The following is a 112793-nucleotide window of genomic DNA, read 5'->3' as shown; positions in this document are numbered from 1 at the left end:
CCTATAATCCTCCATAGATTTATACTTCTGCGTCTCCGTTAACGGACAGACGCACGGACGGAGTCGGACGGATTGGTTGAATTTATACTACTCCGAAGGCTCTGAGTGCTGAAAGCAATTCACCGCCAGAACAGTAGATGGCTCTGCACTGCGATGCTAGCTAGGTTATCGAAAAGTCGGAGCAAATTTACAAATGAACCGTTTCATCAATAAAATAAGCAAATTTTCAGCAACTACACTGCCCATTTCTCGTTACATTTTAATTCAGATACTGATTTACATGTACTGTTTAGCTGAAATATGAATTGTAAAAACTTACAACAATGGCGGTCAAAGGATTCTATTCTCTTGTTGGTCATGGCAACCCCGCCCCCACTCCTGACGCAAGCGGTTCTTAATACGGACCAATCACAGCCAAGGGGTATCCGTAAAATAACGGATGGACAGACAGTCAGGAAAATCAGGAGGTGCACGCAGAGCTCTGCGAGGGGCTCGGAGAGGACACGCAGAGGGCGTTTCTTGACGGAGAGGGCGTTCCCCGTGTGCGTGTGCGTAAAAACGCAGAACTATAAATCGGCCTTTACAGTAAGTACAGGGACATTCTCCCCGAGGCAAGTAGGGTGAAATGCCTTGCCCAAGGACACAATGTAATTTTGCACGGCCGGGAATTGAACCAACAACCTTCTGATTAACAGCACGACTCCCGAACCACTCAACCATCTGACCTGGCTGTTGTGTTTCACTGTTCCAGCATTGTAGCTTGTGTGTGGGTGTCTGTGCATGTTTACCGCTAGAGGATCTAGCTGTGGAAAGCTTGTTTGGAACATAAAGGTGATAATTCACATACCCCGAGGGAGGAGTGGCTGGATGTAAATGTCTCAAGTCACTGCACATGAAAAGCTCCCCAATGAGAAGGAGAGGCGGAGATGGAGGGAGAGAGAGTCAACTAATCAATTAGTTCCACCCGAGAGACAACTAGTCACCTTCCTTTTAGACAATAGGAATGACACCCCACCCCCTTTCTCCCACATTACCTCTAAACAAATACAGTGAACAGCTTACTAGATCATTTTAAACTGCCATTGTTTACAGAAACAGGGCCGGGGGGTAGGGCAGGATGCAGTTTTTCTGTCTCCCTTCCTCCCTTCTCTGTCTTCTATCCAAAACTACCCCTCAGCCATCTCCTCCATTGTTTCATTGTGTTGCGTCTTGTATTGTCTCAAGGAGACTGTCTCAGTGTATATTCATGCAGACTGACTGAAATATGTTGGCTCAGCGGACAAGCTATTCTCTGACACTCCTAGTTGTTCACGCTCTCCAAGAACGTGAACAGCCTTCTCCTCTGATTTGCTCTGAGAAAGAGGGAATGTGGGTGTGGGATCTAGGAAATACTTGAAACACAGATTCTACCATCAGTGACAGAAACGTTTTGAACCCATTTGAAGTTAAGTTGTTATTATTATTATACACTATACTGAATTAGTCTAGAAGAGAATTATAGAGAAGAAGAGATTATCTTTTGAGTGAGGTTTAAGATGGAGTGCCTCCTAGTGTAGCTAGTATGATTTGGCACAAGTCACAATTAGTTTTTTTACACACAAAAATAGAGAGCCCAACAGGTTGAAGTACAGTTTTAGTTTATTCAACTGTATACTTGGCAGTAGTTTGAGGTCACTGGTTGTTGTTAATGTGGAGTTGTAATGGGAGTATCTAGATCTTCTTACTGGTTCTCTTCAGAGTCACAGAGCCAGCAGTGGAGGTCTGGGACAGGACAACACACAATAAATATACATATACAACGAAATAACTATATATTCATAAGATAATGTCTGCAACATACGAGTAATGTGATAGTTGTTTATAATTTGACTCTGATATTAGAAGGTATAAGTAGGAACATAGAATATTCTTGTATTTTCCAACACCTGAGGCAGATTGATGATGTCATTTCCTGCTTTGCCTGCCTATTCCCAGTATATGTGTTTACCCAAGACAACACTAACTCCGACACTAATTTCATCACTAAACCCCAACCTCAACGCTGACACAGTTAGATTAGCCAGTTATGGAGGTACGTAAATGGTGGGCACCATGGACGATAGCCTGCCCTGCTGCCCAGCCCTGAGAGCAGGCGCTGCTCACCTCCACCAGCTTTCCTCCGCTGATCTCAGACATGTGGTGGTAGTTGGGGAACTGGACACACAGCTTGGCTCCTTCCATTGTGACCGTGGCCTGGAAAGGAGGAAAGGACCTTTACTTTAAACTGTACACATTGTAAACTGTACACTGAACGTTTCAATCTTTTTTATGTTTATATCTATGCTGCATATACTGCATCACATCTGGGATTTCTCCAAGGAAGGAAGTTGAGGAGTACATGTGGTAGGGAAGAAGAAAGGAAGATAGGAAGTTTGGGAGTACAGGTAGTATGGAGGAAAGAGGGAAGGAATGAAGTTAGGAAGTACAGGCCGTAGGGAAGAAGGAAGGAAATATTTTGGAATACACAACCCACCTTGAACTTCTTCCCTCCTATGGTCTCCATGTCGCATTCTTGGCCGATGGTAAACTTGTTGCAGACCTTGGCGTTGGTAGGGTACACCTGCGTCCAGGAGAAGTCATTGCCACTCTGTGTCACCTCCGTGACCAGCTTGTAATCACGCCCCTTCTCAATGATGTCATCAGGGATGCCTGCAGACCGCAAGAAAATGGACAGAGACAGTCAAGCAGGCAGACAAACAGCAAGCAAACAGGTGAATTCGCATTCTGTCTAGAATTCCAACATGAATAAATGTGCAGACCAGTATCGCAGCCTACTGTGGGATGTCATTGCTTTACAAAACGTAGTATTTTTCATTACTTTTGACAAATCATATTGAAAGAGATGTTATGACTGAGTGGTCAGAATAGAGTAATAGAATGTAAGTTCCAGAATGTGAGTTTTCAGAATAGAGTTCTGGAATGAGAGTTCCAAAATGTGAGTACGAAGGCTGGTCTCACCAAGCAGCTTGCAGAACTCGTCGTATCCCACCTGGGATTCAGTTTCCCATTTCCCTGCGAAGGCCATGATGCTGAGAAGTCTGATAGATGGAGGAGAGGAACAGAGATTCAGAGAGCTTCCTGGGCAAGCAGGGAAAAGTAAGGTATGGATGGATGTACCTGTGGGTACTTATATACACACATTGGCCCTGTGTACCCTCCCATCCTCACACTCCCCCACCCCTCCCCCTCCCCTTCCTGCTGTGCACAGCAGCATCTAACTGGCTGTAAACCTTTACGAGGACACCACCAGTGGCTGTTGTGTCATCTTAGTGTGCGTGTGTGACCATGAGGTTGTTCACCTCTCTTTCTTTATAGTTCAGTCTGGCAAATTCCTACCAGAGATCTATCCAGAGGATTAGATCACTTTCACTGACGGTCAAACTGACAATCACAATTTGAGTTTGGAAGTCTCTGGTCCAGTGGCTGGCTGGCTGGACAGACTGAAGGGACTGTGTACTGAGACTGTTTTGAGGTTTAATCAGAGGTAGTGTAGAGGCTGCAGTGTTACAGGGCAAGAGAGAGAGGCTGGTAGGTTGTGTGGGATTGTAGTTCCTGGAATAGATATTCTGAGAATCAGTTCTACCTCTAAATAAAAAATATCTTGTATTACTCCTTTATCTGGGCCGTGGTCCCTTCAAAACAGACATAGGATCAGACCTGGAAACACACACACACACAAAGACACACATGCCTGTTTCCAAGACATACTTTCCATGAAACACTTACGTACACCTAATGCAGCATCCCACAAGTCCTATATTTAGATTATCCTCACAATAAGTACCCTCTCTGACACACTCACATAAACACACCAAAGTTTTAACAAGATCAGCCTGTTGCTTTGCATGGAAGTGTGAATGAGGATATGACACGTTGACAGTACATTACACCCTAAACTGCACACACTCACACACAACACACAAACCCCCACCCATGTCAGTTTAACACCATATTGAGCTAGTTTTCCCAGCACAGCTGTCAATATGAATCAAGATCCAGTCAAAAACACTGCTACTAGAAATCTCTCACATGCACACCTAGCTGATGCTTAAGGCACATGATACTGTATGTTACTGTAATAGTGTTCCAGCAGGTCTTGGCCATTTGAAGACTATCTGTCCGTTTACATTTACAGTTATATCAAAATGATTGTAACACACTGCATTTTCGTTTTAAAGTAGTGAATTCAACATGTTGATCCAGAACAGGGAGTCAGATTGCTGAGCGGTAGGGAATCGGGCTAGTAATCTGAAGGTTGCCAGTTCGATTCCCGGCTGAGCCAAATGACGTTGTGTCCTTGGGCAAGGCACTTCACCCTACTTGCCTCGGGGGAAGTCCCTGTACTTACTGTAAGTTGCTCTGGATACGAGCGTCTGCTAATTGACTCTATTTCATTTTAAATTTTAACTAGTAGTCTCATTGAAGAACCCTGCAAATCAATCTTCTGGACTCAAGAGTACATCAATGGATGAAGTAATTTCTGGGTTTAATCATTTACTCATCAAGCCAAAATGCTGTTAATTGTCATTGTCACACCACCAGAACAAACGAACATTGTGGTGTCATGACTGCTAGTGTCCTTCAGGTCACAGCTAAATCATTTTATTTCCCTCTCAAGGTTAAATCAATCTGCAGAACGTAAAACAGAGTAAAACATCAACTTTTACAGTTATACCCTCATAGTCACCCTCCACTGGACTGGGGACATATGCACTGCTCGACCTCAGACAGAGATAAAGGTTGGTGAGGTATTGGCCAGGGACAGGTGAGGCCTAACTCTAACCAGAGGAACACACCTGTTTCGCTGAGGTGCTTGCCGACTGGAAACTTTCCGTTTTAGAAGTCAGGTCACATTTGACTTACAACAAATAAAACACTTTATTTCTAGGTGACCGTGGTTTGAACAGTATGCTGTGTTGACATCAGGGTATTGGTGTTGGGCAACCTGCCAACACAGAGTAACACATGTCATGGTGCTGGTGATGAAGGTGACCACAGGGCCCTTAGAACAAGCTCTATTGACTTTACCCTCTGGCAGCTTATTATATTATATTTGCCCAGGCTCCACCTTTGCCCGCTACAGCTCATGTTTTATAGAGAGTTCTTTAAAGAGAATGAGTAGCTATCAGTTACTGTTTCATGTCAAGTAGTAAGAATATGTGTTGAGTGTATGTATGACATAACATATTAAGTACATGTGTTTTTACTATGTAAAAGATTTGGGAAAACAGATAACCATGTACTTTCCCCACATAGTGAAAAGTAGAACAATACATAGGCTAATGATGCTCTCATGGCTGTGATGTGGGCTTCAACGCCAACTAGCACTCAAATATACTCTTTCCCTCAATATCAATGATCGTAAAAATAATTATGAATTAATTTGATTCAAATTGACCAACAGGGGAGGACTTTGCACTTGGGCAAGCAAGGCAAGTTCATTTGCATAGCACATTTCAGACACACTGTGTTTTACACAGGCACATAAAAACAATTTCAAATAAATAAAAACAAAACTTTTTTATAAAAAGAAATAGATAAATGAACAAAAAAGATTAAACAAGGGTGAAAGTGCATTGCAATGATTTACAAGACCAAGGCACAGGAGAACGGGTAGGTTTTCATTCAGACATGATTAATAGAGAAGCGTCTGGGAGCTAGTTCCAGCAGTGGGTGGCAAAGTAGCTAAAAGCTGCCTCAACCATGCGAAGGCCTAGTAAGCGTCACTACTAAATGAGCCAAATGATGATCTAAGTGGTTTTTACATTCTAGAAGCATGTGAAATTATATTAGTCCTGAGTCCTGGAGTGATTTGTATAGAATAAAGAATACTTCAAACACAAATCTGTAGCAAATTGGAAGCCAGTGTAGGTCTCTAAGAGATGTGTGGTCAGTTTTCTTGGTTTTGGTACAAATTCTAGCTGCTGCATTCAGGATGAGCTGCAACTGCCTAGTAGTCTTTCTGGAAAGGCCAGTCATGAGGCTATTGCAATAATCTATAATCTAAACCTGCTCTTGGAAGAGTTTCTCTAAATCTTCTTCGAAAAGGAGCCCCCTTACTCTTACTATGTTTCTATAACGGTAATATGATGATTTGGCTACTGCTTTGATATACATTACATTACATTTACATTACATTTAGTCATTTAGCAGACGCTCTTATCCAGAGCGACTTACAGTAAGTACAGGGACATTCCCCCGAGGCAAGTAGGGTGAAGTGCCTTGCCCAAGGACACAACGTAATTTGGCACGGCGGGGAATCGATCCGGTAACCTTCTGATTACTAGCCCGACTCCCTCACCGCTCAGCCATCTGACTCCCATCTGATATAGCAATTGAGGGAGAGAACTGAGTCCAAGACAACACCAACGTTTGGGACTTGACATTTAGTCTTTATACTTTTGGAGTTAAGATACGCATAACCTCTTTCTAGACAAAAAGAATGACCTTGACAAAGGGAGAAAGATGTGGATTTCCTGTATGCACTGGTACGGTGAGTCTATGGCGCTGTAGTTGTTTGGCAAGAGTGCTATCTGGGTGTCATCTGCCTAGCTGTGATAAGCAATGCTGTTGTTTTGTAGGATTTGGCCCACTGGGAGCATGTAGAGATTCCAGAGAAGTGAGATCTGAGCCCTGAGGGAGCCCAGAGGTCATAGCTGTCCCCTCACATTCATGGTTGCCAGTGCCAACAAAGTAGCCTCTGCCTTTTAAGTAAGATCTGAACCAACAGAGGTCTGTCCCTCATAGTCCTCCCCATGTTTCTAATCTTGCAAAGAGGATTTTTATGGACCACAGTGTCCGAAGCAGCACTAATGTCAAGCAATAGGCTACTAGGACTGATATTTTTTGTTAAATGAACCTTTCTCAGTGTTCAAGCGCATGCCATTTAGAACCTTTCTAAGGGCAGTTTCAGTGCTGTGATGTGGACAGAAACCTGATTGAAATGTCTCCAGCAAACAAAAGAATTAGGAAGCTTCTCAGTTGGCTAGACAATTTCCCCCAAAATCTTGCCTAGAAGGTTTTGATAACAGAAGATGCTTAAATTATTAACTATTGAGGCATCCACATTGTTTAAAAGTGGCTTAACAAACAGACTTTCTAAAACGTGCTGGTGGCTGGGTAAGAGGTCCAGACAGCATGTAGTTAGTTTAAATTGCTGAAGGGGTTTCCTTCAGAGTTTTGTAGTCAATGGGATTAAAATATGACAAGAGTGCTGTGTTGCGAACAGTTAATCTTATTGATGAATTAAGTGATTGAAGACATGAAGTGTGAATGTACCATCTGAATTTATTATAATAGTTAAAAAAAACATGTATTCTATATTATGATTTAGACGTGGTGTAACTCGTAACACTGGGTCGCTCAGTAACATTTTATTGATTGGTCTTAGTTCAATTTTACCGTGCAGTTACGTTCCGAAAATGAACCAGACCAGATTAGAATAGAACATTGTCCATCCCTCATACAGATCTAGAGCCGTGCAGCAGCACCTTGGGTCGTGTAGTATTTACGTACTCCCGTTCAAGACTCAACCTCCTCATCTCATTATGGCACAATCATTACCATGAGTATGAGCTCTAAGACCTCTCTGATGTCTTAACAATGAAGGTTGGGAGACAATACAATGTCGCCCCTTGCGGTAAAGGGTCACAAAGGCAGACAAAAGGAGCCAATTACAATGGTGTTTCCAGGGGTTTCTCTTGAATGGCGTTAATATCGACGGCACAACTACAACTCTGTACTTAACCGGCCTATCCCAAGTCTTCTTGGCTCTGGGTGGGCGGGCCTTTGCGCTATCGCAGGGAGAAGAGGACTTGGCTACAGAAGTAAAGCGGAAAGAAAATGGCGGCCGTGGCTGCGGAGCCAGGAGCTGCTGCTGCAGCAACAACAACCGCAGGGGACGTGGGAGATCTTGACCCGGTGCCACCCGTGCCGGGGACAGACATCGTATCAGACGAAACGCAGGAGTATGTGCCAGTCTTGGACCTAGTTCACCAACTCAAGGATGGAGATGCAGTTCAGGAATGCGGCCAGGTCCAAATGGAGCTAGTGAGCAGGCCAGACCGAGAAGCAGCGGGAAAAGCGCTTGCAGCTCATGCTGAGGATGAACACATCGAGGCAGGATGTCTCCGGGTTGGCGGGGAAAAGACTACCGAACACGACGCACTCAAGGTCTACGAGACGGGGTACACATTAGCCATAGGTGAACGTTTAATAGACCGATATTCGCCCGTCGTTGAAGCCCCAAACGAGGTCAGTAACAAGCACGAGCCCTACGCCTGCCACCAGACTAACGTTGGCCCCATCTCAGACTCGCAACCTTCCGTTGTCTTTTTGCATTTGTTCCCTGCGCATCCTCTCGCGACGGAGGTTGGGCTCTCCCTTGCAGAACAGGCAAAACCCACAGAACCCACAATCGATTACTACCAGAATCCAGAACTAGCCCAACACGATTTGGAGTGTGACTATAGAGCTTTAATAAAGCCGACTCTGGACAGGGAGAAGGAGCCCGAGTCCGGTGATGACGTTCATCTCGGTTCCGAATACAAGGATGCGCCCTCTGAGGATGCTCTGCTTGAGCGCCCTCTGCCAATGAACGACGCTCTAGAACCGGAACCGGTTTCGGAGAGCGAGGCGTCTCTCGGAACATCCATGGAAACGAATTACATGTGTGACTTTTCAAGCGTTGAGCCGCAGAACTCCGGCGTGCCGGCCGAGCCAACGAACTTCCTGCAGGAAAGACCGGCTGAGTCAAAACCAACCGTGCCGTGTCATGTCGAGACCGCGGATATTCCGCCCGGGTCGGTGGACCAGCTCACACCAGGATCTGAGGTTCGAGTCTGTCTGGACCACATCATCGATGACGCGTTAGTGGTGTCCTTCCGTTTGGGGGAGAAGATATTCTCGGGGGTGCTGATGGACCTGTCAAAAAGGTAAACAAATATGTTTAGGACTCATGATATTAATCCATACTGTAATTTGTTTATTTAACTATGTGGGGCATACTATCATCACTGTGTAACACACCCCTGGCTGGTATAACACTTCACACAGCTCCAGACAGTGTTGTAGTCCAGTTCTGCTACAGTGTTTAGCTGCTAGCTTTCCTGTGCATTAGTCCTCTTCTCTGGGACTGAGGTTGGATGCACATTAGTGCAACACACTCTCACATCTGATGTAGCTTGGCCAGCTATAGTATGAACACGCATTCTCATACCAATACTACCTAGGCTGGTACCTAGGGAGCCCACAACATCAGCACAAGCTATGGAGTCTATGAAGGGGAGTGGAGGAGGGGACACTACGGGTAGTAGGTAGCTTCCTGTTTTAGTGAGACAGGATGGTCACATGACCTGTCTGTTAGGCCAAACATGGCAGAGAGCATAGGATTATGGGTAAGACAACCTGGAGCAATTTTTTGCTGTGCTGCTCTGTCAACAATCCCTCCCTTCCTCCTTTCTAATTTCTTTACTTTGACTTTCTCTTCTCTTGGTGTTTCTCTCTCCTGTTTGTTCTCTCTCTGTCAGTATCTCTCCCTCCCTCCCTGTTTCTTTGACAGATATAGACAGAACGACTCTGAACGACTATAGACTCTGTCTCTCTCTCTCTCTCTCTCTCTCTCTCTCTCTCTCTTTCTCTCTGTCTCTCTTATATATTTATATATATATATATATATATACATATATAAATATATATATCAGGACAGTGTTTCCCACAGATTAGAAAGCTATATGTGGCGGGGGGGGGGGGGGAGGGGGTTGTTTCATGTCAGACCGGAGGGGGGGGGTCGAAATAATTCACAAAATCAACAACAACAAACAAATAATTTCTGCGTATGCAGGTAGCGACGCTGCATACAGGGTGCTAAATAACTATTTAACTGGTTGGCTCCATGACGCCGGGTAAGTAGCTAGCTCTTGAAACTTCTCACCAAAAGAACGAAGGGGAACCTTCGATTAAGACATGTCCGTCGGTACCTAGCGAAAAGTAGCCTCAACTTTCCTAGACCTTTAGCTACGGCACTAATGCTGAAGGCTCGCTGATGTAGCTGTCGGTCTCACTAGAACGGCGTATGCATCGTTGCTAACGTGTGCTGACGTAGTGACTGTGTGTGTATGTGAGAAAGACGCGTGCGTGAAAGAGACGGAGGGAGAGCAGGGAAAGGAAATGCAGCTGAACGAATATGCTGCGTGTTTTTACCTAAATGGTGTTAAAACATTTTTTTTTACAAAACGCAATATGTGGCGGCCGGTGTTGATTCTGTGGCGCACCGCCACAAATTAGTCTATGTGTGGGAAACACTGCAGGAAATTAGAGAAAAAATGTTGATGAGTGTGAAAGATATGTCTTTCACACTCATCAACACATTTTCTCTAATTTCTTGGTCCTCCATCTTCTCCAGCTGCTAGTGCAGTCTAGTAGTCTATATTTGGGATCCCAAGTCCACCCATAAACAACCCACAACCTAAACAGAGGCCTGTTCAAACCAGACTTGAATTAATTTAATTAGTCAAGCGGGGCTAAAGCGGTTCCATAAAGTCCAATTTCAGCTCACACAATCCTACTAATTCAAGTCAGATTTAAGTAGTCACGCTAATTGCACGTGCACCCTATTCTTATTAAGCAGCCCGAAAGGTAAAACATGGATCATACAATCCACCACGGCAAAAGCAACGCACACAGCCACGTGACTTCTTCCAGAAATAACGTTCTCTTTAAGCCGTGTACTATGACAGCTCCCTCATCCACCGCTTCATCAAACTAAAATGACACGCCATGATTGACATGGACGATGGGCTACGTAGGTCAAGGTCCTTTTTTAGACCTTTACTTCGTTGATTAAAAAACAGACACCCTCTAAACACATCTAAATTGACTTTTTTGACATTGTTTTCAATAAATAGCCTACGATTAATCAATACATTACCCAGCAGCCTAACTTTTTAACACGGTTATTGTGTCGGGAAAATGGGATTTAGGTTCGTTTTGCAATTGTAGACTACTGTTAACAATTTTATCACTATGATAATTATACTGGGATAATTTAAATTGAGATAGGCCTATGCCTGTATGTATGTATCAAATCATTGTTCATCATTGTTTAATGCATAATTAAGGCTAAATGTTGTTGCCTATGTAGGCTATTTAAGTTGATTTTCTATAAATGTAGCCTACATATTGAACTGATGAGAGTAAGAAAATTAGAATGTCTGTGGTAAATCATCGTTTTCCCGTTGGGTCAGTGTTACAGGGACATCTGGTTAAGCAACAACACGGTCTAAGCCTGACAATTAGCCTGACCCAGACCAGGTTACTTTGAATCATAAGTTCCCATAGTAACTGAGTTCTTGAGCTAGCTTTATGGGACCGAATGAACTAGAAATTAGTCTGACTAACTGACATTAGGACTGGGCGATAAATCAATACAAATAATTATCGAAGTAATGTCTCCCCTCAATAAAGATATCGTAACATTAATTCATTTTCAATAATATCGATAATGTCGATAGACAATAATTCGCTCACTAAAGGTTTTAAAAAGCTTAAGTTACTTGCCGACTTTATGCCGAGTGTAGGGAAAAAGTTGAGGAAGAGACTTATTTTGCTACTACTACAGATTTGTGGTCTATAGTCTTAATTATCGTTAACGAATGTAAATAGAAATATCTGTATTATCGATAATTTTGTACATATCGCCCAGCCCTAACTGACATAAGTCTGGCTTATTCGGTAAACTCGCTTTATGGAACAGGCCTCAGGTGTCAGACAGGCCCAATCCCAATGTCCCCCCTTAACCCAAAGCCTTGAACCCGCAGAATTGCTTGACGTCACCTAGTAAGTGATTGTGCGCAAGAGGCTGCAAGGGCTCAAAATGCTATAAATTGGAATGGTACTTGCTTTTATTTATTTTTATTTATGTTCACGTCAGGGTTGGTTGCTCCTTGCATGCTTGTTTGTTTACTGTTCTTCTTTCTTGTTTTATGAGGCGGGTTTGCCAGGATTTTTATCTCGCTTCCAGGCTTCCTCTGGTAACCCTCGTTTTTCACATTACAACGCTGTGAATTCAAAAATGCAGACTTACAAAAAGGGTGCATTAAGGGCTAAAAATGTCTGCGAAAGAGCCCTTGCGTACTTGACAATTTGACTGTGGGAAAGCCCTAAGCCCTCACAGACTTAGCGAGAACGCGCATCAGTCTGTGAGTCGGTGAGAGTGGACATTGGGATTGGGCCTCAGTCCTCCTTGACTAGGATGATAAACAGGAAATGGGACACCTTTGGGTTTCCTGTTTAAGATGGCTGTAAAGTGTGTTTTGTTGTTGCACTATTGTCGTGCTGTTGTGCCCTGCTAGATATAATGTCTGTTGCTGTGGTCAACTTTCAGCAGTTTACGTTGGCAGGGCTCCAGACTAACTTTTTCCCTTGGTTGCAGTGGTGTGCCTAACTTTTTTATTTAGGTGCACCAGCACAAAATGTAGGTGCACCCACATTTTTCCTTGCGCTGCCACAATTTCAAGGTCACCTTTTTATCACGCTCCATATACATTCATATACATTATGTAAATGATCTTAAACAAGAATAAGGTGTAGGTAAATATTGGTTTTATTTGAAGCACAATTAAACTGTATATAAAAATAACAATCTTTTAAGTTCTTCACTGAGCTGCCAAACTAAAGCATTGCAAGCAGAATAAAACAAAAATAGAAATAGAAAGTACTACTGACCTAACATTTCATGGCTCAGTCTTATAGCGGGGTCCCCCCTTGCTGTACCATGCCCCTTCAGATGGCCAACACCTGTAATTTGGCTTTCTTGCCCTTTGGCCTTGGCTAAACCAGCTTGCCACACTCTCCCTAGCATCAAAATCCTAGCTCCATGGGTTAGCTCTATGGCCCAGCTCCGTAACTCAGGGGTGGACAATTAATTTTGACAAGGTGCCACATGAGAAACTTGAAATGTGTTGGAGGGCTGCATCAACAATAACTTGAACTTAATTCTGCTCATTATTCATTTTCCCCCATTGTAAAAAGTGTATATTTTGATTAGCTGCTACTGGTTATCAGAAGAATAAAGATATTCTGTAAATATTTATATAAATATGTTACATGTTGGTCAACTAGAAAAAGACTATCGAAGTAACAGTAAAAACTAAAATAATCATTACATCAGTATTTCATTTTATTTGTAACAAGTTAATCTTCACAAACACTGAAAAGTTGTTTTGCAGTATTTACATTTACATTTATGCATTTAGCAGACGCTTTTAGCCAAAATGACTTCCAAGAGAGAGCTTTACAAAAGAGCATAGGTCACTGATCATAACAACGAGGTAGTCCCAAACATTGCAAGCAGCCAAAACATGAAGCATACATTGTGAAAAAACTAAACAAGTGTCAAAGGGAAGACCCATAAGAGCATGCAGTTATACAAGTTACAAATTAAAACAACATGAACCACAAAAAGTGCAGGACTGTACCTGTGGAAGAACAATCAACAGTAACAACAACAGTAATTTCACAGCGAGTACAAGACTTAACTTCGTTATAACTAACCTACAAGAGCAGCAAGTCACTCAATAAGAGTCATTGTGATCCTGGAGGAAACTAACATCAGGTCCAGCCTAGCATGCCTAAGTACCGTTGTACAAGTGTGTCTTGAGCCTTTTCGTGAAGGTGGGGAGACAGTCAGTGTCCCTGATGAAGGTGGGGAGCTGGTTCCACCATTGGGGGGGCCAGGCAGGAGAAGAGCTTGTGTTGGGACCGGGCGGTCTTGAGCGGTGGGACCACCAGGCGGTTGTCTGAAGAAGACCGTAGGTGACGGGTGGGGGTGTAAAGTTGCAGGAGAGACTTGATGTAGTCGGGTGCAGTCCCCTTCACTGCTCGGAAGGTCAGAACCAGGGTCTTGAATCTGATACGGGCGTTGGTGGGTTGATGGGATCCAGTGGAGAGAGATGAGGAGCCGGGTAACATGGGAGCGTATAGGTAGCAGTGTTTCCCACAGATTAGAAATCTAATTGTGGCGGGGAGGGGTGGGGGTTGTCAGACCGGGGGGGGGGGGGGGGGGGGGGGGGGGGGGGGGGGGGTCGTGTCGTAATAATTCCTTCGTTAATAATTCGTTACACAGTTAATTTGTTAATAATTTGTTACATTAAATATTAATCCAAAATGATTCACACCTTCACAAATTAACAACAACTAACATCATTTCTGCATTATGCATGTAGCAACGCTAGTGGTAAACAACTATTTAACTGGTTGGCTCCATGACGCCGAGTAAGTAGCTAGCTCTTGAGACTTCTCACCAAAAGAACGAAGGGGAAACTTCGAGTACTGTAAGTCGCTCTGGATAAGAGCGTCTGCTAAATGACTAAATGTAAATGTGAGTAAGGTACTTAGCGAAAAGTAGCCTCAACTTTCCTCGACTTTTAGCTACGGCACTAATGCTGAAGGCTCGCTGATATCTGTCGGTCTTACTAGAACGGCATGTGTATGCATTGTTGCTAACGTGTGCTGACGTAGTGACTGTGTGCATATGTGGGAAAGACGCATGAGTGACAGAGAGACGGAGGGAGAGCAGGGGAAAGGAAATGCAGCTGAACGAATACGCTGCGTGTTTGAACCTAAATAGCGATTAAAAAAAAATGTTTTACGAAACGCAATGTGTGGCGGCCGGTGTTGATTCTGTGGCGCACCGCCACAAATTAGTCTGTGTGTGGGAAACACTGGGTAGATTGTAGACCAAGCGGGCTGCTGCGTTCTGAATCCTCTGAAGAGGGCGGGTTGCACATGCTGGGAGACCAGTGAGCAGTGAGTTGCAGTAGTCCAACTTGGAGAGGACCAGTGCTTGGACTAGCAGCTGGGTGGAGTGCTCAGACAGGTATCTCCTGATCTTCCGGATGTTGTAGAGGGTGAATCTACAAGACCGGGAGACTGCAGCAATGTGGGCCGTGAGGGAGAGCTCGTCATCCATGGTAACCCCAAGGTTCCTGGCAAAGGATGAAGGGATTGCAGATCCCAGGGTGATTGACAGATCGTGGGGGGTTTAGCCGGGATGATGAGAAGTTCTGTTTTGGCGAGGTTCAGCTCGAGGTGGTGCTTGGTCATCCAGGTGGAGATGTCTGTGAGGCAGGCCTCAATCTTTAACAGTATGTTAAAGAAATGCAATTGCTGACAGCTGACAGGTGATGATCCGGGTCTGCAATTTAACTAGCATACCATCAGCCCGCGCCCACTGAATCAGTCATGTTCTTATTATGTCCGCGTTAGTTTTTTTCTTTAGTCCCTTAGTGCAGATTCAAATTGTAATCCTTCAACACAGCGACCTGTTCTCCAAAACTAAGAACATAGCTTTGACCTTGACCTCAGTAAACAGACACTTGTAATTTTTTATTTGCCTCACGCAGGCCGGATTGGGACAGCCTGTGGGCCGGTTGTGGCCCGCGGGCCGTACAATGCCCAGGTCTGCCATAACTGATTCTCTGGTGCTCAGGTCGTAATTTCAATCACACAGCACGGAGCAGTGTAGGCCTATAGGAATATCTGGACCACAGCCAATCAGAGGCAAAGAACCGACCCATCTGTCTCTGATTGGTTTAGACCATGATGTGATCCAACCATGAGTGTGAGTTCCATCAAAGAAGAAACAAACGCTTCGTTCCTGGAGAGGCAGCAGATGCGAGGAGGTTTGGTGCACCGATGCGACCTAGCAAAGATTTTAGTCGCACCCGTAAAAATGTTGGTCACATACTGTAGAGCCCTGGTTGGTGTTGTACGAGTGGGGGGAGGGGGTTGGCTACAGGATGAGGGAGAGGATGGTGGAGGGGGAATGCTACATGGTAAGGGATAGAAAGAGAGAGAGGATGGGGGAGGGGGGTTACAGGGTGAGGAAGAAGGAAGGAGGGGCTACAGTGTGAGGGGGAATAAGGAGAGGATGGGGGTAACAGGCTGAAGTAGGGCTGGGCGGTACGACGGTATATACCGTGCGACGGTACAAATGTGTCTACCGGCAGAGATTTGGCTGTACCGTTTCAACTGCGGTATACTTTTCAGTGTTTCCCACACATAGACTTATTCGTGGCGGTGCGCCACAGAATCAACACCGGCCGCCACAGATTCCGTTTTGTAAAAAAACACTATTTAGGTTAAAACACGCAGCAAATTATTTCAGCTGCATTTCCTTTCCCTGCTCTCCCTCCGTCTCTCTGTCACTTACGCGTCTTTCTCACATACATATAGTCACAACGTCAGCACACGTTAGCAACAATGCGTACATACGCCGTTCTAGTAAGACAGACAGCTATATCAGCGAGTCTTCAGCATTAGTGCTGTAGCTAAAGATCTAGGAAAGTTCAGGGTGAAGGAGAGGATGGGGGGGGTACAGGGTGAAGGAGAGGATGGGGGGGGTACAGGGTGAGGGAGAGAAGGGGGGTACAGGGTAGGGCTGCAACGATTAGTCAACATTATCGACAATGGCAACATAAAAAAAAATTGTCAACCAATATCTTTTAGTTGTCGACAAATCGTTTGATCTCATAGGACTTATTTTAACGTGATTTGACTAGTGCAGCGCTGTAGCGCTAGACTAATACAGCCTTCCTGTATGCTATCCAATAGAAGAAAACAGCGCTACAATGTCAACGTGCAAACGGAGCAGAACAAGTCGCGTCACAAAAAATACTGTCATCTGTAGGGCTGTCACAATAAGTACTTTTTCTTGTGCGATATATTGCACCAAAATTAATTGCGATAAACGATATTATTGCACACACTTCAATTGTCAGTAAATTTTATGCCACTGATTACATAGAGACCTCCCCCCCCCCACCCCCAGAGGCGATTTTTAACAGTTGTTCGCTTCACTTAATCATCGCTTCTTGTTTACAACGTTAACAGGGCTACTTGGTTGGCGTTGCCTTTTCAGCTTGAGATATACAAGGTGTGGCGTGAGAGCGTGTGAAATGGTTGAAATGCGTGTATCTCACGGCCAATGCGTGAGAGTTGGCAGCCTTGTGTTTGTCAAAAGTTTGCTGCATATTTGTAAATGATGGTTTTTCGACCGTCTTTGATGGCTGCATCTCTTTGGCTACATAGCGAGTTACGCTATCCGTGAGTGTGCACCATTTCGCGCTGTCACGTTTATATTTGGACTGTCGGGAAAAGGCATCTGTAACAGAACTGTATGGAAGACTCCTTTCCAGCTGCAGTTGTTGTACACAGGTTGAAAAACTGGGTGGGATAGTTGTATATTGCTAGGTGAGATGTTAGGTTAGTTGCTTATTTTCGTTTCCACTGTTTTTAAACAAAGTCGACATACCGACTCGTTCATGTTAATTGGCTCTCATCTCATTCGGCTTAAAGTCTAAATGTTCCCACACCGGAGCTGAAGATTGCGGCTTTGAAACCGAGTCAATTTTTAATTGTTCTTCCTTACTAGCTGTAGATGTCACGAAACAGAACACCTTATAACACAGTGAGTTCAGGCCTTCTCTTCACCTGTCAATGTCTGCTCTGTGTGTGTGGAGACGCTAGTCCCGCCTACGCTTTCGACACAGAAAGCAGACAAGATGACTGAGGCAGCGGGATCGACTAAAATGTTGGTGACATTCGTTCTTTTGTAAAAATGTATATAATCATAATTTTTTTAAATAAAAATGATCAGTTGCAATATATCGCAGCACCAAAAATTATTGCGCTCATTTCCATAAACCGTGCGATAAGTCAATATATTGACTATCGCGACAGGCCTAGTCATCTGTAATGCGTGCAAGGTGGAACTTGCTTTCCATGGGAGCACAACGTGCATGCTGGAACATTTAAAAAGGAAACATCCCGACACGAGAGGAGATGGAAACGGTGAGGAGTGTTCTCCAGCTGGAACTAAGCAAGATGATCAGTTAACGACACCAGTTGATAAAAATGCATGACGCAGTTTTTTACGCATACGAACACCGTAGCAACATGTCCACAGACAGCAGTTAGACATGCATTACAGACATAAAGCTAGGAATGAGCTTCATTTGTATGACAATAGGCTTATGTTCAATGAAAAACTGAGTAATTGGAAAAAAAGAGATTGGCCTGTTCAGGTGGCTCAAAGTGCAATAAAAGTATTTTTTTCAAAAGCCGAAGTGATTTCCTGGTTTTATTTTTTAGTTAAAAGAAGTATAACTCAATGTTTTAACAAATTGCAAAAGCTGAATAATCATTCAAAGCCTACTGATTAATCAGTGAAAAAATAGATGATCAGTCGATTAATCGTTCTAATCATCGTTAGATTAGTCGATTATCGAAATAATCGTTGGTTGCAGCCGTAGTACAGGGTGAGGGAGAGAAGGGGGGAGAGGGGGGTACAGGGTGAGTAAGAGAAGGAGAGGATGGGGGGTACAGCAACCCTCTACGGACACAATGAAGCTTGAGTCGCCATTGGGTTGTACATTTTTTATTTTACTCACCAATACTTTTTACATGAAATGCATGATTATAAAAGAACTGCACTGAAAAAAAACTACATTCTGTCTGAATTATTCTTTATGTTGCATATGAATTTAAGCTAAGATGTTTTATTTTTTTTTGCAAATGGCTTTCTCTTGCCACTTGACTTCAGCCACCTCTCCAGCTGATGATGGATCATACTGCTGAAGGTCTGGGCCTTCTGTTTAAATGAAGATCAGGTCTGAAAGGCGTGTGAGACTGCTGCGGACATCTGATTTTATTCTCTTTTGGGCACTGAAGGCTCTTTTGCTGTTGGCAGAGCTGATAATCAGAGCAAGAAAAATCTTAACAAGGAACAGGAATCTTAAATTGTCTTGATAGCAAACAAAAACAAACGTTTTCTGCTCAGACTGGAATTGTAGCTTTCTTGCATCCATCTCTTTGTACGTGACGAGTGCCGTAAAAGCAAGTCAATCTTTTTGTGAGAGAAAGCGAAAAGGGCAGTATAGCTTTTTACCTTCCCTAGCAACAAAAAATCTTATCTAGCGACAGGTGACAAATGTAGTGACTTTCCGTTACTTTGGCAATCTCCGTTTTCGTTGTTGAGCAGCAGCAAAATAACTAACTTTACGTCTGTTGTCATAGCAGCCAATCATGTTAACTCAGTCAAGCAACGGTGCGTCATTGAAATCTGCGCTAAACTTCTGATTTGCCCCTAACTCAGTCAGAAGCAAGTGAAATCGAACAATTTACTATCCATTGGCCAATTAGCCAATTAAAGATAATCTGTAGTCGCCTAGCGTGAAATTTGCTTGCATATGCGAGAGATAGGCCGAAAATGAGCTTCCCCTCTTTGAAAGACCAGCAGCTGCCACTGGGGGGGTACGGGGGGGGGGGGGGGGGGGGGGGGGTTGGTTGGTTTATGTCAGATGGGGGTGGAGGGTTCAAAATATTCCTTCGTTAATAATTAGAACTTGATTACAGTAAATATTAATCCAAAATTATTCACACCTTCACAAAATCAACAACAAACTAATAATTTCTGCATATTCAGGAATGCTCACAAAAATACACAAAAATGCATGCTTACAAAAATAACAAAGGGGAACCTTCGATTAAGATATGTTTGTAGGTACCTAGCGAAAAGTAGCCTCAACTTTCCTAGATCACTAATGCTGAAGGCTCGCTGATATAGCTGTCTGTCTTACTAGAACGGCGTATGTATGCATCGTTGCTAACATGTGCAGACGTTGTGACTGTATGTACGTGAGAAAGACGTAAGTGACAGAGACGGAGGGAGAGCAGAGAAAGGAAATGCAGCTGAACGAATACGCTGTGTGTTTTAACCTAAATAGGGCTCAGATTTTTTATTTTTTTTACAAAACTGAATATGTGGCGGCCGGTGTTGATTCCGTGGCGCACCGCCACGAATTAGTCTGTGTGGGAAACACTGGAGAAGATAAGAGGATGAGGGAGGCCCGAAGATGAGGGAGGGAGGGGAGAAGATAAGAGGATGAGGCTGGGAGGGAAGAGAGAAGATGAGAAGATGAGGGAGGAGAGAATATGAGAGGAAGAGCGGAAAGTCTAGCCCAGGCATGGGCAAACTACGGCCCGCGGGCCACTTCCGGCCCGTTAGGCATTTTAATCCGGCCCGCCGAACTTCCCATTAATCCAGATTTTTCCCTGCAATGCCTGCGTTTCCCCAATAGATGGCGCATTCCAGACACAGTGACCCTTGTGTGAGTGGTGTAGGCCTACTATACTCTCTACGTCACGTTTTCCCTTTGACGTTGAAATTCTTCTGTAAAAATGAGCAAAGAAAGGAAAAGTGGACCGTGAGTGCCGAGTGTTTAATAAAGAATGGACAACAAAATATTATTTTACTGAAGTCCGATCAACGGCTGTATGTGTAATATGCCAAGAAACTGTTGCAGCTTTTAAAGAATATAATATCAGCTGTCACTTTTCCACAAAACATGCTAACTACGCTAGCAAGCAGACAACGCATGAACGGGCGGCTACTGCTCAGAGGTTGTTGGCTAATTTACAGATTCAGTAAAATCTTTTTCACCGAAAAACTGCTATTCAAGAATCAATTACCAAGGAAGGTTTTTTGCTAGCACGCAAATTGGCAAAGGTTAGCAAGCCGTTCTCTGAAGGCGAGTTTTTGAAAGAATGCATGGTAGACACAGCCGGTGTCTTGTGTCCGGAGAGCAAATGCAAGTTTGAAAAAGTCAGTTTATCATGCAGGACAATGACTCGCCGTGTGGAAATGATTGACGAAGATATAGCCAGCAATTTAAACAAAACAAAAAGTCCTTTAAGTTACATTCACTAGCATTGGATGAAAGTGCCAACGTAAAAGACACTGCTCAGCTTTTAATTTTTATTTGAGGGATTTACGACAGTTTTGAGATAACGGAGGAGTTTTTGACCATGGAGTCCTTGAAAGGGTGAATGCGAGCAGAGGACTTATATGACCAGGTGTCTGCTGTCATCGAGAGAATTAAGCTACCTTGGAGTAAACTTGCCTATGTCACCACGGATGGATTGCCAAAGTTAACTGTAAAAAAACGTTGGGCTGCTGAAAAGAATCCAGGATCAAGTGAAAAAGGAAAACCCTGGCCAGGATGTTATTTTCCTTCACTGCATCATTCATCAGGAATCTCTGTGTAAGTCTGTATTGCAGCTTAATCATGTCGTGAATCCAGTCGTAAAACTTGTTAACTTTATACGAGCAAGGGGACTTCAGCATTGTCAGTTTATTACGTTCCTGCAAGAAACCCATGCGGATCATCAGGACTTACTTTACCACTCTTGTGTCTGCTGGTTAAATTTGGGAAACGTGTTTCAGCGAGTGTCGGAGCTCTTAGCTCATTTTTGGAGCTAATGGGAAAATCCAACGAATTTCCTGAGCTGAGCGACACAAACTGGCTTTGTGACTTTGCATTTGCTGTGGACATATTTTCACACATGAATGAGCTGAGATGAAGCTGCAGGGGAAAGATCAGTTTGTGCACGACATGTACACAAATGTGAGAGCCTTCAAATCCAAGCTGACCCTATTCTCCAGACAAATTTCAAACAAATCTTTCGCTCATTTCCCCCACTCTAGCTACGCAGAAAGAGGCCACCCGAAACGTGAAGAAATACAGTAAATCACTGGACGACCTGCACGGAGAATTCTGCCGTCGGTTCTCTGATTTTGAAAAACTCGACAAGTCACTTCAGCTGGTGTCCTGTCCCCTGTCACAAGACCCTGAAACAGCACCGCAGGAGCTGCAATTGGAACTGATCGATATTCAGTCTGACTCCGTCTTAAAGGATAAGTTAAACTCTCTCAAACTGAATTACTTTTATGCTTCACTTGACGAAGCCACGTTTCCAAACCTCCGGAGGAAGGCACAAAAGATGCTGGCGTTGTTTGGCTCGACCTATGTGTGTGAGCAGACGTTCAGCGTCATGAACATCAACAAAGCCCGTCACAGATCCAAGTTAACTGACCAACACCCTCAGATCTATCCTGAGAATATCCACTACAAAACTAACTCCAGACTGATGCACTGGCAAAAAAGGGAGACCATCAACACTGTTCCCATTAAAAATTTAAGTGAGTTTCTCAATACTATTATAAAAAAAATGCATTTGGAACAAAACCTTGCATATTTATGCTTTGCTACCTGTTAAATGGCAAAACCTTTTATGTCATGGGTTTTACATTTATATTAGTTCACACAAAACACGCCATCGATCTGCTCCTGGCCCGGTCCCTCTGTCAAATTTTTTAACCAATTGTGGCCCGCAAGTCAAAAGGTTTGCCCACCCCTGGTCTAGCCTCTGACAGCCAGCCAGGCTTGTGTTTTTCGATACAATAATTACATTTTGAGTAGGAATGGGTTAGAGAAACGATATGTAATACAAATGATTAAATTGGCCTACAATAGAGATGTTAATTCTATTGCACGATCGCGATAATGCATGTTGAGGACGCAATCTATCCGCAAAATTTAGAGCCATGAGCTGCCACCCGCTGCAACGCATCATTGTATTCGTCCTCTTGAGTAGCCATGGCTGAAAGCGAAACGGAGGAGCTGGTGAAAAAGACCGGTGCAACATCCATTATTTGGACTTGATTCGGATTTAAGCCGTCCGACAAGCAGCATCACTACATACGTTTCTTTCTTTCTTACATTACATTTAGTCATTTATCCAGAGCGACTGACACTAAGTACAGGGACATTCTCCCCGAGGTAAGTAGGGTGAAGTGCCTTGCCCAAGGACACAACGTAATGTTGGCACGGCCAGGAATCGAACCAACAACCTTCTGATTAGTAGCCTAACTCCCTAACCACTCAGCCACCTGACCCCCAACCCCCCACCCACTCTTTCTTAAAAATAAATAAATACAGTTTGGCTTTCCTTAGGGTCAATGTCAGCGATTCCCAACCTTTTTTGAGCCACGGCACATTTTTACATTGGAAACATTTTGTGGCACACCACCGACCAAAAATGTCACAAAATGACTCTGTAGCCTAATACAGTATATAATTGGGTGTGCTCAAGGCTTCGGCGAGTACAACCAATGTTCTCTCGCATATATATTTATCATTATTTATTTTCCCACAGAAACTCGGTCCCGATTGAGTTGCTTGTATTTGCGCGAATGTCAATTCGCAGCAATATCAGCGAGGAAAGTTGAGGCTACTTGGTTCCACTTCGATCTTTTGATGAGCAGTCACGCGAGCTCTACTCATTTGGATTCTTTCTTTTTTTAAACTTCTCCATCACCACAACCTGTTGCATGCATCACAAATGTTCTTGTCTCTAAGAAGGAACGAGGCATTAGCTACCTGCTGCCACCCGGACAAATATTACATTACTCTGCCAGTCACTTTATTACAGACACTCGACAATGGAATATTATTTGCAGATAATAATTAATAAATGATAGGGCTGCGACTTATTATTATTTTAATAATTGATTAATCTGTCTATTCTTTTTTCGATTAAATGATTAATCGGATTAAAAATACAAAAAAGCATGAATTTCCAACCCTTTATTCAAAAGCAGAACTAACAGTGAATTCACAAATTCACAGTACAAAAACCTTCAGAATATGCACAAACAGGCACACAATTTTGAAAAAGTTATTAACATTAGCATGGATTTAATGCTATTTTCAGAGAGGAGCAATTAATTTGAGTTTTGTTTAAAACTTTATTGAAAATTTAAAGGTTGTGGCTTTGTGGCTGTTTATCAATCCACGTTTTTTCTCCGTTCTTGTGTTCTTGCAAACACGTTTGACGTCATCTTTTATTGCCCAAGTGCGGTTCCAATCCAAAGAACACAAGTCACCAAGAACGCCAAAAATACCCGGAAATGTTCTTGATCCGCCCCTCTTTTCGAGGATGCATCGGATGGTGAGGCGGACAAACTTCATAACTTTAAGGTTTTACTATCCATATTTCAGCATCTGAATTAAAATGTGACGAAAAATGGGCAGTGTAGTCGCTGAAAATGTGTTTATTTTATTGATGAAACGGCTACTTTGTAAATTTGCTCTGACTTTTCGATAACCTAGCTAGGGTCCAGGGTATTTGCGCAATAGCCAAGAAAACCCGCATCTCAATTCATTCTGCGTCCTTGCGGTCTTGCAAGACCATTCTTGCAAGGACACTTGCAAGAACGTTCTTCAAAAGATTGTACCCGTGTTCTTCGGATTGATAAACGGCCAAAGAGAGGAAGACAGAGAGGAAGAGCGACAGAGAGGAAGAGCGACAGAGAGGAAGGGCGACAGAGAGGAAGAGCGACAGAGAGGAAGAGCGACAGAGAGGAAGAGCGACAGAGAGGAAGAGTGACAGAGAGACAGAGTGACAGAGAGACAGAGAGGAAGAGAGACAGAGAGGAAGAGAGACAGAGAGGAAGAGAGACAGAGAGGAAGAGAGACAGAGAGGAAGAGAGACAGAGAGGAAGAGAGACAGAGACTAACTCAGAGAGAGGGAGAGAAAGAGATGTGCATAACTGATAGACTGACAGTGACTGGGTGTGAAATCAGTCAGTCTGGAAGTGGAGAGGAATCATAAGCTGTCGTTGGAGCTTCTCTCTTGTGCCAATGAGACAGACAGAGAAACGGGGTTGTTTGGGCTGGGCTAAAACATACTCTGGATTGAGGCTTTTTGTCAAAATAATGCCTGGAACATGATGGACTTGCTTATGTAAGGACTCAAGAAGCTATTCATTTCAACATGCCCCCCCCCCCTTCTGCCCCTCCTTCCTTCTTGTGGAGACGAAGGTTGTGTCTAAGTGCTGGTGTAATGGTGTTGTCCTCCCTGTACAGCAGAAGCCTCAGATATGCTGCCAGCCCTATTGTCCAGTAGTGTATTTATAACTGAGTAGCACAGATCTCAACACTGTCTATCCATGCAGGCTTGGAGCAGGCTTAGCCAAACTCACGGTGGAAGTATTTCCACGTGTCCCTCTCTCTGTCTTTCTGTGTCTCGCTCTGTCTTTCTCTTGTCTTGTCTCTCTCTTTCTTGCTATTTCCCCTTCTCTCCTTTTGACTTTCTCTCTCTATCTGTGTGACAGGCAGGATATTTTAGGAGAGTGATACTAATACTGTCGTGAAAAAACATGATCCTGCAGGTCAGACAGACAAATCTGCGACCCCCAGCACAGCAGATAGACCTGCACTGAAAGTGTGTGTGTATGCGTTGATATGACACCATAGCACAGCAACTGTTTTGCAACATCCCCCTATATTGATTTCACATTTGTACTTTCAAATACCTTATACCATTTATTGGACTTTTGTCGGGCTCTGTCTTCTGTGTATGTATGTGTACCCTGCCATCTCTGATCTGACCTGTGTATGTGTACCCTGCCATCTCTGATCTGACCTGTGTGTGTCCCCAGGTTTGGACCCTATGGAATCCCCATCACTGTGTTCCCCAAGAGGGAGTACAAGGACAAGCCAGAATCTATGCAGATCATGACAGAACCTCCAGCAGAACCGACCCAGCTGGAGAAGGATATCCCCCAGAGCCAGGACGATAGCCCCCCCTCCCAGGCCGAGCCTGCCCTCCCTTCTAAGCCGGCAGTGGCCACTCCTCACCCCTCCCCCCACGTCGCCCATCCCCCAGCCCTGCCTCACCCCTGGACCTCCCGCCCCCCCCCTCTGTTCCAGGAGGGGGCCCCCTATCCCCCTCCTCTCTTCATCAGGGACACATACAACCAGTCCCTACCTCAGCCCCCCCCTCGCAAGATCAGGCGGCCCAAAAGGCGCCTGTACCGCGAGGAGCCCACCTCTATCATGAACGCCATCAAGCTCCGCCCCCGCCAGGTGCTGTGCGATAAGTGTAAAGGTGTGGTGGGCGGGGACAAGCGGGAGACGGCGCCGAGGAGGGCGCCTGTGTCCGACTCCCGGGGGGACGATGCCAAACGGAGACGCAGCGACAGCGTGGCGACGCCGGTTAGCAAACGCCCCCGGAACGACCCCCGTGAGGAGAAAGGTCGCGGGGCAGAAACAAAACGGCATGGGGCGGCGTCTTCGAATGTACGAACGTCCAACTCTGCTTCCTCCTCTTCCTCTCTGGCACACAGCCGGGGAGGAGCCTCTGGGAACCGTGCCCTGAGGGGCGTGTCATCCACACCATCGTCGTCCACGCTGCCCAATAGTGGCAGCTCGCGGGCGCAGCTGAACGCCAAGAAGGTTCTGCAGGGTAAGAGTGCCATTGTGGACCACACCAAGGCCCGGGAGGTTCTGAAAATGGCCCGGGTACAGAGGAGGCAGAGGGAAACCGCCGCCGCCCCCACCCCCCTGGCCAGCACCGTCTCCACCAATGCCCACCCCAAGACCATGACACGCTCCGCGGCTCTCCAGGAGGCCCACCAGAACCAGAAGGTCCACTTCACCCGCCGGCTCCAGCAGATCAGTGGAATGGGACCGGTCAGCGCTGCCCCCCTCCCCCCCCGGATGCGGATCAAGCCTCAAAGGTACCGTAACGAGGAGAACCAGGCCTCGTCCCCTCCTAAGGTGCCCGGCCCAGAGAAGGGTCCGGCAGGCCAGGCAGGCAGCCGCCTAAGCCCCCCTAAGCCTGCCTCCGGCCAGGCTAAAGCTGCCACCCTAGGCCCAGGCCTCGCCTCGGCCGTAGCCCCAGGTACAGGCCTGGCTTCAGCTCCAGTCCCAACCATAGACCCTGCTTCTGCACCTCTGCCAGACCCTTTGCTAGCCTTAGACCCAACCCCAGGCTTCAGTTCAGCCCTAGCCCCTTCCCCAGCTCCTACCCCTGCTCCCTCCCATGTCCTGGCCACAGATGTGGCCCGCTGCTCCACTACTAGCTTCCTTTGCTTATCCAGCTGCACTGCTGAAGCCTCTGTTTCTCAGCCCCAGAGCCCCCCTGGTGAGCCTGAGCCCCAGGTTGAGCTCCTCCCACAGGCCTCTCCTGAGGTTGGCGTCCCTGGGGTGGGGGGCGAGGACCAAGGAGGGCCAGAGGAAAGGCAGGGGGCGCGCGGGAGCAAAGTGTCGACGTCCGGCAACCTGGTCGTCCTCATGACCCTCGACTCCCGGCCCCCGCTCCCCCTGCCGGACTCGTCCTCCTCCACTTCCAGGTGCAGCGTGGACAGCGCGGACGAGCTCAAGTCCTCCCGCTCCTCCGAGTGTAGTTCCACGGAGACCTTCGAGTTCCCTCCCCCTGGGGACAACTCCCCCACCCCACCTCCTCCTCCCGCTCCGGGCCCTTCCTCCTCCTCCGGGCCCGGAGAGGATGCTGACACCCCCCCTCCTCCCGACCCGCCTCCCGCCTCCCCTCCAAAAGATGGAGACGCCAAAAAGAGGCGCAAGTCGTCTAAAGCAGGCGTATTCTCCAAGAGCGTCTCCAAGTGTGTCTCGGTGGAGGGGCGTACCACCTGCGTGGGCGACATTGTGTGGGCCAAGATATATGGCTTCCCCTGGTGGCCGGCCCGCGTGGTGGGCATCAGCATCAGCCGCAGGGACACAGGGCTCCTGGTCCGCCAGGAGGCGCGCGTCTCCTGGTTCGGCTCTCCCACCACCTCCTTCCTCCCCCTTACCCAGCTGGCTCCCTTCCTGGAGAGCTTCCAGTCGCGCTTCGACAAGAAGAGGAAGGGCCTGTACCGCAAAGCCATCACCGAGGCGGCCCGCGCCGCCAAGCAACTCACCCCGGAGGTCCGCGCCTTGCTTACGCAGTTCGAGACGTGAGCAGGCAATCCTTTTAGAGGGTTTGTGTGTGTGTGTGTGTGCGCGTGCGCTTTGGCTGAGGAAGTTAGGGAAAAATCACAAACGAAATGCTTCGCCCTCTCTAGCTTCCTGCCCCCTGCTGTTGCCCTTCCCGCCGCCAACCCCGCATTCAACCCCTCATCCACAGTACCCCCCTCCATTGCAACGCTGTTAACCCCCTGTCCTGCTTGTTCCCCCTGCCACTCTCCTCTGAGGGGGAGATAGGCTGAGTGGGTGAGGGGAGCATCTAGGACTGGGGGGGGGGGGGGGGGGGGGAAGAGAACAGACTCAGACACAGGGGGCATCCTTTATACAGTAGAAAAGCAGTGTCTTTATCCGCCCCTTATGTTTTACCTTACCTAAAATATCCTTCCAAGCGGTGGATATTTTTATAGTTTTTTCTTTTACCTGACTGCATTTGTGATTTTAAAATATCTGAATATTTGTACAATGTTGTCCATATTTCTTGAATTTGAGGCCTTTTGGGAGTGCTTTGAACTCTTTATTTAGGGAAGGAGTTCCTCTCTTCACATCCAGGGTTCATTCGTATTATTGAGTTCTCTAGTTCCCCAGGCAACTGTCATCACCATTTAAAAAAAGAAGAAATGTTCTTCAGTCTCTATGCAACCAGCAGTTCTGAGAAAGAACACCTTCACTCTGGTCAGCCTACCTGGCAGGGAGTTAGAGCAAGCCTGCTAGCTTTTGGAACAGGAGAGTTCAGAGCTTGGAAACTAGCCAGCTAGCATTCAGGACAGGAGAGTTCAAAGCTAGCCTGCTAGCCTTCAGGTCAGTAAAGTTCAGAGCTAGCCTGCAAGCCTTCAGGACAGTAGAGTCCAGAGCTAGCCAGCAAGCTAGCCTGCTAGTGTACAAGCCTTCTAGGTCAGTCAAGTTAAGTGCTGCCGCCTAACCTTTTAGCCTTTGTGTTAGTCACAGCAGTAATCTATTAGAGCAGTCTGGTGACCCCAGGTCACCTCCAGGGCTCAGTGAGATCCTTGGGGGTAGAGAAACGTCCCTTAGCCCCCTCAGCACAGTGAGGATAGACCCATTCCTGTCAGAGGGAACTAGTGGAGTGTCTACTATCCTCGTGCTCCTCTTAAACCTCCCAAGTCCTGACTGAGCTATTTTAGTACTCACAGGAGAGACTAGACACCCTACCCTACCTCGCTCTGTCTCCACACCCTTCTCTCTCTCTCTTTTGCTCTCTCTCTTGAGCTGTCTCTCTCGATGCCTCTCTTCGTAAGACTGTTCTAAGACTATTCCTACAGTAGTTTAGAGACCCACCAGTACAGTAGGCCTGTTAAAAAACGATGGGTCAGCCGGTCAAATGCTTTTTTGAATCTCTATATTGTCTGTACAAAGACATCGTTTTTTTCACTTTTTAGGAATGTTTTGTTGACGTTAGCAGTCTTTCTTTGGCAGTCCATACACTGAGTAGACGGTGCTGTGTTTTATTTCCTGTTAAAGCCCAATCTTTGACCCCTGGTTTGGTCATGCTGTACCTGTTCGGACTTCCTGAGTCTCTGGGTCTTCAATGTTCTGCTGTCTCTGTGACATATCTGAGAAGTGTGTGTGTCTGGCTTATTGACTGACTGACTGAAAGTATATCCTGTTTCTAGAACTTCACTACCAGGCTGTTCCCTCAGACTGTGAACTTTGGTCACAACCCTGCTCCGTCTGTTTCTACTGCCTTGTTTCACACACAACTCGTTTTGATTGACAGCTGAAAAATGGACAAGGACGTTTTTTTTCTTCGTTTTTTTGATTGGGGAGATTGGTGGTACCTTACCTTTACTGTACAGTGATGACAGTTCTTGAATACAGATTATACCAATCAGCATTTCTTTTTACAATGTTGCTGTTCTTTTAAAAGCCCCCCCCTCTCTCTCCTACCCACCCACCCAGAGTACAGGGTGAGCGTCCATGCTTGTCTGGAGGCCTTGGGACAGGGAGAAAGTGTATTATCCTGATTTATTATTATGATGATGATGATTCTCTTGATGGCGGTTGGCTCTTTGTTTCCTCTGCCTTTTGTTGGTGGAACTTCCTGTCTGTTTGCAGATCAGAAAATGCTGTACTATAGGGGATGACAAATAAACCGCTGCCAATAAAAAAAGGAAGAAAAAAAAAGAATTTACAAAAAAAAACACCCGAAACAGTTGAAGAAATACTTGTGTAAATGTTTTCTGATGTTTTAAGAAGTATTTAAATAAAACTGTCAACTTCAAGGAAATCCGTACCAAGTCCTCATCATTTTAGTGGTCATGTCTCCTCGAACACTCTCAGTGCCAGACCAGTGACGGCCTCAGTCTTGACCAATCACAGGAGGTTTAGGAATCCATGGGCAGTTGGAGGTTGGGCGTACGCTCATTTTATTATCTAAATCGTCTTTTAGTCAGTTGAACTCTTAAGTTGACAACAAACCTGTCTTCTTAAAAGGGGCATGGTTTGACCATGTTATGTTTACAATATTGAAGGGGAAAAGGGGGTGCTTTTTGAAGTTTCTCTGCTATAGGTTTTATCAGCAATTGGCTACTAATGTTCCATTGCTATTGATTAGCCATAGATATTAACACAAAAAGACAAAGATGGAGATTATTCATCCTTCTATTGGACAGATTTTCTCACCTGCAAACAGATACAATTTCCCTGTTTGAATACTCTCAACTTGCTTCCTTCCTTCCTCCCTCGCTTCCTCTGATCGAGCGTGAGTGGACTGGTGAAAGCGGATGCTTCCCTGAACAACTGCTGCCAGTGGAGCCTTGTCTCATCAGTTATACTTTACATAGGAAGGTAGGAAGAAAGGAAGCCACAGTATTGGAACAGGTCAAAAGGCCCACAGGTTTACATAGGCTGGATGACAAAACTGGAACTCTGAATACCAACCTCCGATCTTGTTTCCTCACCTGTGATGAATAGATCACTGAGGCAACACAGGCACCTCAAGACAAATTTGACCTCCGCTGACAAAGGTTACCTTCCTTCCAGGAGGAACATACACAGATCTGATATGAATGATCCCGAAAGCTTTTTAGCTACATGAATGTCAGTAGCTGAAAAAGCACCCTTAAGTTTTCCATGGAGGCTCACGTTCAGATATTACGAGGAAGAAAGGTTATGTTTCTAAGCCTAGTCTGCAGGGTCACCTTCAACACAGCACTGACCCCCTTAACCCTAGAACCATAGAATCATTCTCCGTTAATGTCCACTCATCAAGGGCGTTTGGCTAATCTGTAATTATGGCAACACACCTCCAGGGGGACCCATACTAGAATGGAAGTCTGGCTGCTGTTTCTATGGTCACTATGACTGTTATCATGTTATTTTGTGGTGGATGCATCCTATGGGACAAGATGAAACCTGCTCTCTATTTTAGATGAATCCTAATCTGTTTCTATTTTCTTTCCCTCTCTCAAAATCTCTCCCTCCTTCTGTCCATCACCCCCTCTCTCTCTCTCCCCAGTGCTGCAACGTTGAAAGGCTGTTGATGGTGGGCGGGCCCTGTGTTTCACACACTGGCACTGGTGGAGAGACATGCGTGCAACATGACTGACAGGACGTCTTTGGCCACCATGGAGAAGGGGGGGGGGGGGGGGGGTCATGTAATGGACATAATTAGTCTTATTTAAGGAACAGAAGAATGAAGAGTTCTATATTTATAAGGTAATGCAGAATGCCTAGAGGCCTCCTGCCACATCTGGTTCAAATATCATTGACACATATTGTCAGACAGTCAGGCTGAGTTCCATATGGTTTTCTGGACACACTGAAACCAATAGGAACAGTGTATTCATTGGTGGAACTAGGTTGTAACTAAAGTCAATCAAATGCGCCTCAGGTACCTGAGTGTCTGAGTTGGAAATGGGGTCTGCTAACTGTCCATCATGCTGAATAGCACAGTGTGATAGGTCTGGTTTTGTGTTGTGATGGGTAGCACATCCCAGAAGTAACCGCTGATCTTTCTTCTTTCACTTGTCCAACACCCCACACACACACACATACACCCTCCTCCATGGACCTCAGACCAGACAAGGGGTGTAACAACAGGTCATGCCTTCTCATACCTAGGGTACCTGTCTCCACTCACCGTCCTAGGAGGCTGGATCTGATCTGGAGTAGGCTCTCCAGAGAGGTGGTGTAGGGGTGTGTGAGGAGATATAATTCAGTCATCCTAATGGTATCTGCCACATCTCAATGCGCTCACATACAAACACACACAAAGGATGTAGGACCCAGCAGGGTATGTTGATCTATGACCTTAAATAAATTAAAAACATATATATATTCATGTACAAAAAACAATAATAAATGCAATAAAGATTGCATGTGCTATGCTGTAGCAGTGGTCAAGGAATGGGCTTCATTGTATTCAAGCTGTTTTCAAAGCCCCCCCCCCCCCCCACCTCCCCTTGGATTTCCCTTCCTGTCAGTGGTTCACCTAACGAAGCAGACGAAAGTATGCATTGCACATTACATTCTCACTTTCTGTCTCTCACACTGGCCCCCAACTTATGTGACTGGCCCCCCAACTCATGTACATATGTGCGTTTCGGAACAATCAATGAATCTCCTCGCCATGCAGACTGAGGTGGCACAGTTTGGTTATAGACTATCTGTTCTGTATATCTCTTCCAATCAGTAAATCTGCTTTTTGCCTTTGTACTTGTGTGTTTCTTTAACAGTGTATATGACACTGCCTTTTGAAGGAGTGGACACACATTTACAGGTCTTAAATTCCAAGATTCAAACAGACCACACGGGGAGCTACAGGGAAGTCAGGAAAGCTTTAATGGCTCAACATTCAGGGAACACAAGGAGGCAAGGATCACATGTAGTCTGAGAGAACATTCTAGACGGCCCACATGCCTGTGTACACCACCACCAGCACACACACACACATCATGCTCATGTACACACACACCGCTCTCTGATCATAAAAGGCTGTGGAGTGTGGGATATCAGAGTAGGTGGGTGATGTTACCAGGTCAGACCAGATGACAGAAGAGAAGCAGGAGATGAGAAGTAGGAGAGGATGAGACAGAGGAGAGGGAGAAAAGGAGCGGGAGAAGAGGGGTAGGAGGTCAGTCTTGTAGTTGTTCGTGGTCATGTTGTTAGTGGTGAAGCTGTGGTTTGGGTATCCATGGTTAAGTTCATGGAATATGTTGGTCCTGTTCGCTGTTATCTGTTGTTGCTGTTGGGGCCCTGGACAAAGTTAACAGAGTAGGAGCCTGTGCTCTCATCCTGGTTGACCTGGAAGTTGGAGGTCGACAGACCGAACGGCCTTAGGAACATGTTCCCCAAATCCTTCAGTTTACCTACACACACACACACACACACGGTTAGAACTGTTCCCGCCTAGAACAGCAGAGTGGAGGCTGCAGTTTCAGGCTGTGCTGCAGTCTAGTCGATAAGGAGAGGTTCAATACAACAGCAGCCTACAGACATCTCTCTCTCACCAGAGTACACAGTAAAGAACATACTCATCATCTCCTCCTTTAGCTTCTCGTTCCTCTCATGGATCTGCTGAGGTAACCGCTGGAAGCGAGAGAAAGAGAGAGACAGAGAGGAGATCTAGTCAGGAAGTGAGTGAGAACCAACTGGGTTTTTAAATGAACTGTTCAAATAAAAAGCTAATGTTTAAACAAAGTTTCAGGCGCCACCGTGCCGCCAGGGTGTGTGGGTGCTGAAGGGGGGTCCTCACCATACAGGCGTCCCTGGCTGTGGCCTGGCTAGGCTCCAGCTGCAGGGCAGCCCTGTAGTCCTCCAGAGCCTCATCCAGCTTGTCCGTCTTCTCATGAAGCTCGGCCCGGCGCACCAACGCCCGCACGTAGTCCGGCTTCAGCTCAATGGCTGGCGCACGCACGCGCATACACACAGACATACACATACACAGACATATACACACGAATACACACACCATATGTTTCAGTGTGAATGTCTTCTTGCTAGAGGGAGGTTGATGTTCAGAGTGTGTGGAGTTCCAACCCCAACCAGGACAAACAGGTGGAGCAGGACAGCAGGAAAGTAGGGCAGTGTGTACCAGCATCTCCCACACACACGTAAGCTCCCTCTCTCTTACACACACTCACAAACTCTCCCTCTCTCTTACACACACCCTAATCATCTATGCGCACACACACACACACACAAGCTCTTTCCCACACAATCGCACAGGGGTGACTCACCTTTGGTACAGTCAGCGATGGCTTTGTCATTCTTCTCCTGTTGAGAGGACAGAAGGTTAACCAACACAAACAGAACAACAACAAGCACTTCCTGCTGGGGTCAGAAGTCACATGAGCCTTCAGAACCCTGGCAATTTACAGTGAGACATTAAATCTCCTGTAGTTATGGTTACAAAATGTAGAATATCACCAGGTATAGTCATGGTTAATGTGCGTAGTGCATTACCAGGCATAGTCATGGTTACGGTGCGTATAGTAGCGCATTAGCAGGTGTAGTCATGGTTATGGTGTGTAGGGCATTACCAGGTGTAGTCATGGTTACGGTGCGTCGTGCATTACCAGGTGTAGTCCTGGTTACGGTGTGTCGTGCATTACCAGGCATAGTCATGGTTACTGTGCGTAGTGTATTATCAGGTATAGTCATGGTTACGGTGCGTAGTGCATTACCAGGTGTAGTCTGGCGGCAGCACGGTTGGAGAACAGGACCGCCCTCTCCTTGCTGTAACACACAGGACACCCCCCCAATGCTGACGTATACCACTCCTCAGCCTCAGCATGCTCTGAGAGGACCACACACACACACATACAGCAGAAACATACACATACAGCACAGATAGACAGACATGAACACACTTGTTAAATACAATGAAAACAACATGTGTTGGTTTGCAGGGCCAGCAGGGAACAGTTGACATGAATGCAGGCCTTCTAACCTCCATTCTTAAAGTGACTGTTGCCCTTCTCCTTCAGTGTGATACTCTCTTCTCTACGCTTCTGAAAGACACAAACACACAACAGCCAAGGTTAGAACTGACAAAACCAGACTACAGAAAAGACTGTTTACTCCAGACAGGTACCCCTCTTACCAAGGCTAAAACATGAAAGACTGTATCTGACATTGTTTCACAGTCTGTGGGTATGACATTTCTATAGCAATGTAGTGGTTTTCATGTGCAAAACACATCCAATAATAAAATACTGTCTACAAGAGTGACTGAGGCTAAGGATGATGTACCTCCCTCTCCTCCTCGGTCAGGTCTTTCTCCACCTCTCTCAAGTGTTCTTCATCAAACTCTGCAGCTGTGATTTCCTCTTTCAACTCTGAGTCTGAATCTCTCCCACCGTCCGGCATCTTGTGTCCTTCTTCACCTCCACACTCATCCCATCTTTCCTTCTCTTCCTCCTCCTCTTGGTCAAACTCTTCTACTTCCAGCCCAGTTCCTCCGTCCCACAGGGGGCCCACTCCTGTCCCTGGGTCCTGTGTGCCAGTCTGTCCGTCTGTCTCTGTGACCTGGCTGACTCCTCCAGCTTCAGCACTCCTACAAGGGTCCTGTGGACTGCCTGGCCTGGCTTCTGAATCTACCGACCCCAGTGCTGACTCCAGGCTCTCCTCACAGTCGTAGAAGCAGTCCTCCTCCTGGTCTGGGGCCCTGGGTAGTCCTGTTCCTCCTCCCACCGCTCCTCTTTGACCCTCTGAGATTTTCAAGGAGCTCCTCACTCTGTCCTGGAGGACATCAGTTTCAGCTGAGGAGTCCATTGGAAACGGCACTAATTGCTTACCAATGGAGGTAAAGAGACCACATGTGAGACACATTCAATTTAAGCGTCATCACAATGCAATTCTTGACCAATCAAGTAAAGTTAGCTTGCTATCTAAAATGATCTGACATGGAAACAAACATGCCATGGTGGAATAATTACAATGATGAGGGTAGCCTACGTTAGAAAAAGGCTAACTCGGTACGCAAACCTTGGCTAGCAAGCCAGACCCATTTTCAGAATATGTCGTTGTTTGCTAAATACTGTCTACAAGTTAAAAGTCAACTTCAACCTCGTCTGACTCAGACAGTGTATGGATTTCTTACGAATTTTGACTGGTGCGTAATGCTATCTAACTAGCCAAAGATACATCCCTGGCAAGTAGCGCAACCTTTGTAGCCAAGCTTTTTGCCAGACGAAGATAGTAACTAGCGTAATAGTTATTTCAACAGCAGTTATTACGGTACATTAGTTAATGTTGTTGTTCACTTCAGACAGTGACGAGCTTGCTGACACTAGTGTTACTACTACCATGCTAGCACTGCCACCTATCTAAACACAGAAACTATTGAAAATAACCTATAAGAAGGAACAGTGCTCTCAACTTCAGATCATTATCACCAGAATATCAGGTTTATAATTCACGCAAGGTTCTTTATTTACGTACCAAAAAATGTTTTTAGCTGAGAAATTCCTACCTGCTAGCAGGATTTTCACAGTCGACTTCTTCCGCCTCTATTTCCAATCAGAAAACAGCACTCTGTTCAGGGTTTCTGGGTAATGAAGTCATTAGGTGCGTTTGACTTCATGCAACGCCGGCTGCGCTGACAGTCGCCTGCAGCACAGTCGCCTGCATTTGGTGAGAACAAGCTCAACCCTTTTTTGATATTACTGATTATTTCATAGGAATTACCCTGATTAAAATAAAGAGTAGGCTAGTGTAATGACTCTGAATTGTCAACATTAATGTTTCCTCTTTCCTTCCAATCAAAACGATTAATTTCATGACAATGACAGAGTTACGTGGACTAGTTGTTTGGCTATCGATGTTTACGTTTAACACTGCAATTTATGCTTTTGCATACGTAGCCTACTATACATTCTTCGATAGCCAAACAAATGTTCTGGTGCACTTAACTCTGCCAGGCTTTTGCATTTTGTACTTCTGTCGATCAATTTCTTATTTCTTGTTAGTTAGCCTACTGCATCCAATCAGCGCTAAAGTGTAGTACTCTTTCCGTTCAGAGTTAATGTAATGTGTTTTTGAGTTAATGTAATGTCGTTTTCCATTTGGGGGAGCGCGTTTTTGTATTGGGGGGAGGTGAACAAGTCATCCGATTTGGGGGGAGTTGACTCGTATTGGGGGGGGGGAGCGCGTTTTTGTATTGGGGGGAGGTGAACAAGTCATCCTATTTGGGGGGAGTTGACTCGTATTGGGGGGGGGGGGCGCGTTTTTGTATTGGGGGGAGGTGAACAAGTCATCCGATTTGGGGGGAGTTGACTCGTATTGGGGGGGAGTATTTTCATTTGGGGGATGTACTCATATTAGAGGGTGTGGTTTGCACTTCAGGGCCACCGTAAGGGACAGATAGCCAGTTTGACTTCGTGAACCAGCCCAAACTCTGTTGCGGATAGGGAAACGTAGACAACCCCAGAGCTCTGTAATTGTTGATCGTCTGCAGCCGCCTGCAGCCCGGCTGACTTGAAGCTGTCAGCCGGGCTGCAGGCGGCTGCAGACGACACCAGCGCTGCATGAAGTCGAACGCACCTATAGACAAGTTTATGCGCCAAAACTAGGGGGCCGCCAGAACTTTACAAATATGCAATTCATTTCCGCCGGAAGTGGTTTGCACAGCATCTGCCGGTGTAAACACAGCGATTTGTCTATGCTAGCTTGGGATCACGGTTCTACTACTTTGACATACTTGTCGTTTGACATTTACTACTGGATAAGTTGCCAACGTTGTGGCATGTACTTGTGGATAACGTCGTCGCCATTAAAGAATTTAAAATACATACAGTACAATCATTAGCTGTATCACGGGCATGGCACTATCTATAATTCCAGTTATTAATATTTGTGGCAACTTAATCACCAAATGCATCACGGGCACTGTGCACTATATAGCAACGGGAACAATGCTCGTAAGACTTTATACAGGATGCATGTATTAAAGTTATGTTTTGTGCTTATTAAATGTATATCTTATGAACTTAGAAGTGTGCTCAGGCTTAAAACATTGTGTCTCACACAGGGTGTGGGAAACAGGCTGTATTTTGTGTTGTTATCTCTCCATTTCAGAAGCAACCTTGAATCCAGGCTGAGACAGCACCCGAGCAGAAGGGATGCGTAGGGAAGAACAAACTCCTTGATACACGAGAGAACAAGCTCAACCCTTTTTTGATATTTCTGTTTCAATTGCACTGTATAATATATGCTGGGGCAGGGACAGATAGCCAGTTGGACTTTGTGAACCAGCCCAAACTCTGTTGCGGATAGGGAAACGTAGACAACCCCAGAGCTCTGTAATTGTTGATTTCCAACTTCTGCATTAAAGCTGATATTATCGGACCTCTGCGACTCCAGATCACTCTTTCTAGAACACAGATTTGTGTCATTGGATATCATCATTACATATTGGATTAGACACAAAGATTTTCAATCCTTCACCATACTTTTAAGTACATTTAGAGTAGATTTATAGTTATAACTAAAGCTTTTGGCTGCAGGCGGCTGCAAGCGGCTGACTTGAAACAATGAATTCTGGTTAGACCATAAACTATTAATAGACACAGCTAATGTAGCCTAATAAATAAATGCTTGAGAACTGTGTTTAAAATATACTTTATTGAAGAGTTGCCTTTGAAAGGGGCATATTAACAAAACTGTACAGGATACAAGACGTTTACATCAGATATAAGTGGGGGTGAAACATATAGTCACTGAGGACCTTCATTGTCCCACAAAGCAGTCTGGCTTGATGACACGATCAAAAAATGAATACTGGGGGTGTTTAACAAAAGCTTCTGAAGGCAAGACTAATATTGTTTAAATGTATATCATTTCCTATTGTGGTAAACAGTTAAAGTATTATTCTTCGTCTTTGCTTCAGATAGACATGTCAACAATCTATGCTCACACTTAACATAATATATTTGCCATCACGTCAACAATCTAATCTGTTTTAAATAACGGGAATAAACTATATTAACAACATTTCATGTATGTGTGATAACCATTTGCTAAACTTGCTACAACAGGGCAGGCAATGTGTCTCATTCAGTATGGCTATGGCTCATTGAGCTCAATGTTAATCGGCTATCGGCCAATGTGAACTTTTGTGCTTGTGCCCTGTTAGTATACGCGAGGACATTTGCAGGCAACTTTTATTGACGTAGAAAATAAATGGGGTGCTAGTTTACCCATTTCGGATTGGTTTCAAACTGGTAGTCTTAAAGTGTGACGTGTACAGCTAGTTGCAAGCGTGCACGAGATCTCGGAGCGAGGGAAAAAAAGAGCCACTAGTAGTACCCCCTTTCCACCTGATACCCCTTTTCCACCAACGCATTTTGGGTGCCGGTTCGGAGCCGGTGCCTAATCGCGAACCAGTTCTTCCTCTCGAAGGAACGCTTCGCTGCGCGTCGGGCCTAACAACACCCTTGAACACGTACTTTATTGGCGTTAAAGTACTGCCTCGAGTACCTTATTGCTTTTATAATACGGTTGCCAGCGAAATTATAAATAGTAAATAAATAATAAGCTGCCTTTCATCACAAAATAGTTATAGACAACAAACATTGTGTATCCATTTTCAGTAGCCGAGAGAAAATAGTCCCTGTAAACAGTGGCTGTTGCTATGCAACGGACAAACAGCATTGTGAACTGCACGTTTGTTAGCCTAGCTAGATCTCGCACCATCTCATTCATTCAATGCTCATTTTATAAAAGCTGCCTTTAAAATAACAATGACAATGGGACACTTTCAATAAAATAATATTTAATTTAAACAGTAGGCCTAAACATTCTAAATCAATCATTAATGTTTCGTAGGCACTGGGTATATGGTAGCTAGCTAGCCTACATATGCTGTAAACAAGTTACGAGTGACTCGGGACTCGATAGACGAACATTAGGCTGTTGTTAAGGTTAGCTTATGTTGATTTGGATATCTGGAAAACGTTGTTTAAGAAGCCAAGACCAGGTCATGTAATTGCGTGGCTACGAAGCTCAAATTAAAAGTGGATGTCTGTAGTTAGCAACTAATGGCTAGACCTGAGCTTCCGTCCAACGTTTCAGTAGTTAGACCAGCTAGTTAGCACTGATAGCACGGGACAGTGCAATATTATTGCTCAAAAATTAACCGAATGTTGCTAGTCTAGCTTGCTAACCAATAAATTGCTGCACACCAGTACTTGTAGACAGTCTTTTTCTTCGGCAACATTTTAGTTATTTTGATTGCGCACTAATATGGAACGCTCCCGTTTTAAGGTAAATGTAATAAGGCAGCGTACAGTACTTTATGCTCAATAAAGCACACCCCGTGACTCACTCTCAACCAATCAGAATGCTTGATAGCGTATAGACCAATTATCACCCTACGTCACACAACTGTCAAGCAGGCTCAACTGCGCATGTGGGTTGCAAAAGATGAACTTCTCCCTGTTCTATTACTCTTGGAGTGTCGTTCAGGTCATCATATATCTCTGGCCACTGGATTGCAGGGCTTGATATTAACTTTTTGAGGCTCTTGGCCTTTGGACAAATACATTTACGTTCACTTGTCTATGCACAAAAGTCACTTGACCCCGATACCCTTAAATAAATAGCCTTTCCAAGTGATCGGGCAAAACTAGCCTGGCTAACGGAGGTCGCTTTCTCAGGCAAATGACGAATGAAACAGACAGGTTAAAGAAATCCGAGATTCTGGCTATCTTCACCAGACTCGTAGCTACATTAGGCAGTCCTCCCTGACGTTTCTGGTGTAGAATGGAGTGAAATACAACATTGTGCACACTACCAGTGAGCGAGTCTGACTGAGGCTAACGTCAAAACAGTGTAACTGGGATGTAGTCTCACTCAGATTGCCAGTTTAAACAAATCAGAAAAATAATCGGACCAGCTGACTAAAAGCAGAATTCCCATATCTATTGAAAGCTGCCCTGCTCGACTTTTTAAATGTAGAATTGACTGTTAAAGTGTAAAATTATGAACTTTGTGACATGACGTGAAGACATGGTTGCCGCTCGACTATGCAGTGTGTACCGGGCGACATTCTCACTCAAATTTCAAGACTTTCGTGACCCAAATCAAAATTCTGATGCAACAGATCATTGGGTAATCGCTTTCTCTCCTATAGGCATGTCCTCCTCGACGCTTTTGGTCTTTTTAAATCTAACTATTTGTATTATCCGTGTGAAGATCGCATTGATATCATATTAATATTTTAATAGCCATAAACTCATTCGGAATATGGTTTTATTATACCTGTGAAAACACGGAGACACACAAGAATTATTATCTTACTCAGACCCACGCCAGTTTAATACTGCGTAGCAGGCTCGGAGGAAGCTATGGTCTCCCGTGATTCACCGGAGCGCTTCAGCGCGATCTAACGACTGGGCGTGTACAAACACGCTATCATGGAAAATTAAAATAGTTTTATGAATAAGAAAAATAGAAGGGGGTGTATGTTTATTGTAAACTAAATCTTAACCCATTACATAAGCAAACAGCGCGGCCATGACTGACTTCAACGCAGCAAACCACGAAAACATTTTTAAATTTTTAGTCATTAAGCAGACGCTCTTATCCAGAGCGACTTACACTAAGTAGGCTACAGGGACATTCCCCCCGAGGCAAGTAGGGTGAAGTGCTTTGCCTAAGGGCACAACGTACGGTGGGGAATCGATCCGGCAACCTTCTGATTACTAGCCCGACTCCCTCACCGCTCAGCTATCTGACACACGAAGCTGGTAGCTGTAAACTGGAATCTCAGACTTCACAGAGCTGTTTTCAACTCCTCCCAAGCGCAAGCGGCTACTCTCGCCGGTCGTTTCATGCAGCCGCAGACATGTCTAACACACCTAATTACTGTAAAAAGTGAAGCCAAAACATCTCGATCGCTCCATGGTGGCTGGCTGCAGTATAAGTCAAATAATAATCCATGTTAGCGGATGGGACAAAAGCCTAACTAAAAAGTCCAAGTGCACGTCTAATGATGTATTTTTGATTATTATTATCACGCTGATGTCTGTTAAAATGCTAATTTTATGATCAGTTAATTTTAATGAGATCTTTGATGATAGAAAAAGGGGAGTCTGTGCTTGTGATCGGGTCGGCCGAGAGTCGATCAGGACCTCGATATCGCGGCTCCACCAACCGATCACTATACTATGGAGTTAGATTAGTTTCATAATTCAAACAAACAAACGCAACACGATTCAAACAAACTTAACACGATCCAAACAAACGTAACACGATTCATACAAACATAACACGATTCAAACAAACAAACGTAACACGATTCAAACAAACGTAACACGATTCACAAATGTATTTCGTGATTCACAAATGTAACGCGATTCACAATTAAATGACCCTATTACATTCGTTTGCAACTTGACAAACACAAGTTACAAATCCCTGCATTCGTTGGTGTGAATCCCTGCATTCGTTCGTGTGGATTTTTGGAACTTTCCTGACGCGCTTTGATCCACAAATGCATTTTTTCTAAAAGATATCCTCTGCAGCCTATCAGATCGTCTCTTCCAATTTTAGCCAATCACATTAACGTGTCTATGTGGACTTCAACAACCTGCCATAATGACGGACATCGTCTCCTTCAAATCACGAGCAATGTCGTCTGGTAGCATGTAGGTGAAATATTGCTTGTTAATCTTATTAAACCGATGATCATACCTGATTAAATATTGTTGAGAATGGCAGGATTCATGTTTAGTCATTTTCCGTGTTTCATAGGCTAACGCAGAGCCCGTCTGCCCATATTAGACATTCTCCGGTGATTGGCTAAAATTGGAGACATCTGATAGGCTGCAGAGGATATCTTTTAGAAAAAATGCATTTATGGATCAAAGCGCGTCAGGAAAGTTCCAAAAATCCACATGAACGAATGCAGGGATTCACACCAACGAATGCAGGGATTTGTAACTTGTGTTTGTCAGGTTGCAAACGAATGTAATAGGTCATTTATTTGTGAATCGCGTTACATATGTGAATCACGAAATACATTTGTGAATCGTGTTACGTTTGTTTGAATCGTGTTACGTTTGTTTGTTTGAATCGTGTTATGTTTGTATGAATCGTGTTACGTTTGTTTGGATCGTGTTAAGTTTGTTTGAATCGTGTTGCGTTTGTTTGTTTGAATTATGAAACTAATCTAACTCCATACTATACTGCGGAGACTCTGGCTCCAAATGACATCACCAGCGCAGGATGGCAGCACCCATATCCAGGATATTTTGGCTTCATTTTTGTACAGTGGGAGGAAGCGGGGATGTTGCCCCGTGGTCTCCAGCCTTCCCCACAGGGAGTCAAACACTGTGTTTTCGTTCTGTACATTCTGCATTCAGGTGGGGGTTTTCAGCTAGAAACCCTGGAATGGGACTCCCTGACTCCATCTGGTTCTGAGGACCGGGTGTGTAGAATATGGATTGATTGATATACCTGACATGGAGAAATGTAGGGATGGAACAGAGCATTCATAACAACTTAGTTTTTAGTGCCATACACGCAGTAAAAAGGTCAGTGTTATTTCAACTCCCATAGTGTTAAATTTAACACTTTCCCTGAGTTTATATAATCCTCACCAGTTCAGAGTTGAATTAACAATTTAAAATTAACACTCAGACTATTGTTTCTTAACACATGTAAGAGTAGTTTTTACACTAAACTCGTGTTAATTCCTAACATTCAGTGTTATTTTATGACACTTTAAATAGTATTTTTAACTCTTAATCGTGTTACTCCCTTACTCTGAACGTGTTAATTTAAATCATTCAGTGTTATTTTATGACACTTTAAATAGTATTTTTAACTCTTAATCGTGTTACTCCCTTACTCTTAAAGTGTTAATTTAATTCATTCAGTGTTATTTTACAACACTAAGTGTATTTTTAACTCTAAATCGTGTTATTACTTTATTCTGACAGTGTTAATTTAAATCATTCAGTGTTATTGTAACACTTTAAAGTGTTTTCATGACAGTTGTGTTACATTCAATGTTCTGAAAATGCTTTTTCACAACAGGAAAAAATAAACATACAACGAATTCATCAATTTTAATGAAGAGAACAATATCCAAGCACCATACAATTTAAGTCTATGCACATTTACAGAGAAAATAATGGTACAATATAAAGGCTTCCATCACCACCATAAGCACTTTATAAGTCAAAAGGCTTATACATTTGAATACAGTCTGCTTTCATCACATCTTTTTCATCACTTTCAAACACGTTGTAGGCATGAAAGTGCTCGCTGAAATGGTCAATCATAAGCTTGTTCACTATGAAGTAGATCACACTGTTGACTAAAAGTATTTTTTTTAATTCTGCAAAACTAGTAAAAAGTATTTCCTGTTCTGTGCCACTGCAAATGACTGTACTGGACCCCACTGATCCTTACCCAGTTAGTAGAGAAGATGTATTTTGCTACAGCGGGCAGGGCTTGGGTGAACATTTCACCATTTTCCTCAATGTCCACATTAAATGTTTTCAAAGGTCCGTACTCAAAATGGTTCAATGGAGATGTTTGCCAATTGGATGCTATGGACATTTGATGTTTTTTGGCAAGTGATACTGTGATGTTCTTGAAGTGTGCTTTTGAAAATCCTGTGTTTTGCCTCGAATCTCATACTCCACATATGTATTAACGTTCCAATTTTTCAAATACAAGAAAGGTAATGTAACATAAAATGACGTTTAGGTATCAGGTTTCTACCTGGATACAAGTGTTTGAACAAGTCATGATGTTCCATTATTAAATGCTTCAAATGCACAGTCATGCCTAGTGTAACAGATGGAGAGACGATAATGTGAATTATCTGCAGTAAGAGCAACAGCAAAGTCCAGTTCTGGTTTCCTTCTGGCACAATGTTACCAAAAATCAAAAGAATGTTTCACCAGACAAAGAGTCTGAATAGAGTTGAGTCCTATATTATTGCCTATACTGTCCAAGTTGACCCTTGTCGGACGATTTTTGCGCTCCAAGTAGCCATAGTCAAAGGCATAGTGTGCTCGCTAACCAGATATTGTGCGTGGAGCATGAAAATCCGGATTCCTTGGTTATTGTGCTAGGCGACTTTAACAAAGGCAATCTCACTCAAGAACTCCCCAAATACAGACAACTCATCAAATGCCCTACCAGAGAATGCCCTAGCTAAACTCAGAAGGCTGAGGCTGGACAAAGAGGCCGCGTTTAGGAGTGGGGACAGGGACAGTTTCAAGGAGTGGAAGAACAGGTTTAGCAAGGCGGTGAGAGAGGCTAAACGACTGTACTCAGAGAGGCTGAAGCGCCAGTTCTCTGCTAACGACTCTGCTTCTGTCTGGAGTGGGCTCAGGCAGATCACCAACCTCAAGCCCAGAGCCCCCCACTCCACTAACGACTCTCGTCTGGCCAACGACCTGAACGAGTTCTACTGTCGTTTTGAAAGACAATTGGACAGTCCTGTACAACTCCTTTCCACCCGTGAGGCCTCCCCCCTCCCCCCCTCTACAGTGACGACCCTCTCCATTCAGGAGAGAGAAGTGAACAAACTGTTCAAGAGACAGAACCCCCGCAAAGCAGCTGGGCCGGACTCTGTCTCTCCAGCCACCCTCAAGAACTGCGCTGACCAGCTGTCTCCGGTGTTTACCTACATCTTCAACACCTCCCTGGAGACATGCCATGTGCCAGCCTGTCTCAAGTCCTCCACCATCATCCCTGTGCCCAAAAAGCCCAGGCCAACTGGACATAATGACTGCAGACTCGTCGCCCTGACCTCTGTGGTAATGAAGTCTTTTGAGCGCCTGGTGCTGGCACACCTTAAATCCATCACTGACCCTCTACTGGACCCCCTGCAGTTTGCCTACAGAGCCAACAGGTCTGTGGACGATGCAGTTAATATGGCCCTCCACTTCACCCTACAGCACCTGGACTCCCCAGCATCCTACGCCAGGATCCTGTTTGTGGACTTCAGCTCTGCCTTTAATACCATCATCCCCGCTCTGCTTCAGGACAAGCTCTCCCAGCTGAACGTGCCTGATTCCACCTGCAGGTGGATCACAGACTTCCTGTCTGACAGGAAGCAGTGCGTTAAGCTGGGAACACAAGTCTCTGATTCCCGGTCCATCAGCACTGGATCTCCCCAGGGCTGTGTCCTTTCTCCTCTGCTCTTCTCCCTGTACACCAACAGCTGCACCTCCAGTCATCCGTCCGTGAAACTCCTGAAATTTGCAGACGACACCACCCTCATTGGGCTCATCTCGGGTGGAGACGAGTCTGATTATAGGTGGGAAGCAGACAACCTGGTGACCTGGTGCAGCCAGAACAACCTAGAGCTCAATGCTCTCAAGACAGTGGAGATGGTTGTGGACTTCAGGAAGAACACAGCCCCACTCACCCCCATCACCCTGTGTGACTCCCCAGTCAACACTGTGGAGTCCTTCCGCTTCCTGGGCACTATCCTCTCCCAGGACCTCAAGTGGGAACTGAACATTAGCTCCCTCAGCAAGAAAGCACAACAGAGGATGTACTTCCTGCGGCAACTGAAGAAATTCAACCTGCCAAAGACAATGATGGTGCACTTCTACACAGCCATCATTGAGTCCATCCTCACCTCCTCCATCACCACCTGGTACGCTGCTGCCACTGCCAAGGACAAGAGCAGGCTGCAGCGTATCATCCGCACTGCAGAGAAGGTGATTGGCTGCAATCTGCCTTCCCTCGAGGACCTGCACACCTCGAGGACCCTGAGACGGGCGAAGAAGATTGTGGCTGACTCCTCCCACCCTGGACATTCCCTGTTTCAGTCACTCCCCTCTGGCAGAAGGCTGCGGTCCATCAGGACCAAAACCTCACGCCATACAAACAGTTTCTTCCCTTCCGCTGTTGGCCTCCTCAACAAGGCCAAAGCTCACACTGACTGAATGTCTTTAAAACCTATTTACATTTTGCACTACACTCAATTCCTGTAATATTTGTATTTTATATTGTATTTTATATTGTAAATTGGCAACTTATATTTTACTTGTTGTGTATTTTATTATAAACTAGCAAGTATTGCTAGTTTATGTATCCTTAGTATAGTTAGACCACATATTTACATTTAAGATTCCTATATGTTTACTGTATGCACCTTCCTGCCAAAGCAAATTCCTTGTCTGTGCAAACTTTCATGGCAAATAAATCCCATTCTGATTCTGATTCATAGATTTGTGACAAAAGACTAGGTTTTGACAAAACATTTTCCGAGAGATATTCAAACAGTAACTATCTCATACAGAGCCACCCCTTCAAGTATGTCATGCATTATGTCCAAAGAAAAGTTGTTGCAAACGTGAAAGTACTGTAGGCTGTTTAGAGTTGAATTTTTCTTGAGACCAAACGCACACAGCTTTTATCTGATTGTATTGTTTGCATCAACCAGAGAATTGCCGGACAATATTCTTTGCGATCTCTGGACTTTTTTATGCTCACTGTTCCAAATGCCAGAACGGAAATGGGAAAAAGGGCTTTTGGGTACTCTGCCCCCTCATCATGGAATATGTTGCAGGATGTTTTAAAGCTCAGGTAACTAATATCACTGACTACTTTTAAATCTCCAATGAAAGAAATAGAGGCAGGTTCCCAAAAATGTAAATGTGTTGTTCTGTGTTGTTCTGTGTTTTCTGTCTGCAACTCTGTGTTTTTTATGCTGCTACCTGTCTTGACCAGGTCTCCCTCGAAAAATAGATTTTTAATCTCAATGGGACTTCCTGGTTAAATAAAGGTTAAATAAAATAAAATAATTGCAACTCACTGCAGTGCATTTCAAAATGCTCTTTTCCACGCAAGACTAACTTTGGGTAACATTCTGAGCATCAACTTTTTCAATCAAACACAAACGACAGAAATTATGTCCACTGAAAGACTCAACAAACCCCATTATTCCATGCATCCCCAAGTTGTCCCCAGTTATCTGACATATAGTGCCATAGATCTTTTCAGATGAGAAAAGCAAATCAATGCCATGACTCTCCAATATTTTGATAGCATCAATCAGAGGCTGTAAAATAAGATCAAAGCCATATTTTGTCTCATTTCCAGTGTGAAACAATGCAACCAAACGGATGTTCATCCATACAGAGTTTAACTGTGGAGGCAGATTTCAGAGGACAAAATAAAGAGCACCAAATTTGTGAACACCAAGTTTTGAACCAAGTGGGTTAGCAGTCTCAAAGTCATTATAGTAAAGCTGAATTTGTAAAGAAGTCTGTGTTTTTGAGAACAATGGATGTGACTTAAAATAACTTCCATCACAAAAGTCTTCATATCTGTCTTTTGATGGTTTTGCAAGTACTGCATAAATATAAGAATTGCTACAGATGAATGTAATAGTTTCCAAAATTGGAATGTAAACAAACTGGGACCTGATCATAAGTACCTGTATTTTTTTTCCGCCTTGTATCAAATCAAATTCCAAAATATTTTTCCACTGGCTCCACAATCCCCCATTTCTTGTTGAAATACTTCACTCTTTTAGGCCCCGTTTACACGGGAGAAAAACGCATATATTTTCATGCAGTTTTGCCTTTCATTTACACGAAAACTGAGGTTTTGTCACGGAAAACAATAATTTCTAAAAACTCTGGCCAAAGTGGAAATTTCTGAAAACTCAGTTTTTGTGTTTGAGTGTGCACTAGGTTAAACGTCACAGTATGGGACAAAAAATGCATCACGTCATGTGAGCGTCCTGTTTATAGTAATAGGTGCGTTCGACTTCATGCAGCGCCTGCGTCGCCTGCAGCCGCCTGCTGCCCGGCTGACTTGAAGGAGCCAATGGCTTTCTCAGCTTCAACGCAGCCGGCTGTCGGCACCGCCGGTGCTGCATGAAGTCGAACACAACCAGTGTAATGGGGTCATTTATTTGTGAATTGCGTTACATTTGTTAAATTCCGAAATATATTTGTGCATCGCATTTGTGAATCATTCAAACCTCGCTCGGGGGCGTGTATGCGGGTTCATGTAAACAGAAACATTTTTGAAAACGTACTTGTGTGTACAACGTTATTTTTGAAAACGGAGGGGCAGAAATATTAGTTTCTGTAAATACCCGGCTATGTGTCAACGTGGCCTTAGTCTCAGTATTAAAACTTACAAATAGGTTTTCAAAATTCTCAAGACCCTTTTCCAATGTAGATTTTACAGAGTTATCTTTTGGCACAGCAGACAGTATTTCATGCTTAACTTAGGAGTGCAGTCTGTATTGTTACGTGCATTAAGTTAACTGGATTACCCAGAACGCAGTAGGCATACTTAGAGGGTGTAGGCCGATATATATGGAGGATTATAGGGGCCAAAACTAAATAAATAAAAACTTGGATAAATAAATAATTATATAACACAAAGCTTAAATAAATGACACAAAATATATAAATGTTACATGTATTTGTGTGTATATATATATATATGTTTACGTTTTCATGTGTTTACATTTATTTATTTATACTTACATTTATTTATTTACACTTACATTTATTTATTTATACTTACATTTATCCACGGTGAAACTTATAAATCTGTCGTCCCCCCGTCACCAAGTCAGGGGGCGGGTTAAAGCCTCTGATTGGTGGTTCAACTTGAATCGACTGCTTTTGACTATTCCAAGGTGGCAGCACCTTGTGCGGATTCAATGAATGAAATATTAAATGCTACAGTGGTCCAAGTTCACTTTTTTTTTACATCATATTGAGAGCTTCGCTGAAATTATAGGAATGATATTGGCCCTAACTGACACAGACATCAATGAAAATGTGTTCACGATCCTCAGCAAGATGATACAGCATAGGGGTGGGCATATCGATCTTAAGACCGACAGTGGCCGGGTTGGGAAACCTGGCAACTATCGATACCAACGTTGGTATCAATAGCTTGATTGAAAGCGTGATAAGATCGATACTTAAGTTTCATTCCACACTGAGTACACAACTCCCTTTACATCATAGTGGTTGTGCAAACACCGTCTAACTTCGCTCAAACTCACTTTGCCCCTCCACTGCTTTTCTAAGCCCAAAGTATCGGTATTGGCAATACTGGCCCTGTATTTACTCCTTGGTATCGGATCTATACCACATCGTGCAGTGTCCACAGTGTCGCACACCCCTAGCAGCTGTAGAGTGAGGCGATAGAGGATCCCTCTAGATTGAAGAGAGCTTGATCGACTGGTTGAGCCTGCCTGGTGTGTAATACTGTTCATTCACCGATCAGAGGCTTTGACCCGCTCCCTGACTTGGTGACGGGGGGACGACAGATTTATTTTGCTGCAGCAAGTTTCACCGTGGATAAATGTAAGTATAAATAAATAAATGTAAGTATAAATAAATAAATGTAAGTATAAATAAATAAATGTAAACACATGAAAACGTAAACATATATATATATACACACAAATACATGTTACATTTATATATTTTGTGTCATTTATTTAAGCTTTGTGTTATGTAATTATTTATTTATCCAAGTATTTATTTATTTAGTTTTGGGCCCTATAATCCTCCATAGATATATGCTTCTGCGTTTTTCGAAAAACGGACACATGGGAACGCCCTCGTCTCCGTGGAACGCCCTCTACAACCTCTCCGTCAGCCCTCGTAGAGCCTTGGACAGCTTGACGTGCACCTCCTTAATTTTGTAACTCTCCGTCGTAGCTACGGAGAGCTACGAAGAGCTACGGAGACCCCCTTGGCTGTGATTGGTCAGTATTAAGTACCGCTTGCGTCAGGGGTAGGGGCGGGGTTGCCGTGATAGCAGGACGAACAGAATCCTTTGACGTAAACGCAGTCTATCCGTCCGTATCCGTGCGTATCCATGCGCCCGCCCGTCCGTAAATGGAGACGCAGAAGCAAATTTCGGCCTTGAGACATGGGCTGTTTATCAATCCAAAGAACGCTGAGAACGCAAGTACATTCTTTTGTAGAACGTTCTGGCAAGCCTCCTTGCGAGAATGGTCTTGCAAAGACGCAAGGACGGAGAATGAATTGAGATGGTTAGGGTTTTCCTGGACTCGCAGCATTATGATTACACTGACTAACTACAAAAACTAGATAACAAAGTTAAAAAATGGCCCGTCCACCTGTAATTTTACGTTTTCTGTAGCCCTTGCTAACTTAAAGTACCTGTTAACTAGTGTCTGCACTGCACTGAGATGCTACTAGCTGGGTTATCGAAAAGTCGGAGCAAATGTACAAATTAGCCGTTTCATCAATAAAATAAGAACATTTTCAGAACATTTATGTGAAGCGACGGAGAGAACGGTGCTCTGACGAAAGCTTTGAGCAAGTTGGAGCTGTACAGAGAGTAGGATACCAGATGGCTAGTCAACGTCCATGCTAGCGCAGAAACTTAGCAGCGAGAGCGAGGGAGAAGAACATAACGAGAACGAGAGTAATGTGGCAGAGGCACAGTCGGTAGAGCCCCCAATGTCGTCAACTTCGCAAGTAACGTCCTCAACTTCCCAAGAAACGTCCAGAGAAAGGATTCCACAACGAAATACAATCATGGATAAGCTAAGTCCACCCACACCCATGCAGTTTACTGGCAATCTTGCTGATAATGGGAAACGTTTCAAACAAATATTTGAAATATATCTATCTGCAAGTGGAATAGGGCCAAATCCCAATACTCCCCCTTACCCCTCCCCCTTACCCCTACCCCTTCCCCTTAGTTTTGCGCGTTCCCGTGAGAGCTAGTGGTGTTCCAATTCTCTTTTTGAGCTAGGGGTAGGGCTAAGGCCGAATCCCAATACTCCCCCTTACCCCTTCCCCTTAACTTACCCCTTCCCCTTGGCCCTCGAAAGTAAGGGGTAAGGGCTACATAGTCCTAGGAAATGGGACGCCACTTGGTTACAGGTACGTCATCTAGCACGTATCGATATCTCCAAAGCAAGTAGCGTTATGCACTGATATCAAACGAAATTCGCTGCTAATGGAGTTTACTTAGAACTGTAGACATGCTAGTCAAAGAAATGCGGGACTGTTGTGCAATTCAGAACTTTAACGTTAACGTACCAAACTAGCGATTTTTAGAAACGTTTCAATTAGGTAAATGGTTGCAAATATATATGTTCATGACTATATATAACACAAAACAAGACTGTCATAATTTTTTTATCAATTAATTAAGCCAATAATATAACATTTATCGGACTCTCTGGATGATTTGGTCGCCATTGTTGCCAGTCGCGCAGTTTTCACATAGCCCTAGGTTTCAAGTAAGCTCCCGATCTTACTTGGTTTTAAGGGGTGTATACCCCTTAGTCTTAGCCCTTCCCCTAGCTCCAAAAGAGTATTGGGACACCACTAGCTCTCACGGGAACGCGCAAAACTAAGGGGAAGGGGTAAGGGGGAGTATTGGGATTCGACCTAAGACTAAGGGGTATACCAGTGTTGCCAGGTCTGCGGTTTTCCCGCGGAATTGGGCTACTTTTGAAGTGCTGCCGCGGGTAGATTTTTTTGTCCGCTGGTTCGGCTAGACCTATTTTGCATTCAAATTGCAATAATATCTTTAAATGCAAATGTATATTTCAAATGAAATAATTTATTTATGCCCAAATCCTACCAAACTGACTCCAGATCAGCACATACACACATGGACATGGGGCACACACACATGCACACACACACTGGGCGTGTGCACACGTGCCTAATGCTATCATTCTCCTGAGAAAATCTCCTGAAAACTGGTTTTAATGCTGGCATACTAAACATTCGGTGTTACTTTGTAGATATTACAATATATTTGGCAATGAAAGCAATCCTGTTGGACTTTAAAAGCAGTGTATATGGTTTGACAGGGGCATATTTTGAGTTCTGATATTGGGCTGGTTTTTGGGCTGGTTTTATTGGCCGTTGGGCTGGTTTTGGGCTGGTTTTGATTGGCCATTGGGCTGGTTTTGTCACACAGACCTGGCAACCCTGGGGTATACACTCCTTAAAACCAAGTAAGATCGGGAGCTTACTTGAAACCTAGGGCTATGTGAAAACGCTAATGTTACAGTGCTGAATTGCACAACAGTCCCGCATTTCTTTGACTAGCATGTCTACAGTTTTAAGTCAACTCCATTAGCAGCAAATTTCGTTTAATATCAGTGCATAACACTACTTGCTTTGGAGATATCGATACGTGCTAGATGACGTACCTGTAACCAAGTGGCGTCCCATTTCTTAAGGATATGTAGCCCTTACCCCTCAATTTCGAGGGCCAAGGGCTAGGGGTAAATTAAGGGCTAGGGGTAAGGGGGAGTATTGGGATTCAGCCTAGGAGGGAGAGATGAGAAAGTGCAAGCACAAATCCTTTTGCATGTAATTGGGAAAGATGCTCTGGACATATTCAATAGCTTTCAAATTGAAGATGAAAATCTCAAATTGTCAACGATGGTGGCTAAATTTGAAGCATACTTTATACCCACTAACAACATCACGTATAAAAGATACAAGTTATTTTCCTGCGACCAAAAGTCCGGCATCAGTTTCGATCAGTACTTAGCTGAACTGTATGTCTTGTGCAAGTCATGTGAATTCCAAGATCTTAGAGATTCACTAATAAGAGACCACATAGTTTGTGGAATTGCAGACAATGGATTAAGAGAGAGATTGTTGCGTGAGAAAAATTTGACTTTGGACAGGACCATTGATTTGTGCAGAGCTGCGCAGAGCTCATGTGTGCAAGTTAAAGAACTGAGTAAATCAGAAATTGCTGTGCATGCAGTAAAAACAAATGAACACTACAAGAACCGTCAGGCTAGAAAAAAGACTGAAAAAGGGACTGAAATTAAATGCAACAAATGTGGAGGCAGTCATGCTCCTCAATCGTGTCCTGCCTATGGAAAGACCTGTAATAATTGTAACAAAATGAATCACTATGCGAAATGCTGCATGGCTGGTGACACAAAGAGAAATGTGCACACAGTGGATGAGGGACCAGAGGAACTTTTTGTTGATGTAGTAAAGGCATCTCGTGAAAAACAAGAATGGATCTTACCAGTGACTGTAAATGAAACAATAATTCCTTTCAAATTGGATACTGGAGCTCAAGTTAACCTGCTGTCAGCAGCTGACTACAGTACACTCAAAGTGAAAAGCAAGATTCATTCTGTGAATGTTAGAGTGACAGGCTATACAGGAGAAAGTGAGCCCGTTAAATAGAGTTGTTTAGCAACTTTTCAACACAAGGGCCAGAGCCTAAAGGCACAGCTACTGATAGTTGACAAGAATGTGCAGCCAATATTGGGCCTATCTGCCTGTAAAAAGCTCTATCTTGTCAAAAGAGTGTTCATAGTTGCCTCAGAGCCCAACAATGATCAAGATGCACTCATGACTGAGTACAAGCTATTTTTGAGGGACTAGGCTGTTACCTGGTGAACACAAAATACATATTGATGAGACTTGCACCAGTAGTTCACGCATGCAGGAAAGTTCCATTTGCACTAAGAGGGAGACTGGCAGAGGAATTAGCATGCATGGAAAAGCTTAACGTCATAAAGAAAATGTATGAACCGACAGATTGGGTGAGCTCACTAGTGATAGTGCAAAAGACAAATGGTGCATTGAGGATATGTCTGGATCCCAGAGATCTGAACAAAGCTGTGAAAAGAGAACACTTCAAGTTGCCAACACGCAAAGAGATAATGTCCCAGTTTGCTGATGCCAAATGGTTCAGTAAACTTGATGCATCCTCAGGTTTTTGGCAAATGAAGCTTGATGAGGCTAGTTCAAGACTCTGCACCTTTATTACACCGGAAGGGCGCTACCGCTTCCTTCGCCTGCCGATACTGTCAGCTCCGGAAGTCTACCACAAGACGATCCACACAATATTTGAGAACATCCCTGGAGTCACGACCATGATGGATGACGTCATTGTCTGGGGGTCAACAAAGATGGAACACGACACACGGCTGAGGCAAGTACTGGACCGGACACGAACCTTGAACCTGAAACTCAACAAGGACAAATGTGAGTTTGCAGTCAAGTCACTTACTTTTATTGGAGATGTCGTATCCAAGGAGGGGGTGAGTCCTGACCCGAGGAAGACGTCAGCCATTGCAAACATGGAGAAACCCCAAAACAAGGAAGAGTTGGAGCGTTTCCTTGGGATGGTGACCTACCTTGCGAAATTCATCCCCAGGCTGTCCACTGTTTCAGCACCACTAAGAATGCTGTTAGAGCAGAATAATGAGTGGATGTGGCAACATGAGCAAGAAAGGTGCTTCCAGACACTGAAAAACATATTGACCTCAGAGCCTGTGCTCAAGTTCTACGACCCTAAGAAGAACACAAGAATATCAGCGGATGCATCACAGCATGGCCTAGGAGCTGTCCTTCTACAGCTGCATGAGGAGACCTGGCAACCAGTGGCCTACGCATCTAGGGCCCCGACGAGTGCAGAAGTCAACTATGCACAAATTGAGAAGGAGTTGCTGGCCTCAACGTATGCATGTGAACGCTTCCATCAGTACATCTACGGACAAGCCGTTGAAGTTGAAACAGATCATAAACCATTGGTCGCCATAATGTCCAAGCCATTGACTGACTGTCCAATGAGAATACAGCGCATGTTGATTAGGCTGCAGAAATATGATGTGAAGATGATGTACACACCTGGAAAATACATGTATAAGGCTGATGCGCTCTCTAGAGCTGTGGACAAACATGAAAGACAGGACAGTGAGAAATGCGCTGACATACAAGCGTATGTTGATATGATAATGACGTCACTTCCTGTGTCAAGCGAAAAAACAGAACGGATCAGAATAGAAACTGCATAGGACGAGACGATGAAAGAGTTCAAGAAGATGATCTCAAGAGGATGGCCTGAACACAAAAGTGTCTGTCCACTACAAGTTCAAGACTACTGGACATACAGAACTGAGTTGTCAGTCGTTGATGATATAGTGTTCAAGGGTAATACATTTGTAATTCCATCTTCCATGCGCAAAGACATGCTAACAAAGATACATGAAGGGCACTTGGGGGAAGAGAAGTGTAAACGCAGAGCACGTGAGGTCATGTATTGGCCAAGAATGAACCAAGACATTGGCCACACTACGGCCTCGTGCGAAATATGCTTGACCTATAGACCTAAGCAGCAAGCAGAAGCAGAAGTGCACCATTGCAGGATGGTCTATCACCAGCTCAGCCCTTACGGAAGGAAAATATATTGCAGTATATTGGAAAATATCATGTGATATATTAGGCAACATATGTCCATATATGGGATGTCATATTTATATTGTACGGAAATACATGGGCTAATATATTGATGATAAATATATTACTAATATATTATAAACTATAATATATATTCATGTAATATATTGCAATATATTGCAGAATACAGCAATGATTGCCGTTTTCCATATATTGCAACATATTCAACATGAATATATAATATGTGTTTATATATACCAAAATATATCCCAGGCCAAGCAGAACGCGGCTTTGGCGGTCGCGGAGGCAAAAACCCGGGCATGGGAGGAGTTCGGCAAGGCCATGGAGAATGACTTCCGAACGGCTTCAAAAAGGTTCTGGACCACCATCCGGCGGCTCAGGAGGGGGAAGCAGTGCTCTGTCAACACTGTATACGGTGGGGATGGTGCGCTGCTGACCTCGACGGGGGACGTCCTGGATCGGAGAAAGGAATACTTCGAAGACCTCCTTAACTCCACCAACACGCTTTCCGACGTGGAGGCAGAGTCTGGGGACATCGGGGGGGGCCCTTCTATCTCTGGGGCTGAGGTCGCCGAGGTGGTTGAAAAGCTCCGCGGTGGCAGGGCCCCTGGGGTGGATGAGGTCCGCCCGGAGTTCCTTAAGGCTCTGGATGTTGTAGGGCTGTCTTGGTTGACATGACTCTGCAACATTGCGTGGACATCGGGGACAGTGCCTCTGGACTGGCAGACCGGGGTGGTGGTTGCCCTCTTTAAAAAGGGGGACCGGAGGGTGTGCTCCAACTTTAGGGGGATCACACTCCTCAGCCTCCCTGGGAAAGTCTATTCAGGGGTCCTGGAGAGGAGGGTCCGTCGGATTGTCGAACCTCGGATTCAGGAGGAGCAATGTGGTTTTCGTCCTGGCCGTGGAACAGTGGACCAGCTTTATACCCTCCGCGGAGTCCTGGAGGGGTACATGGGAGTTCGCCCAACCAGTCTACACATGTTTTGTGGATTTGGAAAAGGCGTTCGACCGTGTCCCTCGGGGGCTCATGTGGGGGGTGCTCCGAGAGTACCGGGTACCGGATTCCCTGATCGGGGCTGTCCGGTCCCTGTACGACCGGCGCCAGAGTTTGGTCCGCATTAGCGGTAGTAAGTCAAACTTGTTTCCGGTGAGGGTTGGACTCCGCCAGGGCTGCCCTATGTCACCGATTCTGTTCATTACCTATATGGACAGAATTTCTAGGCGCAGCCAGGGTGTTGAGGGGGTCCGGTTTGGTGACCTCAGGATCGGGTCGCTGCTTTTTGCGGATGGTGTGGTCCTGTTGGCTTCATCGGGCCGTGACCTTCAGCTCTCACTGGAGCGGTTCACAACCGAATGTGAAGCGGCTGGGATGCGAATCACCACCTCCAAATCTGAGGCCATGGTAATCGACCGGAAAAGGGTGGATCGCCATCTCCGGGTCGGGGAGGAGATCCTGAACCAAGCGGAGGAGTTCAAGTATCTCGGGGTCTTGTTCACGAGTGAGGGAAGAATGGAGCGCGAGGTCGACAGGCGGATCGGTGCGGCGTCCGCAGTGATGCGGGCTCTGCATCGGTCCGTCGTGGTGAAGAAGGAGCTGAGTTGAAAGGCGGAAGCTCTCTATTTACCAGTCGATCTACGTTCCTACCCTCACCTATGGTCACAAACTATGGGTAGCGACCGAAAGAACGAGATCGCGAATACAAGTGGACGAAATGAGCTTTCTCCGCAGGGTGTCCGGGCTCTCCCTTAGAGATAGGGTGAGAAGCTCGGTCATCCGGGAGGGGCTCAGAGTAGAACCGCTGCTCCTCCGCGTCGAGAGGAGCCAGCTGAGCTGGCTCGGGCATCTGATTAGGATGCCTCCTGGACGCCTCCCTGGTGAGGGAGGCCCGATCCCCGGACAAGCGGCAGATGACGGACGGAATGTAAATCTACAATTCACGATGCATGTTTGTCCAGATCTTTGTCATGTTATTTTTCAGCAAGATATCTAGAGCTAGCTAGCTAACTGAAGCCGAGTAGAATCCCGATATGTTTTGGTTGATAAGCTGTCGCCTAACGTTCTACCCACCTAAGTCAATCCAGTTTGCTTCAACAACAGAAGTGGAAACAAGTAATGTTATCATTTCAAATGAAATGTAGTCAATCTGTTGAAAACAGTGTTGTGTAGACACAATAGATTTATTTGCGCTAATTTTATTTCAAGTCTCCAACTTCGGTGTTTCAGTGAGTGCTGCTGTTGGCCGTGTTGCGTTTTTGCTCCCCAGCTTCAGTCGTTGAAAATCAACCAATCAGCGCGCAGCTTATCTAAATCTTAATGAGTATACCATAAAAGGAGAACCCGGGAACATTTCAGAGGATCAATCAGGGGGCATAGAACAGCACCCGGGCCATTTTCAACCCAACCAATGTTACATACCCTATTCGGAGACCTTAAGGAACAGTGTGAAATACCCCAAAAACCCAGTCAATCGCCCCTTTAATGTCTTTGTACAAATACAGGGATGTATCGTACAGGACTGGATATGCAGCCATACAGGCGATGAGCTTCTCCTCCATCTTAAAAACTGAAAGCTACAATGTTTACCATGGTTGCTACATTACGAGAAACAAGAAAACACTGTGATTGGCCATCGCTAGCGAAAATCGCTCCTCATTTGCATTAAGTTGAGAAAATCTCAACTCGATCGCGTCGCTACCCAAAATGCACCACACAAGGAATTCGTCTGTCTCCATAGAACATTTATGGAAAACGTTGCTCGCATCGCGTCGCTGCAGTGTGCACACAACGCTACGGTGCGTGTCCACTACAGCGGAGCGCCGCAGAGCGTCTGGTTCCAATTCATTTTCAATGAAACCGGGTGTTGACGCTCGTGTAGGGCATTGTGGGATCGTACGCGAGCGTCAACGCCCGGTTTAATTGAAAATGGATTGGAAGCCGACGCGCCGCTCCGTGACGCGATTGAGTTGAGATTTTCTCAACTTAATGCAAATGAGGAGCGATTTTCGCTAGCGATTTTCACCGCTCCGCTGTAGTGGACACGCGGAGCGGGCGGCACGGGGCGTCGGCTTTCAATTCATTGTCGATGAAACCGGGCGTTGACGGTTGTCAATGCTTGCGTAGGGCATTGTGGGAAGGCGAGCGGAGCGTTGCAAGTTGGATTTTCTCAACTTTACATAAATGAGGAGCGTTAAATGCTGGCGTTGGCCAATCGGATTGGTTTCTTGTTTTTTGTAACGTAGCAACCGTTGGTCATGGTAAAACATTTCTAAGTTTCAAGATGGAGGAGAAACCTATCGTATATGTGTCTACATACCCAGTCTTGTTTTATATGTCTCTGTATGATTAAAGAGACTTTAATTTAAAAAGAAATACCTGGCGCAGGGTTGCCAAGGATGTCGTTGTCCCTGGTGTTTTTTGTACTTTTAAATTCAGTCTCGTCACATTAGGTAGCTACGTAGCTCTAACTTTCTTCTGTGCAAGCTGCATACTACAGTAGTCTAGCTAGTCTAGCTATTCTATTTCACCCGGCACACGATTGACATTCATCGTTGAAATGCTGGTTGGCAGTCACTCGCTAGCCATACAGTAAATGTGTAGTAATAATCTAGCGAATGTTACTGGAAAATGTATGAAGTGCTGTATAGATTAGTTGACAAGATCATGCTGCATGTAGTCAGCGTATCTGATTCCTTACATCATGCCGTGTAAAAGCTGTATTGTTGTCGGCCGCCCGCCGACAACCCACGGAACGAGCACCGCTACCACCTGGTGGCGGCAAACGAAGGAAAATGCACTGTCTCAGCAAGCAGAGGTGCCTGCAGCAGCCTGAAGGGGGCACCAATATGCCAATTCCCCACAAACTGAAATTATAAATAAGAGAAAACCGCGCATACATTTCTTTTTTTAAATGCTCGTGCGCCCCCCACATGACATGAAAAAATGCTGCCCCGGGCGGCTGCGCGGTCTGCCCGTGCCTAAAACTGAGTCTACAGTAAATCCCAGAATGAGACAGAAGGGTTGTCTGCTTTGGTGGTGCTTGATGAAGCTCTTAAACCAGGTTAATCAGGTTGTTGATTATTCTTTGAAGACTTCACTTCAACCCCTGGAGCAGATCATCTTAGAAGGGTTAAAGGTTACTATCTTTAACAAAGGAACTAGAAATAACAAGGCACATTGAACGTTGACAAATAAAGTTTATTGGACTGCACTCAAAACATCAAAAGAACATAACTTAGAAAACAATCCTGTTGCATTTCATACAAATCATCACAACGTGTATGAAATTCTAGACATGCACTACGTGAGACTAAATTATATATTTCAGGTATTAATTACTCATAACTTGCTGGGTTTCAGGTCTGATCTGTATGGACTGGAGAGTCAGCTGCCATTCCCTATAAACCGATGACGGATACCAACATTGTCCTGTTCAGATAAATATTCTAACTAACCTTAAATAACTTTGCAATGGACACAATCCCTTTGTGGCCCAATCCATAGATATTTACTGGTTTGACTCTAAAAGACGAACAGGTCCTTAGTGTGGTGTGACGGCATGTTGGAGAGGGAAGGAACATAAATTACAGTCAGACATTTTCTCAGATTTAAGCAAATGGTGTCTACAATTACCGAGAGGTTTATTTAACAAACTCTGCTAACAGAAGTTCCTCATGGATTTTCTTTTACAATTACAACTGACTAAACTGACACATATCATGAAGGTTATTGCGTAACTACATTAAACAATGATAGTAAATATACATTGTGAAAATAATATTCTATATAGCGTAATTTTTAAGTAAATCCATCAGAGCATCAAAGCCATGTTTGTAGAACAATTGTGTGGTATAAATGCTGCACTAAAATATCTCAGGCTCTCATGCCAGCCAGACATAGACAGCCAATCAAATACATTATAATAATAATGTTACACAGTTGTTAAGGACACAGACATCTTAATGTAACTAACTATTCCAGCCAGCTCACAGCCAGCGGCAGCCAGCTAACATCCCAAAATGTTTACAAAACATCTTACGTAACATCTTACCCCCCAACACCTCTGCTACACACTATCACCCAGTCATTCAGTTATTCAATCACTCAGACATCCATTTACCCAGTCACTGAGTCACCCATTTACTCAGTCGCTCATTCACACAGTCACACATCTACCAAGTCACCCAGTCACTCATTCACACAGTCACACATCTACCCAGTCACTCAGTCAGCCAGAAACCAAGGCAAAATGTCTTGTAAGTAGATTGAAATCTCCCCACCCCCCATTCTGCTGTGATCCAGGGCAGGTCCTTGTGAGCTAATGCATCAGCAAGGTTGTGACCCTTATGATGCAGAGAATGAAGTCACCCTGAGTAGATGTCATAAGCAGGTGGAGGGCATCAGACAGGAGACAGAAATCCAGCTCAGCCCTGAACAAACAAGGAAGATTCCCCACGGATACACCCTCTTCAGACTACATTAACAATTTGCCAAGGGGATTGACTGCAAATAAACACAAGAATTAACAAAAACTCTTCAGTATGATGCAGGGCCTCTACAGTCGTGGTCATACGTTTTGGTAATGACAAAATGTTGTGTTTGCTGGTTCAGTATATTTGAGGAAAATGTTTTCACATGTTTCTATAGAATCCAGGAATCACAATAAGGCACATTTCGTATTTCTCAAAGCTTTTTGGGGGTGAGCATTTTCAAAATATATGCATATAATAGTCCCCTCTTTTACAGCAGTCAATCTGCTCTTAAAATCCAATCAGAATGATAGAGTGATTTCACCTGGCTAGAACTAGTTCACACATTCCCCTGTGCTGATGATATGATTTACTGAAATTATGTTTGCAGTCATTTTAGGCCAAGGCCCAGCAAGCTTTGCAAACACAAAATGTATGTCGCTTCCAATACTTTTGGCCACGGCTGTATACTCTGTCTTGGAAAAAAGCAGCTGTAGTCCAACCAGCATCCAGCCATGAAGCAGAACCGCATGTGCATCAGGATGCTGTAAGAAACGTATCACACCTACACCATCAATAGACACACATTGATGTCAATGACACGTCTTTTAGTGAGAGACTGAGGTGGTTGATATCACCATGGACTGCTACAGCATGGCAATGCCAATGTCCTCACCATGTCCAACCAATGTTCAGGCAACCCCAATGAGCATTCGTTAACAATCCATGTTTCTCATGGTCCTTACTGTGAAAACCACGTTTCTGCACTTCTCTTTAGAGAGCCCTTGTTCAGTACCACCACAGACCACCACAGCTTGGTCATCAGGAAACGTTCTAGAAAGGGCACTGTTTGATCAATAGAATACCCCCCATACATCCCAGCAATCTCTCTCCCTCCATACATCCCAGCACCCCCCACCACACACACACACACACACACACACACACCACTTCCTCATCCCTGACGGGACAGGAATTTTAGTCTCAGTGCTTAGAGAGACCATTACTAGTGGTCAACATCAGTGATGGTCACTGAGGAACCAAACTGCATATCTTTCTCTTAAAGAATGTGATAATAAATAAAGTATTTATTTCAACCTTTTGATTTGCAGTCAATCAATCAATGATTTTGTCGTGTCCCAGAAATGTTGCATTGATGTCCCGCCAGTGTGAGAAGGAGTTCTCATGTGTGTCTGTGTCACGGTTTCAGTGGCATCCTCCATGATTACATCAGGCTCTCGGGTGTGGCTCTACCATCTTCTCCGTGCTGCTCCACATCTCCATTCCCGCTCTGCCCATTAACGTGGACTGACACCAGCTCCCGGGGCAGTGGTATCACCGGGTTTACCCTACCAAGTCCGAGCCCCCCCCGGCTCCCGGACCCTGGCAGCGCCAGCATCTGCCCAGAGAAGGGTCTCCCGGGCTGGGAGAGGGCTGACAGCATGGACCCGCTGCCCCAGCCAGGCTCCAGGTTCGTACCCCCTCCGGTGCCTCCTCCGGCCCCCCCACCAGCCCGGCTGACACAGCGGGGGGAGGGGGTGATGGAGGACAGGGTTTGCAGGCTGCCGTTCAGGTACGCTTGGTTGGAGGCGGAGCCTAGGTGGGGCCGGTAGTTGTAATAGGCTCGCCAGCCCTGCTTCCTCTTATGGTGACACTGGCAGCGCAGGATGCGGATGAACGCCAGCTTGAACTCACGGCTGTAGCAGGGGTAGATGATGGGGTTCAGACAGCTGTTGAAGTAGCCCAGCCAGAAGATCACCTTAAAGAAGGTTTTGGGGGGCCTCAGGTTTGCATTGAAAGAACCTGAGGACGATACAGGACCATCAGAAAACAACAGGCCAGAACACTATCCATTTCTAGTTATCTTACCATATTTCTATGCATTGAGACAAATGTTGTTTTCTACCTTTTGCAGTGGTAAATATGACTCTGTCAATCCGTCCCTCAAGCTTTGTGTTATAACAAAAACAATCTCCCTCAACATGTCGTGGTTTGATTAAGAAACAAAGAGGAAGCCAGTACGACCTACAAGCAATACCAGGCTGCAGTACCAGACAGCACGATTGTCCGGAGTGTTTGTCACTGCAGAGTGTAGTTTTTTAAACACCACTAGGTGGCAGACTGAAGCTTGCTGATCAGAGGCCATACACTGCTGAGAGACTGGCAGTGTATGGCCAGCATTATTAGCATTATTACTAGCATTATTCTGATGTCAAATAAAGCGGAAGAGGGCGCTATGTGCCATCTGTCAGTTCTCACATACTCGGCCTCAGAGATTAGAGGAATGTTTGTGTGTGAGTTTGTGTGTAGGGGGGGTATAGAAAAGGTGACAGTGGTTCCCCGGTGTCATCTAGTTCTGACTTGATTATACCGGCTTGACTCAGAGAGCCTCTCTCCCCGCCCCCCCCAACCACACATCTACATGCACTACTACACTCAGAGTAACAATCTCTCTACTATCCCTGACACACTAACGTGAATAGCTATTAATCAGTCTATTCAATATTTGAATGGTCATACACTCTTTAGTGGTATGCAAAACCTGTTAGTCAATGGTTAGACACGACAGTTGTTTTTCTAATTCACATTGTGTATTTGACCTCCATCAATAAAAGCCCAAAGTAGTGAGGTACTCTGCTGCACACAACAGCAAGGTGACCTCCATTGTTCCAGCCCCCGACCTCATGAGAATAACACTCAAAAAACTGCAGATGCGAAAATCTAAATCAGCGCAAGTCTCTCAGCCTGTCATTGTCCTGGCCTGCGGAGACACCATTAGCACAGAGACACCATGAACCTCTGAGAATCTATTTTCCCATCTCCAAGACCAGAGTCATCCCCCTTTATTTCCTCCTCCATCTCAAAGCAGTCTCCTCTCCTCCCTTTGCTCAAGGAGCAGAGCCATCCCCCTCTACTCCTCCGTCTTAAAGGTCAGTCATCCCCCCACAGTGCCAGACTCTTCCTTGGTTTATACAGAGACTAATCCCCTGAGATCAGCCCTCAAGGAAAACAAGATTTTACTTCCTTTCTTTCTCTCTGAGTTGCTTTCGCTGTCCCTCACATTCTTTCTGTGTGTCTCATTCTCTTTTCCCACTCCATGACACTACTCCCTCTCTTATTCTCCCTTTCTCTGTAAACCATCACATCCTCTTTTTTGGCCCCTCTGGACTCGGCATTGTGGATAATCATCGACTGTGGTATGTCTCACTAGACCCCGCCCCTTCTGCCATTCAGCAAATTGACAGCAAAGATGAGCTGGCATGCCTTCCTGATTGAGTTTGCGGATGGAAGGGTGGGGGGTAGAGAAAGGAGGGGGTGTACAGCTAAAGAATTATAGCAGCATTTTCTCAGAAGAGTCATATTTCAAACTTCCAATATGTGAAGTCAGCTATTCTCAGACTGGCTTTGGGAGTGACTGCAGTTTTTCCTTCCCGTAGAACTTTACTGCCTCTCCTCTATACAAACATTGGTCCTCATCTACACCTGATTCTTTATCTGTTACAGAGCACCTCCACCTGCTACTCTATCTGCTATTTCTGAATACATTTACATATTTAGCAGACGCTCTTATCCAGAGCGACTTACAGTAAGTACAGGGACATTCTCCCCGAGGCAAGTAGGGTGAAGTGCCTTGCCCAAGGACACAACGTCATTTTGGCACGGCGGGAAATCGATCCGGCAACCTTTTGATTACCAGCCCGACTCCCTCACCGCTCAGCCATCTGACTCCTGAATACAGGGCACCTCCACCTGCTGCTCTATCTGCTACAGAGCACCTCCACCTGGTCCGTCATCTGTCTACAGAGCAGCTCTACCTAAAAAAGACATACATTCGGGGGGAGGGACACAGGGGAAAACCTTTCCCAGGGCGCCAAATGTGCTAGGAACGTCACAGGATGCAAACACATGCGTGCAGGTGGAGGGTACACTGAGAATACACACACACGTATGAGATGTCCACCGAACAGATCTGTTTGGTTTTCTGTTGGGGTTCTTTTTGGAGGACACTCATGTGAGCACAAGGAGAACATGCTAACTCCACACAGAAAGGCCAAGGAGACCCATCTAAGCAACAACAGGCCTGGGGGAGAATATGTCCCCAGTGCCAACAGTGCTCCATGTGGGAATATAACAGGACCTAACTGTGAGGCTGCAGTGGAAAGCACCTGGTTATCTGTCTTCAACCTAAGATACTCTTAGATGCAGGTTTCCAGACACAGTCAGAAACCCCTGACTGCACTAAATCACTCTTCCAAATTAGAGTAATGTTAAAGGATTTTCAGCTGAGTGGGTCATTAACAGCTATTCAGCGTGAGTCCTGGAAACCAGCCCAGAAGTGTCAGCTGTGTCAACTCTGCAGACAGGCTGCCCAGAAGTGTCCGCTGTCCCAACTCTGCAGACGGGCTGCCCAGAAGTGTCCGCTGTCCCAACTCTGCAGACGGGCTGCCCAGAAGGTCCAGAAGGACCAGTCTCAGAAGGACCAGTACATTAAGAGAGAGAATTGATGTAGAGGAGAGGGGGGGGGGTGTAGGGGAAATATAGGTGCATGTACGGGAGAGATAAGTGGTGTAGAGGACAGAGGGGGGGGGGGGGTAGAGGGGTGGGAGAAGAAAGAGGCAGACAGAGGGTTTCTGAGAGGGTCTGGCATCTCTGCCACATTCCTCAATCCTTCCACTGTGGCAGACAGCTATCCCACAATACCACTGCCCTCACAGCTCACTGGAGAATTATGGTTAGTCGGTTAAGCAGGCTGAACTTTCCAGGAGAACTTCTATTCCTACTGACTGTGGTGGGAATTAAAAGTACTTGTCTACAGCAGCTGTATAGACTGGGGAACAGGGAAATCCCGAAATCACTCAAAACTTGAGAAATTAAAATAAATCTATTGTGGTATCATGAGAGGCTAGACCACGGTGCGGGGTGTAGGGCAGTGCATCAAAACCGGACAGAGCAGGCAAAATTGGGTTCAAACAAAGAAACTGGTTTATTCACCAACAAAAACAACGTAGGTCAGGAAGCAAAACATAAAAGTTACTGTGAACCCAAAAAGTTGCTCCTCACCTTGGATCCTACCAATAAATTCTCAATTTAAAGTTCTTCTGAGATAGACCTCTGTGAGTGCCAGGTACGCTCTCTCCCACTTGGTATCTGTGTCTAGAATTTTGTCCTCTCTCCCTCCCCCACCTGAGCTCCCGCCTCAATCAGCGGAATGAGGCATTTGCACCTATCGGCGTGGTGCATTCTGGGAGGCGTAGTTCACCCGTCAGTCATCTTGTAGCCACTCACAGAGGGAAACATACCGCCCCTCTACCACATGTCCTTGTGGTGCCACACTATGAAAACAAAACTTCCTGGTCTCCCTGCTCTGCAAGTAGTCCCTCTGCTAGTCCAACCAAGACCTTAACCTAAAAACTTCTCCTCATCCTCACCCTTTGGTCACCTATCTCTTTCTCCTTCCTCACACCATGCAGTGTGTCCCCCTTAACAGCAGCAGGTGCTCCCTCCCTCCTTTCTTCCTGCCTCTCTCCCTCCCCACAATCATCCAGTGTTTACTGCTTCACCCTGGGTGACAGGAACCCAAACATGTCTTGTCTGTGGTATGTAGAACTGGGTCGGGGGCGGGGCAAGACCAGGACAGCATCAAAGACAGGAAACTGGTCTGAGGGCAGGGGCAGGGGGCCTAGACCTGGAGGGTGATCCAGAACCAGGTTTGTTCACAGCCAGAACCTGAGATTCACAATCAGTTTCCCCTCAAACATGGCACCATCAACAATCTGGAGTCAGGCCAGTGGCAGATTTAGGCATAGGCAACATGGGCAGCTGACCATCTTGCAGTAAAATCTGACACACTACGAAATGCTACCAAATAAAACACAATTCATTCATAATACTGTAAATATAGGCCTACAGTTGTACAGACCAGGGTCGGACTGGCCATCGGGAGACTCAGGAGATTTCCCGAACAGCCGGTCAAACAAACGGCCGCTACGGCCACGGCATTATTCAAGAAAAATAATCCTAATGGTTTACACTCACTTTGTAGCCTGACGTTGTCGTACTCATAAATCTAGTCAGAATATGAGTCTGAAAACTCTCCGTTGGGCTGTGACTATGGGGCGTGTGTCAACCGAGCTCGTAAAACTAATGCCTCTTCGCTCAATTGGATAGACCTACAACCAATCAGAGCAACGTAATATGTTGTTTGTTGAAAACAAATTCAACCCAAGCGCTCTTTGGTGACGTTGTTGATTACGTTACTGTTGATCATCTGACCATCATCGTATAAAGCTCGCCCTGACAATTTAATTGGTCCAAACAGCTCCTGTTCGGATATAGTTTTTCCGCAATCGAGCCCCTCCAGACCCAACTTCCCGACCAAATTTTTTTGTGGGCGGGGAGAAGTAGGGCTGGCAGCCAGGCTACTCACTTTGAGGACGGCCTTACTACATTACATTACATTTACATTTAGTCATTTAGCAGACGCTCTTATCCAGAGCGACTTACAGTAAGTACAGGGACATTCCCCCCGAGGCAAGTAGGGTGAAGTGCCTTGCCCAAGGACACAACGTAATTTGGCAGGGCGGGGAATCGATCCGGCAACCTTCTGATTACTAGCCCGACTCCCTCACCGCTCAGCCATCTGACTCCCTACTACCAAGCAACTGTTTAACTGGAGCGATCCAAAATCCAAAGGACGGAGAGTTTGTAGCCCCAAGATGTGGCTGTACCAGAGGCGCTAGGTGCCAGTAGCTGTAAGCAGCTGTATTTTCGACATTTAGAAAATTCAAATATCATTCCAAACCATATTGTTTTAATTTTTCTAAAAACATTATACATTTGGTATTACTGTTAGCCAATATATAGGATATACATTTTAAATGAAGTAAAATAAATGGCCAAGAGAAAAAGGCTCTCATCTTAATATGCACAACGTGTTTTTTGACTTTAAATAATAAATGTGCTATGTGGCTCAAATGCAATTGTCTTGATTTTCTGTTCTGTGTATTAAAGCAGGCACAGCTGACACAGGGAAAGAGATGGAAGTTGCTGTGGTGACAGGGTCCAGTGGAGAGACTGGTGCAGCACTGCAACTGTTCACAAAAGTCAGTCTGTTAACAGAGTTATTATATGGAAATTAGTTTGTTGAATTGATTGTCATTATTGAATATAGTTAACTGATTATTGTTCTTTTGCAACATCAAATAGCAAATGCAGAAACAGAGACAAGTATGGAAAAAGAAAGTGAGGGAGAAAGTGGAGAGAGGGGCGGGCCGGGCTGTGTTTCAAAGTCAGATGGCTTAGCGGTGAGGGAGTCGGGCTAGAAATCAGAAGGTTGCCGGATCGATTCCCTGCCATGCCAAATGACATCGTGTCCTTGGGCAAGGCACTTCACCCTACTTGCTTCGGGGGGAATGTCCCTGTATTTACTGTAAGTCGCTCTGGATAAGAGCGTCTGCTAAATGACTAAATGTAAAAATGTAAATGTAATGTAAAGTCCCAGGCTGTTTTTCGGTCCCAGTCCGACCCTGGTACAGACATGTTGATGCATTTCTTTCTGGTTTCTGCAAAAAAAAATTGAATACTATAAAAATAGTCTGCACACCACCAAGGTGAATTGGTTCAGTCTTGACTCTTGATCAACAGTGTTGGGGATCATATAGTAATGTTATATTATTTATGTGTTGGGGGGCTTGGCGGGCAAGCCTAACCCGCCATTGAGTCAGGCTCCGCTATCAGTTCTGACAGAGACACCATGACCCTGGTGATGACTTGACAATCAGCCAGTTTCAACAGCAACAAGGTTGGCCAATGTTAACCAAGACCAAGAATTCCTCCATATGCTATTTTGGTCTGGATGGTCTGAGAGTAGTGAAGCTCGTTAATTAGGAATAACATGAGAGTTTACGGTGGACTGCTACATTCTTAGGCTGTGCTTGCAATCGGTCGCATTGGACGAGCATAAAACAAAGCTCTGTGAACTTCTGAACCTACAATAAATGGTTATTTCTGGTTCGTTCTTTTAATGTGTATTCAGTATACAAAGTATCAATTCTTGTTTAAATAGCAACTGTGGTATCCCAGTTACATTTAGTCATTTAAGCAGCTCTTATCCAGAGGGACTTACAGTAAGTACAGGGACATTCTCCCTGAGGCAAGTAGGGTGAAGTGCCTTGCCCAAAGACACAACGTCATTTGGAACAGTTGGGAATCGAACCAACAACCTTCAGATTAAAAGCCCAACTCCCTAACCGCTCAGCCATCTGACCCCAGTTAGCCAGATCATGTCTCTATGTGTGTAAGCGCGCATGAACGCACGTGCGTAACAGGTGATAACGCTTAGGACTTTGGACTATTCGTTCACCTGTCCGTGTAAACTCTATCTGGCCAATCAATCTGGACTTTCACGGCAAATACATTTATGTTAGTTATACCAAAACGTTAGTAAATGGATGTCTTAATGCTGAGATTAAGTATTGAGCGGCTGAATAGATTCGGTGTTCAAAAACATGTCGTCAGCCACAAACCTACCGATGGGCAGCGCGAGGAAGAACGGCAGCCAACAGAGGATGAACATGCCCACCACGACACCGAGCGTCTTAGCAGCTTTCTTCTCCCGGGAGAACTTGAGAAACTTGACGGTCAGCGTGCTTCGCGCCTGTCCCTTTCCCGTCCCGCAGTACTCCTGCAGTCTCGCGCCCTTGCAGTGTATCCGGAGCGTAAACTCATTGGAATCCGTGCGCTCTTTCATAACTCCCGCCTCCAGGTTTTTAGTAGTCCGTTTGGCTACGATGTATACGCGGCAGTACATGGCCAGAATTACCGCGAGGGGAATGTAGAAGGATCCGAGTGAAGAGAAGAGCGCGTAAAAAGGTTCCTCGGTGATTGGGCAAACGGTGTCGTCCTCGGACGGTGGTTGCTTCCAACCGAGCAGCGGTCCGATGGAGATAACGGTGGCCAGGACCCAGACCCCGAGCATGGCCAGCAAGGCCCGCTTCTCCGTCACTATGCTGGGGTACTGCAGCGGATAGCGCACCCCGATGTAGCGGTCTATGGAGATGACGCACAGGCTCATGATGGACGCGGAGCAGCAAAGCACGTCCACCGCGGCCCAAATGTCACAGAAGATCCGTCCAAACACCCAGTAATCCAGGATCTCCAGGGTGGCGGACACAGGGAGCACCGTGGTCCCCAGGAGCAGATCAGCTATGGCCAGGTTGATGATGAAGTAGTTGGTCGGTATGCGCAAATGTCTGTTGCACACAACGGACAGGATCACGAGGATATTCCCCACGATAGCAAACACTATGAAAGCACCAAGGATCATACCCACAGGCACGGCGCGTGTGAGGTTCAGTGGGCTCGCAACGGTGGAACGGTTGGAGCTATTCCCAGACTCCAGCAACGTTGCTGGGGCCTGCGCCACCGAGGACACCTCCGCGGAACCGTTATTCCAGAAGTTCGCAGCATATTCAATGTCAAAACTCATTTTGATGAACGTTATCCGCCATGCCAGATAAAAGTTGGCAGAATCAGTTGATCACAACACACATACAACGTTCCCAGGGTTATTTATACCCTTAATGCATAGCAGGGAGATAACTCTCCGTATAACCTTTTATGGTGCGTCAGTCCCACGGACAGCTCTGCCTAAAAACTGCACTTTGCAATTTGATTGTGCCTTGCAGGACTGCTGTTACTTTCGAAAATATACTCTCTCTCTCTGTCTCTCTCGCTCTGTCTCTCAATCTATCTGCTGTTGTCCTCTACTCCGCAGATATCCAGTGAGGTGAACAAAAACTGCGGACACGCCGCACCCGTGACCCCTCCCGCACCTTCCTACCGGAGTTCTAATCTATCCCTGCTCGCTCTGGAACTACATCCTACATGCTCGCGCCGAACCCAAATTATCCTGGCTAGTGGTCGTGGGTAGCCGGAGGGCATTGGAAGATTAGTTGCTTTTGATACGTAATTTAACTCGCCTGCTAGCAAATAGAGCGCGCCTGTAATCCTCCCGTATCACTCTATTTCAAGAGCCGTAAGTAATGTGTCACGGTGAGCACGAGTAAACAACAACTAGAGAGGGTACCATTTCTGGGGAAATTGTAGGGTGTGCTTGCTTGCGTGGGTTGCAGTGGGGTCCGTTTTTAATGACATTTTTACAACTGATATTTCAGTATATTTTACTTATTATATATAAATATAACATAACATACAAAAGGATATTGTTTTTGCTGCTCATTTACAACTCAAAATACTAAGAGTGAAGTGTAGAATTAAATAGTTGTCTTCTCAATTCCCCTGCAAGAGGGAATGGTGATCAGCCTCATAGTTGAATCAAAAGAATACATTTGGCAGACCGGTGTAGAAAATTTAACTAATCTCTGACTTAAACGTCCTTTTAAGTTTTTCCCTTCTCGTGATATTTTCAGGCATTTAACTCATATTGCATTCACTCATTAATAAAAAAAACCCTTTGAAGATGATTTCAATAACGACGTTAGTACTAGCTATCTCAGATGGAATCGCGATTCAAACAGTACCATCTGCTAACTGAAAATACGCCCTCAAAAACGTAAATAAGACTGACATTTATTTAGTGGAAAATCGCACATTCATAGGGTTTATGCAGGAATCCTGAAGTTAATTTCAATACCTTTTTAAGACTTTTTGAAGCCCTTCTCAAAATATTTTAAGACCTCATCGCCACTTCAAGTTCTAATCTGAAAAAAACCTTCAATTTAATAAACAGTTGTAGTTTGCAAATAAATCTATAGAGCACAACCATACAACATAACTCAGATAAGCTCGGAAGAAACAGAGCTCAAAATAATACATTAAAGAATAAAAGGCAAGGTTTATAGAAATATTTGAATGTTTGAGTTCAGTGAGCGCTGATTCACCGCAGTACTGAGACACCAGATAACCTCCGCGCGCATCGTTGTTAAGCCACCCTGATGTCGGCAGACAATGGGGCAGAAGTTGCTGTCATAGCCGTTTTGATCATTTCAGCTGTCGTGTTGGGTAGTGGTGTCGCTGGTGGAGCACAGAAACTGGCAATGGACTGCTCTCTGCGGCCAACGGCGTTGATGCCCATCGAAGCTACGCTAATCTTCTTTTTACAATATGTACAGTAAGCCTGTTTTCAGGGACAGGCTTCAGCCAGTGTATAAATTCATCCTTCTCCAACCAGGAGTCCGCAAATGTACATTTCCCCATTTCGGAGTCTGTTTCGCGACATGTGGAGGGCGACACATCACCTAACCATGCACTTCGCAAAATATGTGACTCGCAGACCGAGCACGTCATTGTTTATAATAGTCTTGGGGAGGAAAAAAAATATTCATGCATAGGCCTACTTTTTTAAGTCAAACTCTTTGGACAAAGCGTGAACAAAATTTAATACCTCATAAAACCAGGTTTAAGACTTTTTAATACCTTTTAAGGGCCTTAATTTTCCCTAAAGGGATTTATCAACTTTTAATACTTTTTAAAGGGGCAATTGACTGCAAAACCGATTTTACCTTGTCATTGTTGAAAAACGACAGTTCGGAGGGTAAACTGAACATACCGTGAATATCAAAGTCCATTGACACCTCTTTCCTATTCAAATCTCAAAAAGAAAAAATTTGGCTGTAAAACGCTAGCTTTTCAACAAAGCCACCGGTCCTACGTAGGACCGGTGATCGCCCTCTTATTGGCTCTGGTCTGTATCTTTGTCACGCCCCAGAATTTACATCCAGACCAGCCAGAGGTAGCGTCTATCTCCGATACTAGTTTAGCTGCACGCTGCTCTGTGTAGGCTACTTGTAAGGTATTACAAAGAAGAACGTTTTGAATTATAACAAGGATATTGATTATGGACCACGGTCGTAGATGCTGTGTTCCAGGCTGTACAGGGAAAGCTAACACTCACAGTCTTCCCAAGGAGCCAAACATTCAACAGGCATGGCTGCTGTTGTCTATGAGAAGATCCCGGCGAAGTTCGACACTCAATCATTCATTTGCTCTGAACATTTCACCCAAGACAGTTTTGACAACCTTGGACAATTTCAAGCAGGATATGCTAGGAAGCTGAACCTGGAAAGAGGTGCTGTTCCAACCGTATGCTCATTGCAACCGCATAGCTATAAGGACAGTATGATGTTGTGCTAACAGTTATTAGCAATGCTAACATTTCCTGTATATAGCATACCAGGTAGAATGCTAAATACGTTTCTACACACATCTAATGACTCTAGCTAGACTAGCTGTAGTCAGCATTAGAAGGGAAGCTTCCGAAAAATAGCCAGAAAACGAACTGCAGTCTGGCTTATTGCTAACGCCTGTCTAGATAATCTATTTGAAAGAACTGAAAGGCAGGTTTTAGATACAGGATACGTTAGCATTGCTAGTAACTGTTACTAGTAACACCTAGACTGTAGGCATGTAAACAAGTTTAGCTTGCTAGTTAACGCAAGAGCATAGAATGTGTGATAATTTAGCCTAGTTTATTGGCAATGGGGCTAACGTTGATTCATGTTCCTGACTGTGTTTCATTCAAATAAATAACCTGTGTAATGAAAATCTACAATTCACGATGCATGTTTGTCCAGATCTTTGTCATGTTATTTTACAGCAAGATATCTAGAGCTAGCCTAGCTAGCTAACTGAAGCCGAGTAGAATCACGATATGGTTTGGTTGCTAAGCTGTAGCCTAATGTTCTACCCACCTAAGTCAATCCAGTTTGCTACAACAACAGAAGTGGAAACAAGTAATGTTATCATTTCAAATGATATATAGTCAATCTGTTGAAAACAGTGTTGTGTAGACACAATAGATTTATTTGCGCGTTTTTATTTCAAGTCTCCAACTTCGGTGTTTCAGCGAGTGCTGCTGTTGGCCGTGTTGCGTTTTTGCTCCCAGCTTCACTCGTTGATAACCAACCAATCAGTGCGCAGCTTATCTAAATATTAATGAGCATACCATAAAAGGAGAAAAGCTAGTGTTTTTTCCCGGGAACATTTCAGAGGATCTGTCAGAGGGCATAGAACAGCACCCGGGCCATTTTCAACCCAACCAATGTTACATACCCTATTCGGAGACCTTAAGGAACAGTGTGAAATACCCCAAAAACCCAGTCAATTGCCCCTTTAAGACCCCGCGGATACAAGCTCACTGTTAACGACCATTGTCAGTAACCGCAAAATGCGATATAACCTTGTGTGGAGAAGCTGCCCCGGTAAATTGTAGGCCATTTGCTTGTTGGTAATAAACATTTAAACTGTTGTATTTGATGTTGTTCGGTGTCACAAAACGCAATATAATAAGAAAAAGTAGCAACTTTTTGCAATTATTTTTCTTTACCCCACAATGCATTGCATGACGTCACATTGGGGAGACAACAGACAAAAGTCTGCTTTGAGACCATTGAAATCGATTAGAAAAAACACTAGGCTAGTACCAGAGAATGTCTAATATGGGCTCTGCTAGTACCATCAAAACGTGGGACATCTCATTGGAAAGGCTTTTACATTGTCGGGCAATATACTTAATTTCGGATGATCTTGGGGGGATTTTACAGGTGAGACTGGCAAATTAGCCCATAGCTATCCCATAGCTAGCATGATGTCTTCTAGATCTAGAGCTACGTTTACCCGGTAGTGTATCTGACCTACAACGACATGATTGTCCGGGACAAGTGGATTTATAAGGCAAGTGGAAGATAATGTACTTGCCCCACTGGACAAGTTTAAACTCAAACAAAATTAAATGGCATGTTACTTGCACTGGCCAGCTTGCAAATACTGAGGATAGCCTACCGAAGATGAGTTAGCCAATGTCGTTAGCGATGCTAGCTAACGTTAGTTTGCTAGCTGTATATAACATTTCACTGGGTCTTGCAGCTGTTTGACTGCAATTGTTATGTTCTACTACTTGCCATTTACCACTTTACCAAGTCACAGTATTCCCACATACTAACGCTTCAGTGAAATAGTAGACAACTGTTTCCAAAAGTAAATGTACTTCCTTAATAATATCATCTTATATTGTACATTACACATCACAATTGTGTGTTATATCACAAAGTAAAATGAGCAAATTTATCACCCTGGCCTCTTTGCTTGTCGCGTTTCTGCAGCTGCCTTGCAGTAAAGCAGTTAGCCTAGCTTTCTCCCAGAAGTTAACAAGCTGCTAAAGTAATGTTCTGATAGAGGTGCGCACGTTTTTGTGACATTAATGACGTTAGTAGCGTTAGTGACTGTGGCTAGCAAGTTAGCCACCGTTAGCTTCACTCTTCGCCACAAAAACGTAATTTCTACTTAAACCGTGCACTGGAACGTACATAAAAATACAAGCAACTCAATTGCTATCAAGACAAAACTTTTGACACCTAGGTTGTCTATGTAGTCCAAATATTGACTGAGGCTTAGGGGCGCGAAAATAAACAATAATAATAATACCTATATATTAGGGCTGTGAAATGATAATTTTTTAAAATCAAATTAATCACAGGTTTCTGTGGATTAATCATGATTAATTACATATGACTGATTTTCCGAATTTTTGTCATAGTGTGCGTCTTTGATTTTGCGGTACCTTGATGCTCGAGTCACCCATTGCCACTCTCAAAACTTTTGTGAACCCTCGCCCTCAACAATATCAATCGGTCTACAGCTTTTTGCAATACATTTGGCAACTGTGCTAGTCACCTTGTCACAGGCAGACTTAGTGAGGGCCCTACGCTGTTCTCACTGAACTGGGTGGTTTGGCGCATTCTATTTGAACTCCCCTCGCCGACCAACGCATGCTTCGCGTTGAGGTGGTATAGGTAACTTTAGGCTGGTATTGCTTCGGTGAAACGATAACATTCAGTCATTTAGCATTCAGTCATTTAGCAGATGCTCTTATCCAGAGCGATAACGTCTATCCGCAGAGTGTGCATATCACTTTGGTTTTATTGGATGTTGCATCTTAGTTTTTTTGGAACACAAACTTCTCATCAAGAAGTTGCAGATTGGGTGGAATTGTGGGTAAATTACGTTAAACAAAATTAACGAATTAATCCTGTAATTTAATCATAACACGTTATTTTTCACAGCCCTACTATGTGAGAGAACAAAGGTTGTGCTCTTGCCGAAGGCACACACACCCAATAACTATTTGCTTGTTGCCACGGTACGGAACCAATGGTGTCAAGTCTACCAAGACACGTGTGCACGTCAGAGGCATACACCCGTCGTAGATGTAATTGAGAAAATATTGGGTAACTTTGAACAAAAAAGGGCTGCAGAATGTTGGTTCTGTCATAACCTAATTTATTACGCACTCGGCGTATTTTCAGAAACTACATTAAGGTAGACAGGCGCGGAGCGTACACACAGATTCACTGTTAATCAACAACACGGTAAACATAAATATATCTGAAATTAATTGTGTAAACGAAAGAATCACGACACTAAATCCCACCAGCATCCACCCCAGAGGCCGGTACTAACGAATGGCATATTGGCAAAAATGTCAACATATCGCCTGTTATGACATAAAGTAACTCAATCCATTAGCAGCGTCCCGGAGAAGTCAAGGTTTATCCAGCAGAGTTGTGCAGGCGCTCTGCAAATCAGATCATGCTTTTATAGGACTTTTCAGATATCACGTGAAATTGCTGATACTGCCATGACACACTCACACTCACACAATTCATACAAGCTATTTGGCAGGCATGTGGTATTAAATCTGATTGTGAAGATTGGGCTGTTTTTAGAAGCTTGTCTGCCTCAGCTTTAACATCTGGGTGCTTCCTTTCTCCTTCTAACACACACACATATGAACAGCTGAGTGTCCTTTCTCCTTCCTGGCTTCCTACCTATCTGAGGAAAACATGTTCAACCAACCAAGGAGATCAGAATTGATTTTGTTTCAGGTTGCTGTGAATGGCTTGGGGCATGTTAAACAATACTGGCCTAATTAAACCACACACAAACACACACACACACACACACAAAGAGACACACACACAAAGAGAAACAGACACCCACAGAGACATGCACACACACACATACGTCTTAAAACTGATTCAAGGGGTTGATGGGAGAGGATAAGGGAGTGAAGGGTTAGGATGAGGGGTGAGGGGATAAGGGAGAGAAGGCGAAGGGTGAGGGTAAGAGTGTGAGGGAAAGATTGAGGTGAAAAATGGAGAGGAGAAGAAGAATGTGAGGGGGAGGGGAGAGAGGGAAGGTGTGAGCAGAGGGGGAGAGAGGGGAAGTGGAGTAAAGAGGGGGAGAGCGAGAGGGGACACCGGGATGTTGCTCTAATCCAGGTGGACAGCCTAGTGTTGCTGAACTCAGCAGAAACTCAGCCAAGCTATTTTTCACATTTTGTTTGTCTTGAATGTGTGCGCAAGTGTCTGTGCGTGTGTACGTAAGAGAGAGAGAGCCTTTAGCTCTTCCGACATGGCCCCTGGTACCCAGCCATAATAGGACAACGATATGAGAGAAATAGACAGAGGCCTCCCTCCCTCCCCCCAAATTTTTTGTCTTTATTTCCGTCAAAACAATTGTTAATTTAGCATGATATCAGTTAATGTACACACAAACCTGAACCCTATAAAAGAACAAAAGGCCAATGTAAAATCAGCTTTAGCATGTTGGCACACCTCATAAATACTGGAGAGCTTCTACACAGTATACAGACTCCCCGGGCCTCTAGCTGAATAGAGAAGCAAGTTTACAGTCTCTGTGTACAGTGACGTTTACGCAGTTTGTTCAGCAGAACCAGTCCTCCAGAACCGTCAGGATGGATGACCTGGCTGTGGCTCCGAGTGTTCCGGCCACACAAAACCGGTCCAGTCATACCGGGAAAATATCTGGGCCGACCCGGCGCTCAGAACACCAACATTAAGCTGTCAGCGCGTACCCCATCACTCAGACTGGCTGCAGAGTCACTGAGATCAGATACAACAGCTGAGACAGGTTTTTTTTATCCACACGGAGAACGGAATTTTAATGTTCTTGTTGCTGCTTTCTTTAAGTGGCTTAAGCTTTAGTAGCTACTAGCACTGTTTCGCCTGAAACATAATCTTTCTACTGCCTTGAAATGGAAAGAACCATCCTCAGCGTTCTAGACTGTCTGTGCTGTTGTGTGTGACCCTGGCAGAAGCTAAATATCTCATATTCAGTCAAAGGTACATTTCAGAGTTAAGTGCCCCAGCAACAACAGTATAAATGGAATGATGTTAACTGGATAATCTCTATTCAGTGACAGCCTTGTCTGCGCATTTCTGAGCTTTAAAGTTTTTTTTTTCTTCTTGTGTAATGTGGCTGGGGAGATCTAAAATGATTCCCGGGAGAGCTAGGGAGCTCAGCACTATTAAAGTAGCCTGGTAATGGAATCTAGATAAAAGTGACCATAATTCATTTGTCTGGACCGGGACCAGTAGCTAGACTGCTGAAGGCGGAGAAGGAGGGAGGGAGGCGGGAAGAATAAGGGAGGGAGAGGGATGAGGAAGAGAGGGAGAGGATAGAGGGAGAGAGAGGGACCAAGAGAGGGGGACAGAGAAGAGAGAGTGTGACAGAAAGAAAGAGCAAGAGAAAAGGAGAGAGAGGGAGCGGGAGAGAAAGAAAATTAAATATATAAGGGAGGAAAGGGAGAGAAAGACAGAAGCAGAAAGAGGTTATATGAAGAAGATTGGGAGGGAGACAGAGATAAAGAACTTTGGAACACCAACACAGATCGGATAAAACACAGGGTATGTCTAGAAGTAAAGGTGCCTGCGCAGGCCATGAGTCAAACTGCTATTTCCCCTCAACCTGCGTCCCAGGTGTTCTCTGTAGACATCCATCTACACAACATGGTGCCAGGCAGCTCATGTCATACACGTGAAACCACAGGCAGAACGAGACCAGGTTCCTATAGAAGACAGGCTAACTTGTCACACGACTGTGGTCTCAAACCACCTCTGCAACATCAACCACCAACATGTGGACAGCCAAACACCTCTACCACCAGACCACACAAGGTTCTCCAGGGGTCTTCGTAACCACGGCGACATGTACTCACACAGAAAAAAGAACATCCCTCACTCACTTGCACACACAAAGGACACAAGCACGCAGAAAACCATTTAAGGGTCGCAGGGCTGCACTTTCAGCAGAAGAAGTATTGATTAGGCAATGATGGCTTTTTTGTTGTGGCTGGCTGATGGCTGTGTGATGCAGTAGCCCCTGATAAGCTGAGATTCACTGATACGCTATACACACACAAATAAAAAACACACAAGAATACACAAACAGACCCCATCCACCCCCCACCCCCACTCACACATAAACAAAGGAGGTAAACGTGTTAGACACAAACTGAAGTTGTAGAAACCTCATCGTAAATCATCTTGGATGACCGCTAATGGGAAAATGTTTCATATAAAATATGTTCCCAGTGATATTATATTCCCAACTCCAGTGTCACACAAAAAAAACTCTCCTTTCCAGGAGCCTGGCATTACTTTGGCTTCTGTCTGTGCTCCAAGTCTCATGGTTTGTGTGTAGTGTGTAATATGTGTGCGTTCTGTGTGTGTTCTGTGTGGGTGTGCCAACTTGTGTTGTGGACAACCACACACACAAACATACACACATATACACACACACACCAAAGTATACTTTGAATTACTTTACAAAGTATACTTCATGAACTGAAAGTGCACTTCACAGGCTACTTTACAGTATTCAAAAGTAAACCTCAAATACACTACAAGTGTAGTTTAAAGTGTACTAAATGACCTAAAAAGTGGGCCAATTCAGTTAACTTAGTACAAAAATAGTATATAAATAAGTACACTGCTAGTGTAACAGACGTCGTCTTGCAAGCTCCGTCAGCACTGGGTTCGAACTTACCACCTCTGACTTCACAAGCATCACCACTACCAACTACACCAACAAAAAACTGGCAATTTTTAGACGCGGGTGGCCTGTTAAATACCTGAGGAGTGAATTTCACTGACACATCGGCTACACTAGTATACTTTAAGTGCCATGATAATAGTATACTAAGTATACTTACAAATTAAACTTGAAGTACGCTATACCTATTTTATATATAGCGGGTAGGCTATATTTGCTAGTTAGTTGTTGAATAACTGCTGTGAAATTGTAGTAATTAATAAACGCACCAATAAATGTTCAATATGATCTGCTGTTTTTACATCACCCACCTGTCATTTCTGAACCCAGTGTATGGTCGAGGGTTAAAAAAACAGGTGGATATGAGAGTTAGCCCAGTGACGTGCGGTCAGGGGAGTCAAGGGTATGGAAGGCCTAGTGGGCAAGTATTAAGACACCCCCGTGTGCAGACATCCCAACTTGCAGAGACTCATTTCCGGGAGGTAAACTTCCCTTGCACTGCAATTGCGTTGCCTCAGTGCACAATTTGATTTCACTGCCAACATTCCTTAATGTAAGAGGAAAATGTGCAAACTTAGTTGGTGTTTGCGCATTTTCCTTTTGCAATTTTGACCACCAACTTCATACTAATGGCTAACTAGCTAACCAACATTGTATTTGATAGTAGCTCGCACGAGCATCCTAAGACTACTTAAAGTGAAGTTCAAGTCTTTTATTTGTCAGGTACACAGAACAACACAAGGTCAGACTGGGCACTGAAATTCTTAAAACAAGACAACGCAAGCACCTGGCATAACATAACATATAAGTACACAGAACATAATTTACAAAAAACTTCCTATATTACAGATAACAATAAATAATACACTATATTAACCCTAAATGCACATAAACCCTATTTCAACCCTATAACCAATTCTAACCTAAGTGGAGTACAGTACAATAGTGCAAAATTGCAGATCAGTGACTATGTCAATGACCATACAGGAGCCTGGTGGCGAGGTACAGTGAGGTACAGTAGTGACAGTGTTGGGGTAGTTACTCAGAAAAAGTAACTAGTTACAAGTTACTAGTTACTTCTGAAAATTGTAACTAGATTACTTTACTAGTTACTGCATTTGAAAAGTAACTTCACTACTAGTTACTTTACTTTCAAATTTTTTAAGCAAATGTCCAAATTCACCGCAAAGATACATGGACAAACATCATGGCCCTTTCATCACTTTATTTTTCAATTTTCAATAAAGGGCATCTCTTAGCCTTTCCACATAGTGTATTGTAAACATGTAAAACAAAATGGCATATAAAACTCAGCCATTCACTTGAACAAATATTAAGCCTGTCCACACTATCTGACCAAAGAAATATGCCCCACTTTAAAATCTCATTGAGTTGACAGCAGTTGAAAGACACCTCTCCTCTGGACATAAAGTGCATTTTACTGTAATATTTTTGTCCTTTCGAGCAACAAAGTTAGGGTTGTTGTTTCGCTCTGAAGGGGCTTATTTTCCCGATAATGACAACGGCGTTCTATACATTATCCCGCTTATTACACGGCTACTTGCCAACAAAATTACTTAACACAGTGTGTCTTTTTACAATTTATTTGTTACCATTTGTAGTGTTGATCAGCAGAGAAATAGTTCGCCAAAGACGTTGAACTTCATAAACTGAACATTCTTTAGGCTTCAAATCAGCTGACGTCGCTAAGCAAGTACACTGGGGTTGAAAAGTTACCGGACTACTTGCGGAGTGCTACGAAAGACGTGAATCAGAAGCAAAAAGGCCACTTTCCTTGACAGCGGTCTGTTATTCATAGCAACGGTCTGTTATCAGAAGATAACAGTTATCAGAAGATAACAGACCGCAGAACGTTGGGAAGCCCCATTCACATTTACATTTAGCAGACGCTCTTATCCAGAGCGACTTACAGTAAGTACTGGGACATTCCCCCCGAGGCAAGTAGGGTGAAATGCCTTGCCCAAGGACACAATGTAATTTGGCTCGGCCGGGAATCGAACTGGCGACCTTCAGATTACTAGCCCGATTCCCTCACCGTTCAGCCACCTGACTCCCCATTCAAGTGAATGGAGCTTTCTACAGCGTTAAAAAGCGCTGTGTAATAACATGCGATAGCCTACTGGGTTGTCAATAGGTGCGTTCGACTTCATGCAGCGCAGGCATCGTCTGCAGCCGCCTGCAGCCCGGCTGACTTGAAGCAGCCAATGGCATTCTCAGATTCAAGGCAGCCGGCTGCGGCGCTGCATGAAGTCAGCCCATGTCGAACGCGCCTAATGTCTACGCACCAGCAGCTACGTCATTCAAATCACTCAAATCAGTCTCTGTTGCAACGGTGCCCAGACAAGCAAGCACACAGGCAAGCATGCAAGCGCCAAAGCGGCAAAAATGGCTTGGGTAACGCAGGAAAGCGCGTTCCTGAGGTCTAGTAAAGTAGTGTAGTTACCAATATTTTGAGTGTAATGCGTTACTTTACTTCGTTAAATAGTAATATTGTTACTGTAATCAGTTACTTTGTAACTCGTTACCCCCAACACTGAGTAGTGCAATGTTACTGATAGTGCAACCAGTAGCTGAAAGTGACAGTGTATAAGTGACTAACAATTTCCATATCAGTGTCCATTCAGAAGCCTGATGGCCCTTGGGTAGAAACTGTTGTCCAGTCTGCGTGTGCACGACCGGATGCTGCGGTAACGCCCGCCAGAAGGCAACAGGGTAAAGAGACTGAAGGATGGGTGGGAACAGTCTCTTAGAATCCTGCCGGCTTTCCTTAGGCAACGTGTGTGGTAGGTGTCCTGTAGGGCTGGGAGCTTCCTGACGATGATGTACTCAGCAGAATGGACCACACTTCGTAGGGCCTTGCGGTCCCTGTCTGTGCAGCTCCCATACCACACTGTAATACAACCAGTCAGAATGCTCTCTATAGTGCATCTGTAAAAGTTAGTGAGGATGACTGAGTCCATACCAAACTTCTTCAGTCTCCTCAGGAAGCAGAGGCGCTTACAGGCCGCTTTGACCAGCTTGTCCGTGTGAACAGACCAGGTGAGGTCGTTGCTGATGTTCATCCCGAGGAACTTGAAGCAGCTGACCTTCTCCACTTCAGATCCATTGATGAGTAGGGGTGCATGCTCCTTCTCCTGCCGCCTCCTATAGTCCACAATCATCTCCTTGGTCTTGCTGATGTTGAGAGAGAGGTTATTGTCCTGACACCATGATGTCGGGGTGTCAACCTCCTCTCTGTAGGCTGACTCGTCACTGGCAGAGATGAGGCCCACGATGGTTGTGTGGTCAGCAAACCTAACAAGGAAGTTGGAGCTGTGCGTTGCCGCACAGTCGTGAGTGAACAAGGAGAACAGGAGAGGGCTGAGCACACAGCCCTGATGGGTGCCTGTGTTGGTGATCAGTATGGATGAGGTGCGGTCACCGATTCTCACCACCTGTGGCCTCCCCGTCAGGAAGTGGAAGATCCACTTGCAGAGGGAGGTGCTTAGTCCCAGGTCCACAAGCTTGGAGACCAGTCTGGAGGGGATGATGGTGTTGAATGCTGAGTTGTAGTCAATGAACAGCATCCTCACATACGTATTCCCCTTGTCCAGGTGGGAGTACTTTCCTTACGTATTAGATGTTAACATGTTGTCGTAATTTCCCATCGGAGATTCAAGCAAGCAGACTTAAATTTTGGAAAACCAGAGGCTGTGAGCCAAACCAGGCGTCAATTTTGTGTGGTTTGCTAGACACGTCTCAAAAAGCACACGTTTATTTAGACGCATGCTTTGAACGTGTCACGGTTCAATTTGAGGCAAAAAAGACGCCGTCTTTGCATTCAATTCGGTGTTAATTACGCGTGGTTAACACACGGGGGTGTCTTAATACTTGCCCACTAGGCCTTCCATACAAGGGAGGCAGTGCCTCCCCTGTGTCATCATGAAATTTAAAAAACGACCAACATAAAATAATATTTGTCCACTGATCTGTGATAGAAACATAATTGTTGGATTATTCCAATGATTTTTACAGCCAGTATCGCTGAATTTGTGTATTTTCCTGTTCAAATACGGGGAAATAAACTGAAGGAGGCAGCGACTAGCTGTGCCTCCTCTCGGATTGTGCAATCCCACACAAACTGGGCTGAGCTGCAAATTTTGGTGCTCAATTTGAACACGTGCAATTTGATCTCTCTGAATGTCACCAATGTAATTTTTGTACACATTTTTATTATATTTCCTCACATTTCATAGTCTTGGTCATGTATTTTACGTATTTGTATCACATTAGTCTGGCTGAAAGTACATAACACCGCAGTGAAAAAGCAGGAGGGGAGGCAGCCAGTAGCTTTGCCTCACTGAAGGGGGCGTGTGTGAGCACACGGGATTGTTGTGCTATTGTTCTTCTTCATGTATTACAGACAAATGCCATTGGATGGTTGTTGCTAGCAAAAAAATAGAAAAAGTACACCTATCGTGTATCGTGTAACCTCATAACTGATTATAAGGTTATATATATATAATCTTGCATTTTTATAATCTTGTATATGTTACGGACCTTCTCTAGGGGGGGGAAGACCGTAACACTACCCAATGAGCCTACACACACACACACAAGGGCCGAGGACACACTGGGATGCAAGTAAACAAGGATTTAATCGTAACACAAAAAAACACAAAAAGGGTAAAAGCCGACAGGGTACAGTGGAACTACGAGCGGTGCCAAAGGAAAGTAATCAACAAAAGAGTCCTATTCTACCTAACAAAAGACATCCCTATGCTAACAAAACAGACATGGGTGGCACCCGCTCCTTACCTAAGGTGTTTAACAAGGGTTAGCTACGTGAAGGGATGTATGCCCATGGGCAGCTTACCTGTTCCAAAGCCCCTGTACGACTGAACTAATAATAAAACAACGAAAAGCACTATACCGAGTACCGGCGATAACTTGACAAATAAACAGGTATGAAAACAACGGATAAGACTGACCGCGAGCAAAATGCACAAACACATACAAATGCCGACAGGTAGAACACACAGGGCTAGAGGCTGCTGAACATTACACAGAACCGGGTTTAAATGTGGACGGACAGACAGGTGATTGGTGGAGTGTAGTGCGTTGGCGGCGGGGGAGTGGTGACGGCAGCCAATCCTGGACGGAGATGGATGGGCGGAGGTGCACTGGTGACGGAGAGACGGGGCGGCAGCCAATCACAGACGGGCAACGAAAACGAGGGGGAAACTGAAGGGAAAAACAAGCACACAATACAGAGCACACATACCAGTAGGGTGAGGGACGTAACACTCCCACCCATAAGAGCAAACCACACCGGCTGCGAAAACAAAAAAACATCCCTCCCGCAGACACAACTTCAGCAGCGGGAAAGGGCGTCAGCAAAGACATTGTCAGACCCCTTCTTGTGCCGGACCTCTAGGTTGTACCCCTGAACTATGAGCGACAAGCGCATCAGGCGCCGGTTGTGGTTGCACATTCTGTGCAAGAACACTAGAGGGTTGTGGTCAGTATAGACCACCACAGGCACAACACTGGACCCCACGTAAACCTCGAAGAACTGAAGCGCCAGTAACAGCGCGAGGGTCTCCTGCTCTATCGTGGAGTAGCGGGACTGGCACGGGGTAAACTTCTTCGAGAAGTAACAAACTGGGTGATCCAAGCCATCCGAATCCGCCTGCATCAAAACTGCACCGGCTCCAACGCTACTTGCGTCCACCTCGATGATAAAGGGTCTCTGGAAATCTGGAGCACTGGAGTACTGGCGTCTGACACAATAACGCTTTCACGCAGTCAAACGCTACTTGGCAACCGGCCGACCACACAAATGGTGTCGATGGACTTAATAAGCCCGTTAGAGGGGCGACAACTGAGGAAAAATGTTGGCAAAACCCCCTGTAGTAACCTGCCATCCCCAGAAATCTCCTCAACTCCCGTCGGGTGGTCGGGACTGGGAATGAGGTGATGGCCACGACCTTCTCCTAAACAGGACGTACCTGCCCTCTGCCTACTTGCTTTCCTAGGTACGTAACAGTGGCTTTTCCGAACTCACATTTCGCTAGGTTCACAGAGTTAAGGAGGCAGCTGCCAAAAGATGGAAGACCGTTCTCAGCAAATTCACATGAGCAGACCAATCCGATGAGTATACCACCACGTCATCGAGATAGGCAGTGCAGTCAGGTACACCCGCAAGCACCAGGTTAACCAAACGCTGAAACGTAGCTGGGGCATTACGCATACCAAACGCCATCACCGAGTACTGCACGAAGCTATCGGGCGTTACAAAGGCCGATATCTCTGATGCCCGAGGAGAAAGGGGCACCTGCCAATAACCCTTCAATAGGTCCAGCTTGGTGACGTAGCGTGCCGAACCTATGGTGTCGACACAGTCGTCCAAACGCGGCAGGGGGTATGAATCGGTATGGTGACACGGTTCACCTTCCTGTAATCAGTACACAAACGGAAGGTTGAGTCGGGCTTCGGAACCAGGATGCACGGCGAACTCCAGGGACTGGAGCTGGGTCGCGCTAACCCGTTCTCAAGCAGATAGGCGACCTCCTGCTTCATCACCGACCTCTTTACATGGTTCACCCGGTACGGGTGTTGTTTTATGGGTATAGCACCAGCCACATCAATGTCATGCTCCAAAACCGTAGTCCGAGTGGGAACATCCCCGAATAGACAAATAAACTCTGTAACCACGGACACAATGCTAGCCTCCTGCTCCTTTTCCAGATGGGACAGCAGGGAAGAAAGGTTCAACAACATCTTGGAGTTAGTCAACCGAGGAGTCTGCTGCGCGACACTACGCACAGTCAACCCATCCTCATCACTGGCGGAAACAGAACACACAGCAACGGGTACCGCAGTCGCGACTGTGGAATCAGAGGTCGGGTTGGGATTTCCTCTGGCACGGTACAGCTTTAGCATGTTCACATGGCACACACGAGATTGCCTTCGCCTATCCGGTGTTTTCACCAAGTAATCTGTGTCACTTAATTGTTTCTCAATCATGTAGGGCCCTAAGAAGTGATTGCTCAATGAAGAGCCAGGGATAGGTAGCAAAACTAGCACCTGATCTCCTGAGCACAAAGAACGGGCTACTGCTCGCTGGTCGAAGTGACTCTTCATCTTCGATTGGGAGGCAGACAGACCCTCTCTTGCGACCCTACAAGCCTCATGCAGCCGCTCACGAAAACGATTTACATAGGTCAACACATGCTTCTTTTTCGAAGGCATGTCCTCACACAACATTTGTTCTTTCAGCATCTTTAGAGGTCCCCTTACGGTGTGGCCAAACACCAGCTCAGCCGGGCTAAAACCGAGGGACTCCTGCACTGTTTCACACACAGCGAACAGCGCTAGGGGGACGCCTTCGTCCCAATCTCTACTAGTCTCCAAACAGTATTTTCGGAGAACGGACTTAAAGGTCTGATGCCAACGTTCTAGCGCCCCTTGGGACTCTGGGTGGTAAGCACTTGAGATCCTGTGGGTTATGGACAGAGACTTCATCACCTGCTCAAATATGCCTGAAAGGAAGTTGGTACCTTGATCTGTCTGTACCACTTTGGGGAGCCCGAATGTAGAGAAAAACTTGATCAGGGCTTTTACTACAGAAGGGGACGTAATCTTCCTTAGAGGGATAGCTTCAGGGTAACGTGTCGCAACACACATAACGGTCAACAGGAACTGATTTCCTAATTGCGTCCTGGGTAAGGGACCAACACAGTCCACCAAGACGTGTTCGAAGGGCTCAGCCATAGCCAGTATAGGATGTAGTGGGGCAGGTGGGATAACCTGGTTTGGTTTCCCAGTTAGCTGGCAGACATGGCGTGTACGACAGAACTGAGCCACGTCCTTTTTCAACCCCGGCCAGAAGAAATGGCTCAGGACACGGTCATACTTTTTCTTAACCCCCAGGTGACCAGACCAGAGGTGGTCATGAGCGAGTGACAAAACAGAACGTCGGTATGGTGTGGGTACCACGATCTGACAAACAACGCTCCACTTGCTCTCTGGGTTGCGGTGGGTGGTCCACCTCTGCATCAGGAGACCATTCTCTACGGTATACGTAGCTTCTCTGCTCTTATCCACACCTGGAGAGAGAGCAGCAGCAAAACACTTAGACAAGCTGACATCGTCCGTCTGAGCGGCGATGAGAGCCTCACGGGTCATGGGTAACTGTTCACCACTCTTAGGTGCACCCAGCCTCAACTGCACTGTGGTCGGGTCGGCGATCTCGTTGGGAGACAGCGAAGAACCAGGGGTGGAGACCGACGCATCAGACAACACTCCTGCAAACAAGGTGTCTGACAGGCCGACCGCATCACCCGTCTTCCGAGACTGAGCTCTCGTTACAGCACATACAGGGAACACACCAGGAAAATCCTGCTCCAACACATCGGCCTGCAGTGTGTCCGGGTGTTCCAACACTTCCAACACTGGAACAACCTGGCCTCCAGCAATGTCGTTCCCAAGAATGAACGTGACACCTGTAATAGGCAGCGACGGCCTCACTCCCACCCTAAAGACACCTGCGACTAGGCTACACCGCAGATGTATCCGGTGGAGGGGCACAGACACGAACCCCATTTCGATGCCCTGTACCAGAACGCTAAACCCACACGCTGAGTCGGCGGACAACGGTAAAACGCTGGCCAGTAGGAAGGACTGCGCAGCTCCAGTGTCCCTAAGGATGCGAACGGGGTGCTGGTCCGATTCGCTTCCGGTTACGGACACCATTCCGTCAAACACAAACGGACTGTAACTGGGGTCTAAAGAGTTGGTTACACACACGTCGGATACCGATAAGGGCTTTAGCAGGGTCTGCACCAAACCGACCTCTCTTGGCCGCTGAACAGGGGGGGTCTGCTTGCGCTGTAGCATGTAACAGTCAGCAATCATGTGCCCAGTCTGGTGGCAATAAAAACACTCTTGCTGTGATTTTGATCCCACGTTTCGGGGCAAGGGGGACTGCTTTCTGTCTGTGGCAGAGGGCGTAAAAACCCTACCCTCTGAACGAGTATGAGTAAACGTGCTTTTGTGGGTCAGGACAAACTCGTCGGCTAGTACTGCAGCCTGTGCTAGCGACACAACCTTCTGCTCATTAACGTAAACGACTAAGCGTTCAGGCAGACTGTTTTTGAACTCCTCTAGCAGGACCAACTCGCATAGGGAGTCGAAGTCAGACGCGTTACTCGCTTTGCACCAGCGCCCGAACAACGTCTCCTTCTCACGGGCAAACTCCACAAAGGTCTTTTTCGGGCAGTTTCCTATGGTTCCTAAACTTCTGCCTGTATGCCTCCGGCACCAGCTCATATGCACGGAGGACAGTGTTCTTCACCACGTCGTAGCGCAACCCGTCCTCCAATGACAGGGCAGCCAACACTTCCTGGGCTTTCCCAGTCAGCTTGCACTGTAGCAGTAAAGGCCATACATCGTTTGGCCACCTTAGAGAGGAGGCAATACGCTCAAAAGCGCTGAAGTAGGAGTCGACCTCCGCCTCCCGGAATGGGGGTACTAAGGAGATGTGTTTGCTCACATCGAACGCTCCCCTATCCCCTGGACGGTGTGGAGTGGAGTGCTCCGCACTGGCCACCTCCAACTCCAGCCTCCGCAGCTGTACCTCCTTCTCAGCCTCTATCTCCATTCTGCGGACTTCTAGCCGGTGACGGTAGTCAGCCTGGCTTTGTTTCTCCTGGGCCTCGAACTGTAGCCGGGCCAAACGTAGCCTTAGTCTAGGGTCACCACTACCACTCGACGAGATAGGGGAAGGGTCGTAACGCGGCAAGGTGGTAATGGGCTTGTCCTCGGTACTCACCGCCTGCCCAACAACCCCTGGCGTAGAGGGAGCAGCACCGTCGCCTCCACCCAATACCTGCATATCCACCAGCCCGCTTACGACGCTCTCGAGTAGCTTGCACTTGACTACCTGCGTGGGCACAACCAAGCCGTAATGCTCTGCAATGGCGAATAGATCCGCCTTTCGACAGGCGTTGAGTCGGTCCACAGACGGATCATAAACAAACACCTGTACGTCAAACAAAGCCATGACCAGACTCTACAGCCCGACAAGGCTAAACGCAAACCAAACAAACTACACCAGGGCGGATCCCGGACGAGCCCCCATCTGTCACGGACCTTCTCTAGGGGGGGGGAAGACCGTAACACTACCCAATGAGCCTACACACACACACAAGGGCCGAGGACACACTGGGATGCAAGTAAACAAGGATTTAATCGTAACACAAAAAAACACAAAAAGGGAAAAACACAGCCGACAGGGTACAGTGGAACTACGAGCGGTGCCAAAGGAAAGTAATCAACAAAAGGGTCCTATTCTACCTAACAAAAGACATCCCTATGCTAACAAAACAGACATGGGTGGCACCGGCTCCTTACCTAAGGTGTTTAACAAGGGTTAGCTACGTGATGGGATGTATGCCCATGGGCAGCTTACCTGTTCCAAAGCCCCTGTACGACTGAACTAATAATAAAACAACAACACACAATACAGAGCACACATACCAGTAGGGCGAGGGACGTAACATATATCTTGCATTTACATAAGCTTAACATTTGTCAAAACTGGACTTTCAATCAAAACTGGAAGTTTTCGATGCCCGGAGCTGAAAGATTTGCTTCAAACAACGGAAAAGAGAGTCTGATGGCTGAGCGGTGAGGGAGTCGGGCTAGTAATCGGAAGGTTGCCGGATCGATTCCCCGCCCCGCCAAATGACGTTGTGTCCTTGGGCAAGGCACTTCACCCTACTTGCCTCGGGGGGAATGTCCCTGTACTTACTGTAAGTCGCTCTGGATAAGAGCGTCTGCTAAATGTAAATGTAAAAGAAGATTATATAAAACAAATTATGTAAACCAAATAAGAAAAAAATACTTTATTTTAAAGAATAAAACAACATTAGTTTTTTTGTTATGGACTGGACTTTCTTTTCTAATGAATGAGTATGATTATGGAATAATGATGGCAAATTAAGAACACGGAGGATGCGGAGCAAATGCGCTCTCTCTGAGCCGCTATAGACAAGTTCATGAGCCGTTTACGCTCTACTTCCTGAACTCCCCCCTTGTATGCAATCCACTTCCGCTCTGGCGGGCTGGGTTTGTTTTGCTAGCTAGATCCGTTGTGCCGACAAAGCACTGATATCGCAGTGACAAAGAGAATATAACATTTACAACATGAAGAAAAGTGGTTCGGGAATGACGTGTGCGGTAGTTGGTTGCAAACACTCGAGAAAGCACCTGAACGAGTGGTTGGATAGAGTGCTACGACCAGTTTTAAAACCTAGAATCGCCTCTAGAATCGCCTCTAGCCTGTTACTGTTAGGCTATACTACAGTATTGTTTGTAGGATATTCACATTTTGTTGGTGTTCCTTTGTCCTATTGTTGCAGTGGATTTAATAATTATACATTGATATGTGGATATAATAATTCAAACCTTTCAAAGTGCCAATACACACATCTATATAAGCCCGGCATGAGGTGTGTAGCCAACGTGCTTGTTTAAAGCAGTCATAACCGGGTTCATAGGAAGAATAGATACGTTGGCACTTCTCTTCAGGCAGTGACAATTGCCACATAAATAAGGACAACAGTGTACTGCCTGTCTTGTCCTTCTGAAGTTGTTAAATTGAATAGGCTGAACATCAACATGTAACATCAAGTATAGCCTAGAAATTCCAAACAAATTAGCGTTAGCTTTCAATTTTACGTATGCCTAGGCTAGCCTACTTGTACCGTGTCCTGGCAATAAATAAAGAACATTATGCTACATGTTTTGCCAGGACAACTGTCAAGACCATTTGAATGTTCATGATGTTCCTGTGTCTTTATTCCTTTGATTGGGTACAACAACGCGATCAGTCAACCGACCATAAATGGTTTTAATGTCGGGCTATGAATTTATTGAACAACTTCTGTCTGAAACGTGTGGCATCCTTTAGCCAAATAATTAGCCTACATTTTGCTGAGAGATTGAAGAGCTAGACAACAAATGTTCTAGTGAATCACCGACTAAAAGTCATCTTCTGACATTTCCTTTGGTCCATGTTAAAAGCTACAAAATGATGGACTGCCAAAAGCTTTATAACTATAGAAGAAAGAAGAAAGAAGTATGGCGACGACGTTATCCACAAGTACATGCCACAACGTTGGCAACTTATCCAGTAGTAAATGTCAAACGACAAGTATGTCAAAGTAGTAGAACCGTGATCCCAAGCTAGCATAGACAAATCGCTGTGTTTACACCGGCAGACGCTGTGAAAACCACTTCCGGCGGAAATGAATTGCATATTTGTAGAGTTATGGCAGCCCCCTAGTTTTGGCGCGTAAAGTTGTCTATAAATGTAACGCTTTTCTTTGGCCAAATATGTGTGTGTAAAGAATGCTGATATGGGATATGAAACATAGCCATTAGTCAATGTGCAAGCAGCCAGTTGAATGTTGAAATGATGCTGCTCTGTTGAATTCATATATGTTTAATATGACTTTGAAAGAGTCAGTGCCTCCCCAGCCACGAACCCCACCGCACGTCACTGAGTTAGGCATACCTAGGACTACGCATGCAGTGTCAGATCCACAACCGAGTAATCTCTACTGAAGTATATTTATTGTTCAGATGGATGGACCCCTTGCCTGTTGCGCAAATTTATTTCAGTAACCTAAGCCAGGACACATCGCCACTGATTCTAGGCATGATAAGAAATTCCCTTCCATGACAAGTTATGGCAACCCAAACCACCTTAAGGACTAGGCTAAGCTATTCTTTACAGCTGTAACCCAGTCATCTCATTGTCACGTTTTTATAGGAAATGTAAACTGGTTGACAACTTGTTCTTCCCCAATCTCAACGAACAACCAAACACAGCAGCAATTGACATTGTTAAAAAAATCATTTTTCCCTCAGGAACTTGCTAACTTATGCTATTAAACTATGGAGGATTTAGGGGCCAAAACTAACTAAATAAATACTTGGATAAATAAATAATTATATAACACAAAGCTTAAATAAATGACTAAATATATAATGAAATGCCTAATTGACATACAAAATATATAAATTACAAATTAAATGAGACACTAAATATATAAATGTTACATGTATTTGTGTGTATATATATATATATATTTTACATTTTAATGTGTTCACATTTATTTATTTATACTTACATTTATTTATTTATCCTTACATTTATGTATTTATCCTTACATTTATCCACGGTGTAACTTGCTTGATGTTAGCTAGCTAGCCTCGGCAGCTGTGTACCTAGCAAGCATTAGCAGCATTTGTATCGGTTAAATGTACGTAGTTAAATATCAGCTAATGTTCAACTGTAAAGTATAGCTAGCGCTACACCTTTAAAAAGGTCACATGAAATGCTGTTTTTGGATGCTTTTATATAGGCCTTAGTGGTCCCCTAATACTTTATCTGAAGTCTCCCGAAATTCAGCCTTGGTGCAGAATTATAGCCACTATGAGTAGTCCCACAATGAGCTTTCCTCAGAACGCGCTGTTTCTTTGTCTGTAGCTTTAAATGCTAATGAGGAGGAGAGAGGCGGCACCATGCGCTAATGTTTACAGTGGATGTATCGAAATGGCTCGTAGTCCCGTTGCTGTAAGATGCCTCGAATTTGCCCATTCTTATCTGATAACCCTGGTTTGCAGAGCTGCACACTCAGTCATTTCAATGTGGGGAAAGTCGGATATCGGGCGCGCCAGAACACCAACAGCAGAACGTTATCCACATAACAACAAAGCGTACAACACTGCGTTACAGAATGTGTATTCACGCACGTACTTGGTGCTATATACCTTTATATTAGCGACAGTACCTCTGCTGTTAGCTGCAGAGCTAATATTACAGCCATATTCTAAGGGTAGCAAGCTAGGTAACCATATAGTAGGCAACAAAATGATATAGCGTTAGTTGACTCACTTGTCCGAGGTTTGTAGCTGGACCAAGGAGTAGTGATCCAGAATATAATTTCAGACGGTCAGCAAGGCCAACTTTGTATTGGCTCAAGTTAAGGAAACAGTGGTGGCTAAAATGTTTGGCGCAGACATGCAAAACTTTGAGAGGTTGTGTCGCCGAATTTCCAGCGAAAATAAAATTGAGATACTGGTTGTGCAGAGGCTCAGATGAAGGAAGTAAAAAAAGACTTTTGTTTGCATTTGTACATCCAAGCACTGAGCAATGTTATGCTTCAATCATTTGCTCGCCATGATGTCTCTCCAGGAAAAACCGATATCGCACTCGCCCTTGCACGGTGGTAGCTCAGTTTCGCATGGGGGCCAGATGATCTGGGTTGGCAAAGCAGAGAGAGGGGAGGTAACCTTGCTCCTTACACAGGGAGGAGATTTTCAAACACAGCAATTGACCCTTCATTTTCTCAAAGGCGGAGAAGAACACCCAGGGCTTCGTTTACACATATTGAAAATTCTAGCCACAGGGGGACCAAAGGCAGGCTAGGGGAATTCATATTAATGTTAAATAACCTCCTAAAGTTAAGTTTTCATGTCATGTGACCTTTTAAGGATCCCTTGGTAAATCAGCCTATGCCAGGTAGAAAGGGAATTTTTTGAAAGAAAAAAAAAGTTAACACCAACCTAGTGGCAAAATCCATTGTTATGTCTACAAATTATTTTAGATATGGTAGAGCTACTGTAAAAGTTTAGCTAGCTTGCAAATACTGAAGATAGCCTACGGAAGTTGAGCATGTCGAGGCTAGCTAACATTAGCTATATTTCACTGGGTCTTGCAGCGCTGCTAGATTTACTGAAATTATTATGAAATGTTATGTACTACTAGCAAGTCACAGTATCCCCTAAGAGTGTAACTGAGACGACATAGTAAATAATTCCTCTTTCAAGTAATAAACCCCCGTTGAAGTGTTGAGCATTAAATTAGCTGCACGGTCTGGAGAGATCTTGGGACGAAGCCTTTTTTTTGTGTTTTGCTAATGCAGAATTCGGTAAGATAAAATCGGTACAATAGACGTAATGATTGCCACATAAAGTGGGGCAAGTACATTTCTCTTCCAGACTTGCCCGACACAGCGGAAACATATCAGGAAGACACTGGGACACACACACTATCACATGGTCATGACAGTCATGGCTCTTGTTGTTGTTATAGTGTAATGAAGTTGAATAGAAATATGGTAGAATAGAAACAATGCAATGGATGACTGAACTAAATTAAATTGTTTGTAACAAGGTCTCAATCCAACTGTAGTCAGATATCACGTAAGATGTTATAAAAAAGAGTTATGTCATCACACACAGGAGGTCATATAACTGCACCACCAGTCATATCTACTGTAACAGATCTGAAGATATATCTACTGTAACACACTATAGCGACATTATCATTGAGCTAATGAACTATGTTCTCGACACAGGCTTGAGTTCTGAGTAATCTGTAACAATTGTCAGGCAAACACCTAGTAGCATGTTTCATAGTGGCAAAGATGCCATGTTCTCTCCCTATGAGAGTAAGGTTTTCTTTAGTATTTTTGATTAGATAATCACATAATGATGAAGGGAAGGGGGATTGGGACTACACCCTGTGTCCTGATTAAGCCCGGTTAGGACAAGGGGAGGGATGTAGTCCTTTTGAAAGGCCAAGATGGTGGGAGAGAGGAGTGTGACCCAGAGACTACTGCTGACTACTGAAGAAGCAACTTTTAAGCCAGGAGACTGGGGGTGGGGGGGCAGGAGGAGAGACTGGAGAAGACCTCGGGGGCAGGAGGAGAGACGGGGGGAGACATGGGGGGCAGGAGGAGGGACTTCACTCTCTCTCTGTCTACAGCACTCTATTATAATTTATGGGCTGCTGAAGCCAGAGGTGTTTTGGCATCAAAGTCTATTTCACAACCACATAGGACCGCCAAACACACACACACACACACTCTTGTAAGTCCTCCAAACACACATACACTGCTGTAGGTCCACCATCATGGCCCAGCCACTCGGTTCGCAGTAACATGACGTCATAATCGAGGGCCAACCAGTCATATGGTCTACCATAATAAGATAAGCTGTGTCATCGTACAAATGGCTGCTGTACTTAGAGATGAATGTCCTGGACCACTCCACCTGGAATCAGAAGCTGAACACAAACAGGAGAATCTACCAGAACTGCAACCTGGACCAAAACTTACGACGTGACTGTTTGCGTCTCACTTATTTCCAGCAAGGGGAGGGAGAAGAGGAGGGGCTAGCGGCTTTTTCAACTTGCTGAGCTGTATTTATGGATAGACTGATTGGAACATATGTAACTGTGGCGATGACAGTTTTATAGTGTAAAGAGCCTTGGTTCTCTCCCAGTAAGATGCACAAATACACACACATGTACACACACATACATCCACACACACAAACTGTAGGGGCATCACAGAGACGTGTCAGAGTCCAGATGAAGAGAATGTTCTAGTCATGCTGGCAAGAAGAACATTCTGCAAAATTAGCTTTTAAGTTTTGTTTAGGATTCATGTCACACTGGAAGGAAGGGAGGGAGAGAGAGAAAACTACCAGTGGACTAAACCGCCTCGTCTCCACACATCACACACATCACACAAGTTTATTCACCGGACAAATTGTTTAGTCTGATGATGACTAGGTGTGTGTGTGCGTGCATGTGCATGTGTGTGTTTTATGTGTGTGTGTGTGTGTGGGGGGGGGGGGTTAGTGAGCAGCATGAATATAACATCTCCATTAGCATGCTAGGACTACTCACCAGGAAGGATTACAGATAGGGGGAGAGGATGAGAAGGTAGCAAAGAGGGAGAGGGAAAGACAGAGATTACGAAAGAGGAGAGGAAGCAGAGTAATAGTAAAAGGGTACAAGCTGAATAATACAAAAAGATAATGATAGAGAGCAAGAAAGTTTAATGTCTCACTTTTGGTAATTAGCTACTCTCTGGTCAGTAACTACTCTCTGGTCAGTAGCTACTTTCTGCTCTCTGATCAGTAGCTACTCTCTGGTCAGTAGCTACTTTCTGCTCTCTGGTCAGTAACTACTCTCTGCTCAGTAACTACTCTCTGGTCAGTACCTACTCTTGGCTCTGTCAGTAACTACTTTCTACTCTCTGGTCAGTATCTACTTTCTGGTCAGTAACTACTCCATGGTCAGTAGCTACTTTCTGGTCAGTAAACATTCTCTGGTCAGTAGCTACTCTCTGCTGTCTGGTATTATATTAGGTGTTGTCAAAGGGAAAGAGATGTGAACATGCTTGGATGATGAATGTCTGAAAAAAAGGCAAATTATTCAATTTTCTTATTAACTATGAATAGTTCCCCCTTGACTGATAGGGGGGGGGGGACCAAGAGAGAAAGAGACCAACAGAAAGAGAGAGACAGAAAGAGTGAGAGAAAGATAGAGAGATTGAGATAGAGAGAATGTATAACATGCATTATGCATTGTGTTATCCTGTGTGTAATGACATTACAGTAGACCAACCTTTGGGAGTTGGCAGAGGAGGACATGGTGTGTCTGTGGATTGGGGGGTGGGGGGGGGTCTTTGTCGTCTAGTCCCTCAGCTGACTGTAGGACCAGGACAAAGGAAGGAGAGGCTGGATAATGTCTCCAGCCATCTCCATTTAGCAGATACTTTCATCGCAAAGAATATATGGTTTACAACTGCTTTTGACCTTCTGAATAACAGCCATACTGACCAGAACCAACACATGCCAACAGCCATGGTATTGGATTACATTCATTTTTTATTTACATTATTGTTGAAAAGCATGGAAGCTTATTCAAGGTTATGAATTACTATTACAGGTTTAGATTATTTATTAGAGGTTTAGATACTATAGGCTGCTATGGATTGTTAAGGAGTAGGACCAAATAATTCCAATGTACCTGCACCTATTCTTGTTATAAATGGCAATAAACTTCACATTTGAAAACCTCTCCACAATTGTTATATTGGCACAGAGATATGACTGCATATACACACGTTTGGATTAACAGTAAACACATATACTAGCGGGTAAATAAAATGACATGCATCTCTACTTAAATAGTACCCATTTGATATTGTAACTTCTGCTTTGAACCCATCATTGCTTATTTTGCAGAATTGGAGTTGGACTTAGAAAGTTACCATCTGAGAGTTGGCCCAAGACCAAAAAATGTAAATAAACAGTGTTTTTAGAAAACTGGTTCTCACAACTAGCTTGTCAAAATATGTGCTGTGACACATTTTCACAGAGAGATCTGAAGATCCTGGTCAGTAAAATGATCAGAACTTCCCCTCACTAGATGGTACAGTATGCAATATCCCAGGGTCTGTATTCGAGTATAAGTATACATTGTTTAACCCATTCTTTTTGTAATAAGAATAAAATAAAACAATGTCAGACCTGATCGGCATACGGTTTGAATGTGTGTATTAAGCCTTCACTGTTTTTTTTTACCAACTCATTAATTCATCTTTACTGTGCTCCCATCTGGTATTCAGAGAATTCAACTACAGAAGATGCGGAGGAGATCCTTAAACCACTTTTTTTAGCTTATTATTAAATGTTAGTTCTACTAGCCATTTGCCTACTTTAGCAAGTCACTGTATTTACAAGCCCTGATAGTTTAACTGAGACGACACAGAAAATGATTCCTTAAGTAATAAGCCCCCGTTCAAGTGTTGAGCTTTAAATAGATATCTTGAAAGAAGCCACTTTTTTGTTATATAAAAAGCGGACTTTAAAGCAATAAAAAAAATGAAAGTCTCTTAAACTGAATCTAAGGGCTACACAGCTTTAGAAAACACCTTTACCATGTAATAACACCCACAGTAACACGTTAGAGCAGTAAAAACATCAAGAAAACCCTTCTGCCAGAAGTTAAATGCCAAACATTGTAAATGCATGGAAAACGCTATTCAGGAGCTGAAAAGCACTTTAAAGCAATAAAAAAATGAAAGTCTCTTAAACTGAATCTAAGGGCTACACAGCTTCAGAAAACACCTTTACCATGTAGTAACACCCACAGTAACACGTTAGAGCAGTGAAAACATCCAGAAAACCCTTCAGCCAGAAGTTACATGCCAAACATTGTAAATGCATGGAAAACGCTATTCAGGAGCTGAAAAGCACTTTAAAGCAATAAAAAATGAAAGTCTCTTAAACTGAATCTAAGGGCTACATAGCTTCAGATAACACCTTTACAAGGTAGTAACACCCACAGTAACACGTTAGAGCAGTAAAAACATCAAGAAAACCCTTCACCCAGAAGTTACATGCCAAACATTGTAAATGCATGGAAAACGCTATTCAGGAGCTGAAAAGCACTTTAAAGCAATAAAAAAATGAAAGTCTCTTAAACTGAATCTAAGGGCTACATAGCTTCAGAAAACACCTTTACCATGTAGTAACACCCACAGTAACACGTTAGAGCAGTGAAAACATCAAGAAAACCCTTCTGCCAGAAGTTAAATGCCAAACATTGTAAATGCATGGAAAACGCTATTCAGGAGCTGAAAAGCACTTTAAAGCAATAAAAAAATGAAAGTCTCTTAAACTGAATCTAAGGGCTACATAGCTTCAGAGAACACCTTTACCATGTAGTAACACCCAGAGTAACACGTTAGAGCAGTAAAAACATCAAGAAAACCCTTCACCCAGAAGTTACATGCCAAATATTTCAAATGCATGGAAAACGCTATTCAGCAGCTGAAAAGCACTTTAAAGCAATAAAAAAATAAAAGTCTCTTAAACTGAATCTAAGGGCTACACAGTTTCAGAAAACACCTTTACCATGTAGTAACACCCACAGTAACACGTTAGAGCAGTGAAAACATCAAGAAAACCCTTCACCCAGAAGTTACATGCCAAATATTTCAAATGCATGGCAAACGCTATTCAGGAGCTGAAAAGCACTTTAAAGCAATAAAAAAATAAAAGTCTCTTAAACTGAATCTAAGGGCTACACAGTTTCAGAAAACACCTTTACCATGTAGTAACACCCACAGTAACACGTTAGAGCAGTGAAAACATCAAGAAAACCCTTCAGCCAGAAGTTACATGCCAAACATTGTAAATGCATGGAAAACGCTATTCAGGAGCTGAAAAGCACTTTAAAGCAATAAAAAAATAAAAGTCTCTTAAACTGAATTTAAGGGCTACACAGCTTCAGAAAACACCTTTACCATGTACTAACACCCACAGTAACACGTTAGAGCAGTAAAAACATCAAGAAAACCCTTCACCCAGAAGTTACATGCCAAATATTTCAAATGCATGGAAAACGCTATTCAGGAGCTGAAAAGCACTTTAAAGCAATAAAAAAATGAAAGTCTCTTAAACTGAATCTAAGGGCTACATAGCTTCAGAGAACACCTTTACCATGTATTAACACCCACAGTAACACGTTAGAGCAGTGAAAACATCAAGAAAACCCTTCAGCCAGAAGTTACATGCCAAACATTGCAAATGCATGGAAAACGCTATTCAGGAGCTGAAAAGCACTTTAAAGCAATAAAAAATGAAAGTCTCTTAAACTGAATCTAAGGGCTACATAGCTTCAGATAACACCTTTACAAGGTAGTAACACCCACAGTAACACGTTAGAGCAGTAAAAACATCAAGAAAACCCTTCACCCAGAAGTTACATGCCAAACATTGTAAATGCATGGAAAACGCTATTCAGGAGCTGAAAAGCACTTTAAAGCAATAAAAAAATGAAAGTCTCTTAAACTGAATCTAAGGGCTACATAGCTTCAGAAAACACCTTTACCATGTAGTAACACCCACAGTAACACGCTAGAGCAGTGAAAACATCAAGAAAACCCTTCTGCCAGAAGTTAAATGCCAAACATTGTAAATGCATGGAAAACGCTATTCAGGAGCTGAAAAGCACTTTAAAGCAATAAAAAAATGAAAGTCTCTTAAACTGAATCTAAGGGCTACATAGCTTCAGAGAACACCTTTACCATGTAGTAACACCCAGAGTAACACGTTAGAGCAGTAAAAACATCAAGAAAACCCTTCACCCAGAAGTTACATGCCAAATATTTCAAATGCATGGAAAACGCTATTCAGCAGCTGAAAAGCACTTTAAAGCAATAAAAAAATAAAAGTCTCTTAAACTGAATCTAAGGGCTACACAGTTTCAGAAAACACCTTTACCATGTAGTAACACCCACAGTAACACGTTAGAGCAGTGAAAACATCAAGAAAACCCTTCACCCAGAAGTTACATGCCAAATATTTCAAATGCATGGAAAACGCTATTCAGGAGCTGAAAAGCACTTTAAAGCAATAAAAAAATAAAAGTCTCTTAAACTGAATCTAAGGGCTACACAGTTTCAGAAAACACCTTTACCATGTAGTAACACCCACAGTAACACGTTAGAGCAGTGAAAACATCAAGAAAACCCTTCAGCCAGAAGTTACATGCCAAACATTGTAAATGCATGGAAAACGCTATTCAGGAGCTGAAAAGCACTTTAAAGCAATAAAAAAATGAAAGTCTCTTAAACTGAATCTAAGGGCTACATAGCTTCAGAGAACACCTTTACCATGTATTAACACCCACAGTAACACGTTAGAGCAGTGAAAACATCAAGAAAACCCTTCAGCCAGAAGTTACATGCCAAACATTGCAAATGCATGGAAAACGCTATTCAGGAGCTGAAAAGCACTTTAAAGCAATAAAAAAATAAAAGTCTCTTAAACTGAATTTAAGGGCTACATAGCTTCAGAGAACACCTTTACCATGTAGTAACACCCACAGTAACACGTTAGAGCAGTAAAAACATCAAGAAAACCCTTCACCCAGAAGTTACATGCCAAATATTTCAAATGCATGGAAAACGCTATTCAGGAGCTGAAAAGCACTTTAAAGCAATAAAAAAATGAAAGTCTCTTAAACTGAATCTAAGGGCTACATAGCTTCAGAGAACACCTTTACCATGTATTAACACCCAAAGTAACACGTTAGAGCAGTGAAAACATCAAGAAAACCCTTCAGCCAGAAGTTACATGCCAAACATTGCAAATGCATGGAAAACGCTATTCAGGAGCTGAAAAGCACTTTAAAGCAATAAAAAAATTAAAGTCTCTTAAACTGAATTTAAGGGCTACACAGCTTCAGAAAACACCTTTACCATGTACTAACACCCACAGTAACACGTTAGAGCAGTGAAAACATCAAGAAAACCCTTCAGCCAGAAGTTACATGCCAAACATTGTAAATGCATGGAAAACGCTATTCAGGAGCTGAAAAGCACTTTAAAGCAATTAAAAAATGAAAGTCTCTTAAACTGAATCTAAGGGCTACATAGCTTCAGATAACACCTTTACAAGGTAGTAACACCCACAGTAACACGTTAGAGCAGTAAAAACATCAAGAAAACCCTTCACCCAGAAGTTACATGCCAAATATTTCAAATGCATGGAAAACGCTATTCAGGAGCTGAAAAGCACTTTAAAGCAATAAAAAAATAAAAGTCTCTTAAACTGAATCTAAGGGCTACACAGTTTCAGAAAACACCTTTACCATGTAGTAACACCCACAGTAACACGTTAGAGCAGTGAAAACATCAAGAAAACCCTTCAGCCAGAAGTTACATGCCAAACATTGTAAATGCATGGAAAACGCTATTCAGGAGCTGAAAAGCACTTTAAAGCAATAAAAAAATAAAAGTCTCTACACAGCTTCAGAAAACACCTTTACCATGTACTAACACCCACAGTAACACGTTAGAGCAGTGAAAACATCAAGAAAACCCTTCACCCAGAAGTTACATGCCAAATATTTCAAATGCATGGAAAACGCTATTCAGGAGCTGAAAAGCACTTTAAAGCAATAAAAAAATGAAAGTCTCTTAAACTGAATCTAAGGGCTACATAGCTTCAGAGAACACCTTTACCATGTATTAACACCCACAGTAACACGTTAGAGCAGTGAAAACATCAAGAAAACCCTTCAGCCAGAAGTTACATGCCAAACATTGCAAATGCATGGAAAACGCTATTCAGGAGCTGAAAAGCACTTTAAAGCAATAAAAAATGAAAGTCTCTTAAACTGAATCTAAGGGCTACATAGCTTCAGATAACACCTTTACCATGTATTAACACCCACAGTAACACGTTAGAGCAGTAAAAACATCAAGAAAACCCTTCACCCAGAAGTTACATGCCAAACATTGTAAATGCATGGAAAACGCTATTCAGGAGCTGAAAAGCACTTTAAAGCAATAAAAAAATGAAAGTCTCTTAAACTGAATCTAAGGGCTACATAGCTTCAGAAAACACCTTTACCATGTAGTAACACCCACAGTAACACGTTAGAGCAGTGAAAACATCAAGAAAACCCTTCAGCCAGAAGTTACATGCCAAACATTGTAAATGCATGGAAAACGCTATTCAGGAGCTGAAAAGCACTTTAAAGCAATAAAAAAATGAAAGTCTCTTAAACTGAATCTAAGGGCTACATAGCTTCAGAGAACACCTTTACCATGTATTAACACCCACAGTAACACGTTAGAGCAGTGAAAACATCAAGAAAACCCTTCAGCCAGAAGTTACATGCCAAACATTGTAAATGCATGGAAAACGCTATTCAGGAGCTGAAAAGCACTTTAAAGCAATAAAAAAATGAAAGTCTCTTAAACTGAATCTAAGGGCTACATAGCTTCAGAGAACACCTTTACCATGTATTAACACCCACAGTAACACGTTAGAGCAGTAAAAACATCAAGAAAACCCTTCACCCAGAAGTTACATGCCAAATATTTCAAATGCATGGAAAACGCTATTCAGGAGCTGAAAAGCACTTTAAAGCAATAAAAAAATGAAAGTCTCTTAAACTGAATCTAAGGGCTACATAGCTTCAGAGAACACCTTTACCATGTAGTAACACCCACAGTAACACGTTAGAGCAGTGAAAACATCAAGAAAACCCTTCAGCCAGAAGTTACATGCCAAACATTGTAAATGCATGGAAAACGCTATTCAGGAGCTGAAAAGCACTTTAAAGCAATTAAAAAATGAAAGTCTCTTAAACTGAATCTAAGGGCTACATAGCTTCAGAGAACACCTTTACCATGTATTAACACCCACAGTAACACGTTAGAGCAGTGAAAACATCAAGAAAACCCTTCAGCCAGAAGTTACATGCCAAACATTGCAAATGCATGGAAAACGCTATTCAGGAGCTGAAAAGCACTTTAAAGCAATAAAAAAATAAAAGTCTCTTAAACTGAATTTAAGGGCTACATAGCTTCAGAGAACACCTTTACCATGTATTAACACCCACAGTAACACGTTAGAGCAGTGAAAACATCAAGAAAACCCTTCAGCCAGAAGTTACATGCCAAACATTGTAAATGCATGGAAAACGCTATTCAGGAGCTGAAAAGCACTTTAAAGCAATAAAAAAATGAAAGTCTCTTAAACTGAATCTAAGGGCTACATAGCTTCAGAGAACACCTTTACCATGTATTAACACCCACAGTAACACGTTAGAGCAGTGAAAACATCAAGAAAACCCTTCAGCCAGAAGTTACATGCCAAACATTGCAAATGCATGGAAAACGCTATTCAGGAGCTGAAAAGCACTTTAAAGCAATAAAAAAATAAAAGTCTCTTAAACTGAATTTAAGGGCTACACAGCTTCAGAAAACACCTTTACCATGTAGTAACACCCACAGTAACACGTTAGAGCAGTGAAAACATCAAGAAAACCCTTCAGCCAGAAGTTACATGCCAAACATTGTAAATGCATGGAAAACGCTATTCAGGAGCTGAAAAGCACTTTAAAGCAATAAAAAAATGAAAGTCTCTTAAACTGAATCTAAGGGCTACATAGCTTCAGAGAACACCTTTACCATGTATTAACACCCACAGTAACACGTTAGAGCAGTGAAAACATCAAGAAAACCCTTCAGCCAGAAGTTACATGCCAAACATTGTAAATGCATGGAAAACGCTATTCAGGAGCTGAAAAGCACTTTAAAGCAATAAAAAAATGAAAGTCTCTTAAACTGAATCTAAGGGCTACATAGCTTCAGAGAACACCTTTACCATGTATTAACACCCACAGTAACACGTTAGAGCAGTGAAAACATCAAGAAAACCCTTCAGCCAGAAGTTACATGCCAAACATTGTAAATGCATGGAAAACGCTATTCAGGAGCTGAAAAGCACTTTAAAGCAATAAAAAAATGAAAGTCTCTTAAACTGAATCTAAGGGCTACATAGCTTCAGAGAACACCTTTACCATGTATTAACACCCACAGTAACACGTTAGAGCAGTAAAAACATCAAGAAAACCCTTCAGCCAGAAGTTACATGCCAAACATTTCAAATGCATGGAAAACGCTATTCAGGAGCTGAAAAGCACTTTAAAGCAATAAAAAAATGAAAGTCTCTTAAACTGAATCTAAGGGCTACATAGCTTCAGAGAACACCTTTACCATGTATTAACACCCACAGTAACACGTTAGAGCAGTGAAAACATCAAGAAAACCCTTCAGCCAGAAGTTACATGCCAAACATTGTAAATGCATGGAAAACGCTATTCAGGAGCTGAAAAGCACTTTAAAGCAATAAAAAAATGAAAGTCTCTTAAACTGAATCTAAGGGCTACACAGCTTCAGAAAACACCTTTACCATGTAGTAACACCCACAGTAACACGTTAGAGCAGTGAAAACATCAAGAAAACCCTTCAGCCAGAAGTTACATGCCAAACATTGTCAAATGCATGGAAAACGCTATTCAGGAGCTGAAAAGCACTTTAAAGCAATAAAAAAATGAAAGTCTCTTAAACTGAATCTAAGGGCTACACAGCTTCAGAAAACACCTTTACCATGTAGTAACACCCACAGTAACACGTTAGAGCAGTGAAAACATCAAGAAAACCCTTCAGCCAGAAGTTACATGCCAAACATTTAAATGCATGGAAAACGCTATTCAGGAGCTGAAAAGCACTTTAAAGCAATAAAAAAATGAAAGTCTCTTAAACTGAATTTAAGGGCTACATAGCTTCAGAGAACACCTTTACCATGTAGTAACACCCACAGTAACACGTTAGAGCAGTGAAAACATCAAGAAAACCCTTCAGCCAGAAGTTACATGCCAAACATTTCAAATGCATGGAAAACGCTATTCAGGAGCTGAAAAGCACTTTAAAGCAATAAAAAAATGAAAGTCTCTTAAACTGAATCTAAGGGCTACATAGCTTCAGAGAACACCTTTACCATGTATTAACACCCACAGTAACACGTTAGAGCAGTGAAAACATCAAGAAAACCCTTCAGCCAGAAGTTACATGCCAAACATTGCAAATGCATGGAAAACGCTATTCAGGAGCTGAAAAGCACTTTAAAGCAATAAAAAAATAAAAGTCTCTTAAACTGAATTTAAGGGCTACACAGCTTCAGAAAACACCTTTACCATGTACTAACACCCACAGTAACACGTTAGAGCAGTGAAAACATCAAGAAAACCCTTCAGCCAGAAGTTACATGCCAAACATTGTAAATGCATGGAAAACGCTATTCAGGAGCTGAAAAGCACTTTAAAGCAATTAAAAAATGAAAGTCTCTTAAACTGAATCTAAGGGCTACATAGCTTCAGAGAACACCTTTACCATGTATTAACACCCACAGTAACACGTTAGAGCAGTAAAAACATCAAGAAAACCCTTCAGCCAGAAGTTACATGCCAAATATTTCAAATGCATGGAAAACGCTATTCAGGAGCTGAAAAGCACTTTAAAGCAATAAAAAAATGAAAGTCTCTTAAACTGAATCTAAGGGCTACATAGCTTCAGAGAACACCTTTACCATGTATTAACACCCACAGTAACACGTTAGAGCAGTGAAAACATCAAGAAAACCCTTCAGCCAGAAGTTACATGCCAAACATTGTAAATGCATGGAAAACGCTATTCAGGAGCTGAAAAGCACTTTAAAGCAATAAAAAAATGAAAGTCTCTTAAACTGAATCTAAGGGCTACATAGCTTCAGAAAACACCTTTACCATGTAGTAACACCCACAGTAACACGTTAGAGCAGTGAAAACATCAAGAAAACCCTTCAGCCAGAAGTTACATGCCAAACATTTCAAATGCATGGAAAACGCTATTCAGGAGCTGAAAAGCACTTTAAAGCAATAAAAAAATGAAAGTCTCTTAAACTGAATCTAAGGGCTACACAGTTTCAGAAAACACCTTTACCATGTAGTAACACCGACAGTAACACGTTAGAGCAGTGAAAACATCAAGAAAACCCTTCAGCCAGATGTTACATGCCAAACATTGTAAATGCATGGAAAACGCTATTCAGGAGCTGAAAAGCACTTTAAAGCAATAAAAAAATGAAAGTCTCTTAAACTGAATCTAAGGGCTACATAGCTTCAGAGAACACCTTTACCATGTATTAACACCCACAGTAACACGTTAGAGCAGTAAAAACATCAAGAAAACCCTTCAGCCAGAAGTTACATGCCAAACATTGTCAAATGCATGGAAAACGCTATTCAGGAGCTGAAAAGCACTTTAAAGCAATAAAAAAATGAAAGTCTCTTAAACTGAATCTAAGGGCTACATAGCTTCAGAGAACACCTTTACCATGTATTAACACCCACAGTAACACGTTAGAGCAGTGAAAACATCAAGAAAACCCTTCAGCCAGAAGTTACATGCCAAACATTGCAAATGCATGGAAAACGCTATTCAGGAGCTGAAAAGCACTTTAAAGCAATAAAAAAATGAAAGTCTCTTAAACTGAATCTAAGGGCTACACAGCTTCAGAAAACACCTTTACCATGTACTAACACCCACAGTAACACGTTAGAGCAGTGAAAACACAAGAAAACCCTTCAGCCAGCTCAAGAAAACCCTTCAGCCAGAAGTTACATGCCAAACATTGTAAATGCATGGAAAACGCTATTCAGGAGCTGAAAAGCACTTTAAAGCAATAAAAAAATGAAAGTCTCTTAAACTGAATCTAAGGGCTACATAGCTTCAGATAACACCTTTACCATGTAGTAACACCCACAGTAACACGTTAGAGCAGTAAAAACATCAAGAAAACCCTTCACCCAGAAGTTACATGCCAAATATTTCAAATGCATGGAAAACGCTATTCAGGAGCTGAAAAGCACTTTAAAGCAATAAAAAAATGAAAGTCTCTTAAACTGAATCTAAGGGCTACATAGCTTCAGAGAACACCTTTACCATGTATTAACACCCACAGTAACACGTTAGAGCAGTGAAAACATCAAGAAAACCCTTCAGCCAGAAGTTACATGCCAAACATTGCAAATGCATGGAAAACGCTATTCAGGAGCTGAAAAGCACTTTAAAGCAATAAAAAAATGAAAGTCTCTTAAACTGAATCTAAGGGCTACACAGCTTCAGAAAACACCTTTACCATGTACTAACACCCACAGTAACACGTTAGAGCAGTGAAAACATCAAGAAAACCCTTCAGCCAGAAGTTACATGCCAAACATTGTAAATGCATGGAAAACGCTATTCAGGAGCTGAAAAGCACTTTAAAGCAATAAAAAAATGAAAGTCTCTTAAACTGAATCTAAGGGCTAAACAGCTTCAGAAAACACCTTTACCATGTAGTAACACCCACAGTAACACGTTAGAGCAGTGAAAACATCAAGAAAACCCTTCAGCCAGAAGTTACATGCCAAACATTGTAAATGCATGGAAAACGCTATTCAGGAGCTGAAAAGCACTTTAAAGCAATAAAAAAATGAAAGTCTCTTAAACTGAATCTAAGGGCTACATAGCTTCAGATAACACCTTTACCATGTAGTAACACCCACAGTAACACGTTAGAGCAGTAAAAACATCAAGAAAACCCTTCACCCAGAAGTTACATGCCAAATATTTCAAATGCATGGAAAACGCTATTCAGGAGCTGAAAAGCACTTTAAAGCAATAAAAAAATGAAAGTCTCTTAAACTGAATCTAAGGGCTACATAGCTTCAGAAAACACCTTTACCATGTAGTAACACCCACAGTAACACGTTAGAGCAGTGAAAACATCAAGAAAACCCTTCAGCCAGAAGTTACATGCCAAACATTGTAAATGCATGGAAAACGCTATTCAGGAGCTGAAAAGCACTTTAAAGCAATAAAAAAATGAAAGTCTCTTAAACTGAATCTAAGGGCTACACAGCTTCAGAAAACACCTTTACCATGTAGTAACACCCACAGTAACACGTTAGAGCAGTGAAAACATCAAGAAAACCCTTCAGCCAGAAGTTACATGCCAAACATTGTAAATGCATGGAAAACGCTATTCAGGAGCTGAAAAGCACTTTAAAGCAATAAAAAAATGAAAGTCTCTTAAACTGAATCTAAGGGCTACACAGCTTCAGCTTCAAGAACACCTTTACCATGTATTAACACCCACAGTAACACGTTAGAGCAGTGAAAACATCAAGAAAACCCTTCAGCCAGAAGTTACATGCCAAACATTGTAAATGCATGGAAAACGCTATTCAGGAGCTGAAAAGCACTTTAAAGCAATAAAAAAATGAAAGTCTCTTAAACTGAATCTAAGGGCTACATAGCTTCAGAGAACACCTTTACCATGTATTAACACCCACAGTAACACGTTAGAGCAGTAAAAACATCAAGAAAACCCTTCACCCAGAAGTTACATGCCAAATATTTCAAATGCATGGAAAACGCTATTCAGGAGCTGAAAAGCACTTTAAAGCAATAAAAAAATGAAAGTCTCTTAAACTGAATCTAAGGGCTACATAGCTTCAGAGAACACCTTTACCATGTAGTAACACCCACAGTAACACGTTAGAGCAGTGAAAACATCAAGAAAACCCTTCAGCCAGAAGTTACATGCCAAACATTGTAAATGCATGGAAAACGCTATTCAGGAGCTGAAAAGCACTTTAAAGCAATTAAAAAATGAAAGTCTCTTAAACTGAATCTAAGGGCTACATAGCTTCAGAGAACACCTTTACCATGTATTAACACCCACAGTAACACGTTAGAGCAGTGAAAACATCAAGAAAACCCTTCAGCCAGAAGTTACATGCCAAACATTGCAAATGCATGGAAAACGCTATTCAGGAGCTGAAAAGCACTTTAAAGCAATAAAAAAATAAAAGTCTCTTAAACTGAATTTAAGGGCTACATAGCTTCAGAGAACACCTTTACCATGTATTAACACCCACAGTAACACGTTAGAGCAGTGAAAACATCAAGAAAACCCTTCAGCCAGAAGTTACATGCCAAACATTGCAAATGCATGGAAAACGCTATTCAGGAGCTGAAAAGCACTTTAAAGCAATAAAAAAATAAAAGTCTCTTAAACTGAATTTAAGGGCTACATAGCTTCAGAAGAACACCTTTACCATGTATTAACACCCACAGTAAACACCTTTACCAGTTTCAAAGAACACCTTTACCATGTATTAACACCCACAGTAACACGTTAGAGCAGTGAAAACATCAAGAAAACCCTTCAGCCAGAAGTTACATGCCAAACATTGCAAATGCATGGAAAACGCTATTCAGGAGCTGAAAAGCACTTTAAAGCAATAAAAAAATAAAAGTCTCTTAAACTGAATTTAAGGGCTACACAGTTTCAGAAAACACCTTTACCATGTAGTAACACCCACAGTAACACGTTAGAGCAGTGAAAACATCAAGAAAACCCTTCAGCCAGAAGTTACATGCCAAACATTGTAAATGCATGGAAAACGCTATTCAGGAGCTGAAAAGCACTTTAAAGCAATTGAAAAAAAATGAAAGTCTCTTAAACTGAATCTAAGGGCTACATAGCTTCAGAGAACACCTTTACCATGTATTAACACCCACAGTAACACGTTAGAGCAGTGAAAACATCAAGAAAACCCTTCAGCCAGAAGTTACATGCCAAACATTGTAAATGCATGGAAAACGCTATTCAGGAGCTGAAAAGCACTTTAAAGCAATAAAAAAATGAAAGTCTCTTAAACTGAATCTAAGGGCTACATAGCTTCAGAGAACACCTTTACCATGTATTAACACCCACAGTAACACGTTAGAGCAGTAAAAACATCAAGAAAACCCTTCACCCAGAAGTTACATGCCAAATATTTCAAATGCATGGAAAACGCTATTCAGGAGCTGAAAAGCACTTTAAAGCAATAAAAAAATAAAAGTCTCTTAAACTGAATTTAAGGGCTACACAGTTTCAGAAAACACCTTTACCATGTAGTAACACCCACAGTAACACGTTAGAGCAGTGAAAACATCAAGAAAACCCTTCAGCCAGAAGTTACATGCCAAACATTGTAAATGCATGGAAAACGCTATTCAGGAGCTGAAAAGCACTTTAAAGCAATTAAAAAATGAAAGTCTCTTAAACTGAATCTAAGGGCTACATAGCTTCAGAGAACACCTTTACCATGTATTAACACCCACAGTAACACGTTAGAGCAGTGAAAACATCAAGAAAACCCTTCAGCCAGAAGTTACATGCCAAACATTGTAAATGCATGGAAAACGCTATTCAGGAGCTGAAAAGCACTTTAAAGCAATAAAAAAATGAAAGTCTCTTAAACTGAATCTAAGGGCTACATAGCTTCAGAGAACACCTTTACCATGTATTAACACCCACAGTAACACGTTAGAGCAGTGAAAACATCAAGAAAACCCTTCAGCCAGAAGTTACATGCCAAACATTGTAAATGCATGGAAAACGCTATTCAGGAGCTGAAAAGCACTTTAAAGCAATAAAAAAATGAAAGTCTCTTAAACTGAATCTAAGGGCTACATAGCTTCAGAGAACACCTTTACCATGTATTAACACCCACAGTAACACGTTAGAGCAGTAAAAACATCAAGAAAACCCTTCACCCAGAAGTTACATGCCAAATATTTCAAATGCATGGAAAACGCTATTCAGGAGCTGAAAAGCACTTTAAAGCAATAAAAAAATGAAAGTCTCTTAAACTGAATCTAAGGGCTACATAGCTTCAGAGAACACCTTTACCATGTAGTAACACCCACAGTAACACGTTAGAGCAGTGAAAACATCAAGAAAACCCTTCAGCCAGAAGTTACATGCCAAACATTGTAAATGCATGGAAAACGCTATTCAGGAGCTGAAAAGCACTTTAAAGCAATTAAAAAATGAAAGTCTCTTAAACTGAATCTAAGGGCTACACAGCTTCAGAAAACACCTTTACCATGTAGTAACACCCACAGTAACACGTTAGAGCAGTGAAAACATCAAGAAAACCCTTCAGCCAGAAGTTACATGCCAAACATTGTAAATGCATGGAAAACGCTATTCAGGAGCTGAAAAGCACTTTAAAGCAATAAAAAAATGAAAGTCTCTTAAACTGAATCTAAGGGCTACATAGCTTCAGAGAACACCTTTACCATGTATTAACACCCACAGTAACACGTTAGAGCAGTGAAAACATCAAGAAAACCCTTCAGCCAGAAGTTACATGCCAAACATTGCAAATGCATGGAAAACGCTATTCAGGAGCTGAAAAGCACTTTAAAGCAATAAAAAAATGAAAGTCTCTTAAACTGAATCTAAGGGCTACATAGCTTCAGAGAACACCTTTACCATGTATTAACACCCA

General features: G+C 43.9%; 4 protein-coding genes across 5 annotated transcripts; 1 reads left to right on the top strand and 3 right to left on the bottom strand.

Moving 5' to 3' along the window:
- Positions 1 to 1620: 1620 nt before the first annotated feature.
- fabp6 (fatty acid binding protein 6, ileal (gastrotropin)) lies at positions 1621 to 3154 on the bottom strand. The gene is made up of 4 exons (XM_047043254.1): positions 2998 to 3154; positions 2513 to 2688; positions 2143 to 2232; positions 1621 to 1761 (listed from the first exon to the last, which is right to left on the bottom strand). The coding sequence occupies exons 1-4, from the start codon at positions 3062 to 3064 to the stop codon at positions 1711 to 1713; spliced, it is 384 nt and encodes a 127-aa protein (XP_046899210.1). The 5' UTR covers positions 3065 to 3154; the 3' UTR covers positions 1621 to 1710.
- Positions 3155 to 7379: 4225 nt separating this feature from the next.
- On the top strand, positions 7380 to 32360 carry pwwp2a (PWWP domain containing 2A). Its single transcript, XM_047042967.1, has 3 exons — positions 7380 to 8972; positions 25382 to 27679; positions 31162 to 32360. The coding sequence occupies exons 1-3, from the start codon at positions 7882 to 7884 to the stop codon at positions 31184 to 31186; spliced, it is 3414 nt and encodes a 1137-aa protein (XP_046898923.1). The 5' UTR covers positions 7380 to 7881; the 3' UTR covers positions 31187 to 32360.
- A 108-nt stretch (positions 32361 to 32468) lies between these two features.
- ttc1 (tetratricopeptide repeat domain 1) lies at positions 32469 to 36199 on the bottom strand. Of its 2 annotated transcripts, none has more exons than XM_047042968.1 (8): positions 36121 to 36199; positions 34899 to 35438; positions 34597 to 34657; positions 34331 to 34443; positions 33884 to 33920; positions 33400 to 33548; positions 33179 to 33233; positions 32469 to 33013 (listed from the first exon to the last, which is right to left on the bottom strand). In XM_047042968.1, exons 2-8 carry the CDS (start codon positions 35418 to 35420, stop codon positions 32877 to 32879), a joined length of 1074 nt encoding a protein of 357 aa, XP_046898924.1. In that variant the 5' UTR covers positions 35421 to 35438; positions 36121 to 36199; the 3' UTR covers positions 32469 to 32876. The 2 variants fall into 2 exon arrangements, with proteins under 2 accessions (XP_046898924.1, XP_046898925.1); XM_047042969.1 differs by having other exon boundaries at positions 36090 to 36172.
- A 26335-nt stretch (positions 36200 to 62534) lies between these two features.
- LOC124482524 (alpha-1A adrenergic receptor-like) lies at positions 62535 to 70989 on the bottom strand. Its single transcript, XM_047042878.1, has 2 exons — positions 69839 to 70989; positions 62535 to 63112 (listed from the first exon to the last, which is right to left on the bottom strand). The coding sequence occupies exons 1-2, from the start codon at positions 70794 to 70796 to the stop codon at positions 62535 to 62537; spliced, it is 1536 nt and encodes a 511-aa protein (XP_046898834.1). The 5' UTR covers positions 70797 to 70989.
- Between the last annotated feature and the right edge of the window lie 41804 nt (positions 70990 to 112793).

Source organism: Hypomesus transpacificus, chromosome 20 (assembly GCF_021917145.1).
Source record: "Hypomesus transpacificus isolate Combined female chromosome 20, fHypTra1, whole genome shotgun sequence".
In the NCBI taxonomy this organism is placed as follows: Eukaryota; Metazoa; Chordata; class Actinopteri; order Osmeriformes; family Osmeridae; genus Hypomesus; species Hypomesus transpacificus.
Note: the sequence above shows the minus strand (reverse complement) of the source record. Positions and strands in the feature narration are given on the sequence as shown.

What these genes read in the sequence shown, in the direction of transcription:
- fabp6 (XM_047043254.1), bottom strand. Translation starts at nt 3,064, where the DNA reads ATGGCCTTCGCAGGGAAATGGGAAACTGAATCCCAGGTGGGATACGAC. An exon ending in CGAGTTCTGCAAGCTGCTTG is followed by an intron (nt 2,689 to 2,997) that starts GTGAGACCAGCC and finishes TGCGGTCTGCAG; the next exon opens with GCATCCCTGATGACATCATT. An exon ending in TAGGAGGGAAGAAGTTCAAG is followed by an intron (nt 2,233 to 2,512) that starts GTGGGTTGTGTA and finishes CCTCCTTTCCAG; the next exon opens with GCCACGGTCACAATGGAAGG.
- pwwp2a (XM_047042967.1), top strand. Translation starts at nt 7,882, where the DNA reads ATGGCGGCCGTGGCTGCGGAGCCAGGAGCTGCTGCTGCAGCAACAACA. An exon ending in CTGATGGACCTGTCAAAAAG is followed by an intron (nt 8,973 to 25,381) that starts GTAAACAAATAT and finishes GTGTGTCCCCAG; the next exon opens with GTTTGGACCCTATGGAATCC. An exon ending in TTGCTTACGCAGTTCGAGAC is followed by an intron (nt 27,680 to 31,161) that starts GTGAGCAGGCAA and finishes CTCTCTCCCCAG; the next exon opens with TGCTGCAACGTTGAAAGGCT.
- ttc1 (XM_047042968.1), bottom strand. Translation starts at nt 35,420, where the DNA reads ATGGACTCCTCAGCTGAAACTGATGTCCTCCAGGACAGAGTGAGGAGC. An exon ending in CAGTCACTTTAAGAATGGAG is followed by an intron (nt 34,444 to 34,596) that starts GTTAGAAGGCCT and finishes TGGTCCTCTCAG; the next exon opens with AGCATGCTGAGGCTGAGGAG. An exon ending in GCTAAAGGAGGAGATGATGA is followed by an intron (nt 33,014 to 33,178) that starts GTATGTTCTTTA and finishes GTGTGTGTGTAG; the next exon opens with GTAAACTGAAGGATTTGGGG.
- LOC124482524 (XM_047042878.1), bottom strand. Translation starts at nt 70,796, where the DNA reads ATGAGTTTTGACATTGAATATGCTGCGAACTTCTGGAATAACGGTTCC. An exon ending in CTTCCTCGCGCTGCCCATCG is followed by an intron (nt 63,113 to 69,838) that starts GTAGGTTTGTGG and finishes TATCGTCCTCAG; the next exon opens with GTTCTTTCAATGCAAACCTG.